The 142,059-nt window shown below is 53.1% G+C and overlaps 1 protein-coding gene across 16 annotated transcripts; it reads left to right on the top strand.

The window, feature by feature from the left end:
• Window positions 1–70,620: 70,620 nt before the first annotated feature.
• On the top strand, window positions 70,621–129,706 carry RET (ret proto-oncogene; the record flags this gene model as incomplete). Of its 16 annotated transcripts, none has more annotated exons than XM_082636280.1 (20): window positions 70,621–70,687; window positions 100,176–100,439; window positions 102,494–102,781; window positions 104,971–105,212; window positions 106,309–106,504; window positions 107,851–108,050; window positions 110,140–110,398; window positions 111,152–111,277; window positions 112,998–113,108; window positions 113,684–113,806; window positions 115,589–115,710; window positions 118,294–118,441; window positions 119,891–119,998; window positions 121,091–121,305; window positions 121,389–121,511; window positions 123,748–123,818; window positions 125,109–125,246; window positions 126,305–126,404; window positions 128,073–128,220; window positions 129,549–129,706. In XM_082636280.1, the coding sequence occupies 20 exons, from the start codon at window positions 70,621–70,623 to the stop codon at window positions 129,704–129,706; spliced, it is 3,207 nt and encodes a 1,068-aa protein (XP_082492406.1). The 16 variants fall into 16 exon arrangements, with proteins under 16 accessions (XP_082492406.1, XP_082492405.1, XP_082492397.1 ...); XM_082636279.1 differs by having other exon boundaries at window positions 115,454–115,710; window positions 128,073–128,160; XM_082636271.1 differs by having other exon boundaries at window positions 112,998–113,127; window positions 113,694–113,806; window positions 115,454–115,710.
• Between the last annotated feature and the right edge of the window lie 12,353 nt (window positions 129,707–142,059).

Here is a 142,059-nt window from a genome sequence, read left to right as displayed (position 1 = left end):
CCAGCTCTCCCTCCGGCTGGCAGATAAGACTGATAGAGTGAGGCTGTGCCCCTGAGAAGCAGAGCTTGTGGGGGTAGCTCTGAAGGGGACAGAGGCTGGGCCCCCGGCAGGGGCTGCCTCACTGTCTGGAGGGAGGGCCAGGGGCAGGCTGGGGCCGGCGTGTGAGCGTGGAGGCTGGGAGGCAGGGTGCCCCATTCAGATCCGCACTCCATCTTCCTGCACTGGGCTCCTGGACAGGTCATTTTTCCTCTCTGAGCCTCAGTTCTCTCATCCATGAAGTGAGGGTGGTGATGCTGATAGTATCTCATGGGGATGGGTGCTAGCACGCCCTGCTAGCCGCAGGGTGATGTTTTGTGGAAGCACTTGTTATTAGGAGGCCTGAGGAAAGACCAGGGCATTTGGCTCTGTTCCTGAGAAGACCCCACGAGGGCAGGCAGTGGAGCTTGGGGGTAGCTCCTCCCTGATTCAGATCCTTTGGTGGGAACTTCTGCTTCCTGCAGACCCCTGGAATCAGAGCACCTAGATGGACATTAGACAGGGCTGAAGGCCACAGCAGGACATCATCCTGTCCTCTGAGCCCTCTATCTTGTGGGGAAGCACACTCTCCACTGGGGCTCTTCTTCACATTTGGGGAGGTGGGAGTGCAAGCTCCAGGTTCCACTTCCCTCTGTTTTTAATTTTAAAACTTTAGAACAAGTTGAGTGAATAAAGAGCTGGGCAAGTGCTCACTTGCATTAAACTTCTTACATGCTACTTCATGTTGATTCTCATACGTTACATAGAGTTTTATGGTTGACCAAGAGCTTGGTCATCCTCAGCTCCCCTTTGCTTGCTTACGCTGGGAAGAAGACAGGGCAGAGACAGGCAAAATTACTTGCCACTGTTTTACAGAACACAGGCTGTCCAAACCACAAGGCCGTAGAGAGTACCTAGGTGCCCTGAGAACTAGAGGAGATAACTCCATCAGGGCCAGAGATCAGACCTGGAGGGACAGGGGTGGTGGGGGGCACCCAGGTGCCTGGGTTCTTGAAACAGGGTTTCTTCCTTCCTCATCAATTTCATTAGTATTTTAAAAAACAGAAATAGCATTCAGCCTTATTTGTGCTGGTTTCTTCTTAATTTTTTAAATTAATCTCTGCCTTTTAGCACTGCTTTACTTGCCTTTTCTGTTTTTTTAATTTAAAAACTTTAAAATCTTTCTTGCTGTTCAATTAATGTATTCAAGGCTATACATTTTCCTCTAAATACCAATTCAGCTGCATTCCACAAGTTTTAATATATAGTAGTTTATATATTATATCCTGCCCTACTATGCTAAATCGTTTGAAATTTCATCTTGAATTCAGTCATTTAGGAGTACATTTCTAAATTTCCAAGAACACTTTTATGTAAGTACTTCTTAGTTTTTGATTTCCAACTTACTGCACTGTGGTCAGAGTGTGGCTGTATGATATCATTCTTTGAACGCTCATGAGACTTTCTTTCCTTTTACTTACTAATATTTTGTCTCCTTGAGCTATCCATTTCTGATTTTGAAATATTTTAAAGCTTCCACTGAGGGGTGAATTTGTTAGTTTTATGCAAATCTTGCAAATTTGCGAGATTGTATTACTAAGTGCACACAAGTTCATGGTCAGTGAGTCATATTGGTGGACATAATTGTAGTGTCTTTCTTTATCCTCATTAATGCTTTCTGCCTTGCATTCTGTTGTGTCTGAAATTACTATTGCCATGTGAACTTTTTTTGACATTTTGCTCTAGGACTTTCAGGGTATATATTTTATCCCTTTACCTTTTTCTATGATCTGATTTTAGGTGCATTCATGGGAACCAAGTTCTGCTCTGATGTAGGGACCTTAACTGGTCCTGAACCCTCAGGAATAAAGAGCCTAGAAGTGTCTGTGCTTCAGTTTGTGCTACACGCACACTCCTGCACACACACACCTCGCACACATCTACACTCTTATACAACACACACACACACACACACACACTCGAAGCAGTTTTAATTAACAGAAAATTTCCATTTAAAAATAGCTACTCCTTCCTACCTGGGCATTATAGACCCTGGAGGAGATGAAGGAGATAACTGTAGTTAGCACAATTCATTATACACAGAAGGAGCTTTGGTGTGACCCTTCTCTCTGGGGCCTTTGTTTTCCCTTCACTAAATGAGGCCCATCGGAGGGCATTTCCTGCTGAGCTGCTTCTAGCCACCCTGCTGGGGCCTGCTGGGAGGGGAAGTGCTCCCTGGGGGCTTTGGTTAGAAGGATGTTAACTGCGGGAGGAGGGGTGGGAGGGACTTTGGAGCAAGTGGCCAGTGACGTCTGTGGCCCCCTTATCAGTCAGCCACTGGCCAGTGATGTCTGTGGCCCCCTTATCAGTCAGTCACACACACACTGTGCACGCATGGACACAGGGTTCTGCCTCCAGGTGTCAGACCAGGCAATTTAATTAAACAGAAATTGAGCAGCCAGCAATGTGACATCATGGTTCCTGGACACTGAAATTGTAGCCATAACTCTAGCAACTTTTTATGTCCTTTAAGTGTTCTAAAAAAAATTTTTTTTTAATGTGTATCTTTTCGGTGCTCTGGGCTTTGTTTGGTTCCCTTCACAGGGGCTGGCCTTCATGGGTGAGGCCCACCTGCTTGTTAGCAGCCTCTCTCTGGCCTCACTGTGGTCCCACCAGTAATTAAGCCTTTTAAGAGATGTGGGAGCTTCAATATCAGTAATTCAATCTTCCCTGTTTACTGATCTCTGCCATTAGTAGAGTTGAAAGCAAAATGTTTTAATTAAAAAGATTGGCAATAAGTTGGTGTAATGCCATAATTTGCACAGGGCCCTCTAGAAGATGACTTCGTCCTGTCTGGGTTGCTATGACAACTAATGGACGTGATCGTTCCAGTGTGAGAAGCAGCAGGGTGTGGTGGGGACAGGCAGTGGGAAGAGGGCCTTCTGAGGGGGACAGAGCCGCAAGGTGAGAAGGCCCGGCCTCTCCGTGAGCTCCAAGGGAGTCTTTTTACTCAGAAATGCCTTCTGCTATCTTTGCTGCCATCCCATTTGGCTTGGAGAGTCCATGCCCCTGGCTGGGCGACTCACCAGAGTCTCTAGGTACCTTGGCTAATGCTGTCACTGACCAGTGCCATCCGGGCTGGACAGTCTAGCCCAGAGTGGAGGGTGAGACCTGAAGCAGCTCACCTTGGAACAAGCTGGGGAAGCCTCCCTGCCTCCAAGCTGGGCAAATACACAGAGGGGCAATGGCAGTTTCGGGTGAAGGCACTGTGTGCTGACCCCTCCCACACCCCTCTCCCACACAGGGGAAAGTCACGGCCACGTAAAGGGACACTGGTACTGGTACCTGGCCTCAGGTGCTGAACGGCAGCTGGGACAGCCGGGGCACAGACACGGGAAGCCAACATACTGCAGGTCTCCCTCAGATGCTTGGAGGACTGGACAGGAGATGCTCAGCGTCTAACTATGGGGGCAAAGCCCCTTGTGGGAGCAAAGGAGGAGAGAGGCCTCATGGAAAGGGACCAGGAGGGTCTGGGTCTTAATTCCTCATCTGTGAAATGGGAATAAACGTATCTCTCAGCATCACTCTAAGGATTGACCAAGACCCCACGTTGAGTTCTACAGCTCTGCTGGTACATGCATGGGGGTGGGGGGAGGGACCAGGGGCCCTGCCAGTCACACTCTAAGGTCCCTGTCCTCCACTCAGCTCCAGTCTGCATCGAGGGCCACAGGGAAAAGTGGGGGGCTCTGAGACAGCAGATGCAAACCGTTGGAAGTCTTGGCTTGAGCACCAGGAGAGGGGCTCACGACCTGTCCATGAGGAGCAAAGAGGGTGGGGGAAGTGAAGGGTACACAGGTGAGATAGAAAACGGAAAGGGCTGGCCCTCGATGCCTTGAGCCACAGCTGAGAGGGGAGCAGGCACTGCTCTGTTCCAGGCACCCTGAGTTCGTGCTGTGCCACACCTCCCCCTACCCTGCCAGGGCGGGGTGGGGGTGGGACTGTATTCTGACGGGTCCAGGCCAGGCAACACTGGCCGAGGGGCGGCCGTGAGCATGGTGAGGTCGCGATCTTGCGCACTGGGGGGGTGACCCGTGGGCAGAGGCTGGGCCTTTTCTGCATGGTGAGCTTAGATGTGGGCCCCAACGGTGGTGGGCGCCACGTGAGAGCACGTGGCTCTCACTCAGGTGGCCTACGGTTGTCAGGCACCCCAGCGTCCTCCATCCTGACCAGGGCCACTTCATTCGCAGCCCCAAATCAGGTGCCAGGGACTGCTGTGTCCCCACCCTGTGTTGCCCACCATAGGTGCTCCTGGACATTCACCTCCACTCCCTTCTGAGTCACCCCAGACGAGGGCAGGCTGGCAGAGGGCTGGGCTTTCTGGAGCTGGGGAGGTGGGGAGGCGAGGAGGCCGGGGTCCTCAGCTCCGGCGCCTGAAGCCTCGTCTGACCGAGCAGGGAGCCTTCCTTATCAGCAGCCAGGAGGGCGATCGATCACGCTCCGCCGCGCTGGTGTGGAAGGACAATAAAACAGATATTGACCACGATCCTAATCTGGCAGGCGTGCGCCCCACAGAATAGAGCGCGCTGAATGACGGGCCCAGATGCAAGCGGAGGCAAGCCCACTTCTGAGCAGGAACGAGATAAGAAAATGCCCTGGTTTATTCAATTTAATGGAATAGCATTCAGAGGGTCTACTCTTTGCTAAGTGCTATGGGGGTACAGAGACAAATGAGATAAAGTCCAGCTTTTTCTGTCCTGACAGGCAGGCACAGGGCCCCATCCTGGTGGGAGTCAGAGGAGGCAGGGTGACATATGCTCTGGGGCCCCCCTGGGGTCCAGACTCAAGGCAGGGGTAGGAAACGCAGTGTGTGTGCAGGGCGGGGGAGAGCTGTGTGCAGCTGTGTGAACTGGCAGGTCCCAGGTGGAGTCAGGAGGGTGAGCCAGAGCTGGCTGCAGACTTCGCCTTTCTCTCCATCGCTCACATCACATGAGTCAGGCACTTCGATTCCATCCCTGTCCCCTTGCCCTGCTATGGTCTCATTCAGCACCTCCACTCCATTGCCACCTTGTGCTGGCTACTCGGACTCGTGCCCTGGGTCCTCCTCTCCCTGGGCCCCGCCTCTCTTCAGCTGGAGACTCGCCTGCCAGCTGCACGCTTTGCATCCCCTACAGCATCTGGTACCCAGGGCCCAGAACCAGACTAAGGTCCACCCCAGATCTCCCTGCCTGAATTGACCCATCCCTGCTACTCAGGTCAAAACCCCTTTGAGTCCCCTCACCACTGTTCCCTCACCCCTACATCCAATCCAAGGAAGCTCTGTTGCCAACCTCCAGAATGCCTGATCACAGCCACCCTCACCTGGACGCACCTCACTTGAACCCCTCTCTCACGTGGACTCGTCTACCCTGTCACCTCGGCGGCTACCCTAGTCCAGCCAGACTCTGCATACCCTCCTCCCACCCCCAACACCTGCAACACCAGGATCTTCCCAAGTGCATGTTGGTCCCGTTGCTTCTGAGCTTAACCCCATCAGTAGCTGCCGATGCAGCCAAGACAAACCCACCCACCTCGCTCCTACACAGCCCTCTACCAGCTCTCGCTCACCTTCCAATTCCATCTCCTCTCCCACCTCTGCACCTGCATCAGATGCTCCAGCCACTGCTGCCCTTGTCAACCTCACCACGTCCGTCCAGCCTCTGGGATTTGCTTGGCTGTACCTTCTGTTTGGAACGCTTTATCTCGTATCTCTGCAGGCCAGCTCCTTCCCCCCACTCAGGTGTCCCCTTGGGGGCTTTCTCTCCAGCCCAGCCAGAACCCCTCCCTGGGGCCCCCTCTACACACTCTTACCACCCCCTGAGCCGAGCTGGCTCGTGTATTTGTTTACACACCGAAGGCGAGTTTCCCCTTTCACCCTGACGTGTCAGCTGTTTGACTCTTCATCTCATTCGCCGTGATGCCCAGAGCAGGGCCTTGAAGGTGCTCAGTGCCCCAGATATGCTGACTGAATGGCCTCCTGTGCCTCTGTTTCCTCATCTGTAAAACGGGGGCAACTATAGTCGTGGGGATTAAATGAAGGATGCATCTAGGGCTTTAGGCCAGTGTTTGGTCTGATTACTATTAATGCCATTAACGTTGAGCCGCTTAATCTGTTTGGGGCAGTGCAGTCAGGGAGCACAGGGAGAGCGGACAACACAGGGCCATGAGGCCACCGTAGACTTGGCTTCACTCAGAGCAGAATACACCTTAAACAGAGTCCCTCTTTTTCATGTTTCTTGTGTCTGCCTGCCATTTCCTCCCTCGCTCAGCAGTGTCCTTGGTCAGCCTGCCCCACCCCACCTCTACCCGCTGGGGCTCCTATCTCTTGGGTTTGGGGCTGAGGGAATAACACGGGTGGCACAGTTGAGGGTCCCGACGGTCCCCACGTACATATGTGCCACGCAGACCCCAGTGCCAGACTCATCTCCAAAGAGCCAGGTCCCTGATTTGATTTGGCTCTGGCCTCCCAGCACCTCTCGCCCGTAGCCCAGGGCCTGTCTTTTTAGAGGATAATTGTAGGAAGTAATTCTATTTGAGGAACAATCACTCCAGCAATATGACGGTGTACTCAAAGCTAATGGATCCAGCGTCCTTGCATACTAAGGACATGTTTCCACTGAGCACAGGGTGTTCTTCGAGAGAAAGGTCTCATTATCCATCAAGGCTCTGCCCTCTGAGCTATCAGCAGGCAGGCTGAGAACAGGAGCGTCAATGGGAGGCGGGGGCTCAGAGGGGCTGTGTGCACTCAGCCCCTTCCAGGGTCCCGGGCAGCCAGGGGCAGCAGCTCAGCCTGCAGGGGCCTGGGCTGTGGGCAGGTGCTCTGCACAGCTACCTCATCTAACTTCAGTCTGCCCTTGAGAGATTCCCACTGTTAGCCCATTTTACAGGTGAGGACATTGAGGATGGGAAAATAAAGGAACATACCCAAGTCCACGCAGCTGGTGAACGGGGAAGCTGCAAACCCTCTAGAAAATTGCTCACATGCCACCACCACCCCCGCCCCACTCCCACTCTCCTTTGGCCGACTCAGTTTCCCCCTTCTTGCCTGGCTCATGGTACTGCCCCCTCACTGTTCTCCCTGCATTTTCGCTCCCCTCCAATCTGTCCTGCCCACCACCAGCTTAAACCTCTAAATGCAAAATGTTCTCACTCCCTTCTTTTTTGGTGTCTTTAAAAAATTTATTTATTTTTATTGACGTATAGTTGATTTACAGTGTTAAGTACTGCTGTACAGCAAAGTGATTCAGTTAACCATACATACACATTCTTTTTTCTTAATATATATTCTTTTCCATTATGGTTTATCATAGGATATTGAATATAGCTCTCTGTGCTATACACTAGGACCTTGTTGTTTATCCATTCTACAATATTTATGAAAGCTTACATCCGCTAATCCTAACCTCCCCCTCCATCCCTCCCCCAACCCCCTCCCCCTTGGCAACCACTAGTCTGTTTTCTACGTCCGTGATTCTGTTTCTGTTTCAGAGATAGGTTCATTTGTGTCATAGTTTAGATTCCACATATAAGTGATATCATATGGTATTTGTCTTTGTCTGTCTGACTTACTTCACTTCGTATGATCATCTCTAGTTTCATCCATGATGCTGCAAATGGCATTATTTCATTCTTTTTTGTGGCTGAGTAGTATTCCATTGTACATATGTACCACATCTTCTTTATCCATTCCTCCGTCGATGGCCATTTAGGTTGCTTCCATGTCTAGTCTATTGTGAATAGCGCTGCTATGAACATACGTAGGCATGTATCTTTTTGAATTATAGTTTTGTCGGGATATATGCCCACTCACTCTCCCTGTTAAAATTCTTCCCTGCAATTCAAGAGGTGTTGGAGCTCCACAATGCTGTGCTTGCACCCCTGCGACTAGTCCCTTCCTGTCTTGAGCTCACATTTGCCAGCCCTCTCTGGCCACACTGCACCCCAGGCAGCGTCCTATTCAGGCCTGGACACTTTCATTCAACCGTCATTGATTGAGGGCCCACTGTGTGTCAGGCCCGGCTCTGGGCACTCAGACACTGCAGTGACAAAACAAACAAGAAACCTGCCCAAAGGGCTGCAGTGTTCACCAAGGACAGCCCGCATTGAGGCACCAAGCAGGAGAAGCACCGGAGCTAGAGCCCTGGCCCGGAGTGGCCTGGAGGATTAGAGATGAGCACAGGGCCAGCGGAGCACAGGACCTGGAGGATGAGCAGGGCAAGGTCAAAGAAGTTGCTGTGGGGATGAGGGCGGCCACTGCTGGGTTCTGACTTAAGCCTCAGAAGGGCTACTGTGGCTTCTGGGAGAGGACAGACTGTAGGGCAGGGAGGCACAGAAGAACAGGCATTGGCTAGTGTAGGAACTGAGTAAGAGACGTTAAGGCTTCGGTGGGGTGGGCAGGGAGGTGAGCAGAAGTCAGATTCTGGTGTATTTGGAAGATACAGGCCACAGGATCTGCTGGAAGATGCACCGTGGGGGATGGGAGGAAAAGGCGCTGGGAGACACCAGGACTTGTTACTTAAGAAACTGGAAGGTCGGAGCTGCCATAAGCTGGGATGGGGGGAGGGGGAGGCTTGCTGGGGAGGGAGACCAGGCAGGTGCCTTTTGAAAACCTACTGGACACCCCAGTGGAAGTATGTGTGACTGGACATTGGATCTGTGAGCCCGCCGTGACATCCCCGCTCTGGGGCCTTGTCCCTGGCCTCCCACAGGGTCAGCACAGCACCAATGCAGCAAATCCCCTAGGGACCCTGGCAGATGTGATGGGACCTGGGTACCACACATGGGCCTGACATGCAGGGGTGCCTAGTGCCTGTATTGTCCCTGAGGGCTGTCCCTGCCTTAGTGGACATTCTCTGAGAGCCAGTGCCCTGATGGTGGTGAGGTGAGGGACAGGTCTTGGACTGGAGCAGGGGGAGGGTAGCCTGGAAGCCATGGCCCTCAGACACCTGCTGGCCCCTGTGCATCCAAGCCCTCCACTCCCAGGATTGCTGCTGCATGCCTTCCCTGGGACCAGGCCCCTGGAGGTTGAACTCCTTGCCTGTCACTATTGAGGGATGACTTTTCTTCTCTTCACAAGCGGGCAAATTAATTCATACCATCTATTTTCCTGACTCAGATCAAAGGTTGTCAAATTCCTTTACCCACTTAATGATCTGTAATATACCTTTCTATTTCCTGACCAGGCTATTAGATGAATTAGAATTCATAATAGCCTCCTGACAGCATCTGTGCACCTGTGTACATGTGCAGGGTCAGGCAGGACCCTAGGAGGCCCCTCAGCCAGGATACAGCCTTTTTCAAGAGATGCTTCAAACCAGGTCTCAAGCCATGTGGTATTCTTGGTACCAAACAGATTCTGTGGTTCATTGAAACTAAAAATATATGACATATATTTTTATGTTCCACCACTGCCTATTCCATGCCCATGGCAGACATTATTAATCAATTATAGGCACTCTTCACCCCAGAGTTCAGACATGGCTCCCCTACACAGCCATCAACAGATGATATTAGTGAGCGTGGACAAGGAAACCTCTTGACCATCTAGACAAGAGAAGTTAATTAATGGCTCGTACCACCCTTCCTTCCTCCCTCCCTCCCCCCTTCCTTCCTTCCTTCCTCCCTCCCTTCCTTCCTTCCTTCATTATGACTTCTGAGCATAGATAACATTAGGTGACTGGGTTCCTCCAGCTGAACTTCCTCCAGGCTGTTAAAGTGGGCCCAGCCCAGGACGGTATTCCAGAGTCAGGAAAGAGCAGCCCCAAGCCTGCCTACCTCCCATCCTACAGGGCTATTGTATAGACCACCCCAGATCCTTGCTAGACAAGGTGGGGATTATTGGCAGTCACCAGCAAACAAGCCGTGCTCCGTTGGTTTTATGATATTGAAGAGTGAACATCAAGGCCGACAGTCAAAGCTGAGGAAAGCCTATGGCCACCTGTCCTGCCTTCTTCCCTGCAAGGAGGGGTTGCTCTCAGCCTGAGTGTGACAGCGGGTTGGGGCACAGATTCCCCACCAGCTCCCTGGTTGTTTGAGAACCGTGTCAGCACTGGCCCCTCTGCTGGCCTTGGCCCACTTGGGCCTGCCCGCTCCCTCCCTTCTGTCCTGGCTCACAGGGCACGGCCTCCTCTCCCAGCTCTTCTCAGCTGGGCCCGAGGGACGGGCTGTTGGGAAGAGCAGAGGAGGCCAGGACGGGGGCCTGCGAGTGGGGTGAAGAGTTGCCTCCAAAGGAAGCCAGGACCTCACTGTCAGCCCGGCTCCGAGAGAAGGGCTTCAAGAAGAAGTGGGGAGGACGGAGTTAGAGGGAATTTGGGGAATGGAGGCGACCCTGAACTGGCTGCCAGCTTGCTACATGTCCCTTTATCACCAGCCCCTTCTGGACCCTGGTGGTTTCCATCGACCACAGCGTGGTCTTCCTGGACCTGCAGCCATGCTCTCTGGAGCCGTGAGGCCCGCTTCCCTCACCCCTGCCTTGACCTGAGCCTTTTAAGCAAATCAGCAATGTAATTATTGATCCGTAAGAGAAAAGGAATTAATACGGCCGCCCACATCCTTTGTACAGAAGAGTATTTAACAATGAACTCCGCTTAAACTTCATAAGAGCCTCTTCAGCAAATCAGCGCACAAGTATTGATCTGGAAGCCGGCCTGTGAATCCCAGCTATCTGCCTCTCCCACTGAAGGGCCATTAGTTTGTCCTGCTGGACTCCTTTTTATGTTTATGGCCTGGCGCTTACCTCCCGGGACGTTTCTGCTGCCTCTCAGCGAGGGCTGCGCTGCCCTGTTTTGCTGACCCTCCTTTTTCCTGGAGTCCGGGCTATCGACTCAGGAGTGCCGGGCAGGTGCTCTCAGGCCGGGAGTCCTGCAGGCTCGTGCTGGCTCCGCACCCAGGGGCTCACCCCCGCCCCTCCTGCCCCACAGCTGGGGCACCTGAGCCCCTCTTCTCCCTCAGCGTCCCATCAAACCCAGGCATTCCGGTCTCCACCTTGCAGAGCAGAAAACCAAGGCTCAAGGTGTCCCCACCCTCCCAGGATTAAACAGATGGTGAGGACCGGGAGCAGGAATCCAAGCCAGTAGCCTGAGCAACTTCCTTCTCGGAAACGGGAGTCCAGGGTTAGCACTGCCCACAGTAGAGCAAATTGGGCCAACTGTCCATGATACCACGGGCTGTAGGGCAGACGTGTCCCTCCCCAAGGAGGCCGAGGAGTTCAGCAGGGCTCAGCCTGGGCACCTGCTGAACCTGCCTCCAACAAGATGACTTTTTTTTCTTTTTGGTTCAGGGAACAATTTTTAATTGATGCTAAATCTAGAAGAAATTTTGATAAGGATCAGGATGTTTTTATCATCTTAAATTGTTCTCTCACAGATTGCTTAATTTTTTTTCAATATTTTCTTTTTTTTATTGAAGTATAGTTGTTTTACAATGTTATATTAATAACTGCTGTACAGCAAAGTGATTCAGTTATACATATATATACCTTCTTGTTTTTTTAACTGTATTCTTTTCCATCATGGTTTATCATAGGATATTGAATATAGTTCTCTGTGCTATACGGTAGGACCTTGTTGTTTATCCATTCTATATGTAAAAGCTTACATCTGCTAACACCAACCCCCCACTCCATCCCTCCTCCAACCCCCTCCCCCTTGGCAACCACCAATCTGTTTTGTATGTCCATGAGTCTGTTTCTGTTTCACAGATAGGTTCATTTGTATCATATGTTAGATTCCACATATAAGTGACATCATATGGTATTTGTCTTTCTCTTTCTGATGTACTTCACTAAATATGATCATCTCTAGTTGCATCCATGTTGCTGCAGATGGCATTATTTTGTTCTTTTTTATGGCTGAGTAGTATTCCACTGTATATATGTACCACATGTTCTTTATCCATTCCTCTGTCGATGGCCATTTAGGTTGCTTCCATGTCTTGTGTATTGTGAAGAGCGCTGCTGTGAACATAGGGGTGCATGTATCTTTTTGAATTATAGTTTTGTCCAGGTGTATGCCCAGGGGTGGGATTCCAGCAGGATGACTTTGACCCTTGACACTTTCCTGTCCACGCTGGACACTTTGCTTTCCACCCTGGACCCAGCCTATCAGCCCACCCATGTGCCTATCACTGCATATTCATGGCCAGGGGGCCCTGTCCTGTCTAACTGGGGAGTGGCAGGGGCCACCTGTGGGGAGGGTCAGTCCTACCCTCCATGGCAGTGCTCTGAGCCCCTCCTCTGCCCAGCCCTGGGAGCCAGGCCACCTGTGCCTCTTGGCCTTTTCATGTCCACCCTCTTAGCTTAGGCTTTGATTTGGGGGAGCGGGTGCCAGCGGGAGCCTGGGTGAAGAGTCAGGGTCTCTGGGTCTGGCCCAGCTCAGGGCTGACTTCCGGGGGGTCCAAAACCCATGCTTCTCGGGCCACAGTGGCTGCCTCAGTGAAAGGGGCTCAGGCTGTGGTCTCTAAGACCCCTCCAGCCTTGGCACTCTGCACGGCAGCAGAGCAGGGCCCCAGAGAGCCCCACACTAAGACCCCAAGTCACTGGCCCAGTCCCTCAGAAATGCTCAGCACCTAAGTGTGCTGCCCTGGGAACTGGCCGCAGGATCGTCCACCCCCTCCTCTCCATGAGACACCAGCTCCCTCCTGCCCTTGTCCTGGCTTCAGCCTCAGTGCCTCTCTTCCTTCTCTGGTCTCCTTCACACCGTCCTTTCTGTCTCTCTTTCTTCTGTCTTTGCCTCCCTGTCTGTCATTCTTTTTCCTTTCTCTTAGTCTCTTTCTTATTTTTCTCTGCTTCTCCTTCTGACATCCTGTCTGTCTGTCCAACCCATCCCCACGATGGCCCATGTCCAGTTTTCCCTGGACCAGGATTGGTGATGTTCATGGCCAGGTCGCGGGAAGGCCCTCGGTGCTGGGATGCCTGAGTCTGGAACGGGTGATGGGCTGCCCTGCACGGGGGCCTCTGCCCCAGTGGCTCGGAGAAGCCTCCTCCTGCCGGGAGGCTCCTGCCCTGCCGCGGCCTCAGAGGGAACCGCGCTGGGTGTGCTCTCCTGAGGTGAGCTCACATGGTGCCCTCCCTGCCCCTGCAGGCCTCACTGTTCCCACCCACGTTTGCTGCACCTTACAGGCCTGAACAGCCTGGAGGCATGGGTCTGGATTCTGGAGAATCTCCCCAGCATTCAGTGGATACCATGTTTCACAGCATCCCTTCCTCACCCACCTCCACTCCTGGCTGCTGCCGGCAGGGAGAGGCAAGGTCAGATTTGAGGGGTGACCAGGACTCTGCCCCTGTCTAGACCATCAGGGGCTGAGGGTCACTGCCAACCGCGGGCCAGGCTGGGTGAGGGGCTGTCCTCAGGCTCAGACAGCTTCTGTAGAACGCCGGTTCTCAAAGGCATAAGCTCTGGTGAGAGAACATTTAGAGGCCCTTGACATGTGGGTACTGCACCCCACTGGGAAGGGGGCCCTACGGGGCCATGGGCTGGGTGCTCAGGCCTTAGTGGCCTGCACCCCTGTGGGAAAACGGGTGAGCCAGGCAGTGGCGGCCTGGGTGCCAGGCTTCATACATGTCCGCAGTTGCGGGAAAAGGGGCGCCATGCTTCAGAGCACCCTGCCAGCTCAGAGGCTGGGACCCCAAGCTTTGTCAGGCCGCCTTTAGGGTCTTCCTTAAATTCAGGCTGCATTAGGAGGGTGTTCAGACCTCGGCACAGAGGATCGGGGTAGCATCAGGTCCTCAGATTTCTCAAGAAAGAAGCTGAGGTGTGGGCAGCTGAGGGGTCCCTGCTGGCGGGGACAGGTGGCCCAGAGGGGCCATGCAGGAAGCATTTTGAAGAGCCGCAGTGCAGCTTGTTCACTTCAGCCTGTCTCCTGGAGGTTGTAACTGCTGCAAGGGCAGGGAGAGTTCCAAGAGGGGCTCTGGAAAAGGGTCGGCCCCACCCTCTCGGAGCTGCCAGCCCTCGTGGTTGGTCAAGGCATACTGGGGCCCGCTGAGCTTGCTCTGGAGCACCCTCCCCGGACCTCCCTAGGCTGGGCCCTTCTTCTGTGGACAGTTCCATCCAGGTCAGGGGCCTGCCCCCCCAGAGCTCTGGCCTCCCGTCCCCTCACCTGCCACCCCCAGGTCCAGGAAACTCAGAGAGCAGGTCAACAGTGGTGTGTGTCAGGAAGGACAGCCCCCCTTCTTGACTACTCTGCATCCTGCCGCCTGAGATCAAAGGGTGTCTCCTGGATGGCAGTTCCTGTCATCGGCCTTAATGGAAGCTCTCCCTATTAGCACACGGGCCGGGACGAGAGGCAGCCAGGAGGGAAGTGCGAGCCTCAGAGCTGGGCCCTGGCCTGGGAAGGAGCGAAGGGGAAGGCTCAACCCCCTCCGCCCGCCCAGGTCCAGCACAGGATTTAAGAGTGCTCACGCCCTGGGCCTTTCCAGAACACAGTCTGCAGGCGGGACTGCCCTGGGCCCCTGGTGTCTCAGAGCTGCCTACGTGGAGGGGACGTGGGGTGACGGGGTAGGGGACAGGTATATCCTGCCTCTGCTTTTCAAAATCTCAAAAGGGTGGCCATTCCCCACAACGACCCTCATGAGTGTGCAAAGAGCATGGGTGGGGCAACAGCCTGGGCCCGGGCCTGAGTCCTCTCTGCGGCCCGAGGCCTGAGGTCCCACCTTCCTTAACCCATCTCCCCATGGGTGTAGCAAGGATGGGTCTCATGGCTGTCTTTGCCCTTGTCCTTCTGTGAGCCCTGTGCTCAGGCAGGGACAGCGTGTCACAGACAGCGGTCAAGGCCCTGCCCGGAAAAGCTTTTTGGGGGCCCACACCCGCATCCCTGGCAGAGTACGATCTGGGCCGTGTCCTAGGCAGGGCACTCAGGGACAGCTCGCAGGAGGGCTGTGAAGACCTGGCAGGTGGCCACGGGGAGAAGTGAGGACCCCTGACATTTCTGCTGCGCTCCAAAGGCCTCAGGGCCAGTGGTGCGTAAGATAAAGGACAGGAGGGACGAAGGCTGGTAAGGAGGGTCTCTGGCCAGGCCCGGAAGGGCCCTGCATGCCCACTCTGAGACGAAGTGTCCTCAGTGGTCTTGGAGGTGAGGGACGGCCGCGCAGCACTGCCCCTCAGCCCTTGCTTGACTCTCCTAACTGGGCCTCCAGCAGGATGCTGTCATTATTCCCACAGAAGCACCCGCAACAGCATCCAGAGGAGAACTTGTTGCCTTGTGGCCAGTGCAGGGCTTGTGCGATGAGCCCGCCCCCATGGCACCACCACAACCAGCACACCGCTGGCTCCAGGCTGTGAAGCTAGAGGGCTGCCAGGCTGGCTCAGGGCACTAGAAGGCCCGTGAGACACACAAGCACCTGGACGTTGAGCCTGACCAGGGAGTGGAGCCCAGGCCGGGCAGCGGACGGACAGCCGGCTCACGACTCAGGGTTCTGCAGCCTGGCCAGGCCCAGCTGGCTGTGCGGCCTTGGGCAGGCCCCTCCCTAGCAGTCAGGGCCTGAAGGTCACGGCACAACCCCATCCTTCGGACACACTGTGGGCTCACTGGGGCCAGGGGCCGGCATCCCGTTTTCACAGACGGGATGTGGTAACTCCAAAGACAAGGTGTTGATAGAAGCCCATGTGGTTTTTGCGTGTGACCTCCTTTCATTCCCTGGGAGTGGGGGTGGCACAGGGGCAGTGGCTGGCCTCTGGGACTCCTGATTACAGAAAGTCTGGGTCCCTGCACTGGCCAGGCTGGAGGCTCAGGCCAAGGGGCCATGGGTAGGCTGCACCCTGGCACCCAGGGCCAGACCAGGCCAAGGAGCCAGAGGGCTTGTGCAAGGTCGTGAGGCAGCCGCTGTCAGGGCTTCGCTGTAGGGGGGAGGGGGCGCCCGGGGGGGCCGATGAGCCCCTTGGAGGAGGAGCCCACATCTCAGCCACACGAGCGGGTACCTTAGCTGTGGACCCCCTTCCCGTATCCCCAGCTCGCACCACTACCTGCTCTGGGCCGCAGGACGAACCCCGCGTGATTCAGAGGCCAACGTCACTTCCTCTGAAACACCAGCTCAGAGACACCAGCTTGAGAGCTTAACCCCCAAACTTTCAGCTCAGGAGGACGTGAACACTCTGGGGTGGAACCGAGAATGTCGTGAGGACCCCTTGTCACCTCTAGGCAGGGACAGGCCCAGAGGGGCTCACCGTGGGGGGCAGATGCAGATCCACAGGGAGGAAGGAACTCCTGCTCGATAGCAGGCCCATCACACCCAGTGGTCAGCCAGCCCAGACCAGCTCATGGTGAGGTGTTCCCCTCGGGGCCCGCCCTGCAGCCCTGCAGATTGCTCTCCAGCCTGCGTGGGACATGCACCCAGGGCCACCCGTGTCCACCACCTATGCTGGGGGCTGCTCCACAGAGATGACTGGAGGGCAGGCCTGAGGGACGGGCAGCAGGTGTCCAGGGACCCCCAGAACTGCCCGTGTCACCACCAGGAAGCAAGCCCCACCTTGTCTCTTCATCCAAACAGGTCCAGGTAAAGGCAGTTTCCGTCATGGGAAATGTGGCTGGTCAGGAGGCAGGAGAGAGCCTGCATGGTCCTGCAGGCCACAGAGACCAACGGTGGACAGCTCTGGACGGGACGAAGCCTGCAGGCCAGCACTCCCATGAGAGCTCCCCTTACACAGGTGGGATCTGCCTGGCGTGTCAACCACCCATGAGGACAGTCTGTGACACGTGTCACCTGAGCTCGCTCAGGGTGAAGGTGAGCTTCAGTGGCTAAAAGATCAGCCGATTGCAACAGCCAAGCCTGAGGCTGGGGGGTGGCACAGATGCGGGGTGCAGTCCCAGGCAGGGCAGGGTGAGGTGAGGCAGGTCAGAGAAGGTCATGGCGGCCTGTGGCCACCAGTCGGGGGTGCGGGGACTCAGAGCCAGCCCCCCACATTCACCGGGCTCTGGCCTGCCAGCCGGGCACAGCTGTGGCTGAGGGTGGGAGGAGAACCTGCTCCTCCCAAAGCAAAGTGGTCAGGGAGGAACTCAGGCCCGGCCCGGCCTTTCCAAGGTGCGATCGACCCGACGACCAAGCTACTGGGACCCTCTGGGCGTTGAGCTCAGGGGCGGGTTGCCTGTAAGCAAGAATCCCGCGTGCTTCATCAGCAGGCTGCCTCATGCAATATGTAGCAGCTCATTAACGCGCACTCCCAGGACGGAGCCCGAAGAGGCACAAGAGCAGGCCTAGGTGGTTCCCCGGTGCGCCAGGCTGGGGACGAGAGGTCTGCGCCCCACGGCGGAGCCTGCGGGCCTCTCCTTCCTGCTGCCCTCCCATCGCTGCCAGGCCTGCAGTCGAGGTGGGCAGCAAAGCTGGCACCAGCACCAACACTGGGGGTCACTTACACCCCCCTCCCTTCTGAGCCCAGACGAGTCCTCAGGATCTTTCTCAACTGGGCGCCCTGGGGGCCTTAGGGGGGCTCACAGCCCCTCCTCCTCAAAGCCACTCTGTGAACCTTGACTGAGGACTTGAATATTCAATGGAAGATCCTTCACCGTCCGTTGAAGAGGCAGCAGAAGGCAGAGCCAGGATCAAATCTCAACTCCACCCCCGTCTCCATGCGACTGTTGTAGGGCAGGTCTCCTGCTGCGGGCCTCAGCTTCCCTGTCCCCAAAACGGGCACAGCAAGCTCCGTTCCAGCAATCCCAGAGACCTTGGACATCCTCTCCCCTTACCCCACCCCCTCCACACAGGGCTGAGAAAAACTGGGCAACATATAACAAACAGCATTTAAATTCACGACTGAGCTTTCAAGGCAGCGAGGGACATTTCCAAGGACAGAGATGAAAAGCGAGAAAGCACAGCATGTGAACCCAGGCACTGATCTGATGCTGTGCCAATGAGAGCAGGGCGGGGGGACGGCTGCCTAGCCCAGGACTGGGGCTTGAAGATACACACAAAAGACCGACTGCACCCCACGATCTCAGCATCCAGCTAGCTGGACCTGCTTTAGAGGGCTGCCAGCAGGCTAAACAACTGCCAGCTAAACCTTCACAGAAAGCTTTAGAAACCGTTAACAACTCTGTCACACAATAGCTGCACACTTCATTTTCATCAAGGAAACAAATGTTTCTTAAATTGGTAAGTTTGCCATATTGGTCAGCTGGCAAAGCCTGTCTTCAGCAAATTGGTTTTTTGAAAAATCGACTTTCAGCAAATTGACTTTCCATGAATTAGCCCTTTGGTGAATGCAGCGTCTTGGCCTGCTTCCAGTTTTAAAGGTCCTCACAGGAGAGGAGTCAAGAGCTTGGGCCTGTGAGAGAAGGTGGGAATGGATATGCTGAGCAGCCAAGTCCAGCACACTCGCGCGGAGCAGGGCAGAGATGCTGACTCTGTCTAAGAAGAGTCTGCATGTTCTAGTAGACAGGGAAGGAATTTCAGGGCAACTTATTAAGGTAGTAGAAGTAGAAAATATGACCTCTGTGTTAGTTTCCTGTGACTGCTATAACAAGTTACCACAAACTTGGTAGTTGACAGCAACAGAAACTTCTACAGTTCTGGTGGCCAGAAGACAGAAACCAAGTGTCAAGAAGGCAGCGTAGTGCTCCCTCCTGAGGATTTATGGGAGAATCTTGCCTTGCCTCTTCCAGCTTCTGGTGGCTGCCCTAGCTTTCCTGGGCTTGTGGCCACATCACTGCAGTTTCTGCCAGTCCTTACAAAGCCTTCTCATCTGTGTAGGTCTGTGTAAAATCTCCCGCTGCTTCTCTCTTATAAGGATATATGTGATTGCATTTAGGGCCCACCCAGAGAACCCAGGATAAACTCCTGCTCTCGAGATCATTAATTTAAGGACATCTTTTGCATATAAGGTAATAGTCTCAGGTTCTGGGAATTAGTGCACGGTTGTGTCTTTGGGAACTATTATCAGCCATCCACAACTTCCAAACCATTAGGAAGAGGAAAAGGGAAGACAGAAAATTTAGTCACTCTGATAGGAGTTAGGAAGGAGAGGGAAGATAGAAGTCTAGAAAAATCCAGGACAAAAATTAAGAGCTGGAATGAAGTTCTCATAGGTCAATAAAAACAATAACCACAAATGTACTCCACAGAGACTGTCAGATTGGACACAAAAGCAAAATCTAGCCTTCTGTTGCTGACAAGTGTCACACTGAAGCATAAAAAGGTAGAAGGCAAGAGGTTAGGGGAATCCTGTCACATGAACACTAAATGTGAGTGTGTTCATCCCCAAACAATATGGACTTTCCGATACCAAGTGTCATGGGGATAAATATGGCCACTCGGAGAAGACAAGGGAGAAAGTGAAGCTCGCTTTCCTCTACTGAACCCTCACACCTACGAGGTCAAGTCAGTCATGGCATGTGGCCTGGCTTTGCAAAGAAAAAGGCATTTCCTTGAAGGTTGTGGTGTCATGGTCAAGATCAGCTCAGGACAGCCTGGCTCCCAGAGAACAGCCCGACCAGCCCCGTCCTTCTGGGGACGGGGCCGCCCCATGAGAGGCTGCAGAGCAAAGCTTGACTCCTTAAGTCAGGAACTGCCTGAACCATCTTCATCTCTATGAGTCATCTTCATAGAGACAGTGTGTGGAGGGAAAAGAAACCCAAGTACGTTGAAAGACTGTTTGAAGGCTGACATTGCTTAGGATGAGACTAGGTTAAAAAGCGAGTTGATTTACAGGAAGTGATAACAAAGCTAAAGTGATATGTGGACAAGGCACAAAGGGAGAAGGAGGGGCTGACCCCTGGGGTCCAGTGTGGGTCAGTGACCAAGCACCTGGCTGGTCTTGGCATGCGGGGCCTGGCAGGAACCTGCTCCTTTCCCTCAGGGCCTCATCTGGAAGACAGAGGAGGGGTGTGCAGGTCTCTGAGGCCTGGAGGGCGTGAACTGTGTGGACCTGGGTCTCGCTGTGAGCAGCCGTAGGCCAGAGCTTTCCCTGCCAGGGATGCTCGTTGTTTTTCTCAACAGCCTCCATCTCTGGGTCCTGAGCCCTCAAGGACCCTGTCAAAAGTGTGCCAGCCTTGGGCTTCCCTGGTGGCGCAGTGGTTGGGAGTCCGCCTGCCGATGTGGGGGACGCGGGTTCGTGCCCCGGTCCGGGAGGATCCCGCGTGCCGCGGAGCGGTTGATCCCGTGAGCCATGGCCGCTGAGCCTGTGCGTCCGGAGCCTGTGCTCCGCAATGGGAGAGGCCACAGCGGTGAGAGGCCCGCGTACCGCAAAAAAAAAAAAAAAAAAAAGTGTGCCAGCCTTAAGCAGAACCCTGGATCCACCCTCCAGGACCTCGAAGGCCATCCTCTGTGGTTGGAAGCCTGCTTAGGGCCACACTCACCCCCGTCACACACACACACACACACACACGCACCAGGACTTTGGACCCAGTTATACAAATCTCAGCATGTACCAGAATTACTTCAGTATGTAATGGCCGGTACTGATTTTTAGAAGGAGCCGTTCTTAAACTGCATGTGAAGATCATTCTGTCTGGAATCTTATGGCAAGTCTAGGGGTTGCCATGTGGAGGTCATCTCACCACGGCATTGGGAGACTTGCCCCCTTCGAGGACATCCTGCCTCCCTCTGACTGCCTCTTCTGGACAATCCCCTGCGAGGCCAGCCCCTGGTGGGTTCAAGGGAGAGACATGGTCCTCTCTCGGCAGGAGAGAGTTGGCCTCTTCACCCTCAGGGCCCCCACTCTGCATCAGCTTCCTCTTCACATCCCAAACTGTTCCAGGGACCCCAGGCTGGCAGGCCGCCCAACTTCAGAAACAGCCGTGAGCCCAGTGAGAGTGGGGAAAGCACACCATCCCCTAGTGGGAGGCAGGCAGGGCTGGGAGCTGGGAGCCAGATCATGTGGGTTCAGATCCGAGCAGCACCTCTGACTGACTGTGGGCCCTCTCCGAATCCCAGTGCCCTGGTCTACACTGCATGGGTCACTGGTCATGGACAGTACACCCACATATGGAGGAGAAAGGAGGCTCAGAGTGTGAAGGGCATGCCCAGGGGCCATGCTGTTAAGTGATCTCATCCACATCCAGGCCATAAAGCCAAAGCCTGTCCCAGAGCAAGGTGTATGGGTGGGAGCTGGTGTGCACTCGGGGCTCCTGGGCCTGGAGTCTCAGAACCTGTGATAGTGAATTCTATGTGTCAGCATGACTAGGTCAGTGGGGTGCCGGGACATTTGCTCAAGCAGTATTCTGAGTGTTTCTGTGAGGGTGTTTCTGGATGACATTAGCATTTTTTAAATTGAAGTATACTTGAGTTACAGTGTTGTGTTAGCGACATTAGCATTGAATCAGAAGACGATATAAAGCAGATTTCCCTCCCTGATGCGGGTGGGCCTCATCCAGTCAGTTGAAAACCTGAATAGTACAAAAGGCTGAGCCTCCCCAGAACAAAAGGGAGCTCCTCCTGCCTGACTGTTGAACTGGAACATCGATCTTTTCTGACCTTCAGACTTGAACTGAAATACTGGGTCTCAAGCCTGTCAGACTAGAACTTATCCCATCAGCATTCCTGGGTCTCCAGCTGCCAACTGCAAATCTTGGGACTTCTCAGCCTCCACAATCAGGTGAGCCAATTCTTTATAATAAATCTCCCTAGATAGATGTATAGATAGATAGATGATAGATAGATAAATAGATAGGTAGATAGATAGATAGATAGATAATAGATAGATAGATAGATGATAGATAAATAGATAGGTAGATAGATAGATAGATAGACGATAGATAGATAGAAAGGGTATCTTACTGGTTCTGTTTCTCTGGAGAACCCTAATACAGAGCCCAAGAGTGGGGGATGACCCTGGGCCCACTGTACCCAGAAAGGATCCACTCTTCTGTGCTTCCAGGAAGGGTCCCTCAGGTAGGGCAGGACCACACTGCCTCAGCCAGCACTTCTGGGGTCTGTGAGGTCAGCAGCCATGGGCTGAGGGAACCACCCCCAAGGTCAGTGCTGCTGTGAAGAGAGGCAGCCTGGGCTGTGGAGTTCAGCGGGTCGAGTTGTGAACCTGACTCAGACCCTCAACCAGCTGTGGCCTGGGGCAAGCTACCTGCCCGCAGTTACCTCTCTGTGAAACAGGGATGTGAGAGCTCTTGCCTCACAGGGTTATAAATACCCGGTGTAGTGCTTGTCACACAGCTGACACTGGATAAGTATTAGCTGGTGGCAGAAAACCTGGAACGCAAACAGCTGACCCCCATAAAAGGGCCAGACTTGTCCCATATCTAGCCATGGACAGAGGGTTGAGCCCCATTGCTGAAGAGCCCAGGACTGCATGCCAAGAGGCACCTGGCCCAGGACACCTGCAACTGTCCATCAGATGTGTCTACTGGGAGTGGGAGCCCCAGGGGAGACAGAAGGTGCAGCCTCTGGGACACCGACCTTGAAACCCTTGTTCCTCTGCGGTTTGTGTGCCCAGCACCTCTGGAGTGCCCAGTAGGGTAAGCCCATACTCCCCACTGGGAGGCATCCAGGGCCTGCATCTGTGCCATGGGTCATACCCTGGAGGTTGGACCTCATGGAAACCTCAGGTCCCCAGCCAAGAGTAACACCCTCAGTATGCCTGTCCCATGACATCTGGCCCAAGAGCTAACTTCCAGGGATGTGTTGGTCACCTTGCACTTTCAACCCTCAATGCCAATCTTGTCATCAGCTTGTCATCAGTGGTCTCAGACACCTTTGAGGACTGCTCAGCACCATGATCCAGCTCCACAATGGGCCCAGTTTGTCCCTGGCTTCAGAGGGGTTCTCCAGGGGAGGAGTCCTGCAAGCCCCAGTCCATATATGCCCCACTTCCAGGCACCTGTGCTATCTGTGCCTCTTGCTGATCATACCCCTGCTGCCCCAGACCCACAGCCCAGAGCATCTTTCTATGTACAACATTCCTACTGGGGCCATTGTATCAGTCAGCTAAGGCTGCTATACAAAACACCACAGACTGGGGAGCTGAACAACAGAAATTTATTTCTCACAGTTCTGAAGGCAGGGTTGGTTTCTGGTGAGGCCTCTCTTCCCAGATTGTAGGCAGCCACCTTCTCCTGTGCCCTTACATGGCCTGTCCTCCATGCATGTGGAAAGAGCGAGAGAGACAGGTGGAGAGCTCTCTGAGGTCTTTTCCTCTTCTTATAAGGACACCAGTCCTGGGACTTCCCTGGCGGTCCAGTGGTTAAGACTTCACCTTCCAATGCAGGGGGTACGGGTTTGATCCCACGTCGGGGAGGTAAGATCCCACATGCCTTGTGGCCAAAAAACCAAAACATAAAACTGAAGCAGGGCTTCCCTGGTGGCGCAGTGGTTGAGAGTCCGCCTGCCGATGCAGGGGACATGGGTTCGTGCCCCGGTCCGGGAAGATCCCACATGCCACGGAGCGGCTGGGCCCGTGAGCCATGGCCGCTGGGCCTGCACGTCCGGAGCCTGTGCTCCGCAGTGGGAGAGGCCACAACAGTGAGAGGCCCGCATATCGCAAAAACACCCAAAAAAACAGAAAAACAAAAAACAAAAAAAACTGAAGCAATATTGTAACAAAACTCAATAAAGACTTTAAAAATGGTCCACATCAAAAAAAATCTTAAAAAAAAAAAATAAGGACACCAGTCCTATCAGATTAGGGCCCCACCCTCATGACCCCATTTAACCTTAATTACCTCCCTTTAGGCCCGATCTCCCAGTACAGTCACAATAGGAGCTAGGGCTTCAACTTATGCATTTGAGGAGGACACAGTTTAATTCATAACTGCTCTCACAGCATGTCCCCTGCCCAACTGTGTGCTGGTGACCCCCAGGAGATCCAAGGCCCTCAGACAGAGCCAGGACAGGTGCAGGGCACCCCCAGGGGTCCTGCCTGCCCTCCCTGGAATCCAGAAGCCCTGAGCCAGCCTCCCTTTAGAGGGATGGAGGTCATCAGGCACCGAGGGCTGTTAGTCCCCAGTTCTCCTCTCCCTACTGATCCCACCACTGCTGTGCTGACCCCATGCCTGTGAGCCCACCTGGTGACCCTGACAGGAGCTGGTGTTTCCATGATACATGTGGGACTTGCCATGTCCTGGAGAAGGCAAGGCCCTGAAAGAAAGAGGGCCTGGGAATCTGCATCCCAACTCCAATGCTCCAGAGCAGGTCCAGGAGCCCCATGCAGTCCATCCCCAGACCTCTGGCCTTAGGCCCTCTGCTGAGAGCTCCTTTCTATGCTCTGCAGCTTTGGGGCCTCACCCAGGAGCTCCTCAGGGCTCCCCCAAGCGGCGGTGCTCAGCGCTCACCCCTCCCTAGACTGGACTCCAGGCTTCCTGGCCCAGTACGGACGTTCCTCGGGGGCTCCTGCTTGCAGCTGCAGGCTGAGGTCGGGGTGTGGGGTTGAGGGTGGCAGGGCCTGAGACCCAGAGCAACCCATACCTCCCAGGCCCCTGAGCCCTCATCCTGCTGGTGCTCTGCACCCCAGGGTCCCTTTGGGGGAGGACACCCATACTGTGCTCTCCTCAGCTGGGCATCCCTGATTGATCCACTTATGGGGGTGCAGATGAGAGAGCCCCTTGGAAGGCCAGGTTGCAGAGCCATGGCCCTCTGTGTCCCCCAAGGCTCCCGCATGGGCAGAGACCATTACTTCCTTTTAGAAAGAGCTCTTTGAAGAGGGAGGGCTTTAGAAGGAGCGTTTCCCAGCAGAGATCTCAAATCAGGCCCTGGTGTGGGATTCGTATCATTGATTTTATTGATACACAGAAAACACAGCTTGACAAAAAAACAAGAAAGGGCTATTATAAATACATGAAGATGGAGCAGAGACTGTTTTCTGGAGGGAGTGGGGCTGTCAGACATGCCCTGAGATGCACCTGACTGCTGCCTGCCTGCCTGGATCTGGCTCCTGCCTGGGGAGAGGTGGTGAAAGGCACTGGGGCCCCTGACATTTGGTGGTGACCTCCTCGGGTGGCCTCACCTGCCTCCCTGTGAGGCCCCCCAGGTCTGCTGCTCTGAGCTCTGCCCTCAGGGATCTCCTTCCCCGTGCGGGCAGCACCTGGCAGGGGTGATGGGTCTAGAGATGATGTCAGGCCTGGAATGCAGTGAGGAGGGCTGCGTTTAGGGAGTGGTGCCAGGGCCCTGGCAGGAGAGGGCACGCAGCAGAGGGGATGCTGAGGTCGGTCCCAGGAGGGCAGGGTGAAGGGTGGATGCTCGGGGGAGCTCCCCACCACCACAGGAGCCAAGCCTTGGTGGAGACATGGCTACTCACCCCTAGGAGGGGGCTGAGATCCCCACCCATCCCCAGGTAAATGGACCTGACCAGGTTGGCCGGAGGAGGCTTCGCTGGACTCTAGGGACTGAGTTAGACTGTGCAGGAGGGAACGTCCTGGGTACGCCAAGGTCTGCCTCAGCCTCCCAGCAGGGCTCCCAGGTCCGCAGAGCCAGTGGAGAGCAGTGCGGATCATGCCCACTTCCGTGCGGGCTGGAGGAGAAATGATGAAGTCCAGCTGCCAGGAGGTGAGAGCGCCACGGGGTTGTGGCATTTTCCATGCTGTGAGATTGCTGGGAGGGGAAGGCCTTTCAGAGGGACATTCAGCCCAGCAGGGAAGGGACACCGCCTCAGACAGTCTCCCTGTATGGCAGGGGCAAGTCTCAGGCCAGCATCTCCTGGCCTGGTTGTCACCCTGAGTAAAACGAGGTGACACCAAGGCTGGTGGGCAACTGGGAGCAGAATCCCACACAGCACCCTCCTGGCTCCAGGGAAAGACTGAGCCCTGAGTAGCAGACTTCTAGAGGCAGCCTCTTGAGTTCTTTCCTGAAGCTTCACACCTCATGTTCAGGCTACTTTGGCCTGAGTGACAGTATTTAGCTCTCTTTTTGTGAGGAAAACCCCATGGAATTGACTTCCTTTTTATATTTCCACTGGGGCTGCAGCCTACACCTTAAATGTGGGTATGTCAGGATAACAGGGGGTCAGGGGACTTGCTGGGTGACCCCTTCTCTGAGTTGTCCATCAGGGCAGTGGGAGCATGCCCGAGCTCTGCTGGCCTACTTGGGGATGGAACAGGGTGCTGGCTGACTTCATGATGGTGACTCAGGCTCTGTTGAGAGGCTCCTGTGGGCCCCCGTGAGATCAGAGCTGCCACGGAATTCCCAAGCCACAAGGCAGAAGCTGCCACCTACCCAGACAAGCTGATGCTCGGAGAAGCTCACCTGTATGGCCATATTTCCTTCGAGGTAATGGGATTGTGGGTTTCCAAGGGAATCTGGGGTTTTAGGGAGATGGGGATTCTGACTTTGATCTTTCAGCTCAGATATTTTATCTGCCCATTTTCTGATTGGTTTTTGTCTGACAGGAGCCTCAGGGCCAGCACTCAGTCCCAGGATCTTAGGGTAGGAAATGTCATGCCCCAATTTTCCTACAGGATATTTGATCATGGGGAAGTAACCATAAAACTTTCAGTTAAACTTGGCTGATTGAGCATCTCATTTATTTTCGCTCTCTCCCCAAATCCTACCAAAGTGACCATAAATAAAAAGAGAAGTTTGAAACCTACAAAGACAAATAAACAACAAGTCAATCAAAACACAGGGGAAGAGACAACCGAACAACTGCTACCAACACACTGTGGGAACATGGAAGGCAGGTGATTTGGTGGAAACAGCCCTAAGTCCCATGGAGGGAAATGGATGAGAAGCAGTGACAGAGCCCCAGTGTCAGGCTTCAAGACCCCCACCACATGCCTGCAGGAGGTAGGAGGTGTGTTCCCAGGTGAGCCAGAGAGGTCCTGTATTGGGAACATCAAGAACCTATTGAGAAGGGGAGGCATCATGTTGGAAATGAGGGACAGATGAGTGAACATCTGCCTCCTGAGCAATGACATAGGCTCCCCACCCCCTTCTGCCACGAAGCAGCAGCCCAAGCACCAGCAGCCAGTCCTGTAGCCCCCAGGCCAGAAATTAGAGGACTTTTCTCCAGGGAAATGAAATCATCCCAGAGAAAAGGCATTTAGGGAAAGATCCTTTACTTAAAATGCTGGCACATCGATCACATCTCTCTATACAAAACTTCCAATCCATCTTTTAAAATAAAAATTTTATTTTAGAAGAGCTTTAGATTTACAGAATGATTGTGAAGATAGGACAGAGAGTTCTCCTATACCCCACACCCAGTTTCCCCTATTATTAGCATCTTACGTCAATATGGTACACTTGTCACAACTAAGGTACCGATATTAATACATTATCATTAATTAAACAGTACGTCTTATTTGGATTTTCATGGTTTTACCTGATGTCCTTTTTCTGTTCCAGGACCCCATCCAGGATACCACATTACATGTAATCATCATGTCTCCTTCAGCTCCACTTGGCCGTGACTGTTTCTTAGAATTTCCTTGTTTTTGATGACCTTGATAGTTTCAAGGAGTACTGGTCAGGTATTTTGTAGGGTATCCATCAGTTGGGATATGCCTGATGGTACATCATGATTAGACTGGGGTAATATGTTTTGGAGAGGAAGACCACAGAGAAAAAATGCCCTTCTCATCATATGACATTAAGTGTCTTTGTTGTTAATATGGCTTAGGATTGTCAATATTGACCTTGGTCACTTGGCTGAGATAGTATTTGTGAGGTTTCTCTACTATATAAAGTTACTCTTTTTTTTCTTTCTTTTCTTTTTATTTTTATTATTATTATTTTTTTTTTACAAAGTAGAATGTATTCTATAAAAGAAAATAACAGAACAGCCCACATTTAAGGAGTGGGAGTTATACTCTACCTCTAAGTGCGGAGTATCTACAACAATTGTTTGGAATTCTTCTGCACAGGGTATTTGTCTATTCTGCCCATTTGTTTATTTATTTAGTAATTTTATTTACATCAATATTTATTTTATACTTTGGGTTATAATCCAATACTAGTTTATTTTGTCACTCAAATTGTTCCAACTTTGGCCATTGAGAGCTCTTTCAGTTGACTCCTGTGTCCCTCTTAGCCCCATCATTATGTTGTGTTTTTTTTTTTTTTACCACTTTCTTACTTTCTGGTACTACAAGATGCTCCAGGCTCATCTTGTATGTTTCCAACCCCAGCCTAGATTCAGCCGTTCTCCAAGGTGCTCTGGTTCCTTTTACTGGAGAATGATTTTAGAAATCAAGATCTGGGAGCTGAGTGTGCTCATTGCTACTGTGGTGTTGTTGCTTCTAGGGTCTCTTAGCTGACAAAGCAAAGAAATTAGTGCCCATACTACATGTGATGGTTAATTTTCTGTGTCAACTTGGCTTGGCTATGGATCATTCTAGCTTTCCCCCCTTGTTCATCTGTAATCCCACTCCGACAGTGAGAAACCAGGCTCCCACCATCAACCATCCTTATATTTAATTTTTCAGTTTCAGTATACATGTAGAATGGCTTCAGAACTGTTAACCCATACTTCTGTGAGGAACAACTATATCAACTAGAATACAGTGCTTATGTACAGTTCCTTTTGTCTTTAGTCTTATAAACTCCACTCATTTCTGAAGTTACTTAGGTCAGCACCTTTTTTCCCCATCCTCTTCAGTGAAATAATGTCTGACATTTTTAGTGCCGTTAGATTCTTTTGTCACATTCTGCATTCCATTCTAGGATCCTCCGTAAATGATTCTTTAAAAAATCAGGGCTCAGTGCATATGAATAGCTCTACGCCTAAGGTGTTTGTTGACAGAAATGAGCAGCAGGTGTTCTACACTGTAGCTGTTTGAAGTAGCAATAGTAGTTGGGGCCAACAAGAGGCAGAACAAAAAAACTGCAAAAGAAAACCTAGGGAATGTGATGTCTATAGGGGGCTTTAAAAAGCTCTGACATATTCCTGGGAATCTAAAAGGTCATATGCAAGTGCAGGGCTATGCACATGCTTAGGAAAAACCTGTTAAGGACCTAATCTCTCACTTCTGGTGTAACTTGAGGCTCTCTGCAAGCAGAAAGTGAAAGTTAAGGCAGACTTGTAAACTGCATGCCTGAGCATTGAAGGTGAGCTCTGACACACACACACACACACACACACACACACAGTCCCTCAGCAAAGGCTAGAGGATTTATTTGTTAAAAGCATTTAAGGAAATCTCTTCCCAATCATTAGCTGATCATTAATATGTTCATTGTTATCTGCAGGAACCCATTAAGAAAATAACTTTAAAAATACAGTAAAAGAAACAACAAGGACACTAAAACAGTATGCTAGAAAATATAACACAAAAGAAGGAAGTAATGGAGAAATAGAGGAACAAACCTTAGGTAGACTGACTAGAGAAAGAGAAGACTCAAATTACTAAAATCAGAAATGGAATAAATAGGTAACATTACTACCAACCTTACAGAAACAAAAAGGATTATAAAGGAATACTATGAATAATTGTGTGCCAACAAATTAGGTACCTAGATAGAGTATCTATGTCACAGACTACTGAAATGGACTCAAGAATAAATAGAACTTCTGAATAGACTTATAATAAGTACAGAAGTTGAATTAATAATCAAATTATTACTCACAAAGAAAAACCAAGGCCCTGATAGCTTCACTGGTGAATTATACTAAACAATTAAAGATGAGTTGCTACCAATTCTTCACACACTCTTCTAAAAAATAGAAGGGATCACTTCCCAACTCATTCCATGAGGCCAATAATACCTTGAATCCAAAACTCGACAAAGATACCATAATAAAAGAATACTACAGACCAATATCCATTATAAATATAGACACAAAAATACTAGCAAATCAAATCCAGCAACATGTTTTTTAAAAAGGATTACATACTGTAATCAAGTGAGATTTATCCAGGAATGCAAAGTTGGTATAACATACAGAAAAGAATCAATGTAAAATACCATATTAAAGAGAATGAAGGGAAAAGATTCATATGATTATATCAGTAGATGTAGAATAAGCGTTAGACAAAATACAACATATTTTTGTGTGAAAAACAATCCACAAACTAGGAATAGAAGGGAACATCCTTAATCTTCAGAAGGGCATCCATGAAAAGCCCACAAAATCATACTTAATGGTAAAAGACTGAGTACTTTCCCACGAAGATAAGAAAGAAGACAAAGATGCCTGCTTTCACCACTTCTATTCAACACTGTACTGGAGGTTCGAACCAGGGCAATTAGACAAGAAAAAAAGGAAGGAAGGAAGGAAGGGAGGGAGGGAGGAAGAGTGGGAGGAAGAAAGAAAAGCCATATAGCTTGGAAAGGCAGAAGTAAAACCATCACTATTTGTAATCTTATGCATAAAAAATTCTAAGGAATCCTTAAGAAAACTATTAAAACTAATACATGAGTTCAGCAATCAACAGACAAAAATCCATGTACTTCTATATACTTGCAAACAACAATTTGCAAATGAGATGAAGAAAAATTCCATTTAATAGAATCAAAAATAATTAAATACTAAGAAAGCATTTTGATCAAAGATGTGCAAGATTTGTTCACTGAAAACTACAAAACATTCCTGAATGACCTGAAAGAGGATCTAAATAAATGGAAAGGCATCCCTACTGCCCCTTGGTCAGTTAAACTCACATGAAGATCTGAGATGAAACATTGAAAATCCCTGACACAGAGTCGGTGCTCTGGAAACAGCAGTTGCTCTGATAATAGATATGAGAACCCATGTGAGGATTAAATAAATGAGGTAATGCATTTAGAGAGCCCGGTCCAGCATGGCTGTGCAGGAAGCCTGAGTTCTCTACTTCTACGTCCTTAACCAGCCTGCCCAGGCCCACCTTGCTGACCTCACAGAGTGGCTGTTGGTATCACACAAGGTCCTGGGGCGGTGTGTGTGTGTGTGTGAGTGAGAGACCTCTGAGGAGGGCCTAGAGCAAGAGCACAAGGGAAAAACCATGTGCCATTTTCCCCCAGAGCTCATGGAGCCGCTTCCATCACCACTGACCTCGGCTTTAATCATCCACACTTTCTAGTGGAAGGCAGTACTCCCCAGACACCAGACAGGCCATCATCTTGCAACTCGGGGTGCAGAACAGGACTGATGAATGAAAGGAGAGATGCTGGACCTTCCTGGCAGGCAGAGCCCACTCGGGGCCAAGATTGCCTCCAGGCTGGGGGTGGGGCGAGGTGTTGAAATCAAATTGCTTCCCATAACCACAGCTCCCAGGGACCCCGGTGGGGAAGGGGTGTCCTGTGCCCCCAGATAGCTCTGGGCGCCAGGCTGGCAAGGGTCAAGCCCAGTCCTGAATGAGGCCCAGGGGTTGCCTTCTCCACCGGTCTCTACACACCTCTTAGCCTCAGACCATGTTCAGGTGAAATGTTACATGGAGGCCCAAGGCGTAAAAGCTTCTCTAGTTGACACCAGGCGGGGGGCTGCTCCCTTTCTGCCCTGCACCCCGACCCCCAGGCTGTCCCTAAGAGGGCACTAAATGGCACACTTGAGGGGTCCCCTTCTACCTTGCTATGCCTCCCTGCACTGACCACACCCGGTGGGCAGCCACCATCCCCCGAGGCCACACTGGGCCCCTTCTCACAGCCTCCTCTCTGAACACCCCCTTCTCGCCCACATCCTCCCACCTGCCCTTTGCTGGCACTGTGGCTCCGATACGACGCTCACCCAGGCTTAGTGCAGAGTGAGGTGTGGGCCCCGCATTCAAAAGGCAAGGAACACGTGTGGTCCAAGGTACTGAAATGTGAAGCTTCTTCCCTTCTTTCTCCATCTTCCTTTCTTTTGCAGTGTTTTAATTTGCTATTTAATGTCATTCTAAGTAAAGAAAAAATTTTAATTTTAATTAGTAGCATGAATTTTACCATTCACCTTTCTATTGTTCAATGCCAGTTTTAAATGCAAATATAAGAGCATTTAACTGATGCGTGGAATCACCAAAATTTCTATAGCTCGTACGTTCATGTGTATTTTTTTCTCATCAGAACAGTGCAAACGCTTCACACAACTAACTCAACTGTTTTAATTTCACTTCTTGACACCAGGGCACATTCTACCAACACCCTCAACCTCAGCTTACTGGAGAGGAAGGAAGTCCCTCTCCTGTCATCATTTTCATCCACGTGGTTGGCTGATATAGGAAGTGACTCCAGAGAGAAAGGACATGATGGGCCCCGTGTTTGGGTTTTAAGAAACCCTGCCAGTGCCGAGAGCATCTGGATTCTACCAGAACGCACGGCTCCTTTGGTCTCACTGCCACCCTTACTCAGTCATCGACGTGTCAAGCTTTCCTTGTCCTCGCTGAGTCACACACCATCCACCAGCACCCTGTGCTCATGAGGCTTCGTGAAGATAATGAGGATGGAGCTGCACACGTATCCACACGTCTCCCCAGATCACGCGTGCTCCATTGTTCCAGAACCTCACTCAGAGAACACAAAGGTAAAATTTTAAGAATTTCAAGATGGCCATAGCCGAGATTGGCCATGCCTTCTGTCCCCTGCTCTCTGCCTTGGCTGATTCCGTGTGCACGTAATTGGGACTTCACAGGGCAGGGGTCCTCCCGTGCCCCGGGGCCTCTCCTCTCAGGGATCCCTCCTGCTGCCCAGGCTGCTCCGTTTATGGGTCTGGCTCGCCCACTAGAACATGAGCTTCCAGGAGCAGGGCTGTGTCTGTCCTATCGGCCACTGGCCCCAGTCCCACGCCTGGCACCTGTGCTAAATAACTATTTGCTGAATAAATGCATCAACCACTCACTGAGTATTTGTCGAGCACCTAGGATGGGATGGGCACCTCCAGGGCCCAGAGATAGAGACAACGCAACAGCTTCTGCCCCCAGGACCTCCCACCCTTATTCCCACCTGGATGGCTTCTAACTTGCGGCTCTGTGAGGTGAGTGGGGTCCGCAGGGTTGAGCCATCTTGCTGATGTAAAATGCAAGCCTGGTTGCCAGGAGCAGAGCCAGGCCATGTGACGGCTGCCCTTTCGGCCCCTGGACCTCAGGATGCAGACCCACAGGAGTCTGAGAATGAGGAGGGCTGGACGGGCCCCTGGCCCAGCACCCACCTCACCCAGGCCTCCCCCGCTGCCCTGGGCTACTGGGTTGGTGTCCGGAAGGAGACCTCCCTGACTTAACGCCAACCTGCTCCACCTTCCACTTTCCACTGCAGAGCTTCCAAGCCCGTGCAAGACCAAACATGGGTCTTTACCTGGATTTTGCAAAACGATTTGCGTTTCCTGATAGAACACCTGCTGGTGTTCAGCCGCCCTGTTTTTCCTGTTTGTATAATTTTTCTTTTTAGCTCAACCTTGTTTTCCCAAAGATGACGATGACTATTTCTAATGAACTTGAGCATACTAACGTGAATTTGTCAGATTTACTTCTCACAACTTTCCTCTGAGACACTGGGCATGTAAATGAGATGCCATCTGAGATAGGAGAGTTGGCTTCTTGCAGGGGTAGTCAGACAAGCGGATGTCTGGGGGGATGTGGCCTCTGAGCAGGGCCTCTGGCTCAGAAGACAGCCATCCTGGGAAGGGGGACTTGCACGAGCACAGTGTGAAGGTGGGAATGAGCACAGGTGGTCCAAGAAATGTTTGTAGGGGGCACGGCAGGAGCTAGTGCTGGACAGAGGGAGGGTGCCAGCCCCAGAAGGGCCTTGGCCACCACCAGGGCTCCCCGTCCAAACGTGTGCTGGGGTCACGAGGCACAAACATGATACTGCGACGAAAGCTCTCTGCACAGGGTCTCAGGGTGGTGATTGCATTACTATCCTTTCAGACTCTCCCAGCTCTGAGCCTCCCTCCCTGGGGGCCACTGTGAGCAGACACCATGGCCAGCTTCTCAGGGGGGAGATAGGGGGTGCAGTGCCCAGAAAGGCAAGCCCAGCTCCATCACCACTGCACTCTGCTGTGCAAACATGGATGGGCTCCAGCAGGAAAAAACAGACGTGACCACAGAATTCTTTGAATCTAAAGAGTGTCGTGGGCTGTGGAGAGCACGGCATGATGCCGGGTCCCTGGAACGTATTTCCATTCATGCCAAGTGCTGGTTAGAAGTCAAGAGACCAGCTCCTGCCCACTCTAGGGGTGGCGCACCCCTGGCCCCTGCCCCTGAGACCTGAGTAGGCCATCCAGGGACAAGGGTCAGGTGAAGCCTCTGGGTGCCGACGCCATGGGGCTGTGAGGAGGGACCAGAGCTGGAGGGCAAGGGGCCCAACAGGTGACACCCCAGGACACAGTGCAGTGCCTACCTCACTCAGCAGTGCTGGCCTGGACCCTACCTCTCCTGACCGTAGGGCAACTCTTTCTCTCCCCCAACCCTTCCTCCCAAGGCAGGAGGGAGCTCCCAAGCCTGGAAGGGCAGCCAGCACTGGGGGACCACTCACTCTTATCACCACTCAGATATGAGCTCACCCTGACTTCCGTGTGTCAGGAACAAAAACAAAAAATGTCAAAATAATAGTTCTCCCAGCCTTTTTCCCTCTCCCTGTCTATTCTGGGTCCTTTCCTTGTTCCTGGGTCTTGATTGGGCTGAAAGGAACATGGATTTCCCTTGTGAGGGGTCCTGGTCTCCTGGTGGTTGTGAGGGGTAGACCAGTGATAACAGTGGATTCTAAGCACAAGATAAATGTGGGCTGTTATCTTTATAGCTCTGTTGTAAACCCGGCTTCTCCTCCGGCCCAGACCAGGAGGGGCGTGTGGAGGGCTGCCTGGAGCTCTGAGCTGGTCTGAGCTCTGGAGTCTGGGGGTGGCTGGGAGTGGACAGGGCTGACCTCAGGCTGGGGCCACAGCCACCAGATCCCCAAGCAGCTTCCTGGAGGAGGGTGAGCTAGAAACCACAGGAGCTGCCCAGAGGCCAGAGCTGGACCCAAACTGAGGGCCTGCGTGGCCTGAGTGAGCAGTGACTAGTTCTATAATCCAGGGCACCCATGGGCGCTGTCCTCTTAGGTCGGCCAGGAGCCTCTGCAAACGCAGACCCAGTCATGGGCTGGGCGAGTTCATGAGTGTGAAGCCCTGAGATCCAGCCTGGCCAGGGGCCTGCACTGTTCTGGAGTAGCAACAGCTGCCACTTTCTCCAAATCCACCCACTTTTTTTAATAGTTGGGGGGGATTTTTTCTAGTTAATTCCCTTGGTTTTCCTTTCTGGTTATTTATTTATCTGTTTATTTATTTATTTATGGCTGCATTGGGTCTTCGCTGCTGCGCGTGGGCTTTCTCTAGTTGTTGTAAACGGGGGCTACTCTTCGTTGCGGTGCGTGGGCTTCTTATTGCGGTCGCTTCTTTTTGTTGTGGAGCACGGGCTCTAGGTGTGCGGGCTCAGTAGTTGTGGCACATGGGCTCAGTAGTTGTGGCTCACAGGCTCTAGAGTGCAGGCTCAGTATCTGTGGCGCACGGGCTTAGTTGCTCCGCGGCATGTGGGATCTTCCCGGACCAGGGCTGAAACCTGTGTCCCCTGCATTGGCAGGCAAATTCTTAACAACTGTGCCACCAGGGAAGTCCCTGGGTTTTGTTTTGTTTTGTTTTTCTGTTTAGAAAGTTTTAAAACTATAGAAAAGTACAGACTATAGCAGACACCAGTGTTGGAATTTATAAATGTTGAGACCTCGTCATGTTTACTGCAGAAGTTTTAAATTCATGTAAAAGCAACAAAATATTGCAGAATACCTTCCCTCCTGACTCAAGGTGCTTTCCATAATTTTGAGACATATAGACACACACATGCACACAGGGCTGATAAGCACATGTGGATGGTGAAGCCATAAGTGCTTCAAAAAGAGTGTCAAGCTATGAATTTTCTTCTAAACATGTTTAACGGCATCCTATAAAGCTTGACACATTATATTTTCCATGCCATTTAATTAAAAATGGTTCTAATTTCAAAAAAAAAAAAAACTACAATCTAAATTCGAGTTCATCCACGTTGATATATACAGATCTAATTCACTCATTTTAACTTCTCCATGAGGATTCTGTCTCATAAATATCTCACAATTTGTTTGTCTACTTCCTTAATGATTTAAGTTATTTCCATTTTTTTTCTATAACAAACTATACCATAATGAACATTCTTATTCAGCCTCCCAGTGGTACCCAAGGACGTGTACCCAGAGTGGAATTTCCACATCTTGAGACATGCACTTTTTCGAATTCACACATTTCTGTCCAATCCTCCACGTGGTTGGATTAATTTGCACCCCTGTCTGTGGGTGTGAAATTTCTTACTGTTCATCATTTCATCCCCTCCTGGGATTATCAGACACCATTTCTACCCAAACTGTTGCATACGAAATGGTATTCCATTTTTGTTAATTTGTATTTTCTCAATAGTTAGTGATGTTGAACATCTGATTTCATATTTTTTATTGGCCATTCATGTTTCCTCTTTGGCAAATTGCTCTTCTTTTATCCTTTGCCCTCTTTTCCTATAGGTTATTTGTATTTTTTCTTATTGATTTTTAAGTTGCTAATCTTCAGTTTGCTGTATGTACAGCAAACATCTTCTCCCTGTTGGTTGCTTTTCTCATTGAATTGTTTTTGAAGTGTAGCACCACACAGAGACTGCATAACTCCAAATATGTAGCTCCACAAATTCTCCAAACTGCATATGTCTGTGTCACCCACCCAGGTCAGAGCACTGTCAGGTCCTGAAGCCCCTCCGCACCCTTCCAATCGCTGTCTGCCGTCTGACCCATTAATGAGTGGACTCTGTTAATAGCCTTCCTTACAGTGTACAGCCTTACTCAACAGAGGGATGGCCTCCTGGTTGTGGCATATTATTCCATTTGCTAATAATTTATTTAAGGTTTTTGCATCTGTCTTCATAGAGGAGAGTGGTCAGTGGTCTGGTGATCTCCATTTTTTGCTGTTTATCGAGTTATGGTGTTCATGATGGGCTGACTCTGTAATAACTATTTTTCAAATATGACTTTGTAATTAATCCTGGAAGCTGTGTTAGGGATAGCAAAAAGTAGCAAAGAAATGCCTGTCTAACACTGGGCACAGAGTGAAGGATTCATCCCATCAGCAGAAGCCTGCAGCCCGGGGCCGGTCAGGCTGGGAGCTCAGAGACCTGGGACTGTCTGAGAGAAGAGAGTGACACATGCCTCCTGCCCATGGGCTCGTGAACTGACCCATCCCCAGGCAGGGACCAGGAGCTTGGCCTGTTGGATGGAGTCTGTGATTCTGACTTCATCACCGGGTCTGTGACCCACTGGCCCAGCCCAGCAGGGCTTTGGAGAAGATGGAGGCCTGGCCACTGGGCACTCATTCATTTAACCTGCCAGCATGGGCCTGGAGGTGGGGCAGGTGACCTGCTGCCCTTCCCTGGAGCAGAACAGCCTGGAGACACAGAGAGGCAGGGAGCTGGCCCTCTCCCCAGCCCTGCAGTCACAGGAGGCCTCACAGAAGAGGCACATGTGGGGATACAGAAGGGACAGTGCAGACAATGCCTAAAGTCAGGACACACACAAGGCTGAGAGAATGGGGTGCCCCAGGATTGCAGTGGGAGGGACCAGGGCCATGGCTGGCCACCGGGTGGAGGCTGTGTGTGGCATGATGGGGTGCTGATCCCCACCTCAGAGGGAGCTGGGGTGACCTCTCCAGTGTCTGCACCCTGCCTGTGTGATGACAGGCCCTCTGTGCAGAACCTCTGGGCCTCAGAGCTACGGTGGGAAGCACGAGGCCTCTGCCCAGTGCCCTGCGGTGCTGGGGGAGGAAGGGCTCAGAGGCTGGTGCCTGGTCTATGGTCCAGGCGTGCCTTCAAGGAGTCCCACCAAGCAGAGGGCATAGCCAGGTAGCCTCAGTTTGGTAGCTGGGCTGTCTTATGCTCTGGGGGATGTGCCCAGGCCATGGGAAACATGGGGTTCAGGGGTTTAGTGTTCTCCAGCTCCCATACCCTGAGATGGCATGTATACCTGGAGAGCTAGAACAATCCATGCCATGCCTCAGGGAAAGCCAGCTTGGAAAGACCCCAGGGAACACAGGAAAAACACAGCCCAATTCAGAAAGGAAGAAAGCTCTGAGGCAACCCCATGCCAGTGCCCCAAATCACAGGAGGAGAAACCGAGCTAGAGAGGGTGAGGCTCATCCGCAGACCCACACACAGAGGCTTGGGGACTGTCCTCCAGGCACAGACTGTGGCACCCTAAGCTGCGTTTCTGGTCGGCTGCACACAAAGGAATAAACTGTCCATCATTTCATTACACAGGAGGCATTCAGCTCAGCCCAGAGCCAGTGGAGTCAGTGGAACAAGGACATGGAGGGCAAAATCATAACCTGTGCTGGCTTGTTTTCATCGTTTTTATTACCTCCATCCTTTCACACAACACTGTCACTTGGACCTCCAGTGGCCCTGGGAGCAGGCAGGGCAGGCCATACTCCCATGAAACAGCTGAGGTCTGGGAGGTGCAGGGACCTCCCTCCACCCTGGGTGGCTAGAGAGCCTTTCCCGCTACTGCTTCTTCTTCTTTTTTTTTTTTTTTTTTTATTGGAGTACAGTTGATTTACAATGTTTTGTTAGTTTCAGGTGTACAGCAAAGTGAATCAGTTATACATACACATATATCCACTCTTTTTTTGGATTCTTTTCCCGTATAGGCCATTACAGAGCCTTGAGTAGAATTCCCTGTGCTATACGGCAGGTCCCTATTGTCTATTTTATATATAGCAGATTGGGATTGACGGCTCTTGTTTTCCATCCTTCCCACATGCCAAGTCCGGCTGCTGAAGCAGGAGAAGAGCACCTTGGAGAGCGACATGGACCCTGAGCCTCCAGCGGACGTGCCCTGCAGACCTGCATACAGCCTCCCGAGGCCTGCCCTGCGGAGACCAAGGGGTCGGTGTGTGATCTCCGCTACCCCCCTGCCCCTGCCTCGGCAGCCCCAGCAAACCCCTTGGCCTGGATGGAGGGGCTGGTGCACACTCCCGCTGCAGTGGAGGGCAGGTTCTGAAGCTTCCTGCTCCTCTCCAGCTCCCAGGGATCCCCTCAGCATCCCTGAGGGCTGGTGCTCTCCATCTTCCCAGGCTGGAAAATCTCAGGAGGTTCCAGGGAAAAAGGCAGTTCCCCCAGATATGCCCACACCCAGCAGCTGAGGCCTGAACAGAGCTCAGATTTCAGCCACGAGAGTGACTGTCTCTCTAACTCCTGGCACCGGGCTGGGCTTCTTGGGCCCGCCTCCTCACGGACCTTCACAGCTGCTTCCTGAGTAGTTGGGGAGGAGGTCACCTCTGAGGTCACCGCTTCCCTGAGGTCCATCCACTAAGTGGGCTGAGCCCCGAGGTCTCCCTCCTGCCCCACCCAAGTCCGCTCAGTGACATTTCCCAGCACCTTCTCCGGGCGGGTGTGGCCGGGGAAAATGCAGTTGTCATGCATTTTCATCCTCACAGCGAGCCTGAGAACGAGGTAGAGTTGTTACCCTGTTTTATGGAGGAATATTCTGAGAACCTTGAGAGGCTGAGCCACTTGTCAGGGTCGGGCACCAGGGAGCGGGGCCTCTGAGTTTCCAAAATGCTTAGACAGCCTGTGACACATTCTCTTTAACAAGAGTCCAAACTGTGCTGCCTCTCCACCCCAGACCCCTCGGTCCCCGAGGAGCAGCTCCACACACGCACGTGCACACGCACGTGCACACGCACACCTGCAGGGGAGCCCACCCTCCACCCACCCGCAGGCGGCCATTCCCCAGGCTCCGGGGAGCAAATTACATCACAGGAAATCGCAGTGTGAGGGACGTCCCCAGTGGAGGGTTTGAGACAGAACACATGTGGCAGAGTGGCGGGCCAGGCCCAGCTGCTGCAGAGGTCTGCCACAGCTGGAGGGCCACCAGGCGCCGGGCCCTGGGCGTCTCATCAGGGGCAGGGCCTCGGCCGAGGGTCCACAGAGCCATAGCTGCACAGGCCTTCCAGCCAGCATGGGCCCTGTTGCTTTTCCACTCGGGAGTGCCCCTCCAGGGCACGGGGCCTTCAAGGCAGTGTTTCCTCATCTGTATGATGGGGAGAAGATCAGCACCATGACCTTCAGTGAACGGAGCCCACGCAGGTAAGGGCCTCACGGTGCCCGGCTTGGAGGCGCAAAAAACGATGTCTGTGACAACGGGAAACGGCCTCTGCCCTCAGTGAGCTGACAGCCTGCGGAGGGGAGCGAAACTGACGTGCCTGAAGCGGCGACCACTCAGTGCCTGGGCCAGACAGGTGAGCCCCCACCTCTCTTAGCAGAGAGAAGGCGAACAAGTCAATAAGGAAGATACCGGTCGACGCCGAGGGGCAGGCGCAGAGAAGGGGGCAGACAGGCTAAGGGGACAGAGATTGCTGGGAGGCGTGATTCACACAGAATGGCCGGGAGTGCTCGGGGAGGGCCTCTCTGGAGAAGCGACAGCTGAGCTCAAGCTGAAGAGAGCGATAAAGCCAGACAGGTGAGGAGAAAGGGGACCCGACAGAAAGGAAAGTACAGGGGCCAGAGGCCAGAGGCCAGAAGGACGGGCAGCAGTGTAGTCCCAGGGAAGGAAGTGGCTGAAGGAGAGGGGCCAGGAGGCCGCGAAGGGCCCTGGGGGCCATTGGAAGGAATGCGGAATTTATTCTACCTGTGACAGGAAGCTACTAAGAGACGTGCATGAAGGTGCGTCAGGGTCGGACTATAGTCTTGGAAGGAAAGCTCGCTCTGGCTAATGTGTGTGAGTGGGGGAGGTGCTGGGGGTGCCCAGAGGGGAGCAGGGAGGCCAGGGAGAGGCTTCTGCTCTGCTCTCGGACAGAGGTGGTGGTGCTGTCCCCTCCCTTTCTTCGCCCGCCCCCCTCCTGTGAGGATGCCAGAGTTGCCAAGGCCTGACCCCTCAGGCAGGCTCTCAGCACCTGGGACTCTGCCCCCCACCCCCATATGCTGACAAGACTAAAACTTTGTCCACAGGGGAGCTTCCTGGCAGTTGGGCTCATCCCCACCTCGGGCAGGTGGGCTCTGGGCTGCAGCAGGGAGGCATCCCCACCCCATCCCACCTACTCAGCCTGCATGGCCCCCTGGGCCGCCCCAGGCCCAGCTCAGTCTCCTAATCGCAAATGTGTAGCCCTTTCCTGGTGACTGAGACAGAGGAACCCTAATTGTCAGCAGCTGATCTCAATTAAAATAGAAACGCCTCCCATGATTTGCAGGTGGGAGCTGGAGTGGAGAGCGTGGGGATGTTTACACAGACGTGGAAGGACACTGACCGAAATGGGTCCACAGGAGTGAAAGCAATTTATCTTGATGAGTTGGGTCTGTGGGTGATTTAATTAAGGCCAAACAGCCCTGGGCTTTGGCCCTCCCTGCCGGGCGTTGCGGGATGACGGTGCTGAGCCGGCCCTTTTTCCTCCTCTCCAGGACACGAAGGTAGGAACACAGCCTCGGGAAGTGCCCATGTTCCCACTGCTTACCAGCTCGGGTTCCAGGACCTCGTACCTAGGCTGCATTCCAGGCAAAGCGGGGAAGGCGGGGACCTCTAGGATGCTGCCCTGGGGAGGGTCAAGCATGTATGTACGGTAAGCACCCTAGGGCTTTCCACACGGCAACTGCGCAAGAGGGCACAGCCAGTCAGGGGCAGGGCTGGGACCCACACCCTGGTCAGTGTGACTGACACCGTGGCCTAGTGCTGGGGAGGATGCAGGACCCGAGTGCAGTCACGTCCGAAGTGGCTGGGTGAAGGCTGAGGGAGAAGACTATTGCTCAGGCCACAGGTGCGCCAGGCTGGGGAGGCCTCGGGAAGGAGATAGTCCTTGAGGTGGATCCTGGAGAATAATTAGGACTGTTAGCTCAAAATGGAGTTCACCAGCAGCCAACCCACCCCTTTGGCTACCAGGGCCCCTGGCAGATGCTGACAACAGACACAAAGGAGAGGAAAGGGTACAGCACACCGAAGCCCAGGACAGGCTATGGCAGGGCACAGCCGATGGAGCTGGATGACAGTCACTGAACCACTGCTCCACGGAGGAGGATGCCGTGGTCTTACGTGGCCTGTCTGTCCTGCCCCTCAGAGCACAGCACAGGGCCAGGCAGAGACCTGGAGGGTCCCTGTGCCTGGGGCCCCGGGGGGCTGCCTACCACCCCTCCTTCTCAGGAAAGAAGGGCGGGGGAGAGGCCGGCACCCCTGCTGCCTTGCCTGCCCACTCAAGGTGTGCAGGCCCAGCCACTCCGGGGCGCTGGGGACCAGAGGCGGAGGGTGTAAGCTCTGTGCAAACATCCTGCCTTCTCCCCAGGATATTTTCTGTAATAAAAGACCGTGGAAATGTCAGCTAGTCTAAACAAATAGCCAGGTTTTACAGAGGATGAGCAGCCTGTGTACAAGCACCTCCAGGGCCCGCTTTTTGAGGTGGCTTTGAAAAATTGTGTGCCAGGAAGGAAGCTCGGAATCCTTCCTGGTGGGGCAAGCATTTAGGGCCCAGAGAGGTAAGGCTTACAGGGTTCCTGGGGAGGAAGGGGTGGGTGGACCCTGGGCCTGGTGTGGGGTGACTGTCTCAGGTGGCCCTGAGGAACTGGGCTCCCATCAGATGGCGCTCCCTCCTGAGGACCCTCAGGCAGGGCTGGCCTGTGCCCTGCGGGCAAAGGGATGGGGAGGGGCTGACAGCAGACCACTCAGGCTCAGGGTCTCTCCCTTCCTCCCCTCCGCCTACAGGGGTCCACTTCCTGGAGCCCCATCTTCCCTCCGTCCATCTCTGGGTTAGGGAAGGCACCCGGGGGTCTGATCCTCAGGGACCTCCCAAGGTGAGCTGGGCCTCACTGCATCCACTGGACAGGGGGACAGGAAGGCCCAGAATGGGGGAGGACACTTAACACCAGAGCCTGAACATAGTGGGGCCTTCTCCTTGTTGGGGTGCTGGGGGAGCAGCTAGTGCCTCAGCGCACACAGCATCCAGGGAGCTGGATCCATTAGGGGCTGGGGGATCCCCGAGACCCTGCTGCACACAGCAGGCCCTAGGTGCCCACACTTCTTGAGGGGCAGGTCCAGCTGCAGCCACTCACAGGGCGGGGACGGACTGGGCCCAGGCTGTCACCACAGTCAAGGAAGGTTGTCGGGGTGCTGGGCCCATGTGGGTTCCCATGACCCCTGTGCATTGTGTCCAGGCAAGAGCCACGTGCATGGAGAGCCAGCAAGTCGGCAATGGCTCCGGAGTGTGAGGCCGGCCTCTGGTGCGCAGGCTGGAGCTGCTCAGAGGGCCAGGAGGTCATTTTCGGGGTAGTGAAGGTGGGCCACCTGGCCCTGTGGCCTCATTGCAGAGACTCACACCTCCTGGCACTGCTCAGGGAGGTTGAGCCCACCACAGGGAAGGCTGCCAAGACTGAGCAGGTGGGCAGGGAGCCAGGACCAAAGCCAATGGTCAGCCCCCCGGCCAAGGCAAGGCCTCTGGGCCGGAGGTGCGGGGAGAGGGGTGCAGACTCTAGAGCCCTGTGGGCCGGGCTAGAATCCCAGCTCTGCTCCTGCGTGCCGGCAGGGGGACCTTGGACCAGTGAGTCACGGAGGCTCCCAGATCCCCATTCCTCACCTGTGGAGTGGGGAAGTAATTTCCACCACACGTGCTATGAAGAGGAGACAGTAGAATAATTTGCTTGGTGCCAGGCACAGGGCAGGGCACTCAGTCAGTGGAGGTTCGTTCCCCTCTCATGAGGCCTCTGAAGTGGGTGCCAAGGCAGGCGCTTCTCATGACGGAGGACACCATCCCTGGGCCTCTGGAAGAGGCGGTCCTGTGCAGCAGGTGAAATTTTCCAAAAAATGTCCACAAAAGTATTTCTAGTTCCACACACTCTCTCAGAACGTTGCCACTTTCCACCGAGAGGGAGCCTGTTTCCTCTCCCCCTGAGCTCGAGGTGGGTGCTGAGCATGGAAGGCTGAGTGCCCACATCACCTGCTCCACCTCTGGTCAGATGAACCTGGGAGAGCCCTTGCCTGGTGCAGCCTGACTCAGGAGACAGGGCCCCAGTGACCGTTCTGTCCCTCTTAGCCCACGGCCCCAGGACCAGGCTAGACTTGGAGCCCAGAATTCCTTGATCCTCAGGAATACAACCCCACCTGTCATGAGCCAGAGGCTGGGCCACTCACCATTCAAACTCTGTCCCATTTAATCCACAAGAGAATCCCATGCGGTCAGCCCTGTTATTTTTCATGTGAGAAATTGGAGGCTCCAAGATCAGCTGAGTCCCTTGTCTAATGTGTCCCGAGTTGACCTTGGAAGAGGCGCACTAAAAATGATGTAAAAGCCCCCACTCTAGATCACTTCCCAGTGCCCCTGTGCCAGCCGCTGCCCCATATTGCTGGGGTGAAGCAGCAGCTCTCAGCCACAGGCGCTCCCATCAATCAATATTTTTAATTACTTACATGATTGACTAATAAAATTCTCCACCGACCAATTGATTTTGTGATCAAGCGAGAGCCTCTGTTTTTATTAAAAGGTTACTTAGATGAATTTTTTTCCGCATTGAAGTGGGAGGTTGTATTTCTTTTGGTCATTTTAGAAGAAGAAAAATGGGAGGGGCCAGGAACAGGAGGAGACCCAGAGGCCAAGAAGATTACAAGCCCAAACCAAGAGACCCTGTGATCAGTTAATCCGCAGCCACTCACCTATTTGTCCTGCCAAATACCCAGAGGCACCAGCAGCGGGTCAGGCGCTGGCCAGAAGGACCCTCGGGCACACACTTTACCCAACCCAGGCTTAGCCAGAGCTGCTTCTATTGTTTTTAAAAGTAAACTGTAAACTTTCTTTTACATTTTAATGAAAGTATTGGCTTTTCAGTTCTAAAAGTAACTCACTCTGTGTGCACAGTTTGGAAAAGACAGGCAAAACCAACAAAACGACAAAGCAATGAGAGGGTTCTCAGCCTCAAGACTTGGCCTGAAAGGGCAGTTGATGGAGATGCTGTGAGAAGAACTGCAGGGCTGACTCCCAATTTTCCAGGGGTCCAAAGCCCCAAAGAAGCATCACCATAGAAATCACCCAGGTCCCAGTGTCCAGAGAAAGCTACTCAAGGTTACTACGTCAGCGGGCTTTTGGTTTTGGTTTTCTGCTTTACCACATTGTTTTTTGATGGGTTTGGTGATGTCCTATGACTTTCACTGACCTTTAAAACTGTGTTTGTAAATGACTCGGTGTGGCCTGTCCTGTGGAGGAGCTATTGCCTGTGATCTGTCCCTGTGGTACACACCAAGGTCACCTTTCCTGGGGGGTGCCAGGCGTTGATGGGGCCAGGGGCATGGAATAGGCAGTTAGGGTGAGGGAGAATGGAGAGTTTGGTGAAGGAGGGGCAGGGAACAGAGAGTGGGCCTAGGCCCTGGGAGAAGGGCACCACCCATGGGCCTGGGCAGCCCTTCCCTCTCCAGTCCTCAGACGCCTCACCCGGTGTGACGATGCTTCTGCAAGGGGGCTCTCAGGCCTGGCCACTCCCAGTTATCAACAGATCGGACTGCCGCACCAGCTCAGCTCTGGGCCCCAGGCCTGCCTCTGCCTGTCATGTCTACTGTCATGGCCATCCCACTGTCCCTGATCTCACTCTGCCCGCATCTCCTGTTAACTCCTACACACCCAGCAACCAGAACAGTGGATGGCACACAGTGGGCGCTCAGTGACTGTGTGACAGGTGAATGCTGAATAAATCCACATTAACCTGAACACTCGTGATGGCTGCCAAACGGTCCTTCTGAGCCGGCTTTGGAGCTGGGAGATGATGACCTCCACGCCTGCCCTCTTAGGAAGGTCACGGCAGGTGAACAGAATGACAGGCGACAACACGCCTCTGCCTCGTGCCAGCCCGGTGTGCAGAGGCCACTCTTCCGCCCTCGTGGACAGAGGCAGGAAGAGCCAGAGAGGGGCCAAGGGACTCCCCAAGGCCCCACAGTCGGTCTGAAACGGGGGCCTGGTTCTCTGCAGGGGACGCTTCTCAGGATCACCCAGAAGTCCAGCCCTACTGAACCAAAGCCCAGGTGACCTGCTCTCACCTGGGTGTGAAGTCCCCAGACCCATGCGGGAGCCGTGAGGCTCTCACCAGCCCATCACCATGCCTATGGGATCCAGAACATCTCTGGAACCTAACTTACATTTAAATAAAGTAAAATTCATTTTTTTCCTTACAAAAAAATAACAACTATTCAAGTGGAGAATTGAGAAATTAAAAAAACATAAAGAAAACAGGTCAGTTGTCCTCCTGCCCTGAGTGCTAATGACATTTCAGAGATGCAACGGCCCATGAGGGAGCTGGCCACCCACCTCTGGATCTCAGGACGTCTGAGGGACGTGCTCACATCCAGGCCCGTTGCGACCTCCACGTTGCTGGCGGCCCTTGATGCAGTGAGTCACTCTCTCCTGGAAGCGCTTTCCTCCCTGGCCGGGACCCACGGAGCAGCAGCGGGTGGCCAAAGCAGAATCCCAGCCCACACAGATGACCCTGTTGTCTCACCTCACCTGCCACCCACCCCCGCTGGTCCCCTGGCCGGCTCCGCCCTCTCATCCTGACGTGTGGACTTCGGAATGTCCCGGGAGCCTCCGTTCTTGGTCGTCTTCTCTCTCCCTACTCCCTCCTCGGTGAGCTCATCCAGGCCGTGGCTTCCGTGCATCTGTGCACTGATGCCACCCATGAAGATCGCTCTGATCCTCTGAAAGGCACCTCCAGGGTGACTTGTAGCAACTCCTGCTCCATCCCTGGCACTCACACCGCTGGGCCCAGGCCTCTCCTCCAGGGCAGCGGGTGGCAACCTCGCCCTTCCCAGTGCTCCATTCAAAAGCCTGGGGGCGAAGCCACCGTGACTCTGCTGTTGTCCCCCACCCTCCATCAGCAAACCCTCCCACCCCACCCAGGGGTCCCACCCATACTGGCCCTCAACTAGACCACAGCAATCGCTCCTGACTGGTCTCCCAAGATGCATGGCCTCCCTGGGGGCCCTGGAGCCCACCAAGCATGTTGCCTCAGTCCCCCAAAGCCCAGCCTGAGACAGGGACATGGGTGAGTAGTTGGTTTGGAAGGCGAGGGCAGGAGGCAGGAGTGAGAGAGAGGAGAGGGGTGGCCATCAGTGGGGGCTGCTGGGCTCCCCCTGAGAAGCTTTCAGGATCATCCATGGGGAGGATGTGCAGCTGGAACAGTGACCACCCCCCACTCCCACACCCACACCCCACTGCATAAGGGCTGCCATGACTTTATCTCCCCAGACTCCGGTCTGCCTTGGGAAGGCCCCAAGTTACTACTTTTCCTTTTGTAATAAACAAGAACAGTGATTCCACTCTTGCTGCTCAAACGTTCACCCACAAATTTAGCATCTGCTGATGACCCTTATCTGAATCAATTATTATTACAATTGTTGCCACATGATAATTTTTCTAAATTCCATCTACACTTATTAGCTGACATTCTACTACAAAGACTAGCTTTTGCTTTTCTATTTACTTATTTAATCCTGTTATAGATGCATGGAGTTTTAATTCTAGTGGTTATAATTCATTACTGTAATTATTGATACTTATTTTAATGCTCAATATGTCCTGATTGGGTCAATGGGAGCCCCTTCAAGTTGTCTCCTGTGTCCCTTTGACACGTCCCCAACATAGTTTGATTACTTCCTTACTTTCTGTCACAGCAAGCTATCCTAAGCCCATTTTTAAGTTCCCTGTCCTAGCCCTGGAATCAGTCATTTCTCCGAGGAGGCTTGGTCCCTGGCTCCTTTTAGTGGAGACTGTATTTAGAAACCAAGGTTTGGGTCCTGGATGTTGTGACTGGGGTGTTTGCAACATTTTTTTTTCTTTTTTTTTTTGGTACGCGGGCCTCTCACTGTTGTGGCCTCTCCCGTTGCGGAGCACAGGCTCCGGACGCGCAGGCTCAGTGTCCATGGCTCACGGGCCCAGCCACTCCGCGGCATGTGGGATCTTCCTGGACCAGGGCACGAACCCGTATCCCCTGCATCGGCAGGCAGACTCTCAACCACTGCGCCACCAGGGAAGCCCTGCAACATTTTTAAAGACTGAAAGTATCCAGGATTAGTGAGGCATGGCTGAGGAACACACTTGTCCTCAGTCAGTGAGAGAGTGACTAGAGAAGCAGTGAGGAAAGGCATTTGGCCCTACCTGTCATACCTGTCAGGTGGTGATAGGCGTGCACATGGACACAGCCGTGCCACTTGTAGGAGTCTCTTCAACCCAAACTAGAACACAAGTACACCAAGGCAACACATCAGAAACAACCAGTGTCCATGGACACAAAGTTAACTAAGGAAATTGCAGTACTCCTTCCTAAAGAACACCCAGCATACATTGAAATCAATGAACAAAATTTAAGATGATGAATTATTTTCAGAGAAGAAGCAACTTACAGAATGCCATGTATAGACTGATTTTTTAAAAAAAGTTAAGATCAGATGTGTGCATCTTACATAGATGAGTCTGTTTGTGTAGGGAAAACTGAAAGGACACCCTTTAATCTCCTAGGTGATGTTATCCCTCTGAGTTGTGGGGGAAGGTTGTGGAAGTTGAAAACATGGGAGCAGAAAATTATACTTTTCATTTCACACACTTGTGAACTATCTGAAGGTTTTATAGCAGCCACGTATTACTTTCACAATAAAAAGAAAAAAGCTTTAAGTGATAATAGGTGAAGAAGAGACAGCCAGCTCCCCAGCTATAAGACTCTACAGCATTACTGAATACTCAAGTAGCTTTAAAAATAAAGAAGGGGCTTCCCTGGTGGCGCAGTGGTTAAGAAACCGCCTGTCAGTGCAGGGGACACGGGTTCGAGCCCTGGTCCGGGAAGATCCCATATGCTGCGGAGCAACTAAGCTCGTGCGCCACAACTACTGAGCCTGCGCTCTAGAGCCCACGAGCCACAATTACGGAGCCCATGTGCCACAACTACTGAAGCCCCAGCGCCTAGAGCCCGTGCTCCACAACAAAAGAAGCCACCGCAATGAGAAGCCTGCACACCGCAACGAAGAGTAGCCCCCGCTCGCGGCAGCTAGAGAAAGCCCACGCACAGCAACGAAGACCCAACACAGCCAAAAATAGATAAATAAATTTATTTAAAAAATTTTTTTAAATAAAGAAAATGATGTTCATCAGAAGTGAGGTCAATCACCTTTGGAAACGGAAGAAGAAGGAAGAGAAATCTTGGCAGTGTTCGCTCATACATGCCCTGCAGCAGAGGAGGGGCCTTAGCCCAAGGTCTCGGTTCTCTGTGAAGTAGCCCCACAGGCTCCCACAGGCTGAGGCTCTCAAACATTTTATTTAAAAAATTTTTAAAAACCTTTTTTTTAATAAATAAATTTATTTATTTATTTATTTTGGGGCTGCGTTGGGTCTCGGTTGCTGTGCGCGGGCTTTCTCAAGTTGCAGTGAGAGGGGACCACTCTTCGTTGTGGTGCGCGGGCTTCTCATTGCAGTGGCTTCTCTTGTTGCAGAGCACAGGCTCTAGGCACGCGGGCTTCAATAGTTGTGGCACACAGGCTCAGTAGTTGTGGCTCATGGGCTCTAGAACGCAGCAGGCTCAGTAGGTGTGGCGCACGGGCTTAGTTGCTCCGCAGCATGTGGGATCTTCCCGGACCAGGGCTCAAACCCGTGTCCCCTGCATTGGCAGGTGGATTCTTAACCACTGCGCCACCAGGTAAGTCTCTCTCAAACATTTTAGATGGCACCTCCCCAGCTCTGATCCTGGCTCTCCACCCTCCTTTGGCAGGTAGCTGGCTTCCCCAGAGCAGTGTGTGGAAGGAGGGAATGAGGTGGCCGTGAAGCTCAGGACAAGAAGCCTCATCAGGGCTGTGCTGTTCTTCCCTGCCTCCTGATCATAGAGATACATGGTGAGTACCATCTGTGACTGTGAGGATGGATCCTAGGGCCAGACTTCCTGCATTCACATCTTGGCTCACTGCTTACCAACTTGGGCAAGTTCCCTCAACCTCTCTGTGCCTTAGTTTTGACACCTGTAAAATGTTCCCCCTGGGATTATTGGAAGATCAGATGAGCCAATATGCCAAGTGCTTTGGATAGTTGCTGGCATGTAATGAACACTCAAAAATGTTATTTGTATTATCATTCCTAGTGGTTACAGTGGACACACCCTTGTCTCAAAATGCCATGGGAATGCAGCTAGGGTTTCACTGTCACATGTGATGCTGGCTGATAGTTACAGTGGTGTGCATTAGCCAGCAATGCTTGCAGCTGCAGAAATTCCAAACACAACAGCTTAAACTAATAAGGTTTCATTTTACCTCGGTGTACAAGAGTCCTGCAAGTTGACAGCTGCTGGCCTGGGTTCAGCAGCTCAGCCATATCAGGGCCTGTCTCTGCAAGTGCTTTGCCTCTTTTTCATGCATTCTGCCTCAGTGTTACATTATGGCTGCCTCAACTCCTGACATCACATCACCTGCAAAGCAGGAAATAAGGAAATGGAGAGAAAACTGGAAATACTGGAAATACTAGTATGGCTCTTTTATCAAGAAAACAAGCCTTCCCAGAATCCCCCAGCTGACTGCCAATCATATCTCATTTACCAGAACTGTGATATTTGACCACACTTAGTTCAATTCACACTTAGCTGGGAATATAGTTAGCTTTTCAGCCTCAACAGCACAGATCACAAGGGAGAGGAGGTTGGGAATGACCTTGCAGAGCCTGCCACTATTTTCTTTATCCCATGAAAGAAAAATCTGTGTGACCATGTTTAGTGAATCGGAAGTGGGTAGTGAGGTTCACCAAACATTTTCTCCTGCTCTTGGGGTCCACCTAAATAGAGGCCCACCCGCTGTGAAACAAGAGGCAAATGTCCAGCTATGGGGACCAGCTGAGAGCTCACATTTTCTTGGGGACTTAGAATCTTCTTGGGGGCTGAGAGCCTTGCAGAGCAGGAGCCAGAGCTTCCAAAGCCCCCAGTTCCAACTTCCAAACCCAGGCACCTCTCTGCCAGAAATGGCCATTGCTGCTAGCTCCAGGACAGTGAGGGAGCCAGAAGCAGTCAGGCTTTCTAGACCCAGCCCTTGGCAGCAAGGGCATCTCTACTCCTTTTCTCCTGGACTGTTAACCTGCTTTTCATCTTCTGGGCTATTGGGAGCGCTGGGCAGGCCAGCCAGGGAGGAGGCGGCTCCCATGTGTGACCGCCACAGCTTCCCTTCATGTCCGCTGGGCAGGCCAGGCTGATGGTATCTAGTTCCTGAGACCCTTCAGTGAACTCAGACCCCAGATACTGTTTCTTGATAACAGCTTCACCTTTTCCATCTCTTTTAACAAATATCAACTCCTGGCTGAAACCCAAACTCCTGGCTGAAGACCAACTCCTGGCTGAGACCTCCTTGCTGCTTCCCAGAAAAAGCCTGGTCTGCGATGGCAGGGGGAGGAGAAGCAGGCTGGGCGCCCAGGACTTCCTGCGTGCCCCAGGCAACTCAATGCCTTCTCTGGGCCCCAGTTCTGCAAAGCAAAGGGGGTGCATCAGATGCTTCCTGGGGTTGCCCTCCTCTGCACACCTTCTGCAGGTTCCCCTGGCTCACACATCATGGCACCTGGGCTCTGCCCCAGTGCCAGGTGCTGGCTCTGTGGCCAGGCACGGGCCACCTTCAGCAGGAGGACCGTGGCCACAGTCCCAGGCCTCAGCGGAAAGGCAGTTCGATATTTCTGAGTTTGTGGGAAGTGCACTTTGAACACATTTGCATCAATGGAGGAAATGATATCTCTCCCAAGAGACCAGAAAAGAAGGAAAATTCCATTTGTCAAGACATCCAGCCCTCGGGTCCTGATCTTACTACCTGCTTTCTTGGCCATGGAGAGGCACCAAATCCTCCTAGGCCCAGATGAAGAGGGAGGGCAACAGATGCTGTATCAAACAAGGGGTTTTTCCTCAATTCAGTGGCAAGTTTATACTTTCAGAGTGATTTTGGCCCCCAGGCAGAGCAATACTTTGACTCTCCAGGGCACTCCCCCCACCTCCTGGTGCCACCTTGGTTACTCTCCCAGAACTACACAGAGTCACTGCCCCCCAAGGGCTCCTGCTCACACAGCCTGTGAGGTGGTGTTCTCAGTCACTCCATTTGCCAGATGAAGAAACCGAGGCTTAAGAAGGCCAGCCCCACCGCGGGCACCTGGACCTGGGCCTGGTCTTGCAGCCCAGCATGCTCGGACCCCTGACTGCACCCTCAGCTCAGGGCCCCAGAGTGTCTGTCCTGTCCCCAGCACCTTAGAGCTCAGTCAAATGTGTCTTGGGTTGGCTGCAAAGCTTAGGAGCCCTTTTTTCCCCCCAGTTTCTCACACGCCACATGAGACAAGGCTGTAGATACAATATGAGATTAAAGGCTGAACCTCATCCAGGTCAGGAAATTCCGAGGGCAGTCGCCCAGCTCGGCTCCAGCTCGCTCCGTCACCCCCAGGGTCACTTGTCCGCCGCGGGAAGTCAGGGGCCGGGCGCGTGCTACAGGGGCACCTGTGTCCTCCGGAACTTCCTGAGGACCAGACGCTCTGATTTCCCGACTGGCTCCCAGGGACGTTTCTCTCTCCCCCTCTCGGGCCTGGTTCCAGCCGCCTCCCTCCCTGCTGCGTCCTGGGTGTTTTCCTCTCCAGCTCGATCATTCCCATCAGGTCCGAATGTACTGTTATTTGCCCATCTTTCAGACATCCCTCTGTTGGACTCAGACCGTCAGGTTGCTAAGTCAGCACTCAGCCTCACCTTGTGGTCACTCAGCACTCCGGTCCCGCTGCCCCACCCTGTCCTCAGCTGTGTTGCAGGCTCCCAGCCCTGGCCTCCCCACCCCTCGGTCCTCTCCTCACCTCTCCCCACACTCACGCCTGCCCCATGGCTACAAACACTCTACACGCTGCCTGGCCTAACCGCCTCCTCAACACTCCACCTCAAGGTCGGACAGGCGTCTGGGGCCTGTGAACCCCGACCTCCAGGTCTCCCCAAACCTGCCCGCCACCACCTGCCTTTAGACGCAGGAACGCCTCCCTCACACCCCACGTCTAATCCTGCGGTCACCTTTCAAGTAAACCCAGGATCTGACACCTCTGGCCATCTCCCTGCTGCTGCCCCCCCACCTTCCCTAACACTTATCACCTGCCTGGACCCTGTTAAAGTGTGCATCTGCTCAAAGTCTTAAAGGCTCCCTTTCCCCAGGTTCAGAGTTGAAGGTCAAATGCTAGCGTGACATCCCTCCACCCTCCCTGCCCTGCCCCTGCCTCTTGCCCCTCTCGCTCTATTCCAGCCACCTTTGTCTCCTGAGCTCCCACCAACTCCTGTTCCGAATCTAACTCTGTCCCTGGGATCCTGGGGCTCAGTCTCTCCCTTCTTCAAGTCTTCTCAAATAACTCCTCCCCTCCCACTCTATTTTAAACTGCACTCCCTACCCTGGCACTCTCTACTCCTCTTTGTATGAGTTAGCTACTGCTGAGTGACAAATTAGCCCAAAATGCAGAGGCTTAAGACAACATTTGTACATTTATCTTGCAGGTTCTATGGGTCAGGAATCTGGGTGTGGCTTAGCTGTTCCTCTGGGTCTCTCATAACTTTGGTCAAAGTGTTGGCTAGGCTGTGGTCCTCTCAGGGCTGGATCTGCATCAGGCTGTCTCATGAGGCTGTGGGCAGAAATAAGCTCCTCTTGGGCTGCCCTCAGTCCCTTGCACATGGGCCCACCTGGTGCTGCTCGAAACATCAAAGTGAGCAAGGAGTAATGGGATGGCATGCCAATAAGACAGACTCACGGTCATTTGTAACCTAGACTTGGAAGTGTCAGCCCATCACTCTGCCTTTCCTATTCATTAAAAGCAAGTTCCATGTCCAGCCCACACTCAGAGGGAGGGGATTGCACAAGAGTGTGAGCACCTGGAGGTGTGAATGCCTGAAGCCACTTCTGAAACTGGCGACCACACTGTTCCTGCTGGTTTTCTCATAGTATTTCTTCCCATCCAACTTACCATTCTGTTCATTGTCTGTTTCCTCAAGTGAAAATGCAAGCTCGTTGAGGGCAGGGCTTTTCTATGTTGTTGCAGGCTGTATCCTCACCACCTACAGCATCACAACATATAGCCGGCACTGAATAGATGCTTGTTGGGTTGGTGCCGGTGAACTTCAAGAAGTTCTTTATGATGCAGGAAAACAGCCACCCTCAGTGACTGTCTTTTATTTTCCTGTGTTACAAAGTGGTCCAGTGACAGGCACTGCAGGTTGATTTCTGTAAGAGTGAAAGAGGCTGGGATGTGAGACCCCAGTGCTGGAGCCATCCTGGTTACCATGCCCACAGTCAAGAAATCATAGACCTCACGCCTTCTCTGAGACTCAGCCTCACCCTTGTGAAATGACACTCGGTCCCTGAGCCTGATCTCAGAGTCTCAAGGGCTCTATAGGGTAGTGGTGCTAATTTCATTCTTTTAAATATGTGTTTTCACATATTTTTAAAATCATAATTTGTTAAAAATACTCTTGGGGGAAAGGTTAGCACTATCTCCCAAAGCTTTAAACACACATGCTCCTTGACCCAGCAAGTCCAGAGCCTGGAATTATGGATTTTTCACTATATTCACACATGAATGTAAATATAGGTATACAAAGATGTACAATGCAACTTTGTTTATTAGAGCAAAAGAATAAAAACACTCAATGTCCTCAAGTAGGGGGCCAGTTAATTAAACTTGGGCGCACCCACATAATGGAATAGCACACAGCTATTGGGAAGACCCAGGGAGGCCACATGTCCTGATGTGGGTGCATCATCATCTCATTTATTTAATCAACAGCTATTTCTTTAGCCTCTACTATGTTCCAAGCATTGTTCTAGGCACCAGGGACACAGAAGAGCAAACTCCCTGTTCTTGGAAGCTTACATTATAGTGTAAAACCACACACACACACACACGTGCAAATGAGCATGCAAAGAAATACAACAACGCAAATATAACAGGGTTCTAAGGAAAGCAAAGTGGAGCGGGGAGAGCATGGGAGTACTGCTTCATAGCGCGTAGCCACTGAGGAACATCTGAGCAGACATCTGGGCAAAGTAGGGAGACGTCAAGGGCATGTGGGACTAGCACCTCCCAGGTAGAGCAGACAACCAGTGCAGAGGCCCGAGTACCAACAGGCATGCTGTATTTAAGGACAAGCACAGCAGGCTGGAGGAGGCCAAGTGGAGTGAGGAGGAGGGAGAGCGGGAGGGGGAGGACGCTGAGGCCAGGGAGATGGGGTGAGCTGAGTGGGGGAAGCACCCACCCATCTGATCAGGCTCTGGACCACTCATCTTGTAGGCTGCAGACTCAGGAGCAGGCAAACTGGTGCAGCTGCTGAGATATCGGCCCAGCTGGGTTGGGGCCTCAGCTGCCTCCTCCGTGTGATGGGCCTTGTTTTTTTTCCCAGCATCACTCTGGGGCTGTGAGGAGGACAGAAGAGCTTGAGGACAAAGGTGGGAGCCCCACAGGAGGCCACTGCAACGGCCTGGGGAGGACAGCAGCTTGGACCAAGGTGGCCATGACCAACACAGGTGGGTGAGATTCTGAATATGCTATGGAGAACCAGCAGAACATGTTACTGGGTCAGATTCAAGGTATATAAGCCAGAAGGGAATCGCTCGTTAACTCTTTGGTCTCTGTCCTGAGAAACTGAGTGAATATGGCACCTTTTACTAAGGTGGGAAAAACTGAAAGAGAAGCAACATTTGGGGGTGGGAAAAGCGGAAATTAAGAGTTTGTTTTGGGGAGTTCCCTGGTGGTCCAGTGGTTAGGACTCCACGTTTTCACTGACGAGGACCCAGGTTCAGTCCCTGGTCGGGGAACTAAGATTCCGCCAGCTGCACAGTGTGGCCAAAAAAAAAAAAAAGTTTGTTTTTGATGCATTAAACCTGAGTTGCCCACTGGAGGCCATGGAGGGCAGGCAGCTCAGTAAGTGGACTTCAAGGGGGAGGAGAAGCTGAGGGAGCAGAGGTGGGTTGGAGGGGAGCATTGGGGGCGGGGTGGGCTGGGTTCAAAGCCAGGCCTGGATGAGGTCGCTCATCCAGGCGTGAGTGTGGGGTAAGCTGACGGCCCAGGGTGGGCATCCTTTGCGAACACATCCACGTTTAGAAATGGAGCCGAGGAAGGCACACAGATGAGGAAGAGGAGGGGCTGTGTCTGGGAAGCCGAGCGAGGAGAGGTCCGGGGTGGGTGTGGGGCAGCCAGCAGGCAGATGGGCACATCCAGGGCTGCCGGGCGCTGAGTGCATGTGGACAGCGGAGGAGTCACCGCAGGCCCAGTGGGGTGGAGGCCTTCAGCCTTCAGGCTTAGACAAGACTGGAGTCAGTGGTTCCGGCTGAGCCCTTTGACATATATTATTGCGAGGTGGGTGTCACCTGTGCGCCAGGTGAGGAAGGAGGCCTCAGGTGAGCCGGTGAACACCGGCCCACACCAGGCAGTGGAAGAGCAGGGAGTGGGCCTGGGTCCTTGTGTGCAAACAGCTGTCCCTGCACCCGGCCAGCTGCCCCCTCGTGTTGTGGTCCACGGGAGCCTGGCTCAGGGCGTTCTGTCACTCACAAAAGTGTCACAGGTACAGAGTGCAAGCTTGGTGAGGCTGCAGCGCTACCCCTCCTGGCTGGGAGGAGCCGACCACCCAGGGTCCCCTGAGGCAGATGGGAAGAGGCAGCCCGGGCGTGGGTCACACGTCCCTGCCGTGTGCCCTTGATCAGAGCGTCTGCCCTGGCAGCATCACCTCGTGCTGGCTGTGTCGTTACTGATGGAATCACAGCTTGCCAGACGAAGCAACAAGATTCATAAAACGCCCCAGGCATGACACATCCTCCCTTTGAGTTGGTCATTTGCTGAAGGAGATTCCACCGATGACTCATTCCATAGATTGGAGAGTCCTGGCATGACAGATGGCCAAAGCTGAGGAGCCTTGAGAGAGGATTACGGCTGGTCTTTGTGCTGATGGGCCCACGGGGCCAAAGGGGAACACAGGTGTGGCCTGTGGAGTATGGACCCAGGCTCACCTCAGCGGCAGTAGGGAGGCATTTTTTTGCAGTGTCCCTAACGGCTGACGGTGAATCATATTGGGCACCTGCCGCCTTGACCCAGACTCCCTGGTGTGACCTCTGGGCCATGATGTGGCAGCCTACATTTTCCCCAAATGACCACAGCAATATTTCTGCCCTATATGCTGTTCCGGAATCTTGCCATCTGCCCCACCGCCCCCATTCAGATTCTATTTCCCCTCTCCTTGAAACTGCACAGGCCTTCACGGCTGCCGCGATGAAGAGAACATGGCAGAGGGATGCAGGGTGACTTCTGAGGCTAGGATGCAGAAGGTGATATGGCTTTGACCACCATGTTGTAAGGAAGCCCAGCTCCTACAGGGCTGCATGTCTGTGTCCTGGTGGACAGTTCCAGTGAAGGCAGAGGGTCTGGGCTGGCAGCCAGCACCAACCACAGTCGCATGAGGGAGAACCTTGGGTGACTCCAGCCCTGCCTGCAAGCCACCCTAAGCTAAGCGGAGTGGAGCAGAGACAAGCTACCCCAGCTGAGCGCTACCCACGTTACAGACTCATAAGCAAAAGAAATAACGGTGTTGTTTTAAGACAGTTTGGGGATGGTTTGTTATTCAGCAATAGACTGAGCAATAGATGTGAGAACAGTGCCCTAGGTGATCCCTCGCCTTCCCTGAATTTCTCTGTCCCAGGGATGCGGCACTCGCTCTGTGGATGACCTACTGAGGACATGTGTGGACCCAGGGCTCCTCATCCTGGGAAGCTCTAATTGGTTTGGGTCTGTGAGAGCCACTCAAGGGGGTCTGCCATGCATGGGAGGGGAAGTGAATCATGCCTGGAAGCTTTGCCTGGGGGTTTCTATTCAATGGGAAATGTTTTCATGGTAGCAAAATGTTAAGCATTAGCCTTCAGAATGAGATATGTGGTCATTTTCTCAAAGGTTGTGAGGTCCCTGAATCCCTCCTGTGATCTTACAGCAAGCTGAGCTCTGGCCTGCAGAGAAATTGCTTTTTTTTAAGCCTCCACTGAAAACCACCAGTGGCAGGCCTGCTGTGAGAGCAAAAGCACACTGAGCAGGGTGGGCCAGCGGGGCATCAAACAACATGCTGGAATTCTCTGGAATAAGTTTCACCAAGTGGGGGTCTGTGATTTTGTTTAAAATACATATTGTGTGATTACGCCTACACCAGTAATGCCCGTGAAGTCCTTTTCATTAGAGCAACACTGACCTGTTACTACGCGAAAGGACAAGCAATCACTCAGTAGCCCATTCCTTCCATCTCTTTGGCTGGATGGAGGTGCCCTAGATGGGTCACCATGGGGTTTTGGATCCAAGGTCTCTGCCATCAGTGGGTACGGAAAACATCACCAAGACAGCAGGAGATGTGGGCTATGGCTCTCTTGTCCACTCCATGCCTCCAAACGCCCACACATCCAGCAATTCTCTGACCTCTATCCCAGCAACATCAGAGCCAACATCCCAAAAGGGCCTCGGCCCCTAGAATGCACCAGGCAGGCTTTTCCTTCAGCATCTCCTCCTGAACCTCTGATTGGTAATAAATACATTCTAATTTGTGGATCCATAAAAACAAAACAAACTAACAGATTAAAAGCACACACAAAATCGGAAATACCAACCCCCCCCCCCCGCCGAAAAACTAAAAAACAAATAAACCTACTAGTGCTGCGAGTTCATGACCAGAACCTTCCTTACGGTCTGTCAGTTTCCCATGACTGCGCGGCTTGAACAATAGAAGTTTATTATCTCACAGTTCTGGAGGCCAGAAGTCTGAAATGAGGGTTGGTTCCTCTGAGGACCGTGATAGAAGGATCTGTCCGAGGCCTCTCTCCTCAGCTTGTGCCTCTTCACCTCAACTTCCCTCTGTGCATGTTTCTGTCCAAATTTCCCGTTTATAAGGACACCAGTTATATTTGATTGAGGCCCACCGCAGTGACCTCATGGTAACTTGATTACATCTGTAAAGACCCCATGTCCGAATCAGGTGACATTCTGAGGTACAGGGAGTTAAGGACTCCAACATATGGATTTGGGCGGATGCAATTCAACTCCTAATACAATGAAAAGAATAATATTAGGGTTTATGTTTGTCTCAGTAGGATTCAGGATGACTGCACGGTAGCCCAGACCAGCATCATGGGCGGTTCGGTGGGCAGAGGGCACTGCTCTGGGGCCAGGAGGCCTGCTTTACTCTGTGGCCTTGGCCCATCTCTCTGGGGCCTCAGTTTCTCCATCTATATGATGAGGCTTAGATTGAGTGGTCCCTTTGGGCCTTTCTATCCCCGAGGTTGCTCAAGGTCACTAGTCCCTGGCTTTACACCACATAAGGCATGGAGGCCTGCCCCGGGGCCACCCACTGTGAGGGTGAACAGAAGTGTGGGGATCACCCAGGGCACCCTGCCAGGCCTCTCAGGGTGGGGCATGCAAAGGAGACACCAGTAGGCCTCCCTGGGAAGGGCCAGGCTCTTGTGTCATCAAGAACAAGGGACCAAAATTTCCCTTCCCCGCAGTTTCCTCACTACTAGCTCTACAGTTTTCCTTGGGGACTGTATGGTCAGAGTCCAGCAGCAGACGACGACACAGTTGAAGAGCAAGGACTAGGGTTTAACGTAAGAGCAGAGGGCAGGGCAGGACGTGATGAGAGGCTGGCACAGTGGGGGAGCTGGTGCCCCCCGCCCGGACAGCTGCTGGAACTCCAGAGTAGAAAGTGTGGCTGAGGGACAGTCGGGGCTTGGCAGGGAGGGGCTGTGGGATCAACACTTTGTCCTCCTTGCATCAGCCTCCTCTGGGGTCTCCACGTCGAGGGTCATGACAGGGTATTCCTCTGCCTCGCCCCCCAGGAGCAGGTCCAAGGAGGACCCAGCTGGGGGCAGCCTGGCTGGCCCTGACACTGGTTTGCCCACCCCCAACCCGGGTGTGGCTGGTGCACAGTGGTGCAAATCTGAGCAAGCACGGCCCTCACCATGGAGGAGCGAGGATAACTCACTGCTCACCTGGCACAGCAGGAAGGCCAGCCCTGCAGCTGCGGTGAAGCCCATCTGCTTTTGGGCATGAGCCCCAGCTTGAAGCTCCCTGCAGAGAAGCAGCCCGGGGACTGACCGGCAAGGGCTTAGACTTAAAGCTCCTCGACTGAAACAGCAGATCCTAAGTTTGGGATGGTGACCATAAACAGTCGCTTAGGCAAGTTCCACTCTCAACCAAGTTTGGAGCGGTAATTCTTGCAAAGATGGGTGAGTGATTGATTAACCGTCAGGAGGTTCACCTAAGCCCAGCTCCCAGTGGGGGTCCCACTGCTCTGGTCTCCGGAAGCATCTGGCCCAGTCTTCCCTGCCCTCTTCTCCCCTGGCCGCCTCCTGTACCCCCAGAGGAGTCGGGCACTGGGGTGAGGCCCCATGAGATGGTGCCATGACCCAGACTTCCAGAAACCCATCAGCTGCAGGCCTGGGGCTCACCAGGGAGGTAGAGGAAGGGGGAGAAAGAGCGGATGGCTCAGATGTGCCCCTGCTCCCAGCAGCCTCCAGGGCAGCCCTAGCCCCCCACCCCCACCCCGGCTCCCTTCCCCAGCCCCATGGGTAGGCACGGCTGGGTGGCCCCATTTCTCATCCCTATCGATTATGCCGGCAGAGGCCTGTAGCACAGAATGCAAATCATCGTCCCTGGGGTATTTAACCCAGGGAGGGTTAGTTGGAAGTGGCATCCCTTATAAGTCCCGCATCTGATGTTTTTATATTAATTCCTATAGTGGCCAGATTAATTTTTATTCCACTGACTGTTATCTCTTCTTCATTGACTAGGAGACATTTCTGAGCAGTGCATATCTCGTGGAGTATCAGTCATTTAGTGGGGTGCTTCCTCTGGCTGCAAGGTTTTCATTAATGAAAAAGGAATGAAAATTCCTTGGCTCCAAAGACTCAGTCTTTGGAAATAACAATGCACAGGCCAGCCAGAGTCACTGCCACGGCCACCATCGCCACCACCGCCACCTATGTGTGCTGTCTGGAGGGGTCTATGAGACCCTGACTAAGGGTGCAGGGTCCCCTGGCCTCCCCTCTTCCCTCAGCTTCCCCAGTCCCCCCCCTTGGCCATACACAGGTCCTGAGTCAGGCTCTACCAAGTGACCATGCCTTGGCAGAGACCAAGTCCCCTACAGCTGTGCATATGATCATCAGGAAGATGGCAATAGCCGTCTTGCTCTGAGGGACCCAGTTGAAGAAATAGGTCCCCTGCAGGGGAGCAAAGCAGGCGTGTTCTGGGTGATGGCGATGGCGATAGCCCTCTTGCTCTGCAGACGGGGGAAATGTGTTTGCTGTAGCCTCCCTGAAGCTCAGTACCGTGCAAGGGTTGGGTCACAGGTCACAGTAGGATCCAGCCCAGTCACAGAAATGACCCCCCCTTTACCTGCACAGTGAGGGTGCTGGGTCCCCCAGTGGACTTCAACAGGCCTGAGTCTCACATGAGGGACCCAGCTAAAGAAATGGGTGTTAGGAGGAGACAGCTGTGTGCAAACACAGGTGAGTCCCTGCAGGGGAGTGAAGAAGAGGTGTTCTGGGTGGGCTCCTAGCAACGCCAGGACCATGGGTGTAAGCCAGGGGCAGAAGGAGGCGGGGAGTAGGGAGGAGACACAGAGGAGGAGAGGCTCCCTGGGGACAGGGCTGCTGACAGGAGGATGAAGCGGGTACCGTCCACCTTGAGACCCTTACCCGTGTCTCTCCCATCCCATCATGCTCTGGGGCAGTGGATCCCACAGTGTGGACCCAGGACCAGCAGCATCAGGAACCCCTGGGAACTGGTCCTGAGGGCAGCCTTAGAACCTGTGGGGCGGGCTCACATTGTGTTTGACCAGCCCTGCCCTAGCGTTTGAGAACCGGGAGCAGTGTGGAGTGAGGGAAAGGAGCCCAGACAAGGAACCCCTGGGCTTGCACCTCACCTGTAAAATGAGATGCTGCTACCCCCCGGGCAGGTGCTGTGACCCTGAATGAGTTAGAAGCTCCAGACCAGGGCTGCCCCCAGGTGGGATGTCCATAGCCATGAGCTGTTCTCACTTGCGCCCACCCAGGACCTCCCTCCCTTTCTAGGAGAGATGATTCAGACCCCACAGTTTTGCCATCCAGGGCGACTTCACTGAGCCTTTCTTCTAGGGGTCAGACATGAATCATTAAGCCCCAAACCTTTAGGATTTTGAGAATGCTGATAAATTACAGATGCAGATGGGTAACCAATCAACCTCCCCACCGCCTGCCCCAGCCAGGGTAACCACCCGGGAAATAAAACGGAGGTCATTCCCTCCTGCCCCCACACACAGGCAAGGTCATGAGAGACCCCAACAATGATATGTAGTTTATGCGCTGCTTTCAGTTTGTGGGCAGCTGCTTCCAAGACAACCGTGAAAAAAACAAAAAAAGGTTGTTGTGATTGGGGTTAAGAAATCGGCCGTATCCAAGCGTCTGGATCCTGTAAGGAGATAATTATGAGGCAGGAGCGAAGCTTTAGAAGATCATAGGTGCTTCATCCAAACTCTTCTCATCCATCCCTTAGGCGGACTCCTGATGGGGGTCTTGGCAAGTCCCAGGGGCTGAGGAGGTGACTTAGTGGCTTGGGGTGGGGGGCTGGGCGGGGGATAGGGAGGGCCGGCACCCAGGTCCCTGCTCAATCCCAGCCTCTCTGCATCCATCTCCTTGTTCGTTCATTCCTGACACAGCCTGGGATAAAATGACCATGACCAGGAGAGGGGTCTGGGGTGAGGAGAGGGTCTGAGACAGGCCCCTGAGGGCCAGGGCTAAGGGGCGGGAGATGGAGGAGAAGGGTGGGAGGGTGGAATTATCCACAGAAATGGAAAAACTGAGGTCAGGTTTCTCAGTTACAGCAGCTGGAGCTGTTGAAAATGTGGTTCCAGGTGTCCTCAGAAGGTCTCCCTTAGGTGTCACCTAAGGGGAACGAGGGGACCTCCTTGCAATCAATGTGGAGTCTCGGTGTACTGGTTGATGAGAACATTTCTCCTGCCCCCGGAAGATGTCCTGTCTGGAGAACAGCACAGACACGACTGTCCCTTCTCTCCCATCCCCCACTACCCCAGTGCTCATCTCACAGCTGTGCTAGGAAGTGGCCTGCCTGTGCCCTTGAAGCCCGCGCCACCACTAAGTTCACTTGGGCTTCCTCTCAGTTCCATCTGTGTGTTCTCTGCAAGCCAGGTTCTGGGTCTCAGTGGGCCCCTCCTCTTCCCGCCTGGGTGCCGTGTGCCCCCGACCCACCCACACCCACTGTGCTGGGAGGACAAGCCCAAGGTCAGTCCAGCTTGGCCACGGGTCCTCCCCACGTGGCCCAGAGCCACAGCACAGACGACCTGGGGTGAGTTCTTCCACGCTGGCCTCATTCAAGGATGGGAGAGACGGCATCCACCCCTTCACAACGCAGCCCCTGTCTTGGGGGGCAGGGAGAGGGCTGAGCAGCACACATGGGGTACTAGAAGCAGCCCCACATGTGGCCACTTGGTGCTCAGGCAAGAGCTGGGCAAGGGGCGGCTGCAGGACCCGGGGCTCCCTGGAGGTCCTGGGACAGAGCCCAGGATGGGCAGGTGGGGGCCTGTCTCTAAGACAGAAGGGAGAAGCTTCCAGACATGATTGCATCTGACCTTCTCCTTGTGTCTCCTCTCTGGCATAGGGCCTGTGGTGAGCTCAGCTCCTTCATACTCCTGGGCTTCAGCGTGAGGGATCTTTGTAAAGTTTCCAATCCACAGAAAATTGCCAACCTCCGGAGGCCTCAGGGGGACCCCCGTCCTCCATACAGAGCCCTTCTCATCCCTGAGGACCAGCCATCAGCCTCCTCTGGGTGGGGGGATTGGGGAGGAGATGAGGAGTTGCTCTGAGGGAGGAGGATGCTTCTAAGCTTCTAAATCAGCTTCCCGAGAGGCCCCCCATCCTCCACCCCCCATGGCCTGGAGCACTGAGGTCTTCAGAACCTCCCAGAACATTCCTCAGTTGAGCTATCCCAGCCCAGAGCCAACCCCCAGGGAACTGGGAGAAAGAGAAGCTTCCCTTGCTGAGGATCTCTGTATCCTTATGTTTAAAGGGCCGGAGGGAAAAGAAGGATTCTGAGCTTTTAAGAGAAAGTCTCTCAACAAAACGCTTCCTGATGCTCGTCTGACACTAAAAACCTATTAAAGTCATAAACTTCTCCTGCAGAACACGTCTCAAAAATGTATTTATCTAAAGGGCATCTCTGTTTGGTCTCAAACTCAAACGCTCCAAATGTCAGGCCCCAAATGATTTATTTGGGGTGCCGTGTTCCCTCCTTGTGAGTCGTCTTCCGGCTCCAGCCCCTGCTCCTGTCGCCCCTTCTGCTGGTGTTTATAGACTAGACGGGCTCCCACTCACACTGAGAGGGCAGCCCAGAGGAAGAAGGGGCACAAAGGGGTGTGAGTGTGCACACGGGTGGCAAGCACTGGTGCTGTCACCGCAGACGGCCACGCCCTTCCCTCCTGCCTCCTGAGCATACCTTGTGCCTTTGCCCAGGTTGTCCTCTTGGCCACGAGGGTCATTTCTCACGGCAGGTCACCCGACCGGCACTCTGAGTCCTCAGCAGGTCCCCACGCAGAGGGCTAAGGATAAATACAGCCCAGTTAAACCAGGAAGCGGGACTTCCCTGGCGGTCCAGTGGTTAAGACTCTGCGCTTCCAATGCAGGGGGCATGGGTTCCATCCCTGGTTGAGGAACTAAGATCCCACATGCCTTGCGGCCAAAAAAACCAAAACCAAAACCAGGACGCACACTGGGCCCCCTTCAGATTGTCTAGACGGAGCATTTGAGCACGGACTGGGGAGAGGGGTACTTTGGAGCCGAGACTTCTGAGTGTTGAATAGGAGTTGAACAACAGAAGGGGCCAGGAGGAGGCAGGAAGAGCTTCCCAGGCACAAGGAACAGTCAGTGGAGGTCAGTGGCCAGAGAACACGTGGGGAGTCTGGGACCACGGAGGGGCGCTTGGGAGCAGAGCAGAGGGACAAGGGCCCTGGAGAGGGGCCGGATGCTGAGCTCCCAGCACTAGTGAGCAGGCCCTTGGGTCTCAGGCTGCTGCACAGAGTCCCCTGACAGCCCTTCATCACCGCATCTTAATATGCACGAGCTCATCAGCCCCTTTCCAAAGAGGCCCCTGAGAGCAGGGCCCTGCAGTGCTCACTCTGCCTACAGGAAGCAGGGATTTCAGGAGGCATGGTCAGGCTTGGGGGCGAGCCTGGAGGGGAACAGAAGATTCCCCAGGGCAAGTGAGAGAGCGTGCCCAGCGTGAACCCCAGCAATGCCACTGTCGTTCTGGGCAGGGGGGTGACTACGGCATCTTCAAACCACCAGGAAACAGAGCGGCAGCTGCTGGATCAGAGAGCCCACTGGGGCTGGCGAATCGGCAGGCTCTGATTTCTCCGCTCTCCCTCCTGTGGGGGAGGTTTGGGCTAGGAGCCTGCCCAGCCCCCAGAAGCCTCCGACAGAGGCTGGGAAGGTGTTTCTTAGAGCATCAACGCCCAGCAAGTACACTAGCCACATAGGACTATTTAATTTTACATTATTATAAATTCAGTTCCTCAGTCACACCAGCCACATTTCAAGTGCTCCACAGCCACACTTGGCCAGTGGCCATCGCGTTGGAGAGCACAGAGCAGGAAGTTACCACCACTGCAGAACGTTCCACTGGACAGCGCTAGGGGATGAAGGCCTGGCTGGCCAGCTTCTCAGCAAGCAGGGAGGGGCCCAATTCGGGCTGGGTAGGGGGTCTTCAGCAGGGCTGGGAGCCTCCAGTGCGCCTAAGCTCAGGTAGCAACCCTAGGGAGGTGCTGGAGAGGAAGCAAGGAGGGCACCCTAGATCTACCTGAGAACAGCGCCCCCTCCCACCTGGGGCTGATGCAACAGCGGAGCGAGGTCTCCAGGGCACTTCCCGGGTGGGGGTGGGGAGAAGGGGGCAAGTAAGTGCCCTGCTTCTCCTGGGCCTGTCTGCAAGCACAGGGGGCTGGGGGAGCCACCCAGGCTGTGCCCAAGGGCAGGTGGCTGGCCCCCCTCTCCCCCTCCCCTCCAGCTCACAGTGCACCGCCTCATCACCCGCAGGCCTGAGATGGATGTGGAAGTTGCACACTGTGCCTGGAGCTGCAGCCCACACCATCCTGGGCAAGGAGGCTTTGGAAGACATCGTAGGGCGTTAAGTCATCGGACTTCCTATTTGTCAGCACACCAAGAGCACAGCAGGATTTTTCGGCTCCAAAAGACTGCCCAGGCCAGAGTCTTCACTCTGCAGATCCTGCAGGCTGTAACCTCTCAGAGACCAGAGCTGCATCTTCCAGAGGGGTGAGGTGAGGCTGCTGAGAAGACGCTATCGTGGGGAGACAAAGGACGGGGCTGCTGAGAAGATGCTATCGTGGGGAGACAAAGGACGGCCTCTTGTCCCTGCTGGGGCAACTCAGGGAACTCCAGGGCACGTCCTGTCAACTCCCTGCTCCCTGCGGGCAGCGCTGTCCCCACAGCTCTGTCTTTGCCCAAAGTCAGCTCTCCAGGACATCCAGCCCTGATAAACACCCCGCCCCGTGTCTCACCCCATCTGGGGTCACTTCCGACTGTGCTGCATGTATGCGTTACGTGTTGGTGATTGTCCTTAAGAAGCACCCAGAAGGGAGGGTCTTTGTTTAGTTCACTGTACTTTGGAAAGGGTGCCTGGAATACAGTGAGTGCCCAGCAAATGTCTGTTAAATAAATGAACTTTTCAAGAAGAAGGGCAAATGGGAAATGTGCAGACTGGGTGCAATACAGACCCAAATATGGATTTTTAAGCAAAAACAAGTCCCAGCTTTATGCTAGTTGATCATTTCAGGTTCCGTGACTGGGGAGGGGCATCCAGAGCTCCTCCCTGTGGACCCTGGTTGAACGCCCCTCCCACAAATCAGGCTCCCCTGCAGGGCTTCTGGCTCAGACCTCCCCAGCTTTGTGATTCTGCCCTCCCACAGCAAATGCTATCTGTCACCAGTTTTGTTTTGTGTTTTTTCACTGTGGCCCATAGACCAAATCGAGAAGCATCATCCATCTTACCTGAAGGTTTTGCCATTTCAGCCTTGAAACCGGAGAAGTCGTAAATAGGTTTTGCGATGGTAAAGGGAAGCTTAATTTTTCATTCACCTCTAGCTAGTAACTGATGGGGAGGTCCTCCTTTGCTCCCAGAAGCAAAAGGGAAAAGAAAGGGCTTCCCAGGGACGGGATAATTTGTCAGAAAGTTATGAGAGAGCACAAGCAGGGCTGTATAGGAAGTGTGTATTGAATGATATGACACACTGGCTTCTAATTGCTGCTGCCTTTCTGATCAATAATACATGTTTTCAAAAAGCCTTCTGTTTGCATTTACACAATGGACTGTAACTACTGCAAAGGATCCATTAAGACCTATTTTAAAAAGTGCATTCGTAAAAACTTGTCTAAATCTGCATTACAAGGCAGATTATGAAACTGCCTTGGGAGATGTTTTTTCTAAAAAGCATTCAGGCCATATCTGCCAGACTCGCCCATTCAAGCTCCCTGTTATTACCACGCTCACTTGTGAGCCAGGATGGGCCTTCTCCTTGGTGTCCTTGAGGCAAGAGGCGGGCACTGCCAGGCCTGAGGCCCCATCAGGTTCCAGTGGTACCCTCGGGCTGGGGACTCTGTGTGAGCAAGCCCCCAAAGCCTCAGTGAGGCGTCAGCATGAATCAACCCACTGCTCCCGAATGTGTAAGTATACACCCAGATAAGTGCTGCTGTGGCAGAGAGGACTCTGGGGCTCCAGGGTTCTCCCTCCTTTCACTGAGAAAGCTGCAGGTCCTATGGGGAGGGCCAGAGACAGGTGTTGGCTCCTGCAGGCCGGCCTCACTGGCTGCCATCCCCATACAGGTGTGATTTGTTACCTATACAAGTGGGGAGCCAGAGCCGAGGGCAGCAGACAGCTTGATTTAGGGACCACCTGCTTTCCGTGTTACCTTAGCAATGTCCACTGACCGCTTTGGCCTCGGCCTCAGCGTCACAGCTGATGGGAATCAATGGTGACAGTGACAGCTCATGCTGATTGCTGGGGACTCACCAGTCTTCAGGCACCTGGGGGGATGGAGCTCTGCCTTCCTGAGGCCCAGAGACGTTGCAAACATGCCGAGGTCACACAGACCAGAGACCCAGCTAGGATACAACTCAGAGCACACCTTCAACCTTCACACAATGCCACTGCCCCAAGCCTACCACCCAGACAGCTCCTTGGACTTCAGAGGACCCTGGAAGAAGAGAAAAAAAAAAAAAAAAAAAAGCTCTTTTTCTGGGGAGCCAGAAACTGTGCTGATTCTGTCAATGCTTCATTTGGGTTCAGCCTCACAACACTGCAAGGCAGTTACTATATCGTTATTTCCATGTTACAGATGAAGACGCTGAGGCCCCAGTGAGGCAGCTAGCCTGGTTCTTGTGCTGGGGCAAAGGAATGGAGAAGAGATTCTTGCAGAGAATGGGAGGGAAGGAGGGGAATGAGGAGAAGGGGAGAGCAGAAGAAGGAAGGGAGGAAAGGAAGGTGGGGCAGGAAATTCGGAGGAGAAAAACAACCCCATTGGGGGGCCCATGGAAGGGTGAGTAGGGCAAAGAGTTGAGGTCGGCCTTGTCTGAGTCTCACAGGGGGGTCTCTTATGGATATGCAGGACCCGAGGTCAGCAAGCCAAGCGCTTCACCTCTGCGCTCTCCTGGATCCTCCTCTGGTCAGATATCTGGGCATGCACGCGGGTGAGGGTATGCACCCATATCCCTGTACATGAACACAGGTGTGTGCACATGTGGGTACAGGGGTACACATATGAGGCTCCCCAGACCTTTTTCTAAGAAGAGGGCAATGTCCCCACCATAGTGTCAGATGTCCTCTCAAGACCCCCCAAGGGTGGTGGAGGAGAGTGGAAGGGCCTGAGGACTGAGGAAGGAACACAGCCTCAAATGGGCCCTTGAGGTGGTCACACGGAGCACAACCAGACATCCAGCCTGACCAGTGTCAGCCAAGGTTTGGCCAGGGTGGTCCCTGGGGGCGCACAGGGGTGGGGCTGGTTGGAAGAATGGGCCAGGCCACCCCTCATTCTTCTGCCACAGGAGCCTGTTGGTAACAAAAAAGTTCTCCTCAGGCCCTCCCTTCCCACTCAGGTCCCTTCCCTGTGCACAGGCCTGAATGTGCAGCCTTGGTAGTTGTTACTAGCACCAGAGGTAGGGCCTGTCTACACCCAGGGGAGTCCGCCATAGCCAACTCCGGCCCCATAAATCCAAGGGCTTCAGGCTCGGGGAGCATGAGGCAGGCAACACAAGGTCTGGTGGCCGCAGGGTGGCTCTCCCGAGCTGGCAGCACTGTGCCCTGGCCTCCAGCCAGCAGGCCGGCTTGGACATCTCGGCTGGCAGAGTCCCCAGCCAGCCTGTCTTGGCAGCTCCTCCTCATGCCTGCAAGGGTGACTTCACTTTGACTTCATATCTGCAGAGTGATGTGCAGAGCTCTTATCCAGCCCTGAGCTCAGCCAGGCAAGAGGGCGGGGCTCTGTGTACAGCCAGAAGAAGAGACACTGAAATAGGGGCACCCCAGGCCTAGGTACCCTGGACCCTCCCACCCCAAGGCCCCTTGGGCTTGCATTCCTCTGTGCCTAGGTGAGGGCCAGACCACAAAAGGCAGCTAGCAGGTGGGAGTAGAACAGTGGACTTTTCCCACAGAGGCCTAGAGCTCACCTCCAACCTCCAGGACCCCCCATGTTGGGGACCCAGAGTCTTCCCTTTTGAGACTGGATGAGCATCATGTCTTGGGGCAAAAATTAAATTCTTTGGGGCTCCAGTTCCTCTTCGCTACTTGCTCTGCTACCCAGTCAGCCCCCCATCCTAAGAATTCTTCTGTTTGGTTGGGGAGAAGGAGTACCTACCCTCCAAGCACCCCATTAAAGCCAGCTCCAGAGTCAGTATCCTGGTTTCATTGGTTGGACCAGTCCTAAAGAGGCGGGTTCACAAACTAACCCTAGGACACCCCTAGTGCGACCGCGGACATTGGAAGCCACAGGCCAGGCTCACCCCTGGCGCACGCAGAAAGCGCCCAGGTTCCCCTTCCCCCACCCGGGCTCTTCCCCTCCTCCCTCCTCCGGCCCCAAGAGAGGCCGCGCTCCCACCGCGCCTCCCCCCTGCGAGAAATGGCTGAGGATGCGCACCGCGCCCGGAGCCTGGAGGCGGGGCGCCTGCCTCGTCTCCACGTCCACTCGGGCGCACCCCCGCATCCCCGTGGTTTCCCTGCCCTCTCTGGGCGGCGGGGAAGGTCGAAGCGCACAGACCGAGAACGGGCGCATAGAGTGAGGAAGAGTGGCTGTGCGTGCGGAGGTGCGAGGATTGGGGCTGCGGCTGGCGGGCCGGTACCCCAGGTCCCGCACCTCGCCCCTACTCGCGCCCCGCCCGGCCCGCACCCCGCGTCCTGCACTGGTCTCCTAAACCGCGCCCCGCGGGAACCGCACCAGGCATCGCCTGGGCGGGTACCCAGTGCCCCGCCCTTACTCCCGCACCCCGCCCGCACCGGGGCCCCGCCCGCACCCGGGCCCCGCCCCCTCACCGCCCCGCCCCGCGCCGCCTCGCCTCAGTCCCGCGACCGAAGCCCGGCGCGCAGCTGCGGCGAGTACCCTGGAGCCCGCGCCCCGACGCTTTGCGCTCGCAGTGTTCGTCGCGTCCGTCGCGTCCCGACCGGGCATGGGGCAGCCCGGCTGAGCGCCGCACCCCGCCGCCGAGACCCCCAGCCCAAGCCACCGTCCCTCTCGCCGCGGCCCCAGCGTGCACCGGCGATGGCGAAGGCGACGGCCGGCACCGTGGGGCTGCGGTTGCTGCTGCTGCTGCCGCTGCTCGGCGAAGGTGAGTCCTGCCGGGGGCTGGTGCCCGCAGCGGCCGAGGCGAAGTTGGCACCGCGCGCCGAGCGGCTGAGTGGACGCGTTCGGAAACGCCTTTCTGTTTGCGGCGGGCAGCGGGCTGCGCAGTTGCCGGCCGCCCCGGCTTGGCTGCGAGCTGGGTGGTGTGCTGGGCAGGGCGCCTCGGGCCCCGCGCGCTGGGCGGGTCTCGGGCTGGAGCCGGACTCGGGTCGGAGCGGCACGCGGGCCGGGCGGCCGGGGTCGGTGCCCAGGGCCCTTGTCGCAGCCGCGCTCCCCAGCCTGGTGGCGCCTCGCGCCACAGCAGCGTCTTGCAGCGAACCGAACGGAGATTGTAGCCGTTTCGGTGCTGGTGGGGGAGGGCGGGTGAGGTAGCCCTAGAAAGTCAGCGACTTGGGCGGGGAGGAGTTGTGTTTCTGTAAAAGATTGCTCCGTCCTCGTTTCCTTGTCTCTCTACACGTCGGTGCATTCTTCCTCCAGCTCTGATACCCTGGCTAGCCGCGGGATGCGGAGGGGATCTGCTGTTTTGAAAAATGGTTGCTTTTCCCTTGTGCGTTTTTGCCGCTCTAGTCCTTAAAAAACCCAAAAGGCTGTGGTTTCTAGGGAGGCTGCCCTCGAGGGCCCGCTCGAACTGGCCCAGCGCAACCGGCTGAGGGCCCGCCGTGGCTCCAGTCCCACGCGCGGCTTCCGAGTCCCGCGCTGATGCCAGGCGGGGGACACCTGAAGGTGCGGCCTTTGGGACCATTTGACGGCCCTGGGCTGACCTGTACCAAGCGCTTTTGACCATCCTGGAGTGGAGTAGGGGTGTGTGCCGCCAATATCGGTGCTGGGAGGATTAGATGTGGCCTTGCAAAGGCTGGTCACTGCCTCCACCCCCAAAACCCTGACGGGATGAGTGAGCCCCAAGGCTGTCGAATCTTTGCCCGCCCCCTGCCCACACACCACGAATTTTAGTTTCCCTCGAACTGTCCTTGACTTCCTCTTCCTCAGTACTCAGTATGCACCAAGTTTCCCTCTGAGAGAGGAGCTCCGGCCACCCTCCCCCACTGCTTACAAAGGGCTTTCTCTCCCTGTGGCCTTTGGGAACAGAAGAGATGGTGGTCCTCTGCGTCTGGCCCTGGGTCCTGCACAGACTCTGGGTTCACAGGCCTGCCCAAGGCTTCATTTGTGTGACTGGATCTTGAGCCCAAGAGGCAGATACTGAAGAACGGGCCCCCAGCCCATCATAGGGAAGGCAGGGGAGAAACCCTTTCTTTGACCTGGGGAAGAATGGGGGAAAGCATCGGGAGTCTGGGGGTCCCGGTGCTGTGAGGAGAAAACAGGCAGGAGGAGGCTGCAGGCAGGGCAGAAGTAAACACAAACAAGGTGTTCAGAAGACCTCTTGTAACTCGGGGTTGCAACTTTGTAGCTGTGGGCGGGTGATCAGGTGTGAGCCGGAAGCCAGGGCGCGCTGGGCAGCCGCAGAAGCTTGTGGAGGATTTCCCGTGCCTGTCCCACGCTTAGCCAGGGGGCCCAGCTGAGGCCGTGGGGGGCTGGAGTTGGGGGGTAGGGGTGCGACGGCGGCCTGTGACACTTGGCGGGAATGCAGGTGGCTTCTCCACAGCCTGGACGCACGGAGCTGGGTGGTCAGAGAAAGGCTCTCCAATCCAGGGAAAGCAAGTCCCCTGCCTCACCCACCCTCCCATGGGATGAGCAAGAAAGCACGATTGGTGGCACTGGGAGTTGAGAGGTGGCCCCGCGACACCCAAGAGGAGGCAGCGGGGCCCGTGGAGAGGCCTGCGGGCACCCTGTACCCGGAGGAGCAGTGCTGGTTTGAGCCTGGCTCGCAGTGAGCTGGGCCGCCGCTCCCACCCAGACTCGACCAGGCTGGGAGCAGCTCGGCTCCGGGGCGCCCTCTCGTGGACGCAGCCCTCCTGTGGCCAGGCCTGTTGCCTGGGGGATGGGTCGGGTCTCCAAAGGAGGAAAGCCTTCCCGTGCTGGCCCAGACACCTCCCCAGACGGGAAGCTCTCTTCTGTGCCGGGGGGGACTGACAATAGGGGTGTAGGGAGGCAACCAGATGAAGAGGCAGTGGCCGGGGAAGGAACAGCACTGCCCCAGGGCTGGCAGGGGTGGGCCCGAGGGCCTAGGGATGCTCAGAGCAAGGTCCTGGGGCATAAACAGACCCTCACGGTGTGCCCCCCTCCACGTGTACACACTCTCATTGTGTGTGAATGCACACACCTTCAGAAAAAGGTGCCAACCCAGACACAGACTCCCAGAGCAAGGCAGGACTCCTCACCCACATGCTGGTATCCGTGTGAGTGCACGCACAGGCACACACACACACACACACACACCCTTGAATCCACGCTCACACACTCACACTCACTCTTGGTCATCACTAAGACACGCTCCTGCCCTTTCTCAAGGATATGTGATCATGAGGCCTGTGGACACACACACACTCACGCAGCGTGGCTTGGCCCTTCACATTCCACCCTCCCCCAGGGAACCCAGCCCCTCTCTCTGCCACTCACACACGCTGGGACCCCCACATATGTCCCCCCACAGGGACACCTGCTCCTCCCCCCTCATACTCAGGAGCACAGACCATCCACCTTGGGTATCCTGGAACCAGAGCTAAAGAACTTCCATCTAAAAGTTGTTCTTAGAAGAGTTTCTGGTCTTTTGCTGCTCCCGCGCAGGTACAGGCATCCCTGTGGCATGGATGAAGAAACTGAGCCCCGGCTTCTGGGGATCCCCCTGCATGTCTCAGGCTGGCCCCTCGCCCATCACCATCTCCCTGACCTCCTGCTGCTCACCAGGCCTCACATCTCTCATCTTTCTGGCCTGGCTTCTTGGGTCCCTTTTTGCTCAGCACCTCTAGCCACAAGGAAAGACCTGCCCTCTCTGCGTGCACGCCCTCTGGGCCTCTCACTCCCAGGTACTGAAGAAAGGAAAGCTGGCCATGACTTAGCAGCCCCCTCTCCAGGCTGCTGGGCCCACCCCTGTGCTGTTGGACCTGCGTTTGCCACTTTCGCCTGGACCAGCAAGTGCCAGAGCAGCCCCTCAGCCAGGAAGGCTGCTCTGCTGACTTCTTTCTCTCTCTTTCAGCCCCTTCCCTCTTTGGCCAGAGATGAGTGGTGTCCTGCTTCACCAGGCTTGCCTGGGCCCAACCTTCTTCCTCCTCCGCCCCAGACCACTAAGCCCCTCTGGCCTCTGGGAGCTGCCTGTGTCCCACACTGGCTGTCCTGGGCTCTAGCAGAGTCCAACCTACTCAGGGACCAAGGGGCTGGGTCAGCTGGTGGGCTCCTCAGGGTGGGGTCTGTGAGCAGAAAGCAAATGGGGAAGTTTATTAAGACCATTGCAAAATTGCCTTTATTCTGCAGAATTGCTTTAGGGACAGCTAAGTAAATCACTGTTTCCTTGGTGGTGTGAAGAAAATGGGATGCATTCACCTAATGGGGAGCTAATGGCCTTTCAGCCAGGGGAGGAGAAAACTAATTTAAAATTATGGTATCTCTTAAACTGGAGCATGGGGCGCCAAGGGGAAGGGAGGGCCAGGAAGCTGCTGCTTCCCCTGAGGCCTTCCCACCTCTGTGACCTGAGAGAGGACTCCTCCATCCCCTGGTCTTCACTGGATAAGGCGATGCGGGGGTGGCTCATGGCCTGCCGGTCCTGTGCTGAGCACTGCCTGTCTGCTAGCTCACTGTATCCTCCCGGAACCCTGAGGGATGTAGCCTTGTTTTCCGATTTCACAGGTAAGGAAACTGAGGCTCCCACAGCCTGTGAACTTGAATCCATAGAGAGGACTTTGTGTCTCCCCACTCCAGTCCTCTGACTTTCAGCAAGCCCCTTCTCTGAGCCAGTGGTGGTAGGGACCAGGAGTGGGGCTGAGGAGGGGTCCTGGGAGAGGAAGGTGGCCCTGAGCCCACTCACCCACTGGTGACTGTCCTGCTCGGGGCTCCAGGGGCCCTAGGGACAGCCTGGCCCGGGTCTGGGAGGGAAGTGTGCCACTGTGCTTCAGCACCTGAATCAGGAGCCCCTCGGGACCGCTGCTTTAGCTGATGTCGGGGAGTCCTGCAGGTCCGGGAACTGCCACCAGCTGGGGTCTGGTCATAGCCAGCCCCAGGGGAGGGGCGTGTGTCCTCTGGCGTGGCAGGAAGAGAGGCCTCTGTGCTGGTGGTGTGGTCCCTGCACCCACCCTCTCTACCTGGGGACCCAGAACCTGACAGACGCTACTGTGCTGAGGAGGGGCTGGACTTCAGGGCACATGGGTACAACTGTGTCTCGTTGTCCAAGAAATGGCCCTCCTGCCCGGGGCTTCAGGACAGACTGGGAGAAGAAAGTGCCCAACTGGGAAAAAGGCAGAGCTGGAGAAGTGCCCCCCCAAACAGTGGTGATGCCTTCTGTCCTACAGAAGTGGCTACATTTCGGCTGTGGAACCCCTCCCCCTTCCCATGGGTGTGGGAGAGGACGCTTCCTTGTGTGGGCGTAGTGTTCAGGCTCCAGCCCCGGCGTCCTCTCCTCCTCCTCGTTTCTTCTTCTTCCTTCTTGTTTCTTCTTCTTCCTTCTTGTTTCTGCAGTTGTTTTTCTGAGTGACTCAACAGTAACAATAACAGTAATAGTGATGGGCCCACAAACACGCCCCGAGGGACCACCTGCTGCCTGGGGAGCTTCTCGGGGCTAGGGATGCACTCTGGGAGACAACGGAAGGTCCCTTTGACCTCAGAGCTGTCTCCCTGTAGGGAGAGATGGGTAGTAAAGGAAGCCCTAAGCAGCCACTTATCTCAAATGTATGGGTGTGATTTCAGACTGAGGTACACGGCAGGAGGCCGGCTGAGGGGTAGGGTGGGAGGGGATGGTGGGCAGCCAGGCAGGGAAGTGGCCCTCCTGGCTCTGGGCCACAGGGGTGTGATGGCAGCAGGGGTCATCTTTCGCCCTCCCCCCCCATTTGCCTCCCCTGGGTTTTCAAGGGCCCATCTTCCATGCTTTCTGGGTGGGGGTCCTTAGCCCCTGGAAGGCTGGGGCATTGGTATGGCTCAGAGAGACTAGGCCCAGGATGTCCCTCTGAGGGCCGTGACCTGGGTGGCCTGGGGAAGGTGCTCCTGGGGGGCTTGAAGGGGTGGGAAGGCTCAGGCCTCCAGAACCCACACGGCTCTCCTCTCCCTGCCTCAGATCAACAGAGAGTGGCGGCGTGTTTAGGGGTTCAGGGGAGGCTGTAACTCCTGAGACAGGGCTCCATTGCACCTCAGAGGACCTTAGAGGATGGGACCCTCTTCGGGCTGCAGCTCCAGGACACCTGGGGGCCCCTATGGACGGGACCCTCATCCTGCCCTTCTCCCCCGGCCTGGTCCTCCCACAGTCTACCTTCCCTGAGCTCTGGGGCCAGGTGACGCCTGGGCTTCCATCAAGCTCTGGCCTCACAGCTATGTAATTGTGGGAGCCCCTGGGACCCGCTTCTGTCCCTGAGGCTGGAGGATGTAAAGCCAGTGGCCCTCTGAGCCGTCCACTGGGCAAGGTGGGGGGCGGTGAGAGCAGCAGCGAGGTGCCACTGTTCCCTTAGCTCCTCCTCCACTGGAGCTGGCACCCCCAAGAAAGCATGGTTGTGGGCGCATTGACGCCAATGGGACCTTGAGGGAGGCAGTTCAGGCGCCACCTGGGCCCTCAAGGAGAGCAGGTGGTCAGCCCCGAGCAAACACCTCTGTTTGCTTTCGCCTTGTGAGTGGCTCCACAGAGTGTAGCAGCCAGGGCACCTCTGCAGAAAGGTCACCTGTGCACCTGCACAGGTGTGTGCCCACCTGGTGGTCCAGCTGGTGCAGGCTCTCCATGACATCAGCGATGCCTGGTGGGCTCTGGCAGGCAGGGACCAATTCTGGGACCTGCTCAGGGGAGATGCCCGTGGGGGCCCCAGCCCCCCTCCCAGATTCGGGTACCAGCGGTCGCACCTTATCGCAGTCTTAAGCCTTCGCTCTTCTGACATGAGCTGCTGCTGTCTGGGTTCCGCAGGGCCCTGGGCTCCAGAGAAGTGCCTGAGGGGCAGGGTGGCCGGGAGAGGGAGGCAAAGCTCCCAGCTCTGCCCTGAGCACTGGCCCTGACCTGCGCTCTGATTGGAGAAAGGGTTCTGCTGCTAAAACAATCAGAAAGCCCCTGGCAAGACAGTGGACGTGAAAACTGGTTGCAGTCCCCCCCTTTCCATGTGGCTATGAGATTGCCAGAAAATTCCGAGGGTTCTCACTCTTAACAAAGGGGGAAATGAACAATGTAAGTTCCTAAACTTTAACTAACAGCCTGGAAAATGCTTGGGAAGACGTGCACTCTGTGTGCCAGGACCTGAGAGCGGGGTGAATGGGGGGTGACCTGGGGCACACAGAGTGATGGTGGGAGTCCGAGTGGAGGGAAGGAGTTTACTCAGTTTCTTACTCAAACTTTCCTGCCTCTGAAACAGCCAAAGACACAGACAAAGTGAAGTGGTGGAAGACCCAGAAGCTGGGAGCAGCTCCTGGGTGGGCTTTCTCCTTGCCTGCCCCCCCATCCTGCCCTTCCAGCATTGCCTGTGGGCCATCCACTGCTGTCTGTTCTCTTCTTTCTGGGAAGGAGAAAGGATGGAGTTGAGAAGCAGGGCTCCGTTCCAGCCGCCACTTAGCCATGAAGTGGGTGCAGCACCCGCTGTCTCCTCGGCTGTGGAAGCAGGGTTAACACGCACTTAGCTCTGTGGGCACTAGCTTTGCCACTGGGAGGGGTTGAGCCTTGTCAGACGGGCACCTGCGGGTGGTCTCTGTAGGAGACTCATCCAGCAGGACCACACATGTGACTCCACAGGGCCTTGTAAAGTCTCCACTGTGGACCCTCTCGAATCTTTGCTTCTGCAGCCTCCCACCCACCTGTAGCTGTGAGCAGGAGAGACTGTGTACTTGGGGGTGACAGAAACCCCCAGTCTCAGCGTCTCAACATAGTCCGTTTGTCTCCTGTTTGTGGTGTCCCACCCCCCTGCCCCTGTCAGCCACTCCACACCTGGCCGTGTGCACGGGGAGGGACACAGAGCCCTGAGGAGCCAGGCCTGGAGGGGCCTGGGGCACTTTGCCCATGTCCACGGGCTGGTCTGTCACAGGGTCCTTCTCTCTGCAAGGGAGGCTGACGCCCAGAACATAACATAAAATTAACTGTCCTCAAGTGAATAATTCGGTGACATTTAGTACATTCACAGTGTTGCATAGGCATCACCCCTGTGTAGTTCCAGAACATTTTCATCACCCCCAAAAGGAAACCCCATACCCATTAGGCAGTGTTGCCTAGTCTCCCCACCCCAGCCCCTGGCAACTGCCACTCTGCGTCTGTCTCTATGGACTTGTCCATTTTGGATATTTACTATAAATTGACCTTTGTGTTAGACTCCTTTTACTTAGTTTGACGTTTTCAAGGTGCATCCACATTGTAGTATGTATCAGCACTTCATTCCTTTTAAGGCTGAGCAATATCCCATTGCGTGCATGTATCACATTTATTTATTCATTCATCTCTTGGTGGGCGTTTGGGTTGTTTACACCTTTGGGCTCTTGTGAATAGTGCTGCTGTGAGCATTTATGTGCAAATATCTGTTTGAGTCCCTGTTTTCAGTTCTCTTAGGTGTATACTTTGGAGTAGAATTGCTGATTCATATGGTAATGCCAAGTCTCATTTTTTGAGGAACTAGCAAACTGTTTTCCACAACAACTGAAACATTTTACAATCCCACCAGCAGTATGTGAGGGTTCCAATTTCACTACATCCTCACCAATCCTTGTTATTTTCTATTTATATTTTTAAATTGTATCCATCCTACTGGGTACAAAGTGGTGTCTCATGTGGTTTTGATTTGCATTTCCTTAATTACTGGTGATGTTGAGCATCTTTTGTGTGCTTCTTGGCCGTTTGTATCTTCTTTGGAGAAGTATCTATTCAGGTCCTTTGCCCATGTTTTAATTGGGTGGGTGTATCTTTTTGATGTTGAGTTTTCTCTATCAAATTTCCACCAAGTGTTGCAGAGCAGTTTTTGTCCAGAGACATTTCAGTGTCTGAGCCGGAGGTCCCTTTTGAAGAGGACATGGGTTCCTCCTCCAGTGTCCTTCTGTGGGGCCTGAGTCACCATGACCCCACTGGGACCCTGAGGACATTCTCAGAAGACCCAGACCCTAAAGCCACATTGAGCTCAAATGTCCCAGAAGCAATGGTGTCACATCTTGTATGTGAGGTGCCAATGCCCAAAGACCATCCTGTGAAGGACCCAGGGGGTGGGGAGGAAGGGAGGGGTTCTGGGAACCAGTGACCCATCCTGCCCACCTGACAAGGTGGGACTCAGCAGCAGGGGAACCCAGGGCTGCCCTGTCTTGCTAAACTCTCAGTCCAGACTAAAAATAACCAGGCGGATCTGGTGTAAGTTGATTACCGTAATCGCAACTGTGTGATGTCATGCTGCCAGTCCCTTGAGGCCGTTTTCCCAGGACAGCAGAACGTACCAAGGCAGTGCCGTCCGCCCGCCACCCAGAAGCTTGCACCCAGAAGCTGCATGAGTGCTGGGGCCCAGCACAGGGTGGGAAGGCCTCGACCAGGGTTAGCAGGAAGCCTTTGTGGGCCCAGGCAGGTCTGATTCAACAGTCAGGGAGGGAGAAAGGAGAACTGGCTCTGGCTTCTACCCGCAGGTGCTCAGTCCCAGCAGTGCTTCCAGGGAGGGGTTCCTGTCCCAGTTCACAGCTGGGAACAGACCCAGAGAGGCTGAATGACGAGCTGGCCATACAGCAAGGCAGTGAAGGAGCCTGGCTCTGGCCTGCCTCTGCCCTTGTCTCTCTGCTTCCGCAAGTTCTACTGAGATCTCTCCTTTGTATCTAGACTCACTTCTCAAGGTGGTACTAGGACCTGACAGGGGCAGAGTGAAGGACCCTCAAGGCTCTCTTCTGTGTCCAGCGGGCAAGGGCACGTCAGGCCCCCAGCGTCCATGGGTGCCCGCGCACACAGCAGCCATGTCTGTGTCTGTCCCTGTCAGGCGGGCGCTGGCTGAACGCCACCTGGTCATGCCTTCCGGGGCCTTCGTCCTCTTTCACTGAGACGTGAAAGAGCAAATTTACATGAGGGGCTTTTAGGGACTCCTGCCTTTTCGAGGAGGCTGTGGATGGTTATTTATGGTTGCATTTTCCGCCTGGTTAGCAAGCAGGTGGGTGGGTGGCCCGGAGTCCCAGGTCAAGGTGCCCTGGCTTTTCTGCACACGTGTGCACGGCCGTCACTGAGCAGAGGAGCCTGGTGGCCACGTACACTGTGGGCTGGGTGGGACCCTCGGCTTAAGTCCTGGCGCACTCTCTGTGTAGCCTCTGGCAAGGTAGCCTTTCTCTGCCTTGGTTTCCCCTTCTGTAAGACAGGAAACAAAGTTGTCATTGTTACCTCTGGCTGTCGTCGTTACCTCTGGCAGATGTGTTGATTAAGTGGGACAACGTTCGTGAAGCACTTAGAACAGGGCCTCTCGGGAAGAATGTAGAAGTCTCCTCGGTTAATGTTGAATAAGGGCGAGAAGGGTGCTGGGGGAGGGGCAGAGATGGGCAGGACCACCTCTGTTTGAGGAGCTCTAGATAGGTGGGGTGACAGATTTAAGTCTGAATTGCAGCGCCCTGCTGGGTGTGAGGGGGGATGGTTGCCCAAGCAGTGGCACCAGGGCCCAAGCTGGGGATGTCCTGACCCGTCAGCCCCAAGCCGGGGCTGGCACACCCGCCCTTGGCTGGGGCTGCAGGGCACAAGAGCCCTGGAGCCGAGAGAGCCTGGTGACCCGCACACAGTCATCAGCAGGCCACTTGGGTGGCCAGTCTTTTTCCAGCCAGGCCTTGCCCTGGGTAAGAAATTAATTGTAACCTAATTGGCAGTTTCCTTTGCACAGAAGCCGGAAAGAACTGCCAGTGAGGCTGGTGATTAACTCGGCATCAGCTGGGAAATCACATTTGGGCGGAGTGTCCATCATCTGAGCGAGGCCTCTGCATCTGGCCTGGGCGGGTGGGGAAGCATGGGTGGTGGCCCCGGGTACGTGCTGGGTGCAGCCTGGGCTCCAGGCCTCTGGGAGCAGAAGGCTGGGGCTTGTGTGCTGGGGATGAGTCTGGGCTGCTGGCTGCCGGGCTGCAGACCTCGGCTACACGCCTCACTCCCCCAAACTCCAGCCTCGCCCTGACGCCTTCCCCACTCTCAGCAGAGGGCTGCGTGCATGGCGTGGTGGGGTGTCAGGGGACCGGGGCCTGGTTGCGGTTCCACTCTGAGGGCAAGAGGTGAATTGTGTTTCCCAGCGTTGGATGGGGAACGTGAGGTCTACAGCGAGAGCTCAGGCAAGGTGTGCAAGGCAGAGCTTTTCGCACGTGTGGAGGAGGGTGCCTGTGCGTGCAGGGCTGGTGGTGCCTCTGAGGCACGGGCTGGCCCTCAGGTCTCTCCTCCTCCGTCCAGCTGCTCTTACAGGCCACCAGCCACCCTGTCCAGCCAGGGCCCAGGAAGACGGGTGTCCGGGGAGACACTGCACCCCCTCATGGGGTCCCCTGCCCTCCCCACCACGGACCACACAGAGAGGGCTCAGGCTGGAGGGATGATGGTGGGAAGGGCCCGGAGAGCTGTGCTGTGTGCGAAGCCGCAAACCAGACAGGCAGGCAGGAGCGCGGGCTCTGTACCAGGCAGAGCTCTCAGGAACGTGGAGAGCCCTGGGCACCCAGTATGTGCCAGGATGGCTGCTTGTTCCTCCTTGTGTATGGGCCCAAGCAGCTGGCCCTTGCTGAGTGCCCAGGCCAGACCAGGAAGGCCACTCAGACTTGTGGCCACCCTGGCACATGCTGCCCACTGAGGGCTGCTGGCAGCATTTGGGGGAGAAGAAATTTACGACTGGAATCAAGGCTGCACTAGTGGTGACTGGTGTCGTCATTGGGCATCAGGGCAGAAGATAGCCCTGGCGTTTACTGAGCGCCCAGTGTATGCACTAAGCTGGCCATCTGTTGGGTATGCCTGCAGAGGCCAGAGTTTTCTCGATGATTTTGTAGACAAAGGCTTCAATTCGTAGCATCAGGACTGGGACAAGCTGTCAGATTCCCCCCTCAGGAGGCATTGGCTTGTGACTGAGTACAGCTGAGCTGAGCCAGGCACCCATGGACAGAGGCAGCTGGCTCTCAAAGTGAGCTGCCTGGGCTTCCCTGGTGGCACAGTGGTTGAGCATCCGCCTGCCAATGCAGAGGACACGGGTTCGAGCCCTGGTCCAGGAAGATCCCACATGCCGCGGAGCAACTAAGCCCACAGGCCACAGCTACTGAGCCTGTGCTCTAGAGTCCGCAAGCCACAACTACTGAAGCCCACATGCCTGGAGCCCGTGCTCCGCAACAAGAGAGGCCACCGCAATGAGAAGACCGCGCACCACAACAAAGAGTAGCCCCTGCTCGCCGCAACTAGAGAAAGCCTGTGAGCAGCAACAAAAGACCCAGTGCAGCCAAAAATAAATAAATAAATAAAAATAAAGAAAAAAAAAAAGGTGAGCTTCCTGTGGACTGTCAACTTACTAGAGCCCACCCAGGCCTTCCCTTCACACCTCCTCTGTGCCAGGCATCAGGCAAGGTTGTGGGGATGCAGCGGTGAGCAAGACAGGCCCAGTGCTGGCCCTGTGAGTCTTTACAGTCTCTGCTTCTTTTAGCATCAGGTCGGTGCTCTGGGAGTGAAGGGGAGAAAAGCCAGCATGGCTGGGGGAATGCGGGGAGAGGGCTGAGCTGGGCAAGGGCTTGCCCAGGAGAGAAGACGGGGTGGGGGACCACGTACCCGGGGGTTGTGGGCAAGGCTGGGAAGAGTGAGCACGAGGCCCGGAGCCAGGGTACCACAGCGGGACCTGCAGGCCAAGGCTGTGGGCATCGGGCCGGGCCCAGGAAGCCCAGCAAAGGGCTTGGAAAGACACCTGGGAACAGGCGTGTGTGGTGGCTGCCCGGGGCAGGTGGGAGGCCTGGAGCCCTCTGAACCCCAGGTGCAGAGAAGGCAGGAGGAAACTGAGTTGTTGGGCAGGGTGCACTGAGTGGTCACACAGGACTTCTGGGGTTGGCACCTTGGCACGTGTGGGGAGGAGGTGTGGCCACACAGGCAGAGGGAAGGGCTCTGAGCCAAACTCAGCTGGCCTGGGACTGGGCTCCACCTTCTCTGTGGGGAGAGCCAGGGCCAGGGCCACGTCATGACTACTGACTGTGGGTTTAGGCCCTGTGACCTCTGTGGGCCCCTTTCCCCATGAAAAAGTAGGATTATATTTCATGACTATTAATATAAAGACAAATATAATCCAGGCTGCTTTATTATTACACAGTCCTTATTATTACATTTTTTCTTCCTTCTGACTTTAACATAAACTATAACATTTGTGTGGGCCCCTGGGCACTGTGCCCACTGTGTGCGCTGAGGCAGTTAGAGTCGGGGGCGCATGCCTCAGCATCTGCAGTGTCAGTGCCTATTGGAAATGGAGGACCCCTGGGACTCTGGCACTAAGGGTGGGCCCACATGGCCAGGCTTGTGTGTGCCCTCTCCCAGTAGATGGTGAGCCCCTCAGCCATTCAGGTCTCTCCTGTACCTGGGTACTGTGGTGCTGTGAGCCAAGGCAGGAACCACAGCAGAAACCTGCAGGGCACAGGCATTTACCTGGCTGGTGGCAGGCAGCCAGGGCAGCGTGGGTGGGATGCCAGATGGAGCCAAGAATTTACTGGTTCTCTTCTTACTCGGTTCTAAAGGAAGAGTTGTGGGCACATCTTTAAAACATACATGACACCAAAGCACAGGCAACAAAAGAAAAAAATAGATAAATTGTATTGCATCAAAATTTAAAACATCAAAGGACACAGTCAACAAAGTGAAAAGGCAGCCTGTGAATTGGGAGAAAATATTTGTAAATCAGCTGTCTGATAAAAGGTTACTATCCAGAACATATAAAGAACTACAACTCAACAACAACAACCAAGCCCAATTCAAAAATGGGCAAAACGGGACTTGCCTGGCAGTCCACTGGTTAAGACTTCACCTTCCAATGCGGGGGGTGCAGGTTCCATCCCTGGTTGGGGAGCTAAGATCCCACATGCCTCGCTGCCAAAAAACCAAAACACAAAACAGAAGGAATATTGTAACAAATTCAATAAAGACTTTAAAAAAAATTGGGCAAAACACTTGAACAGACATTTCTCCAGAGAAGAAGTAGCCAATAAGCACATGAAAAGATGCTCAACATTACTGATCATTAGGGAAATGCAAATCAGACCCACAGTGTGCTATAACCACACACCCATTAGGTTAGCTACTGTCCAAAAAAATGGCAATGAAATTGAGTTATTTGTAATGAGGCGGATGGACCTAAAGTCTGTCATACAGAGTGAAGTAATAAGTCAGAAAGAGAAAAACAAATACCGTATGCTAACACATACATATGGAATCTAAAGGGAAAAAAAGGTTATGAAGAACCTAGGGGCAGGACAGGAATAAAGACACAGACGTAGAGAATGGACTTGAGGACATGGGGAGGGGGAAGGATAAACTGGGACGAAGTGAGAGAGTGGCATGGACTTATATATACTACCAGAAGTAAAATAGATAGCTAGTGGGAAGCAGCCACATAGCACAGGGAGATCAGCTCGGTGCTTTGTGACCACCTAGAGGGGTGGGATAGGGAGGGTGGGAGGGAGACACAAGAAGGAAGAGATATGGGGATATATGTATATGTATAGCTAATTCACTTTGTTATAAAGAAGAAACTAACACACCATTGTAAAGCAATTATACTCCAAAAAAGATGTTAAAAAAATGGCAAATCACAAGTGTTGGCAAGGATGTGGAGAAATTAGAACCCTTATTCACTGTTGGTGGGAATGTATAATGGTGCAGCCACTGTGAAAAACAGCGTGAAAGTTCCTCAAAAAATTAAAAATAAGATTACCATATGATCCAGCAATTCCACTTCTGAGTATACACTGAAAATCAAGGTCTCAAAGTAATATTTGTATGCCCCTGTACATAGCAGAATTATTCGCAATAGCTAAAAGGTGGAAGCAACCCAACTGTCAATCAGTGGATGAGTGGATAAACCAAATGTGGTATATCCATACAACAGAATACTATTCAACCTTAAGAAAGGAAGGAAATTCTGATACATGCTACAGCATAGAAAAACCTTGAGGACATGGTAAATGAAACTAAGCCAGTGACAAAAAGCCAAATGCTGTATGATTCCACTCATATGAGGTACCTGGAATAGTCAGATTCAGAGACAAAATGTCACATGTTGGTTGCCAGGGGCTGGAGGAAGGTGGGGAATGGGAGTTAGTGTTTAATGGGTGTAGAGTTTCAGTTTTGCAAGATGAAAGAGTTCTGGAGATGGATGGTGGTGATGGTTGAAAAACAATGTGAATTTATTTTAATGACACTGAAATGTACACTTAATGGTTAAGATGGTAAGTTATGTTATGTGTATTTTACCACAATTAATTTTAAAAACTAGGATCCTCTTTACCCCCAAATTCATTATTTTCAGTAGAGCCTTCCCCGAGCTGTGCTTTATTCCTAAGAGCAAAAGTACATTACAATCCCTTGCAAAGCCAGCCTCCAGCTGGGACAAAGCATCAAGATTACAGGGTGTGTGAACATACTGCAGGGTGACCCTGCCTGAGAGTGCACACGTGTGTGTGTGTGTGTGCACGTGCACATGTGTGAATGAGCACACATGTTCTGCCTAACATCTCCCAGTGACAGTGTTCCTCAGTTACCAGTATGTCATTTCCTGAGCCAGGGTCAGTGATTTTGTGCTCAGCTCTTCTCATGGCTGTTTGCTCAACATCAACTGCTGGCCTCACTAAGGCGGCTAGTGCGCTAAAGGGTGCTGTGTGCCCCACGAGAGCCTTGTGAGCACAGGAGGGGCATCCATGAGGCTCCATCCAGCTCATCCTGCTGCTGACCATCCACCTGTGGCTCCCAGACCAAGCCAGAGTGTCATAGCCAAGTCTGATCTGATCTGAACCACCTCCCTGGCCCCACCCCCTTTCCTATCCCCAATTCTGGCCATTTCCCAAATGTGCCCAACTGTTACCCACATGTGTTCATGAAACCATTTATGTATCAGTTTGTTCCTTCCTTGATTCATTCATTGGTTCACTTACTAGTTTGTTCTATCAGACAGTTCTTTCAGGCAGAGGGTGATGTGATTTGACTAACCCTGACTGCTCTGGGGCGAGTGGCCTATGGGGTCAAGAGTGGGCTCAGGGAGACTGGTTGACACCATGGTGTTGTCCAGGTGAATGAGGTGAAGGTTCACAGCAGCTTGGGTGGGGGGTGGCAGAGGGCAGTCTGTGGGCTGGTGTAAGGGATGGAAGAGGCAAGGTCTCAGAGCGAGCCTGAGGTGCATGGTGCCTAGACTGGGGTGGGGAGGCTGTGTGGGTCTCTAAGCTGGACTGAGACAAGGGAGAGGATGGAGCAAGTTGGTAGAGGTGCGTCTAGCACTCGGGAGGAGGTCAGGGCTGGTGAACATGGCAGTCCTCAGCCCAGAGGCAGTCATTCGAGCCATGGGACTGCCTGCCGTTTGCTAGAGGAAAATCTGGAGAGAGAGCACCCAGATGATAAGCCGAGAAGGAGGAAAGCCGCATGGGGGTGAGCAGGCTGGCTAATCAGAGTGAAACTGGAGAGCACCAAACACAAGAGGTCCTAGAAGCAACCAGAGAGAAGAGAGAACACCAAGGAGGGACAATTAGAACAAGCACAGAGCTTTCAGAAGCAGGGCAGCGGAAACATGCCTTTGAAGGACAGAATAACAGTCCTGCAGAATTCTCTACCCAGCAAAAGTGCCTTCCAAGAATGAGGTAAAAGGAGATAGGCAACATTCCAGAAAAAGAATTCAGAATAATGATAGTGAAGATGATTCAGGACCTTGGAAAAAGAATGGAGGCAAAGATCAAGAAGATGCAAGAAATGTTTAACAAACACCTAGAAGAATTAAAGAACAAACAAACAGAGATGAACAATACAATAACTGAAATGAAAAATACACTAGAAGGAATCAATAGCAGAATAACTGAGGCAGAAGAACGGATAAGTGACCTGGAAGACAGACTGGTGGGATTCACTACCACGGAACAGAATAAAGAAAAAAGAATGAAAAGAAATGAAGACAGCCTAAGAGACCTCTGGGACAACATTAAATGCAATAACATTCACATTATAGGGGTCCCAGAAGAAGAGAGAGAGAAAGGACCCGAGAAAATATTTGAAAAGATTATAGTCGAAAACGTCCCTAACATGGGAAAGGAAAGCCACCCAAGTTGAGGAAGCACAGAGAGTCCCAGGCAGGATAAACCCAAGAAGAAACACACCAAGACACATAGTAATCAAATTGACAAAAATTAAAGACTAAGAAAAATTATTGAAAGCAACAAGGGAAAAATGACAAATAATATACAAGGGAACTCACATAAGGTTAACAGCTGATTTCTCAGCAGAAACTCTACAAGCCAGAAGGGAGTGGCAAGATATATTTTAAGTGATGAAAGGGAAGAACCTACAACCAAGATTACTCTACCCGGCAAGGATCTCATTCAGATTCAACGGAGAAATCAAAAGCTTTACAGACAAGCAAAAGCTAAGAGAATTCAACACCACTAAACCAGCTCTACAACAAATGCTAAAGGAACTTCTCTAAGTGGGAAACACAAGAGAAGAAAAGGACCTACATAAACAAACCCATAACAATTAAGAAAATGGTAGTAGTAACATACATATCGAAAATTACCTTAAACGTGAATGGATTAAATGCTCCAACCAAAAGACACAGGCTCACTGAGTGAATACAAAAACAAGACCCATATATAGGCTGTCTACAAGAGACCCACTTGAGACCTAGGGACACATACAAACTGAAAGTGAGGGGGTGGAAAAAGATATTCCATGCAAATGGAAATCAAAAGAAAGCTGGAGTAGCAATACTCATATCAGATAAAATAGACTTCAAAATAAAGACTGTTACAAGAGACAAGGAAGGACACTACATAATGATCAAGGGATCAATCCAAGAAGAAGATATAACAATTATAAATATATACGCACCCAACATAGGAGCACCTCAATATGTAAGGCAACTGCTAACAGCTCTAAAAGAGGAAATCAACAGTAACACAATAATAGTGGGGGACTTTAACACCTTACTTACACCAATGGACTGATCATCCAAACAGAAAATTAATAGGGAAACACAAGCTTTCAATGACACAATAGACCAGATAGATTTAATTGATATTTATAGGACATTCTATCCAAAAACAGCAGATTGCACTTTCTTCTCAAGTGCGCACAGAACATTCTCCAGGATAGATCACATCTTGGGTTACAAGTCAAGCCTCAGTAAATTTAAGAAAATTGAAATCATATCAGGCATCTTTTCTGACCACAACGCTATGAGATTGGAAATCAGTTACAGGGAAAAAAATGTAAAAAACACAAACACATGGAGGCTAAACAATACATTACTAAATAACCAAGAGATAACTGAAGAAATCAAAGAGGAAATAAAAAAATACCTAGAGACAACGAAAACACGAGGGTCCAAAGCCTATGGGATGCAGCAAAAGCAGTTCTAAGAGGGAAGTTTATAGCTATACAAGCCTACCTCAAGAAACAAGAAAAATCTCAGTCTAACCTTATACCTAAAGGAACTAGAGAAAGAAAAACAAAGAAAACCCAAAGTTAGTTGAAGGAAAGAAATCGTAAAGATCAGAGCAGAAACAAATGAAACAGAAACAAAGAAAACAATAGCAAAGATCAATAAAACTAAAAGCTGGTTCTTTGAGAAGACAAAGAACATTGATAAACCATTAGCCAGACTCATCAAGAAAAAGAGGGAGAGGACTCAAATCAATAAAATTAGAAATAAAAAAGGGTAAGTTAAAACAAACACCACAGAAATACAAAGCATCCTAAGAGACTACTGCAAGCAACTCTATGCCAGTAAAATGGACAACCTGGAAGAAATGGACAAATTCTTAGAAAGGCCATCCAAGGCTGAACCAGGAAGAAATAGAAAATATGAACAGACCAATCAAAAGCAATGAAATTGAAACTGTGATTAAAAACCTTCCAACAAACAAAAATCCAGGACCAGATGGCTTCACAGGTGAATTCTATCAAACATTTAGAGAAGAGCTAACACCCATCCTTCTCAAACTCTTCCAAAAAATTGCAGAGGAAGGAACACTCCCAAACTCATTCTGTGAGGCCACCATCACCCTGATACCAAAACCAGAAAAAGATACTACAAAAAAAGAAAATTACAGACCAATATCACTGATGAATATAGATGCAAAAATCCTCAACAAAATACTAGCAGACAGAATCCACCAACACATTAAAAGGATCATACACCATGATCAAGTGGGATTTATCCCAGGGATGCAAGGATTCTTCAATATACGCAAATCAATCAATGTGATACACCATATTAACAAATTGAAGAATAAAAACCATATGATCATCTCAATAGATGCAGAGAAAGCTTTTGACAAAATTCAACACCCATTTATGACAAAAACTCTCCAGAAGGTGGGCATAGAGGAAACCTACCTCAACATAATAAAGGCCATATACGACAAACCCACAGCAAACATCATTCTCAATGATGAAGAACTGAAACCATTTCCTCTAAGATCAGGAACAAGACAAGGATACCCACTCTTGCCACTGTTATTCAACATAGTTTTGGAAGTCCTAGCCACGGCAGTCAGAGAAGAAAAAGAAATGAAAGGAATCCAAATCGGAAAAGAAGAAGTAAAACTGTCACTGTTTGCAGATGACGTGATACTATACATAGAGAATCCTAGAGATGCCACCAGAAAACTACTAGAGCTGATCAATGAATTTGGTAAAGTTGCAGGATACAAAATTAATGCACAGAAATCTCTTGCATTCCTATACACTAATGATGAAAAATCTGAAAGAGAAATTAAGGAAACACTCCCATTTACCATTGCAACAAAAAGAATAAAATACCTAGGAATAAACCTACCTAGGGAGACAAAAGACCTGTATTCAGAAAAGTATAAGACACTGATGAGAGAAATTAAAGATGACACAAACGATGGAGAGAGATATACAATGTTCTTGGATTGGAAGAATCAGTATTGTGAAAATGACTGTACTACCCAAAGCAATCTACAGAATCAATGCAATCCCTATCAAACTATGAATGGCATTTTTTTTTACAGAACTAGAACAAAAAATCTTAGAATCTTTATGGAAACACAAAGGACCCTGAATAGCCAAAGCAGTCTTGAGGGAAAGAAACAGAGCTGGAAGAATCAGACTCCCTGACTTCAGACTATACTACAAAGCTAATCAAGACAACATGGTACTGGCAGAAAAACAGAAATATAGATTAACGGAGCAGGATAGAAAGCCCAGAGACAAACCCACGCACCTGTGGTCAACTAATCTATGACAGAGGAGACAAGGATATACAATGGAGAAAAGACAGTCTCTTCAATAAGTGGTGCTGGGAAAACTGGACAGCTACATGTAAAAGAATGAAATCAGAACACTCCCTAACACCATACACAAAAATAAACTCAAAATGGATTAGAGACCTAAATGTAAAACCGGACCCTATAAAACTCTTAGAGGAAAACATAGGAAGAACACTCTTGGACATAAATCACAGCAAGATCTTTTTGATCCACCTCCTAGAGAAATGGAAATAAAAACAAAAATAAATGGGACCTAATGAAACTTAAAAGTTTTTCCAAAGCAAAGGAAACTACAAATAAGACGAAAAGACAACCCTCAGAATGGGAGAAAGTATTTGCAAATGAATCAACGGACAAAGGATTAATCTCCAAAATATATAAACAGCTTATGCAGCTCAATATTAAAAAAACAAACAGGCAATCCAAATCCAGAAATGGGCAGAAGACCTAAATAGACATTCCTCCAAAGAAGACATACAGATGGCCAAGAAGCATATGAAAAGCTGCTCAACATCACTAATTATTAGAGAATGCAAATCAAAACTACAGTGAGGGGCTTCCCTGGTGGCGCAGTGGTTGAGAGTCCGCCTGCCGATGTGGGGGACACGGGTTCGTGCCCCGGTCTGGGAAGATCCCACATGCCGCGGAGCGGCTGGGCCCGTGAGCCATGGCTGCTGAGCCTGCGCGTCCGGAGCCTGTGCGTCCGGAGCCTGTGCTCCACAACGGGAGAGGCCACAACAGTGAGAGGCCCGCGTACCGCAAAAAAAAAAAAACAAAAAAAAAAAACAACAAAAAAAAACTACAGTGAGGTGTCACCTCACACCAGTTAGAATGGGCATCATCAGAAAATCTGCAAACAACAAATGCTGGAGAGGGTGTGGAGAAAAGGGAACTCTCTTGCACTGTTGGTGGGAATGTAAACTGATACAGCCACTATGGAGAACAGTATGCAGGTTCCTTAAAAAACTAAAAATAGAATTACCATATGACCCAGCAATCTCACTACTGGGCATATACCCAGAGAAAACCGCAAGAGGGAAGAGATATGGGAAAATATGTATATGTGTAACTGATTCACTTTGTTATAAAACAGAAACTAACACACCATTGTAAAGCAATTATACTCCAATAAAGATGTTAGAAAAAAAGAGAGCAAGGCAAAAAAAAAAAAAAAAGACACATGTACCCCAGTGTTCATTGCAGCACTATTTACAATAGCCAGGTCATGGAAGCAACCTAAATGCCCATCGACAGATGAATGGATAAAGAAGTTGTGGCACATATATGCAATGGAATATTACTCAGCCATTAAAAGGTACGAAATTGGGTCATTTGTAGAGATGTGGATGCATCTAGAGACTGTCATACAGAGTGAAGTAAGTCAGAAAGAGAAAAACAAATATCGTATATTAACGCATATATGTGGAACCTAGAAAAATGGTACAGATAAACCAGTTTGCAGGGCAGAAATAGAGACACAGATGTAGAGAACAAACACGTGGACACCAAGGCGGGAAAGTGGCGGGGCTGGGGTGTGATGAATTGGGTGATTGGGATTGACGTATATAGACTAATACATGTAATACATGTAAAATGGATAACTAATAAGAACCTGCTATATAAAAAAAATAAAATAAAATTCAAAAATTCAACAACAAAAAAAGAATGAGGTAAAAATGTTTTTAAATGGAGGTGGCAGGCTTCCCTGGTGGCGCAGTGGTTGAGAGTCCACCTGCCGATGCAGGGGATACGGGTTCGTGCCCTGGTCCAGGAAGATCCCACATGCCGCGGAGCGGCTGGGCCTGTGAGCCATGGCCGCTGAGCCTGCGTGTCCGGAGCCTGTGCTCCGCAATGGGAGAGGCCACAACAGTGAGAGGCCCGCGTACTGCAAAAAAAAAAAAAAAAAAAAAAAAAATGGAGGGGGATAAGAAAAACACAGACACAGATTCACGTTTGCTGTGAGTGGATGAGGTGGAAGGTGAGGGCGTGGGAGGGGCAGCAGTGTTGCCAAGTGTCCAGTTACGTCAGCCATGGGTTCATGGATGTTTGTCACAGAATATACTTTCGGCATAAATGTTTTGCAAAATATACTCTGTACATAATCAAATATTGAACTGGAATAAAGAGAAAACGTGAATGGGATATGGGAGGAGGGGCATGAGGTGGGCGAGGAGAGGGTGATGGTGTCAAGCACCCTTGTCTGGGCCTTGGGGCTGGAGGGACCCCCAACGGGGACAGCTGGCCCGCAGGGGGAGGGGCCACCCCTGGGGAGGAGTCCACAAGATCTGGTTCCCATTCCCAGTGAAGATGATGGCATTAGGAAACCGTCTGTTAAGGAGGTTCTGCTGGCCATAATATAGCTGTCATCTGCATGATATGGCACTCATCAAGGGCAGGAGCACGGCTGCCCGGTGAGTGGATTCTGAAGGAAGGGCCTGCCTTGCACACAGATTCAGGAGCTTCTGTAACCCCACACAGTTCTCAGATCATACCATCTCACAATGTTTTTTCTTTCTTGAGAGCCCCAAATTCTGGCTTTCAAGGTGTAGTCCTAGGACATTTCTAGTTGTCTGGGGCCCTGGGTGTGTCCATGACCACGGTGAGTGTGACTCACTCTGATTAGCCAAGAGCACCCGGTTAAGAAGTGACTGCCTGGCTCTGGCCTGGCATGGTCAGATGGCAGCACATCCTCCACTGAGGGTGGTGAGGAGGTCGAGGGAACCTCAGGGGAGCTGTGTGTGGCCCCTGATGGCCAGAGCTGATCAGGAGAGCTGATGAGGTGAGCCTATGGTCAGGGCTGGGCAGGCTCAGTGTGACTCACTAAATGAACGAGAGAATGGGGAAGGGGGGTTGAGTGTGCAACCGTGAGAGTGTGTAACCACGTGCGTGTGAGATAAGTGTATATGTAAGAGGGAGATGTGTGTGTATCAGTCTACGTCCGGTCAGGAGACAGTACCCACACAGCAAAGGAACCAGGAGAGGTTAACATAAGAGTTGGTCAGCAGTGGTGAGTGTAGGAGAGAGAGCTCTGTGGGCCACCCTCAGGCTAAGGGCAGATACCCAGGGAAGGGGCCCCCTCCCCAGGCTGGGGTCACAGCCCACTGCACGTGGAGAAGTTGGCTAGGTTGTGCAGGCTAGCAGGAGGCGACCCTCCAGGCACAGGGGAATTGAGGCTCTCAGCAGGCGTACAGAGGCGTCTGGTCTGGGAAGCTGTGGGAAGGTGATCGCGGGGTAAGGGCGTGGGCTGCTCTGGCACCGAGGGGCAGTGTACATCTGGCATGTGACTGAGCCCAGAGGATGTCCCCACACCCTGTGCCACAGAAGCAAGGGATGACAACCAGAAACTCTTGTCCACCTGTGGTGTCCTCCACCGCAAAGGAGGGTGCTCAGAGCATCCCATGCGTGTCTGAGAACGTATGCCCCTGTGACCAGTGTGGGTAAGAGTGCCTGTGTGAGTGTGCACGCACGTCTGAGCTTGTGGAGAGTTAAATGAACGAGAGTGAGGTGGGGACTTGGGCCTCGTTCTGTCTACATCCAAATACAATTAAATGACACGAAATTGGGTCATTTGTAGAGATGTGGATGCATCTAGAGACTGTCATACAGAGTGAAGTAAGTCAGAAAGAGAAAAACAAATACCGTATTTGTACCTGGTTGGGATGTGTCAAATACAAGTAAATGACACATCCCAACCAGGTATGGAACATTGAAAGCTGCGTTTCCGGGGTAGAAGAAGGCTGGTGACTGCACGCACCGAATGAGACCGTCAGTGCCCGGGTCGCTCTACTTGTAAAGATGTTGAAGGAGGCCCTGCTCAGAGCAGAGCAGCACCTCACCCCCACTGAACCTTAGTTCCACATCTTCTCCCTGCAGGGGTGGGGCAGGGCGGGAGCAGATGGGGTCTTGGACCCGTGCACCTCTGCCACCTCCTGCATGCCCGGGCATACACACACACACGCACACACACACACACACACACACACACACGCTGTGAAGGTTCTTGGGGTCTCTCAGCAGTGCGGGACCCGCCCCTCCTGTGTGAGCAAAACCCAGCTCCTCACCCCTTGCTGTGGTGCCGGGGCAGCCTGAGGAACCAGAGCCTCGAGGTGATGCTGACCATGCCTGTCCAGGCAGAAACGTGAAACTGTGTGGGGGGAGAATTCTGACACCCGGTGACATTCAGGGATGGAAGGCATGGGTGGGACAGGCCTTGCAAGCCCTGCTGTGTTGACCTGCCCGAAGTTCCACGGGAGGCTCTCACCAGAGGCAGGTCTGAGCTCACAGGCTGGGAAGCCCTTCCTGGCAAAACAATGCCGGCAGGGAGGGGTGGTCAGCTGGCAGGGCCCTGGGCTTCCCAGCGGGACCAGCGTCTGCCCTGATCCTGACTTCCACCACCACTTTGTTAGCCGTTGTACCAAACCCTGAGATGCAGAATCTCCAGCTGTTTGACCTCGGGAAAGCTGCTCACCTCCCAGCCTCAGTGTTCTTACCTGTGAAATGGGGCAGTGAAGGGATTTGCGCATGGTGATTGTGAATTCGAAGTGAGAGCTTTGTGCGATATGTACCTGGGCAAAGGTGAGGCCTGTCTGCACCTGCTCCGGCTGCTCCTCCTCTCCCCAGCCTGCCCTTCTCTTGTTCACAGTTGAAGAAAGCGAGGTCCAGAGGAGGCCACCACTCCCCAGAGGCTGCACAGCCCCACGAAACTGGACACCTGCGACGGCCCGTCCCAGGCTCTCCTCATTCACCCGCCGGGATTGGCCGCATCATTTGTGGGGCCCAGCGTGGAATGAAGATGTGGGCCCCTTGTTCTAGAATTTTGAAGGATTTCAGGACAGTGACAACAGAGCCTTAAACCAAAAACGGGGCCCTGTGGTCTCCCCAGGCTACACCCCCTTGAGGCCAGCCCTGCACCCACGTCCTCATTCCCCACCTCGGAGCATGTGTTTTTCCATCTAAAAGTGTTTGTGACAGGAGGAACATTAAGGCAGCCATGCCCTGAGCAGGGACCACCTGGGAGGCATTTTAAGTGCATTTAAGTCTGTTTCTGCTCACAAGCATTGCCCAGCCCACAAATCCCTTTAGGCAGCAACATACTGAGCCCCACACAGATCCCGTAGGGCCTGGCTCTGTGAGATGAAAGCGGGCAAGGCCCATTCTCTCCTGCACATGTGGTCTGTATGGTGGGGACTGGACCAGCTTAGAGGTAGGGGCTCCTGGGAGCTCGGGCCCCTCCTACCTCCCAGACCCCGGACCACTGAAAGTGCATGCACTCCAGGGGGCCCTGGAGGAGGAGCCCCGTTCTGGATCTGTTCCTCCCTACCTGGCAGGTGGGGCAGGCCTCTCCCCCCGCCACAGAAGACCCATGTGTAAGGACCCCCCGCTGGTGGCTCCAAGGGCAGCTGGTTCTTGCACAGCTGACCGGGGACGGGTTGGGGGGCGTGGTGTGTGTGTGTGTGTGTGTGTGTGTGTGTGTGTGTGTGTCCCCAAAGGATGAGCCGGCAGAAGCTGTGTTCCTCTCCTGTAGGCTCAGTCATCGCACAGCATACTCTCGCTGGTACTCTGGGGGCCAGAACGCAGACCTCACCTCTCCACGGAGGGGTCTGGCAGACCACGGAGAGCTGGTGGCCTAGCAGGCTGGCAGACACAGGCTGCCCTTGGCGGTATGCTGTCCTGTGGACCAACATCCACCCTGGGCTCCCCACCGGCAGAGTTGCCTGCAGCTCTGTGAGACGGGACCCGCTGGCAGCATCCCAGATCACTAGCAGTCGGTGCGCGCCTTTCTGCCAGGGTGAGGAGGACGCCGGCGGCCCTGGCCCTGGCTGAGCCCCCTTCCCACCCAGCGTGGTGTCATGAGCCTGGGCTGCCACCAGGCCACCACCCTGTCAACCACTGGGAATTACAGTCTCTCATCCTCTTTGTGGCCAGGAATGCAAGCTTCCCAAGTGAAGGTGTGTCCTCGGGGACCGCCTTCCACTGCAGGCTGGTGTTGCTGACTTGCGGTCACCACGCAGGGCTCAGTGGGGCAGCGGGCATGGTGGCGGCAGGGCCCGGCCCGCTGTGAAGTGGGGTTGAGCAGGCCAGAGAGGGGTGTGCTGCTGGAGAGACTGCCGTCTGAATCCCAGTTCTCTGGCTGGCTGTGTGTGTGCCCTTGAGCGGGCAGACAGCTTTCTTTTGTTCCCACCTCAGTGTCTGTTTGCAAAGCAGTGGTCCCGTTTGCACCCCTGTCTGGGATTGCGAAGAAAATAGAGGGTCGGTGTGTCGGGGGTGGGGCTTGGCCTTGGGCTTTGTCGGTCCAGCCGGCTGCGTTCACTGCACACCACACCGCCACGAGGCGGCGGGCCAGGTCCTCTGGAGAAGGCGGCGGTAGAGGGACGGGAGACCTTTCCTTCTCGTGTCCACGGGGCAGTGAGCAGCAACGTCCTTCCCCCTGCCCGGCCACCCCCCACCCCAGAGCTCCCACTAGACCCTCTGACTCGCAGCCTTCGTGGACTGTTGGTTGGAGGGAAAGGAAGCCTGGTTGCTGCTTGTGATTCAGGCCCTTGTCTTGGGGCAGCAGAGCTGTGCCTGGCTCTGATCCCCCTTCTGAGCCTTCCTTCCCAGACTCGGCCTTCCCGGGCAGGGTGCTGCCATAGGCTGGGAGCCCATCTGATTTCTGTGAGGAGCACAGACCCGGGGTTACTCTGCCAGGCGGCGCGGTGGGGCTCCGGCACGCTCCTAGCGGGGGACGAGCCCCAGCAGGGACCGCTCTGCGGCTGTCCCTCCCCTCCCGTTGGGTGACTGTCCTCTCCTGTTGGGTGAGGAGACACCACAGGAAGTACTCCTGCCTTTGTCTCAAGAGCAGTGATGAAGATGTTAAAAAAAAATCAATATGTAAGTCATAAATTGGAAGAAGATATTTTGAAATGAAGAAAAAAGGAAAAAAAGAGCAGTGGTGAGCAGTGTTGTAGGATCCTCTTTGGGGCCCCAAACTATGAGCTGCTCCCGGGAAGCTCGAGCCTGTGGAGTGAATCCTAGCTGTGTGGGAGGACTTGTCAGCCGTGGCCCATCACTCGGCCCAGCTGGCAAAAGGCCTGCTCCAAGCCGGTGCCATTGGCTGCCCTTTAACAGGAGCAGGGAAGAGTCCAGTCTTGTGGCTGTTTGGGGCTGACACAGCCCTCTGAGCTGCCTGCCTGTCTGTCAGCATCAGCTACTAAATCCCAAAGAAATCAGCCCTGAGTGCATCTGCGGGGCAGCCTGTGTCTTCTTGGGCCAATAGGGAGGGTGTGGGGACAGGAGGGTGGCATTCAGCCACGTGTGGGCAGCTCCTGCCGGTGGTCTCTGCCAACAAGACCCCAGAGTGGGGGAAGCAGTGTCTCAGCTCTCCCTCCCCAGAGTTCCCCAGCGTGACTTCTTTCTGCGGCTCCTTGAGCGACCTCCCCCTTGGATGGCAGGCAGTGTGATGCTCTGGGGTGGGTCCTCCCCCAAGAGACTGCAGGGCAGGAAGGCCACCGCACAGAGCCTCTCTCAAGGCACAGGGCTGGGTCCTGGAGATCCTAGCCTGCCCTTCCCTGTACCGCACCTGCAGAGGCCCGGTAACTCTGGGTCCCACTGCAGGGACAGCGCTCCTACGGAGCAGATTTCTGAAGGTCTAGTAGGTCCGCGCTAGGCGTGCAGCCCCCTTCCCTCCATCTCTGTCTTTAGTGTGGGGTGTGCAGGGCCAGGCCTTTGGCTCTAGCCAGAGCATTGCTCTCTTTCCCCCCCTTCCTCTCCCCCTTTCACCTGATCCCCTTTCTCTTTCCGCTCCTTCCCTCTCTCTCCCTCTGTTTCTCTCCTGCTCTCTCCCTCTCACCCTTGCTCTGTGGTCCAGGCCTGTCTGGCAGGGCAGCACCCACACTGGGCACTGGGCTGGCAGGACCGAATGCACACTTCCCTCCAAGTTGGCATTCCCAGCCTGGCTGCCTTTGAGGTCATCCTTGGGAAACCTTCCACAGTGCAAGCAGCCTTCTAGTTTTCTTACTGTTTTACCACTTTGGGATCCAAAAGGTCTTGCCTGTTCTCTTCACCTGACTTCACCTGGCACTTGATTGTTTCCCACACCCAAGGGAGTCCTCAAGGGCCCAGGCAGACCCAGGGTTCCTCTGCTTGTGCGGACTGGACCGGCCACTCACCCCCACGGCTGCAAGGGAAGCGGGATGTAGGTGGAAACAAACTGATTGAAAGGAGAAAACGGTTACACAAAAGTACAGTGTTTCTCATGTTTGCTTTGTGCATTGGTACTTTTTTGTGCTTCATAGAGTAGGTTTTTAAGCATTTGCAGGTTTTTAAAGCATTGCTTGCCCATTTATCCACCTTTTTAAAAATTCTTAATATTTTTTAAAACTTCTTGTGATGAAAAATGCTGAACATATACAAAGTCAGCAGAGTTAGTAGGATGAGGGCTCCTGTGGGCTCACCCAGCTCAGCCATGGTCAGCATCTGCCTTCCTTGTGGCATTTACAGCTCTACCCACAGTCCCTTGGCGATCAATTTCGGCAGAATCTACATAGGTTGAAGTGCATAAATCTTGGCTGTACACTGTTAACCAGTGGATGTGCCTGTGTGAGCCACGCCCGTATCGGGATACAAAGCCTTTATGTTCCCCAGAACATGCCTCCTGCCCTTCCTGGTCTGTTGCCTCCCCTGCCACCAACAGGTAGCCAGTCTGATATCTGTCGCTTAAAATCAGTCTGGAACCGTGCCATGTGATTCTCTCATGCTGCTCCTTCTACTTGGCAGGATGTCTGTGAGATCCGTCCAGACTGTCATGTGTATCAGTGGCCCTGATGGACCACCGTTTGCTTATCTGTTCACCTGCTGGAGCACATCTGGACTCTTTCCAGTTCTTGGCTCTGTGAATAACCCCAGCATTTGTGAATAAGTCATTTGATGGACATACATTTTCATTTCTCTTGGATGAGTGGAGTGGAATTTCTGGGTCATATGGTAGGAGTGTGATTGACTTTAGCTAAAGATTTATTAGTGCTCTGTTCATCTTCGGTGACTCCTGCCTGCCCTGCTTGTCTGGCAGCGTCTTGTACACTTGAAAACTCTGGCTCCAGGTGATTTGCTCAGAAGCCTGGGTGAACTCCCAGCTGAGTGGTTCACCTGCTTATTAAACTTGGGTAATCGAGAACGATTTTGCAACGGTTTTAAAGCTGCCTCACTTCCTCCTTTTTCTGTTTTAAAGTGGTGTACTTTCAGCTAGTGTTTTTTATTTAATGTTTAGTTAGTTAGTTAGTTTGTTTGTTACTTATTTAGTTGCACTGGGTCTTAGTTGCAGCTTCCAGGCTCCTTATTTGTGGCTCGCAGTTCTCCTTAGTTGCGGCTCACCAGCTCCTTAGTTGTAGCAGGTGGGCTCCTTAGTTGTGGGATGCGAACTCTTAGTTGCAGCATGCATGTGGGATCTAGTTCCCTGACCAAGGAGCAAACCCAGGCCCCCTGCTTTGGGAGCACAGAGTCTTAACCACTGCGCCACCAGGGAGGTCCCTCGGCTAGTGTTTAGCTCTATAGATAATTGTGTGTTAATGTACTTAGGACTACAGATGAGAAAGACCTACTAAGATCAGAATTTCAAATTAGTGAAATTTTCTTTTCTGGTCCACAAAGAATCTATTATTAAAATGTAAAATGGGGGATGATGGGATGAGTTGGGAGATTGGGATTGACATATACACACTTTGCATACTATGTATAAAATAGATAACTAATGAGAACCTATGCTATAGCTCAGGGAACTCTACTCAGTGCTCTGTGGTGACCTAAATGGGAAGGAAATTCAAAAAGGAGGGGATATATGTATACATATAGCTCATTCACTTTGCTGTACAGCAGCAACTAATGCAACATTGTAAAGCAACTATACTCCAATTTTTAAAAATGTGAAATAAAGCCACTGGGGAACACTGGTCTGCCTAGGAGGCCTGCTCTGGGTTCCGTCATCACCCCTCCCTCCCTCCCTCCCTCATGTGCTTCCCTGCTTCCTGCAGCCCCACTGGGACTCTACTTCTCAAGGGATGCTTACTGGGAGAGGCTGTACGTGGACCAGCCAGCTGGCATGCCCCTGCTCTACGTCCACGCCCTGCAAGACCTCCCCGAGGAGGTGCCCAGCTTCCGCCTGGGCCAGCACCTCTACGGCGCCTACCGCACACGGCTGCACGAGAACAACTGGGTCCGTATCCAGGAGGACACGGGGCTTCTCTACCTTAACCGGAGCCTGGACCACAGCTCCTGGGAGAAGCTCAGCATCCGCAGTAAGGGAGCAGCCCTGACCCCTACGCACCTCATTGCCCCCACCCCCCACCCTCGCCTTAGCCTCACACAGCACACATCACACCGAGGGTGGCTTCCCCTGTGGCTCCTGCTGTGTGAGAGTGGAGAGAGTGAGATGAGGCTGGCCTGCCTCTGTGCGCAGCCAGTGAGGGAGCCAGGGTGAGCTTGGGGACCACTGATGACCCTTAGGCCTTCGGAGGCTGTTTGGATTTTGGAGAACCCACGTGAAGGATTTGGGTGCTCTGTCCATGCAGGAGCCAGATGCCTTTTCCAGTTGGGTTAACAAGGATTTGGGGTTGTGAGAGAGGAGTTAAGAGGAGAAAAATCCCAAGATCTCGCTTTAGCAAATGGTCTGCAACCTGCTGGAGAAACAGCAGTTCCCACGGAAAGGGTGGCTCGCAGTTCTCCTTAGTTGCGGCTCACCGGCTCCTTAGTTGTAGCAGGCGGGCTCCTTAGTTGTGGGATGCAAACTCTTAGTTGCAGCATGCATGTGGGATCTAGCTCCCTGACCAGGGAGCAAACCCAGGCCCCCTGCTTTGGGAGCACAGAGCCTTAACCACTGCGACTGCACCACCAGGGAAGTCAGCAGCAAGCTGCCCTTGACACCTGGCAGGGACTTGGGCCTGGTGCCAGAGATGGAAGTGGAGCAGGGAGGAAGGCCTGACCAACTCCTCAGAGCAGAGGTCTCAGCTGGAGTGTAGGCCACGTGGGACCCTGAGACTTGTGGAGAGCAGGGGTCGTGGAGCAGAGTTGTGCCTCATGGCACCAAATGGTGATCACACACCCAGTAGTGCCCCCCTCTGAGCCCCTCCACCGTAGACATGGCCTCCCTGGACCCTCACGCCAGCCCTGAGCCCCCGTGTGCGCTGAGAGACAGGCGGCATGCCTGGGAACACGGAGTGGGTGGCACCGCCCAGCAGGGGCAGAGTGGCCGCACCCATCTGCCAAGTGAAGCCAGGGTCCCCAAGTAAAGCTGCCCCCCGTCAGGGCACCCCAGGCGGCTCCTGGAGGAGGTAGCACCTGACATAGGTCTTGGCTCCGCACACACTTAGTTGCCGCCGTCTGCATCTCGAGCCCCCAGTGGGGAACTTGAAGAACCAGGACCACTGGGGTGGAGGCCAAAGTGGAATCTGCTGAGGATCTGAGTTTTGTAGGAGGCCTGTTCTGTTCGTGATTGGAGAGTGACCTCGGGTACCTGTCGGGTCCAGTCAGGAGAGAAATCAGTAATTTGAACAGGGAAAGTTTGTATAGAGAATTATTAACCACAGCAGGAGATTGGAGCAATGGAGGACAGGCTAGTAAGAAGCACAGAGAACGAATGAATGCGGGAGGAGCAGATGTGAGGGGCAGCCACTTCCCCAGGGCTGAGATAGAGGGCCCGGGAAGAGCCCCCGACCCCAGCTGAGGTCCAGACCAGTTGGAGGGGGAGTTGCTGTGGTGCCTCCATGCTGGAACTTGCCAGAAATACCCTGTCTAGGTGCTGGGGAAGTCTGTGTCTCCGAAGACAGTGAAACTGCCTGGGGGGCTGGGGTGGGGACATGGATTCCCTGGCAGTCCAGTGCTTAGGGCTCTGTGCTTTCACTCCCGAGGGCCCAGGTTCAACCCCTGGTCGAGGAACTGAGATCCCGGAGGCGGTGTAGCCAGAGATAGAAAAATAGAATAGAATAGACTAGAATAGAATAAATGAAAGTGTTTTTAAAAATCAAAAAAAGAAAAAAGAACTGCCTTGGGGAAAGGGGCAGGGCAAGAGCGCTCCCTGGGGAAGCTCTCCACTTGGTGTTAGACCCGGGGCTCAGGGCACCTCCCTGAGGAAGGGTATTTGAGCTGAGACCTAAAAAACAAGAGAGGTGGGCCGGTGAGGCAACCCCCAGGAGGTGGCGGCTGGGCCAGAAAGCCCAGAGGAGCCCTGTGTGGACCCTGGTGAGGACTGGGCTTTGCCCCAGCCCCGAGCTCCTGCCCCCTCCCTGTTCCGTTCCCCACTGCTGGGCAGGTGTGGCTGACACCCCGGCGGGCCTGATGACTTCTCTCTCTGCAGACGGTGGCTTCCCGCTGCTCACCATCTACCTCCAGGTCTTCCTATCGCCCACGTCCCTTCGTGAGGGCGAGTGCCAGTGGCCGGGCTGTGCCCGAGTGTACTTCTCCATCATCAACGCCTCCTTCCCGGCTTGCGGTGCCCTCAAACCCCGGGACCTCTGCTTCCCCGAGACGGGCCTGTCCTTCCGCATTAGGGAGAACAAGCCTCCCGGCACCTTCCACCAATTCCGCCTGCTGCCTGTGCAGTTCCTCTGCCCCAACGTCAGCGCGGCCTACAGGCTTCTGGGAGGTGAGTGCCCGCCGCGTGGAGCCTTCCTCGGTGCCCGCTGAGTGCCAAGCACGGCGCTGCGGTCCCTCTACACAGGCCGTCGAGTTTACTCTGCACCACCCCATCATCCGTTCATTCAGAAGTCCACGAGTATCTCATGTACGCCTGCCATGGGCCAGGCACTGTTCTGGGGACGAAGGATGAGAGAGTGAACACATCAGGCCAAAATCCCACCTGCCTGGAGTTTCCATCCCGTGGGAGATGGAGACCACACACGTGCTAAGGAAATTGGGTGGCCTCTGAAGGGACTAGGTGGGACGTAAAGCTGAGATAGTGTGGAGTGGTGGAGACCACTGTCTCAAATCAGATTGCTGGGAAAAGGGGACACTGGAGCAAAGGGGGGGTGCCAGGCAAGCAGAGTGAGCCCCTTTAAGAGCACCAAGGTGGGAGCCCCATGTAGCTGGAGTGCAGTGAACCGCAGGGCAGGATGGAGGCTGCTGAGGGCAGAGCAGTTCCAAGTAGGCGGCAGGCTTCCTGCCGAGGGACTGGGGAGCTATGGAAGGTGTTTGAGAGAGGGGGTCATTGACAGGACATACCTTACCTTTAAGAGCTTAGTCTGGCTGCTGTGTTAGAAATGATTGGGGGTGGGTGGTTTAGGGGGAAGCAGAGAAACAAACTAGGAGGCAGGAGAAATCCTTGAGAGAGGAGGAGGTCTGGGGTGAGGGTGGAAACCTTTGGGCAACAAGAAGGATCCTGCAGGATATCCTGGTGAGTTGGATGCGGGGTGTTGAAAGAAAGAAGGGACCAAGCATGGTTCCAGGATTCCGCCTGAGCAGCTGCAAGGACAGTGGACCCTGCCACAAGATGGTCCTGCCACAAGATTGCCCTGGGGAGGCCAAGAGCACGGATGTGGGGAGGGGAAGGGAATTGGATCCCAGTGGAGATGAGAGAAGGCAGCTGAGGTGCCATTAAACCATTTAAAGGCAAGGAACTGGGACTCAAAAGGGACACTTACAAGCTGGACTTATTAGTAAGTAGAACCTGGATTCACACCAGGTTGATGGCATACACACGGTAATAATGTTGAAGAAAATCTCAGTAGCGTAAGGAAAGCAGTCACTCACACTCTCCCAGCATCTTTTCATTTATCCTGCAGCAGGGATAGAAGTCTTTGTGCAGAATTGCCGGCAAAGTGTATGATTTAGCGTGCTGCCTTTTTTGCCAAAAAAAGGTTTTTTTGTAACCGTAAACAACAGAGGGACATGTTTGCATGATAAGCATTTCCCACATGTGTAATTCACATGTAATGTGTGGCTCTGATGTGATTTCCCACTGAGTGGAGTTGACAGCCCTCCCGTGCTTGGCTGTGGGGTGGTCAGTGTTGACCTTCAAGCCTTCAGCCTTTCCCCTTTTTTGGGTCATTTCTGGAGGATGAATTCCAGGACAGGCTTGGCTTGAAGAGTGTATTGTTGTTACCGGTCCTCCCTCACTGGGTTGTGGAAAGACACGTGAGTCACTGAACATACAGCAGTGTCTGGCAGGGAACAGACACTTTTGCCTTCATCATCTCCTCTTCTGGTGAGGAAACTGAGGCACAGAGAGACAGAACCACCAGCCTTGGGCCACACAGCCAGAAGGTGTATAGGACAGCGATTCAAACCAGGCAGTCAGAAATACTTGTGTGTTAATATAAAATCACACCAAATGTCCACCATGTTTGTTTCCAAGTGGTGGAATAGCTTTATTTCTCACATTCTCTAAAATAAGCACATACCACTTCCATAATTAAAAAAAAAAATTCCTAAATCTTTTTTTTTCAGAAACCAGCAAATGCTGGGAGCTGAATCTCTGGGCTGAGCTGGTGCCAGCCCTCCCCACAGCAGAGGCAAGGTGTGTGAAGGGTTATGCCTAGCCCTCCCAGGTGATCAGGATGAAGACCTGATGTAGGCCTCCTGGTCCCTCTGTTCCCCATCAGCACCAGTGCAGGCTGCAGCCACAGTGAAGCTCAGGGCACAGTCTTCACTGCAAACTGTGCTTGGAGCACCGTGCCCCACTGTGGAGCCGAGGAGGGGCCAGGGCCCGGGGCCAGCATGCACCCCGGCTCCATCCACAGGGCCCCCGCCCGTGCCATGGAAGGCAGCTCACCCTTTCCCCAGCCTGGGGTTCAGCCCGGGGTTCAGCCCGGGGTTCCTGGTCTGCTTGGTGCGCAGGTGAGAGTCTGCCCTTCCGCTGCGCTGTGGACAGCCTGGAGGTGAGCACGCGCTGGGCCCTGGACCGCGAGAAGCGGGAGAAGTATGAGCTGGTGGCTTTGTGCACGGTGCGCGTCGGCGCGCGAGAGGAGGAGGTGATGGTGCCCTTCCCCGTGACCGTTTACGACGAAGACGACTCTGCGCCCAGCTTCCTCGGGGGCGTCGACACCGCCAGCGCCGTGGTGGAGTTCAAGCGGAAGGAGGTGCCTGTCCGTTTGTCTGGTGCTTGTCTGGTGTCTCTCTGTTCCGTGTCTGGATTCCTCCATCTGCCATTTATTCCTCGGTCTGTTCAGCGGTTCGTCTAGCCATGCAGACATGTGGCTGACCATCCATCTAACTATTCGTCTTTCATTTGTCCATCAGTCTGTGTGTCGGGGTTTTCTGTCGGTGTCCAGGACAGCTGAGGAGGAGAGAGGAGGCCAGCCCCACCGGCACCCAGCTGACCACTGCCTTGGGAGGCCGGGGGACCTGAGTGCCCAGTCTGTGTCTGACGCCGTGGGTGGGGCCCCAGGGCTCACATCGGCAGGGATTTCCCTGCGCCCAATCCCAGCCCCACCCTTTTCTGGTCCACGCAGGTGGAGCGTGACTGCCACCTGCTGGGCCTCGGACTGTCCTGCAGCTGGCAGGCCGCAGGAGCAATGGAAGGGTGGGAGCGTAGTATGTTGTCACTGCCTGCTTCTCTGGGCACCCCAAGAGCAGGTTTGGCGGATGAGCCGGTGAGAGGAAAGCACATGACACAGGGGAATGTCTCATGAGCCTGGCAGGACCCCCTGGTGGTGACACTGGGGAGCCTGGTTAGCAGTGAGAGCAGAGATGCCCTGTGACTTTGCTCAGAACCTTCCTCGTGACTCTCTCCAGCCTGGTGTACAGAAGAGACTTGGAGGAGAGCATTCTGGTGGATACCTGGGCTTGGATCCCAGGTCTGCCATCTGTCACTCTATGACACTGAGCTAACTCCTCCGCCTTGTGGGGCCTGGTTTCCTCAGAGAAGAGTAGGAGTGCTTGCTGTGCTCTATGGGGACCTAGATGAGGTCTTCAGCAGAGCACCAGGGCATGTGCTCTCATCCATCCTTATGGGGCATCTGTAGATGCCTGTCACACCTGCTGCACAGGTGAGCTGCAGTGGCCCAGGAAGGGTGACCAGGACAAGCTGACTAGGGGCCCCAGGGAACTTGAACCCAGGTCAGTCTGTCCCTAGAGCCAGCTCTGACTGCACACACCTGGTCCACTCGTGGGGCACGTGCCTTTCCACGGTCTCTGGCTTTAAGGGCCCTAACTGGCACCCCCTGTTCTCTGCAGGGCACTGTTGTGGCCACACTACGTGTCTTCGATGCAGATGTGGTGCCGGCATCCGGGGAGCTCCTGAGACGGTACACAAGCACGCTGCTCTCCGGGGATGCCTGGGCCCTCCAGACCTTCCGACTAGAGCACTCGCCCAACGAGACCTTGGCCCAGGCCAACGGCAGCTCTGTGCGGGCAACCGTGCATGACTACAGTAAGAGAGGCCACATGTGGCCTGGCTGGGCCCCCTGGGGAACTGGCGGCCCACTCTCCTTGGATGGGGCAGCACCCAGCACACACAGACGCCTGTCCTGGCCCTCTGAGCACCAGGCAGCTGCCCCTTCCACTCCTCCTCCCAGCCTTTGTCTCTGCTGGGCTTGCCTGGTCCACCTTGGTGGGTGTTTGCAGGCTGTCCTCTCCATGAACTGTCCTGAGGCTGACCCTGGCAGGACACCCCGTGCTGGCCACGCCAGGACTCACTGCAACACGTATGTCATCACCGAGGCCTCCCTCTGGCCCCTGGCACCTGCTTTGCCACCTCCCAGGTGCCCAAGTGCCCAGGGGTTATTGACCCCTCCCCCCACCAGCAAGTCTCTACTCACAAGGGGCTGATGTATCCATACAATAGCAGCTCAGTGTCTTAGAGTCAGAGGATTCCCCGATGATTGTCCTGTCTGGCTCCTGGAATGCGCCCACCCTCAGGGCTGAGCTCCAGGGGCCCGCAGTGCTCACCTGCAGAACGGGGCATACTCATCCTCAAGCTTCCCTGCCTCCCTCCCCTGCCCTCCTGCCCGTGTTTTCTAGGATCACCTTTCAAATACCCCACCTTTCAAATACCCCACTTGCACTTGGGTCCTTGTTTGGGGGTCTGCTTCTGGGGAACCCAGGATCACTGGTGTCTTTACCCCTTTCTGGCTGGCCTGATCCTATTTGTTTCTCATCCTCCCCTCCCCCACCAGGTCTCTGAAGCCTTCTGTCCTGTGTGAGGGAAAACGTCATCCTTGCCCCTGCATACTCACTCTGGTGCCATGTGCACCAGAGCCCCCCCTCCCCCTTTCTGTCTCCACTAAACTAAAACCTTAGCCTTGGCACACGGCAGGTGCTCAGAAGCGTGGAAGCTCCCGGGTGCTGGAGGCCTGTGGAATCCAAGGGTCCACAGGAGGCTGCTGCTGTTGAGAGTTCTCAGGGACTAGCACAGTCTTCCCAGGGCCTAGGTGGTGGTGGTTCTTTACCTTGTGTGGCCTACCCCGCACTCACATCACACACACACACACACACACACACACACACACACATCCCCAAGGTTACCTCCAAGCTGAGAAGGGTCTTCTGGGCTCCCAGCTCAGCACAGCAACTCACTACTCTTAAATAGTAGTTCTACCTTAATGCGTCCCGCCAGGTCTGTTATCTGTGTCCGTGTGGGAGGAGGTGCCTGTTTCCACATGTGTGCGGGGAGGTGGCGTGCAGCGGCGTGGGACAGTGGTCCCAACCCGCAGGGCCCCCGCCCATCATCACCGTGTGCCGTCCACACAGACACACCCCCTCCCCCACCCCCCGCAGGGCTGGTTCTCAACCGGAGCCTCCCCATCTCCGAGAGCCGGGCCATGCAGCTGGCCGTGCTGGTCAACGACTCGGACTTCCAGGGCCCGGGGGAGGGCGTCGTCCTCCTCCACTTCAACGTGACCGTGCTGCCTGTCAGCCTGCGCCTGCCCAGCACCTACTCCTTTGCTGCGAGCAGGCGGGCCCGCCGCTTCGCCCAGGTGAGCCCCCAGCCTGCTGCCTGCCTGGGGAGGGGTGTGGAGGGGCAGGAGACCCCCAGGGTGGGGTGCTCCGTTGAGCAGATTTCAAGCAGGGCTGGGGGGTGGGTGACACCCCCTCCCTGAGCTAAGTAGTACACGGAGTGGCCCCAGGGAGCTGCAGGCACGGGGCCAGGAAGGCTGGGGCCATGGAAGACTGGGACGGTCATGAGCAGGGCTCGTGGGCTTTGTGGGCCCCTCTTCTTTGCCGTCTCCTTCCTTGGCATCTTTAAAACATTTTGTACTCATGAAAGAGCAGCGCCAGGTAAATCTATGCATGCAGACTTGGGAAGACGTTCCTGGTGAATTAAGTGAAAAAGTGGTTTGCGTAAGTGTTGGCCTCAGGTGGCTCCCTAGGTTCAAAACGAAGTCCTCATTGCTGGGAATTTGCAAGTGTGCAAATGCAGGCAGCAGTGAACGTTGGCGCCCTCTGCAGGGAAAGATAGGGAGCGCTTCTACTTTCCACTAATCTGCGAGTATGTTTACTAGAGCTTATTTTGCATTTGTCATTGGAAAATAACGATTAGAAGTGGAAAAAAATTAAAGTTATAAGTATTCGTCAAAGGAGATAAGGGATAGACAGGAGTGATCTCTTTTTCTCACATTAGCCAGCGTGTAACATTTTGGTGCAGTTCTTCCGAGAATGTTTCTCTTAAACGCTTTTTAAAGTTCACTTGTGGTTACAGCAAGCATATGACTTAACGTACTGCATTCTCCTAGTGGGGCAGCTGTGGCCACATCCTCTTTAGAACGTCCCGTTTAGGGCCATCTTCTATTTTCCTGTGGTTTTGCCAGTTTCTGTGGTTGGTTCCCTTACCTCTTGGCAGCCACCTGGGGCCAGCAAACGAAGAACCCCACCCTTGGACACATCCAGGCTCCCCAACCTGCCACCCAACCTCGGGCCTTTCCTAGAGGCAGGGGTCAAGGGTGGTGGGAGGTGACAAAGCAGAGGGGCCTGAGGGGTGTCTGCGGGGTTGAGCGGGAGTAGGCATTGCTGGAGGTGGGTCACCTGTGCTCCAGCAGACTCAGGAGGGCACAGGGACCCGGGTCCCAGTCCAGCCTCAGACTCACTGTGGTCTCTCACCGGCTCCCCAGTTTTTATGATTGTAAATTGAGGATGATGACCTTGGGCAATGTTGAGGGTCACTAGAGAGAGTGGAAGTGAGCCCGGTTTGTACAGGGAAGTGCTCGGAGCCCAGCAGGTATTTTTGTTGTGGCGTCAAGCATGGGCTTGGAGGAGCCTGGCCCTGCCCTGGGCCTGAGTCGGGCTGAGCAAGGGCATGGTGCGTGGCTGCAGGCAGGGCCCTATCCCCGCTCCCCCCACCAGGCCCCCAGCCCTCAGCCTTGACTAGTCAGAGCTTCTGATCTCAAGCCACCACAACCCTTACGGTAACTCGAGTGGCTGAGGGGGTAAAAAGGAGAGTTCAACTGACCAGCTCCAGGCCCCAGTGACCACAGCTGCCAGCCTAGCATCCCTGGGAGAAGCACCTCTTCTCTCCCAGGAGTTCCATCCCAAGTCTCAGGAAGGCCCCCTGGGTCCCGTGTGGGACAGACAACGATGCTGCATGAATCGTGGCCTGGGTGTCGTGCTCTAACTAACCAGGCGAGTGACCTGGCTTGGGCGTGGACCTCCCCAGGTGGGAACTGGTGATCCCCAGAGCAAAATTGGCCTGGCCAGAAGAGAGGGAGGTGTGTAGGAGGCATACAGGCTGCCTTTGTGCCTGAATGAGTGAGCAAGTGAGGGATGAGCTGGGCAAGCCGGCAGCACCTCCCTGGAGGGCCAGCCCCAAAACCAAACCCCAGTGCCCCGTGTTCTTTCACCTCCGGCTCTGAGGGGCAGGTATGGATGGTGGTTCCATGGTCTGGACAGGGCAGGACCAGGCAGGCGGATGGTCTGCAGGTTCCGGGGGCATGCAGGGTGGGGATGTGGGGAGCTACCGTCCTGGGCTGAGTAGGAAACTGACCTGGGACTCAGGCTGCCAGGGAGCCCCTCTAGCCACCATCACAGGTGGTCCAGCCACCCAGCTAAGGATTCCCTGTGTCCCATGCCTAGATTGGGAAAGTCTGTGTGGAAAACTGCCAGGAGTTCAGTGGCATCCACGTGCAGTACAAGCTGCAGCTCTCCAGCGCCAACTGCAGCGCCCTGGGGATGGTCACCTCGGCCGAGGACACCACGGGGACCCTGTTCGTGAATGACACGGAGGCCCTGCAGCGGCCCGAGTGTGCCCAACTCCAGTACACGGTAGTGGCCGTCGAACGGCCAACCCGCCAGCAAGCCCAGGCCCCACTGCTCGTCACACTGGAGGGGACATGTGAGTGCCAGGGCTGCGGCGAGGGTCGGGATGGACGGGCGTAGTAGAGCCTCAGGCTTCTCCCACAGAAGGGCCCCGGTCCTGCTCCCCCTCACTACCTGGTGGCTTCCCTGAGCCTGAGCCTTCTTCCCTGTAAGATGAGAAAACGGTGCACGCTGCACAGCCAAGCTGGAAGGATGACGGGGGAAAGTGTGAAACAGTTTAGCCCAGAGTGACAGCATTGTGGACGGTCACTGCTGCCCGTCACCTCTGTCAACGCGTCCTACCTGTGCACTTGCTTTAGGGCTGCCAGATACAATAGAGGACCCAGGTTAAATGTGAATTTCAGGTAAACAACAAGCAATTTTTTTGGTGTAAGTACGTCTACTGCAACTTTTGCAGTGTCTCTTAGAAGACAAACTTCCAAGCGTGTCACCGTGATATTAGGGACATATTTACACAAAGCAGGTGTTCACCGTTATCTGAAGGTCAGGTTTAACTGGGTATCCTGTGTGTCACTGGCCGAGTCTGGCCACCTCACACCCTCCCTCCATACTTATCTCAGCCCAGTAGCTGTCCCCGCTGTGTGACTGCGGTACCACCCCTTCCTCAGCAGCCCCCCCACTGCCCTGCATCCCGGTGCTTAGTTACTACCTCCCCTCTGGGCTCAACCCGTGGCGACAGCTCAGCCAATGCTGCCCTCACCCGTGGGTGCTGGCGGCTGGACACAGGGCCCAGGCTGGCCCCCTGTGACTTGCTTTCTGCCACCCCCAGATGTGGCAGAGGAGCCAGGCTGCCCCCTGTCCTGCGCGGTCAGCAAGAGGCGGCCCGAGTGTGAGGAATGCGGCGGTCTGGGCTCTCTGACGGGCAGGTGCGAGTGGAGACAGGGAGACGGCAAAGGTAGGCCCCGTGCAGAGCCGGGTGTTCGGGAGGGTGATGATGGCTGAGTGGAAAGGGCGTCTGTGTGGGCCCTGCCAGCCTCTGCGATGCCCTCCACCCCTGCCCACTCTGAGTCTCTCCCCCAGCGCCTTGTCCCCTGCTGTGACTCCTGATGCCAGGAGAGAGTGGACATGAGTGCAGGGTGGCATGAGGACATTGGGGCTGTTTATCACCGTGGGATCACAGGTGCCTGAGGCTGGACTCGCTCTGGGCTTGAGAGGGTCTGGGCCAAAGTTGGGATGTGCTGCTTTTTATTTTATTCTAAATTTCTGTACATATATTTGTCCCTAAACTAGATGTGAATTGGCATCTGTGTCTCCATTTCTCCACCCATATACACATAAATTACATGTACATTTGTGAATATATTCACCCAATGCTTTTATTTTTTTTAACTTTTTATTTTATATTAGAGCATAGTCGATTAACAATGTTGTGTTAGTTTCAGGTGCACAGCATAGTGAGTCAGTTATACACATACACGTATCTATTCTTTTCCAAATTCTTTTCCCGATTAGGTTGTATGTAATATTGAGCAGAGTTCCCTGTGCTCTACAGTAGGTCCTTGTTGGTTATCCATTTAAAATACAGCAGATTGTACACGTCAATCCCAAACTCCCTAACTATCCCTCCCCCTAGCCTTCCCCCATTCACCGACTGCTTTTATTTTTTTTTTATTTCTTATAAATTTATTTTATTTTATTTATTTATTTTTGGCTGCATTGGGTCTTCGTTGCTGCTCACGGGCTTTTCTCTAGTTGTGGCGAGCAGGGGCTACTCTTCGTTGTGGTATGCAGGCTTCTCAATGCAGTGGCTTCTCTTGTTGCAGAGCACGGGCTCTAGGTGCACAGGCATCAGTAGTTGTGGCACGTGGGCTCAGTAGTTGTGGCTCGTGGGCTCTAGAGCGCAGGCTCAGTAGTTATGGCACACGGGCTTAGTTGTTCTGCGGTATGTGGGATCTTCCCGGACCAGGGCTCGAACCCATGTCCCCTGCACTGGCAGGCGGATTCTTAACCACTGCGCCACCAGGGAAGCCCTCACCCACTGCTTTTAGACACATAGTTCACAGACCCTTTTCAAAGATTCAAAAGGTGGATGAGTATAAGGTAGGTATTACTATGCAACCAAAAGGTGGATGAGTATAAGGTAGGTTACACTGTGCACATCATTCATAGTTGGCTTTAGTTCATAAAAACACAAACCTTAAAAAAAATTCAAAATATCCAAAACGATCTTCAGAGAAGCTCTACCTGGGAGATCCCAGCCCAGGGAGCGTGGCCCCAAGCAGGAGGGGCCTGCACAGCCTTGGGCTTAGCCTACTGCTGGCTCCAAGCCTCGCCCACCGGTGTGAGGGTCCCGCTCATGGTACAGCCTAGAGAGGGTCCCAGCCTTGTCTGGTCTCTTCTGGCCTCCTTGATGTGAGCCCGGGCACAGCCCTGGGACTGCCCAGCTCCTCCAGCCCTCACTGCCTGGGCTGCCCTGTACACCCCGGACCCCCAAGCTCTCCCCAGGGATGGGCTCCACGTGTGGTTTTTCTTGGCTCAGGCCTCGCTTTGCTTCTCCTTGTTGGGGGCGGTGCAGGCTTGGCCTGGGAGGCCCTGGGGTGTGGCCCTCCCGGCTCTGGGAGTCTGACCAGGACGGGTGCTCCCTCATGGTAGTAACTGCCTGCTGTGTGCCATAGGGATCACCAGGAACTTCTCCACCTGCTCCCCCAGCATCAAGACCTGCCCCGACGGCCACTGTGACGCCGTGGAAAGCAGAGACGCCAACATCTGCCCCCAGGACTGCCTCCGTAAGCACCGAGCCTGCGCGTGTACCTGAGCAAGGGCAGGGCCTGGCAAGGGGGTGTAGGTAGCAAGCTGAAGGGGCTTGGACTCCCACCTGCACTCAGCCAGGCCAGCCAACTTCCTGGGTTGTGTGTGCTGAGCCTTTTTCTAACATTTCATTTGAACAAAGGGCTCTCCTCCCCCCAAGACTAGCGCCTGCTGGCCTGACCCACCCTCTCCAGTGTTGCCCTGGCCGGCTCACGGGCGTGCAGCGCCCTGTCCCCCGTTCCGCTGGCTCCAGGCTGCCCCTGCTGCCCGGGCTCTGCTTCTGAAAAGTAACCGTGTGTGGACCTCAGCAAGGGCCCTGGGCAGCCTGTGGGTTCCTCCTCTCGCCCGCTGTGGCCAGGGGACTGGTTTGGGAGCCTGTCGTGCTGGGACTCCTGCCTGGGTGACACAGACTTCTGAGCTCACTGCACTCCCTGGGCCTGAGAGTGGTGACATCAGGTGGGGAGGGGCCTCTCACGCTCCTGTCTGGGTGGTCTGGCTGGTCAGGTCCCCCCGAGGCTGAGTGGGCTGCTGAGTGAGTTGTGTCCATCATCAGGGGGCGGCAGCATCATTGGTGGGCACGAGCCTGGGGAGCGCCGGGGGATTAAAGCCGGCTTCGGTATCTGCAACTGCTTCCCGGAGGAGAAGAAGTGCTTCTGCGAGCCGGAAGACAGCCAAGGTGAGCTGGCTGGGGCCACGCGGGCAGGAATCCCCACACCTCCCTGAGCCCCAAGGAGCCAGGGAGGAAATTGCGGGAAGGCGCGGAAACCCAGGAGACGTTTTTCCTTCCCTCCGGGTCTTGGTTCCCCCATCTGTGCAGACAGGGAGCTGGGTCAGGGCCTCTAAGACTGCCTTCTGGCCTGAAGTTTGGTGTTGTTTTGGGGGTTTTTTTGGTGTGCCATGCAGCTTGCAGGATCTTAGTTCCCCAGCCAGGGATTTTTTTTTTTTTTTCACATCTTTATTGGAGTATAATTGCTTTACAATGGTGTGTTAATTTCTGCTTTATAACAAAGTGAATCAGCTATACATATACACATATCCCCATATCCTCTCCCTCTTGCGTCTCCCTTCTACCCTCCCTATCCCACCCCTCTAGGTGGTCACAAAGCACCGAGCTGATCTCCCTGTGCTATGCGGCTGCTTCCCACTAGCTATCTGTTTTACATTTGGTAGTGTATATATGTCCATGCCACTCTCTCACTTCTTCCCAGCTTACCCTTCCCCCTCCCCACGTCCTCAAATCCATTCTCTACGTCTATGTCTTTATTCCTCTCCTGCTCCTAGGTTCTTCAGAACCTTTTTTATTTTGTTTTTTTAGATTCCATGTATATGTGTTAGCATACGGTATTTGTTTATCTCTTTCTGACTTACTTCACTCTGCATGACAGACTCCAGGTCCGTCCACCTCACTACAAGTAACTCAATTTCGTTTCTTTTTATGTCTGAGTAATATTCCATTGTATATATGTGCCACATCGTCTTTATCTATTCATCTGTCGATGGACACTTAGGTTGCTTCCATTTCCAGCCAGGGATTATTGAACCCGTGCCCTTGGCAGTGAAAGCACAGATCCCTAACCACTGAATCACCAGGGAACTCCCTGGCCCGAAGTTCTGTGGTAAGGATTGGGCTGGAAAATTATTTCTTTCACCAGGTAACTCAGTGTCTGCTCAGACTGTCCCTGTGCAGGGCCTTTGCTGGGCCCATGGCATTGGCCAAATGGGTCCCCATCCTCCTAGCCAGAGCCTCTAGGTGCTTCTTCTGGGACAGCAGGTGCCCCACTGAGCACATGTGGATGTGCTGAGCCCAGGGATGCTTTTCTGGTATTTGGGTTGTTATTGCACAGCCCTAGGTCCTGGGCCACTTTTCTTTCCTCCCTCCTTTATACTGACTATAAAGAAAATACAAAAGACATCAAGAACACAGGGGAAGAGCTGCACTTCCCCACCAGCGCCCCTGGGCCTCTGGCTTCAGTGCAGCATTCTAGGGTGGGTGGATGCAGGTGTGCGTGACGTCCGTTGTGTGACCTTAGGCAGGCTGCTTATAAACTCTCATTCCTTCTGGAAAAGGGTGGTAACAGTCTCCAATAGCAAAAATGTACAGAACAGTTCCTGCTGTGGGCCGCTTCTCTTGGAGGGTTGGCAACTACTCTCGGACCTTCACACCAGCAGTGCTCTCCAGGGTGCTCGAAGCTGGTCACAGCAGACACTTCCCGGCTGTCCTGGGCATGGCGGGCTGGAGAGCTGCTCTGTACCAGCTCCTGAGGGTATTCGGGGTCCCCCTCCCGGGGTGTCATCTCTCACGGCCCACCCCCGCTGCCTGCAGACCCGCTGTGTGATGAGCTTTGCCGCACAGTGATCGCGGCAGCCGTGCTCTTCTCCTTCATCGTGTCCGTGCTGCTGTCCACCTTCTGCATCCACCGCTACCACAAGAACGCCCACAAGCCGCCCATCGCCTCAGCTGAGATGACCTTCCGCCGGCCTGCCCAGGCCTTTCCGGTCAGCTACTCCTCATCTGGTGCCCGCCGGCCCTCGCTGGACTCCGTGGAGAACCAGGTCTCTGTGGACGCCTTCAAGATCCCGGTGAGGTTCCCCTCGTGGCCTCGGGGCTGGAGAGGCAGCCCCCCCCGGGGGGAGGGGGCCTGCAGGTGGCGCCAGCCTCTGGTCTCGGGCAGCTGGGAGGGGAGGAGGGGACGAGTCACCTGGGGCTAATGCGTTCTCACCCACCGGGAGGACACCCTGAGCATTCCAGCAGCCCCCTGCCTTCACTGAGCGGCCTTCCAGGGAGGGGCGGAGAGCATGGAGCAGGGTGGGGAATGATGGGTGCTGATTTACATGGACTGAGATCTGGGCCATTAGGATACGGGGAGGGTGGGCCGTGCTGATGCTGACCGGGAGGTATCCTGCAGATGCCCCAAGCGCTGGGAGGAGGAAGGCTTGGGGGAGGCGCTGAGGAGGACCGTGGATTTTATTCTCAGAGGGTGGGCCCCCTGGGGGTGGGGCCCGTGTTCTGCCTTCATTTCCGCAGGCCGCTCTCTTAGGAGTCTGTGGGGTGGGAGCCCCGTGATGAGGCACTGTCCCCATCCCGGCGAGAGAGGCTGGCAGGCGGGGGCTTGGTCAGGGCGGCAGCAGCAGAGAGGGGAGTCTGTCTCTGGCCCCGAGGGAGGGGGCACTGAGGGGCCTCTAGGGCACCTGCAGAGGAGCCAGGCCCGGGCCTGTGGCTGGCCAGCCGATGAAGAGTGCCATCCAGAGCCAGCAGGCTTCCCGAGCCCCTCCTGCATGGCAGGGCCTGGGCCTGCGGTCAGCGTGTGTGCATCAGACACCACCCCGACCTGGCCAGGCCACTCCTCTGTCTGCCGTGCCCTTCAGCGTGCTTGCTGGGAGTGCCCAAGTTGCTGGCAGCCTGGTGCTGGGAGGGGCTGAGGGAGGTGGCCAGAGCCGAGGCTGAGTAAGGAGCGTTGCACCGTGTGCAGGAAGCTCGGCACCCGGGGGCCACAGTCCGCAGCCCAAGGTAGGAGGTAGCCAGGGTTCATAGGAGGTGCCACCCAAGGGGTGCTGGCCCCTCAGTGAGGGTCTGGGCCATGAGGGCTATTCCCCGACGTGGTGGCCACAGAGGCCTCCCTCCTGACTTCCCTAGTTCCCATCGCTCCACAGCCGGGGTTTTCCAGCCCCAGCAGCATCTCAGCCTCCACAGCAGGCGCGTGGGACGAGCCGTTTGATTCCTTTAAATGCCCTGGCGGTTTGGGGCTGAGGTGCACGGTGAGAGTGGTGCTCGTAGGTGCGTGCGCAGGGGGTACTCTTCTGCAAAAACCACCCTCGGCCCACGTTGCCTCCAGCCCAGAGCCCAGAGCAACTCAGAGCCGGGCCCAAGGTCTGGGGGCCCCGCTGACCAGCTCCGAGGTCTTCGATGCACTATGCAATCTTTTGGCCTTTGTTTTGTCTTATGTAAAGTGGGGGGAATGGTTTTTAACATTTTTAAGGGGATCAAATCAGTGATACCCACCTTAGCGCAGTCTCTGTGAGCAGTAAACTGTTATCCAGTGCAGTGTGGACACCAGGGCGGTGGTGACCGTGTTGTCAACATTGACCCTGACTATGGGTTCTTGGGGAACCTGAGATACCAAGACGCCCGGGAACTGGCTGGAAGGCGCCCCTGGCCATGGTGCTGAGAGGAGGCTGCCTTGCTCCCAGATGTCAGAACACAAGCTCTGTTCACTGGGGGGCATTGCGTCCCCAGTAGTGTCATCTCCGTGTGTTAGGCGAGCCTGGCAGGGCACAGTGTAAACAGCACCTGAAGCCACACCCACTCGCCACCCAATTGCAGCGAGGCTTGGGGTAAAGGATGCCCAGTGCTGGCGCAGGAAGGCAGGTTCCAGACTGGATTCAGCATCCTCAGAATTCAAGTACATGAGCCAGGCTGGGGGTCTGGGAAGCTGCCCCGGTGTGGTCTTGAGTGGGCATGGTATGTGGATGGGACTTCGGTGGGAAGGCAGGGGGTGCAGGTTCAGGGTAATGACTGGGCCTAGAGCAGGAGCAGGCTCTTCCACGTGTTGGGGTGGAGGCTCCCAAGGAGCATAGTGGCACCTTTCCAGGGGCTGCCACACAAGGAGAGTGTCCTTGACACTCCCACCAGTAGCCAGGGGTCCTGGGCTGGTGGGCAACTTGGGCCACTGTTGCCAGTTCGGTTCTCTTAGGAGTTCTGGGGGGGTCTCTGGAAAGGGTGCCTGAAGATCTGGGCTGCTGGCCAGTCAGTGCCTTGTGGCCTGGTGTCCAAAGCGGAGACGGTGCTGAGCAGCTTGGGCCTGACTCCCAGGGAAGAGGCCATGCTCCCCTGTGAGCACCTATGGGTGCTGAGTAAGCCCTGAATCCCTCATTGGACAGACAAGGACACGGGCCTGGGGTGGCACAGGGCATCTTCAGTAGACAGGGGCCAGCGAGGGTACGGACATACGAAGTCCAGGCTGGTTTGTGGCAAGACCTGCCTTCCCGTGGGGGAGACACATCATGTCACGGCACCTCAGGGCCTGACTGTGGGGTCCTGCCCTTGTACATGGTGACGGTCAGTTGTCTGCACACTGGAGCTTGTCCACCAGGTCTTGCCTTCTTCCTTTTCTCACCATCTTTCTTCCCTCTCTTCTTGTCTCCCTTCCTTCATACCCAACCTAGGAGGATCCAAAGTGGGAATTCCCTCGGAAGAACTTGGTCCTTGGAAAAACTCTGGGAGAAGGAGAATTTGGAAAAGTGGTCAAGGCAACGGCCTTCCGGCTGAAAGGCAAAGCGGGGTACACGACTGTGGCTGTAAAGATGCTGAAAGGTATCTGTCCAGGCAGTACACAATGATGGTTCTGCCACGCACACCTGCGGGAGCCCCAAGGGGTGGATGAAGCCACGCGGCAGCCAGGGTTCTGGCAGCTGGCCTGCTGCCTCCTGAAGAGGCCCTCCCGTTGCTCTTCCTGAGTGGCTGCCGTCTGGGGATCCCCACCATGGATGATGTGGGCTGGTGTGGTCCCTGGAGAAGCAGGGTGAGGACGTTCCTCCCTTGGAAGGCTCTGGAGTGGTGCTACTTCTGTACCAGTGTTGGGTAAAGATCCGAGTTTAAATTAAAAGCCCTTTTGGTTTTGGACTGACAGCTCTCCCCAACCCAGTCTGCTCCATTCATTTCTCTCAGCCAAGCATCCACCAGAGTCCTGGTGAAGAGACCACCTGTAAGGACCAGTCCCTGCCCCCTAGGGCCCTGCCTTGCCCAATCCCCACTGGTCCTCAGTGGGTCTGCCCCGCCCCAGTCTTGCTGCAAGCTAGGCATCCTCACTGGTGTTTCTCAGCAGAGACTGGGTAGATGGCCCTCTGCCACAGCCAGGCTCTGGCCCAAGTGGACCAACTGAGGGCCCAGTGGCCGTGCAGTGGACACAGTCGGCCGATGCACACGTGGGTTCAGCAGTCGGGGCCATGCAGTGCAGAGTGCTTCTGGATACTTGCCCAGGCCCTCAGACTGGGGTCGCCCCTTGCCCATTAGACCCCAGGCCCTAAGGGGCACAGTGAGACTGGCCCTGGGTCACCCACATGTGGTCCAGTGAGTCCCAGTGCCCATCTCCAGATAAGTCTGCACCCAGAGGAGGTGACACATCTGGGCCCTGGGCTGTGGGACCACTGACCCAGGAGGACTGTGTAGCCACAGCTTTTGTCTCAGAATACCTCCACACCCAAGCTTCTGGTGGGAGCCCGAGCACGCTGTCCACCCTTGGGACATGCGTGCTCAGCATGGCTGGAGGACTTCTGTGATGTCTGGCAGTCTTCGCCTTTCTGCAGGGCCTCACCCGCCACTGTTGAGTGCTTGGTCAGCAGGTGTTTGGGGACAACAGGGAGTCCCTTTACCTTCCCAGAAGGGTTACTGAGGGGGGTCTCTGTGCACCACTGTCTTTGAGAGATGGTGATTGCAAGGAAATAATGCCATTTGTGTGCACAGTCCAACCCTGGGAGGCTTTCCATGGAAAGATCCGCTCACGTGGAAGTGTGCTTCTCGGGTTCTTACTCCCCGGAGGCACACGAGGCTGCTGTTGACCCTCCCACAGGCTGAGAGTAGCCCCAAGCAGTGGGATCCTTGCAGGCCTCGTCTGAACCTGGGTAGGATGTCTCTGAAGGCGATAATGGGTCTGTGCAGACCACCCTCCCCCACCCTGGTGTGGGTGCCGTGACCCAGCAGGGCTGCAGAAGGGGCTAACAGAAGGAACCGCTTTGCAACCTGCTGTGTTTACGTGCATTTCAGAGAATGCCTCGGCGAGCGAGCTGCGGGACCTGCTGTCAGAGTTCAACCTCCTGACGCAGGTCAGCCACCCGCAAGTCATCAAGCTATACGGGGCCTGCAGCCAGGACGGTAAGGCCAGCCAGGGACGAGCAGCTGCCAGGCGCAGACCAGGGGGCTCTGGGCCACTCCATTCTTCCTCCTTCCCCTTCCCCATCCTTTCCTCCTTGGGTGCCTGTTCTCTCTCCTCCTGGAAGCAGGATCTCTGGCTCTGGCTCCTGCCTGGAGCTTGCATGTCAGTGAGAGGGCCGGAAGGGGTGCAGCAGGAGTGCTTGTGTGAGGCCTTCCCCGCAGTGTGTTCCCTGGGCCTGCCAGGGCTGCCATGAGGTCTCTGGGTACATCCTGGTTGTCAGCACCCTGCTCCAGGCAGAGCCCCCAAGGCAGGGAGCTCCAGAAACGAGCACTGCCTCCTGGGCATGGGGAACCAGACATGCCATAATCTCCGGGTGACCCCAACCCCAGCCCTGCATGGCAAAGGCATTGTCACCATCTCTCACATAAAAGCATCCTGCTCTGCTGGTATTCCAAACCTGCTGTGCCACCCAAGGGACCTCCCACTGTGTGTGTGCGCGCGCGTGTGTGTGTATGTGTGTTTGGTGTGCGAGGGAGACGGGGCTGGCAGGGAGAGGGCAGCAGGGACACTGGTCAGCGCCAGCAGAACTCAGGACTGGGCCTCAGGCAAGACTGCAGCCCAGAGCTGCTGAGAGCAGACCAGAGCAGGGAGCAGGTGGCCCCAGGCAGATCCAGACCCTGCCTCTGTCAGCCGTCCCCAGGCCGTGCTGTGGCAGGACCGAGGATGCAGAAGGGCCTGACATCCTAGCAGCAGGGGGTGCCTCCCAGGACGGTCCTGAATGCAGTGACCGCCTGCCTGGGGCACCCAGGCAAGAGGTCATGCTCAACCACCCACGCAGCTGACTTTGGCGTGGCCCCCGCAAGGCGGAGAGCCAGTGATGTGAGAGTGAGCTGGGGCTTAAGTCCTCAGGCTGCCAGAACACAGGCATTTGCCCCCCAGAGCAGGGCTGGGTCTGTCTGCCCAGGTGCAGAGCCTGCCCAGGGGCCCTGCGGCCTGGCCCGTGCTCTGGGAAGCAGTTGCCCAGAGCTGGCCTGACTTCCGCCTGCCCGGGGCCCCGCAGGCAGCCAGCCCACAGCCCCCTCTGCCCCCAGGGCCGCTGCTCCTCATCGTGGAGTATGCCAAGTACGGCTCCCTGCGGGGCTTCCTCCGAGAGAGCCGCAAGGCGGGGCCCGGCTACGTGGGCAGCAGAGACAGCCGCAACTCCAGCTACCTGGACAACCCGGAGGAGCGGGCCCTGACCATGGGCGACCTCATCTCCTTCGCCTGGCAGATCTCGCGGGGGATGCAGTACCTGGCCGAGATGAAGGTGTGTGCCGTCCCAGCCCTGCCCTCCCCTCCACCTGCCATGGGCCCGGGTTTCAGGGGTCCCTGCCGTTGTCTTCCTTGCAGCTCGTCCATCGGGACTTGGCAGCCAGAAACGTCCTAGTAGCCGAGGGGCGCAGGATGAAGATCTCGGATTTTGGTCTGTCCCGAGATGTTTATGAAGAGGATTCCTACGTGAAGAGGAGCAAGGTACCAGGCCTGGGGCGTGCCAGCCTGGGGCTCCCGGGCTGGGTGTGGGCAACCATCAGGGTACCCACAGGGTAGGGGCAAGATTTTTATCTGGAGAAGATAAAGCAGATTTTTAGAGTATAAATTTCCAGCCCTCATCCCCAAACCCTTCCCCAGTCCTGGGCCCCCAGAGACCCAGCTCAGGACTCAGCCCCAAGTCTGTTCCTTCTCTTCCGCAGAGCCACACGTGGTCTTGCCGAGCTGCCTGCTGGGTAGTGGGGACCCTGCAGCTTCTCTCGCTTTTGATCACTATCTTTTTTGAAGGTCACCTAACACTGCAGAAAGAGCAACCTTCTTCTCTGCAGTTGTTCCTCTTGATTCTACAGAGCGAAGGTCACTGTTTCCTTTAGTCCTCTGCTTAGAGGAGAGAAACGAAATAAACCCGAGCTTGCTATTCATTCCTTGTAGAAGGGAATGAATCGCTTTACAGGTGGGGATTCTCCTGGGACGAGGGCCTGGGAACCCCTGCCTAAGAGAGTTTGGAAGATGCACCAGGAGGCCCTGGAGACAGGGTCTGGAGTCGCAATGTAGGGATTTCAGAAGCTTTTTCCGAGTCACTGAAACAGGTGGTCAGGGGCCCTTCTCGGGAAATCTGGTTCCCTGGCGTGGTCCAGTTCTCTGTGGCATTGGTCTTGACCCTCTTAGTTCTGTTGCCCTCTCAGCCCCTCTCCTGCTGCAGCCTCTCTGTGACAGACTGGACAGGGCCAACTCATGGGTACCTTCAAGACACACAGCTAACCTGGCATTCAGAACATATGCTGCTCAAAAAGAAAAACACAAAAAGTGACGGCATATATACTTCAGCTTTGCTCTGAGGGTCAGGAGAAGACCTGGTGTTGCCAGGGGCTGTGAGGGTGATGTTTCATTTCTTCTGGGGTGTCCGTTGTGACAGCACGTCTCAGAAGTGCTGAAGGGGAAGTGGAGAGGGGCTGCTCCCTGCCCTGTGGAGGGCGGTGGACAGAGCTTTCCTGTTGACACATAGGTCCTCAGGAAAGCCCCGTGTCATGAAGCAAGAAGCACAGTGTGGCCAAGCACGTCCCCCAAGAGCACAGGCTGTAGGCAGCGTTGTTAGGAACACCCCCCCCCCGAAACAGTCACACTTCATTAAGGGTATAAATCCTAAAGAAAAAAATTTTTTTTAATTTATTTATTTTTGGCTGTGCCGGGTTTTCATTGCTGTGTGCGGGCTTTCTCTATTTGCGGTGAGTGAGGACTACTCTTTGTCGCGGCCCGTGGGCTTCTCATTGCGGTGGCTTCTAGAGCATGGGCTCTAGGTGCGTGGGCTCAGTAGTTGTGGCTCGCGGGCTCTAGAGCGGAGGCTCAGTAGTTGTGGCGCACGGGCTTCATCGCACTGCGGCCTGTGGGATCTTCCCGGACCAGGCTCAATGTCCCCTGCATTGGCAGGCGGATTCCTAAGCACTGCGCCACCAGGGGAGCCCAAGAATACTTTTTTAAAAAGGAATTATAGTAAACGTTGCATTGAAGTCTAATGCATGCCTTTTTTAAAAAAAATTGATTTTTGCCTTAAGGCTGACCTATTTGTACTGAAAAGCTATTTCTCGAGTTGCATTAGAAAGGATTTGTTAGGTCTGACCCCAGCACCTCTGTGGTAGGGGGCACTCTTTCAGAGGATGCAGAAAGGGCCCTGGGATAAGATAAGAGGTAAAAACCAGCCCGAAGGCACACACACTGATTTCTTCCCTCAGAGCTTCTCAGAAGAGCCTTTAGTTTGCTTGTTTGCATCCGAAGTCCCCAAGATGGAAAATGCTGGATGTCAGTTTCCCAAACTCGTTCACCCTCAGAAATCAAGGGAGACCTCGCTGCATGGTGTTCCTGGGCCACCCACTGGGCAGCAGCAGCCAGGGAAGCGGCCATAGGAGGACCTGGCTTGTGCTCGATATCAATTTCTTGGGTTTCTTCTCAACAGGGCTGTGGTGCGTGACAGGCACACGTTGCGTAGATGTGAGCAGGCCAGCTGACTCCCTCTGGTGTCTCAGCCAAGCCTGGGAGGGCCAGGCTGGGGCTCCGGCCCCTGCGAGGCACCAGTCCTGTACCCAGGAACACTCTGGTGTCATTACTCAGCATCCTCTCAGAGCTGGAAGAGCCTGGAACGTGGCACCCCCCTTCCCACCCCCACCCCCGCCAGTTCCCAGGATGTCAGAGCTACGTTAATGTCTTTCTTTCACACCCTCTTTAGGGTCGGATCCCAGTCAAGTGGATGGCCATTGAGTCCCTCTTCGATCACATCTACACCACCCAGAGTGACGTGTGAGTGGGTGTTGCCTTCCCGGGGAGGGGAGGAGGTTACATGTATATAGGGCCATGCCACCTGTCTCAGCAGCTCCACTGGGGAACAGTGCTGACCCTGAGTGCCTGTCAGCTCATGCCAACCATCCACAGTGAACCCTCCAAGCTGTCGGGGCTTTGTGTATTCACTCAGCAATTGGCGAGGGCCCAGGCAGTAATTCTGAAAGCTACTACTTTCAGAGTGTAAGGGTGTGAGCCATGGCTGCAGACCCCCTCACCTCCCTCCCTCTCCCTCCCCTCTCCTCTCTGGGTGTCTCTGACACACAGGCTCAGCCAAACAGTTCCCCTCCTGTGGGCCTGAGCACAGGCTGGGCTCAAGCAGGTCCCTGGGGACTGGTCCCCGCCCATAGGCAGGGGTGGTCTTGAGTGAGTTTCTAGGCAGGTGCCCCAAACTACTCCAAGTTGGGGACCAAAACTCAGTCTTCCAGGTCCAATTACATTTTTGATAGTTTTCAAAAATACAACAGACTTGTTTCCAAGTGTTCTGCTCTGAACAGGCTTGCATATTTTGAACAATGTGGGCTGTGAAAAGGCAGTTCTTAGACAGTTTTAACAACTGTGTTCTGATTACAAAGTTGACCGTAAGAAAATTGGAAATGAAGGGGAAAGCAAAATGAAGAGACTAAAAGCCACTAGGATCCCACCACCCCTAAGTAACTACTGCTGGCCCTTGCAGGCATGACCTAGAGTTTTCTGTGGCGTGCAGGTATATGCTTTTTGTTACTGTAAGTGGACTCATGTGTTAATACTGTTTTGTGGTATGATTTTGTCCCCACTTCACAGTAAATTTTCTCTCACAATTAAGTATGTTTTCTATAGCAGTGCTTTTTTTTCTTCTAAGATCTTACGAAAATTTGCAAGCACACAGAAAAGGTGAAGGAACTGTGCAGGGAGCCCTCTGCCCTGTGGCCTAGGTCCCGCCTACGTTTTTATGTGCTTGCTTGGCTGCCCTGTGCCATCTCTGATGCTTCAGAGCATCACCTCAGGGGCCAGCCGTGTGCCCTTTTGGGTGAGGGGGCTGAGCTTGGGCAGCGACTTGGCAGGGGTGGGGGCAGGGCAGGCAGATGGTTCATCCCCACCTCTATTCCCCACCCCATCTGTTAGGTCAGCACAGGCTGAAGCTGTGAGCACGTGGGCCACTCTCTGTACTGGGGACTCGGGGTCAGACGCTGCTGGGGGGATGAGTGTCTGGTGCACAGAGGGCACTGCAGACCCAGTGCAACCACTCACTGGTCCTCTTGTTCCCTGCAGGTGGTCCTTCGGTGTCCTGCTGTGGGAGATTGTGACCCTGGGGGGCAACCCCTACCCTGGGATTCCTCCAGAGCGGCTCTTCAACCTTCTGAAGACAGGCTACCGGATGGAGAGGCCAGACAACTGCAGCGAGGAGATGTGAGCAGGCTTTGCTCTGGCCCAGGCTTCCTCAGACACAGACACACTGGACTTTGACGGGGATGAGACACGTGCACTCATTCTTTCCCACTCCTGGGCAGCCCTGGGTGCCAGCCCAGGGCGAGCTTGGTGGCGGGTAGTGACAGGCAGGGCATGACGGGGCAGAAGTCAGAGAACCACCCTTGGGAGTGACGGCAGATGCTGGGGACCCTTGACTCCACTGGGGGCTGGGTTGGCCTCCTGGAGGCCTTCAGGGGTGAGGGGGGTGGAGCAGGATGTGGGGAAAGGTGGTGGAAGGATGAGAGGGTGCTTCAGACCGAGGGAGCAGCTTGAGCCAAAGGCCAGAGACCTGTCCCAGGATGCTTGGGGAGGGGCGGGTAATTCAGAATGGCCCCAAGGGCGCATATAGGGGAGTACACAAGTGGAGGCACAAAAGCAGGCAAGGAGTGGGCAGGGGGAGCCTGGACTTTAGCCCTAGGGCACCAGAATCTTCTCATCTGATGGTGGTTCCATCAGACGATTCTCAGAGGACAGGTTGAGAACACATGAGAAGGGGTCATCCGCAGGCAGAGAGACACCGGTCCATTCATTCTATGAAGTCTGTCGTGCGCCTGCCACGTGCTTGGCTTGAGGCTAGATGGGGGAGTGCAAGGCTGAGTAGGTGCCACCTCCCTGGACGGCCTGGGATGGCAGGCAGGGGCCCAGCGCACACCCACATGGTAGGTCCGGAAGCCCTGCAACCATGCCAGGGCCCCAGGGGAGGGAGGAAGGTACAAGTCAGAGTGTGATTGGCAGGTGTTTGTGTTCATACCCAGTTCGTCCTTCATAAGAGTTTTAATGACCAGCATTTCTGCCTTAGCCATCATAGCGCCAGACGCTGTGAGCCCCTGCTGACCCCTCAAACTCTGACCCACCTCAGAGAAGGATGTCAGTGACACAAAAACAGCTTTGAGGTTCGGGAACAGAGCCCCTGGGGCCCAGGGCACTATACTGAGTTTGGTGGCTATGACCGGGCAGTCCTTGCTGGATTGTCACCGCCCACCTGTGTGTCCCATCAGGTACAGTCTGATGCTGCAGTGCTGGAAGGAGGAGCCAGACAAGAGGCCAGTGTTTGCCGACATCAGCAAAGACCTGGATAAGATGATGGTTAAGAGCAGAGTGAGTACCCGGAGCCGATTCCTGGTGCCGGCTTCCCGAGGGCCTCCCGCCCGTCCGCGGAGTTCCCAGCGTGGCACGCAGAGTGAGGCTGCCTGGAGGGAGTTGGTCATGCTGCCCCCAGGGGGAGCCAGCGACTGAACCCTTGTCCTTAATCCAGGCCTTTTGGGCTTCTTTTATTTATTTATTTTTTTGAAAGATATAAAAGTATTTTACTTAATGAAGTCACAAACGTATCGTTTTTTTTACAACTTTATTGGAGTATAATTGCTTCACAATGGTGTGTTAGTTTCTGCTTTATAACAAAGTGAATCAGTTATACATATACATCTGTTCCCATATCCCTTCCCTCTTGCGTTTTAAATCAGAAAGAAACCAAGATTTTTACCTTGACCCTTAGGAAGAGCCCTCCACAGATAGGGGTGGGGGGAAAATATTCCAAAGCCAAACAGAATCATTTTCAATAACAGAACATGAGGAAGTAGAGTTGAAATGACTGTGTCCTAAATTCATATGCTGTCAGGGGCCCGGCTGGGGGTGGGAAGTGACTAGAGACCAGCGGAGACTGCGACAGACAGGAGCCCACCAGCTGCCCCTGAAAGGCCCCTCACTGTGGACACTTGTCACCTGTAGGAACATGAGTGCCGGCATGCCGGGTCTTCTGAATTTTAAGGGATATTTATGTTGTTTCCCAGTTTTTAATAGCAAGTCATTTAAATTTCCAAAACCTCTGTGTGGGCCAAACAGTCGTATCCGTGTGCCTCCAAATTTCCAACTCCAGGTGACTGAGGAAGTCAACAAAGTTTCCACTGATATTGATTAAGCAATCGCTGACTCCCATGTTCTGTGTTAGATGCTGGGCATGCAAGTAAACAAAACAGGCACAGACCTTGCCGTCGTGGTTTTGTCCTTCCATTGACACATTTACTAAAAGTTACTTCTTCAGAGCAAGATGCATGGACTCGGCCACTTGTAATAAAACTCAGCATCAGAGCATCAGTGTCCCGTTTGGGTGAACCCTGTGAGTGCAGGGTTGTCCTAAACAAAGGCGATAGCTGATGCCAAGAGATGGCCTTCCTAGAACAGTGCCAAGAACCAGCCAGCAAAACGCTGGAACCATTCTTTACACATTGAACCAGGGAAGTGGAAATGGCAGGTATTCAAGAATCGTCATGCTTGGGAGCTGAAGCCTATCTATAGCAGTGTCCTCTGCAAAACCCACATCAGTGCCTCCGATTTCTGAGTCCTGACATGATGTTCGAGATGCTTGGAGGGAAGCAGAGAGTGCTTCTTGGCATTCCTGCAACGAGTCACGGGGCTGCAGAGAGCTCTCCCAGAGCCCTGGGTTTTGTAAACAGGCCAATTCTCCAGTGCTGGGCCTGGTGCCCCCAGTGCTGCAGAGAGAGAACTAGGACAGTGAGGGAGCACATTTGTGCCCCCAAGGAGGTGATTTTCCAAGGAGGAGCGATGAGGACCACGGAGCAGGGCCAGGCGAGGCAGGGGCTGGAGGAGCTCAGTGCTGGCACCCTGGCGAGGGAGGGGCTCAGGTCTCACAAGAGGCCAGTAGGCATGGGGTGCGACTCTGCCGGGGCTTCTGCTCTTGGGCAGGGAGTGGCAGGCGTGTCCAGTAGTGGCCTGCACCAGGGGTGACCAGCCCTCTCTCCCTTCCAGGACTACTTGGACCTGGCCGCGTCCACCCCATCTGATTCCCTGCTGTACGACGACGGCCTGTCGGAGGAGGAGATGCCCCTGGTGGACTGTAATAACGCTCCCCTCCCTCGAACCCTCCCCTCCACGTGGATTGAAAACAAACTCTATGGTAGAATTTCACATGCATTTACTAGATTCTAGCCACGTTGTTCCTCTCTGCACTGTCCTTTTTCTCTGTAATGCTTTTTAAGAGTGTTTCTGGTCTGAGTGAAGCCAAAGTCTGCTCTGAACCTTTTTGTTTGTAAATGTCTGACTTTGCATCCGTTTACATTCAGGCATTTTTTACTATTATGTTTTTTTTAAAGGATGTGAAAATATGTGTAATTACCACACTGCCCAGCAACTTAGGACGATAAAGAAGAAAGAGAGCAGGGCAGAACTCTCAGGGGATATTGAGAAAATGATGACTAAGTCATTTCTTGCGTGGGTATCAAGTCATAGTACTTCTAATTTAACTACTGGGATAAATTTACCTGATCTGGGGAGGCATTTAATTTAGAAAGGAGGAGCCAGCACCGCTCTGCCTGTATTAGAGCACAGCCAGTGGCCACTCCCCCAGACCCTGCCTGGGTGGAAGGCAGCTCTTGGGGGCCACCTGGTGCTGGGGACCACCGTGGCGGGGGAAGGGGAATGGGGGGACACACGCAGACTGCTGTTTTCACATCCTTTGCGTTACAAACTGTCATGACACTTGTCACTTACGAAGTCAGTACAAAAAGCTGGAGCAAAATGCTTTTTGAAAGAACGTAGTCTGTGGTGCTGTGGTCTTGCAATGGACAGTAAATATGGTTCTTGCCAAAACTCCTTCTTTTGTCTTCGATTCAGTACTTGAAATTTTTTCCTGTTTCCTAACTTCATCATGGATTGTTTTGAAATCTTGGAGTTTCAAGCATTTTTCTGCCGAGATTGTTCCTTTTGCATGCCTCCTGGGTCACTGATTCCTTACTGGCTAGTGCTACCTGCCATTTGTCCCGTCGACGCTGTGGGGCTCGCCTGCGTGCACCCTTGGTTTGGAAGATCCTCTCCTCCGTGGTAGGCTGGGATGGAAGACAAATAGCCTCCTTTACGTTAGAGAACTTTTTATAGAAAGTCTCCTGCTGCAGTAAGCCATGTAGTACAGCAAGGTGCTGATGCTTTATGCTGCCTTCGAAAAAGAGTTAAACAGGTCAACAAGTATTTATCAAATTTGAGAGTCTGAAGCTTATACAAGTCCAAATTGGTAGTTTCTGGTAAGCTGCAGTTACCAGAGAGCACGTGATGTTTCCCCCCAAATGGTACCCATGTTTTGGAAACCTGGAGCACGAAACTCTGCAGGCAGTTGGCCCAGAAACCAGAAGTTTGGTTTGAACCTCAAAGGGAGTTTTGCCAAGGCCTTACTGTCTGCACATGAAGTTTGGGTTCTTCAGTGCAGAACAAATGATCTGTTTTCATTTTTAGGCATGTCAGACCCGAACTGGCCTGAAGAGAGTCCTGTACCACTCACGAGAGCCGATGGCACCAACACTGGGTGTCCGAGATATGCAAATGATAGTGTATATGCTAACTGGATGGTTTCACCCTCCGCGGCACAATTAATGGACACGTTTGATAGTTAACAGTTCTTTGTGAAAGGTAATGGACTCACAGGGGAAGAAACATACCGAGAACAGAAAGTCTGCTGGCCCCTCCTTGCACATTTCACACTGGCTGGTGATTTTCCCTCCCAGCAGACGTAGCGCTCTGGACGAGTGTTCTGAGTCCAGCATGTAGGTGTCCCTTCCTCTTCAGTCCACGGCAGCACCCAGCGCTGGTCTGGGTTCAGCAGTGAGCACCACATACTCCGTGCTCACACGTGTGGGTCCCTCACGCACTATCCGAACTGTTTGATTTTTCCGGCTGCCGCCAAACGAGGCCACACGATTTAAACATGAAGCACACACACCAAAAAGGCAGCAGGAAAAAAAAAAACTGGCCCAGACAACCTGTCCTTGTTCAGAACGAGAGCCCGGCCAGGCCTCATAGGGTTGTCAAAGTCCAGCCAGGGCTGGAGAGGGAGAGGGGACCTCGGGACAGGCCTCAGCTCAGCCTTCGAGATCCTGAGAATGTTTTGTTTTGTTTTGTTTTGTTTTTTTTAAATCATGTAACTTTTTCTTAGGGAGACATTTGATTTTTATCATGATTAAAATGATTCTTAGATTTAGCACAGTGGAGAGACATGATGCCGCATTTGCTGTGTAGGTAGGTGGTGTGAGGGGAGAGGGCTCCCAGGACACGGTTGTTCCCATCACTGAGTAATCACTAACCCCCTGACGAGAAGTGTGTGGAGGAGTGGGGCCGTTGAGTGGAGTGCCCTCGTGTCCAAGGACTGCTGACCGCAGAGACTTGGCTGCTGTGAATCCCTGCACCCCACAGCCTTCAGCGTCCCCCCGTCCAGCGCTGAAAGGTTGCGGAGGCTCATCTCGCACATTAGTGGGGTGGGACTTGTGCTCAGTTTCAAAGGGACAGTTCAGCTAGTTAGGTTAGAAGTTGCATCGACAGTGACACCTCTGATTACGATTCTGATGGAAAAGACAGTGTTTTGGCTCTTATAGAGCTTGTGTGAAAAGGTACACTCTTCCTGTGTTGTAACGTAATGCTGCTATGGCAAGACATTTTTGTTTTTTAGGTTCTGACCATGACTCATAAGCTTCTTGTCATTCTTCACTGCTTGTTTGTGGTCACAGACACTCAGCACTCCTCCCATCCTGCCGGGGTGGCTTTCGGGAAGTCCTGGCGGCTCTTCTTTCTGTCCCAGCGCTGTCACTTTGCAGGAGAGGGTCAGTTACCAAAACACTGCCTGGGCTTCATACTTAAACCACTGTGAAAGGACTTAATGTCTTCTCATTAAAATACTGGATTTTATAACCATTTCACAAAAGCAGTAAAATTATGGCATTTTTGTGGCCAAGAAGGCTTGGATGAGTATGTGGAGGAGCCGTGTGTGTGTGTGTGGTGTGTGTGCACGTGCGTGCATGCCCATGTGTGTGCACACACACCCAGGAAGAGCGCTGGAGAAACACTTACTGCAGATGCATTGCGGCTTTAGTTTGGGCCATTGTTCAGACACGCTGTGTGATACGTTCTTTTACAAATATCTAGTTGTGGTAAACTTTTGGGTTTCAGATGTGCTTAATGATAACCTTGTTAAATGCAGAAGTGGGGATAAACTTCCTCAAGTTATTGAGAATGCCTACTCAGTATGAGTGGATGCAGCAGGTTTGTCCTTGGCAGGGTGAGAACTCCAGGTCTAACTGGTTGACCCAGTGATGGGGAATTAACCCTTGACTCATCATCTAATTGTCTATTCCTAAATTATAAAGGTACTCATACTTATTAGCCCTATCAGACAGAGTTTTCATATGCATATATGCAGAAATGACTAACTATTAAGCATTACTGAGTATTAAGTAGCAATCTGTCCGTTATTAAAATTTGTTAAATCTATTTATGAAAGGTTATTAAACCATACCATGTTAATTAGCTTTTGTAATCAAGGTGACTAAGAAAATAATCTCAGTTATGTAAATAAAATCGTGTATCTTAAAATGTGTAAACTTCTTTTCGCTTTTTAACTTCCTGGTTGGAAACATCAGGTTTCTGATTTTGAAGTTTCAATGTAAGGAGTAACATGGCACAAGGGAATCTGTTGTGGTGACCACCGGGGAAGTGAAACTAACTGAAGGACTAGGAGGCTCTTGGTGATACTATTGACTTGTCTTGCATAATATGTACACGAACAGCCACATTTATAGTCATTGTTAAAACTCAGCTCATCCTGCCATTCAAGGAATTCCTTCCTTTAGGTTTCCTTCCCTAAAATAGAGCAGCAGCCAGTGTTGAGTTCAGGTATTCTCCAGCAATTTGCTGACTGCTTATTTCTTGAAGCTGGAGTTGGACAGTTGTGGGAGAGAATGTAAAATGCATAGACATGACTGAAGGTCCATTAGAGGAAAAATTTTGACCCGAACCACTATGAAACTTAAAATACTAAATGCTTCTGTTTATGTCTTCCTGTCGGGCTGTGTAGGAATGGTATGAGCTCCTCCTCAAAAACCTGGCAAGGAGCAGGTGGGTCAATAGGGAAATGGGAGTTGTTACCAACATAAATCTGATTTGTGGTTGCCTTGTGCATTGGATGCTGAGGGCCTGTGTCCTGTCCTGGGTGCACGTGTGCACACACAGTCACGTGCCCACATCACCCAGGGGCTGCCCCAGGCCCACGGTGCCACAGCTCCTGCCCTCAACACCTGCATCTGTTCTCAGCTTCCTCATTCAATCTGGACCACAGGGACAGGAAATAAACGTAATTTCTGGGGTCATTTATTTGCTACAGCCTTTGCCTCTGAATGTTTAGAAACCCATGCTGAGAAAAGCTTATACTAAAATACTAAAAACCCCTTTTTCAAGAGCAGAGAACTTCCATTAGCGGGGGGAGAGAGAGAGAGAGAGAGAGAGAGAGAGAGTGAGTGTGTGTGTGTGGTTTATTTTTCTGAAAAAGCACATTCTCCACCAACCTCCACAAAGGATGGCATGAGGCCGGCTTATTTGGGTGGAAATGTAGTTTGAATATAATGTCTGAGAACAGGTCTTGGACAAATACTTAACATATAAGAGAAAATTCAAAAGGAAAGCATAATTTCCCCCACTATAAATAGAGCATTTTCCCAGGCAGAGGAGCAAATGGTTTCCTCTCCTCCTTCGAGCATGTTAACATGTAGGATATTTGGATGGTGGTATTTAGGGTGGTTCTAGAAAGTGCCTAAGAAATCCTTATCTCCGTGGCCCTGGAAAAGATGTAGTAAGAGTGGGCCCGAAGGGCACATGCAGCGGTTAGGGCACACCTTCCCTTTAGCGTGAACTTGCACGTGGTGCTTACCCTCTGGGTGGGCCTGTACATCCAGAAAACGCCGTCCACTGATGCTGCCTGCCCCACCCCGCCCCTTCTCCATGGCAGCAACCTTGGTAGCCTCATTCCGAATATTGTACGGACTTCCCTGGCTGTCCAGTGGTTAGAACGTGGCGCTTCCACTGCAAGGGGCACGAATTTGATCCCTGGTTGGGGAATTAAGATCCAACACGCCGCGCCGTGCCGCGCAGCCAAAAAAAGAAAAAAGAACTTTGTAGAGTCTCCCACCTCTTTAGGGAATTGGGATTCACATGAACGATTCTTGGCTGAGATCATGAGAAACCAGAACCTGTATGTAGAAAGTTTTTCAATGTGGGGCACATTGCTGTTCCTGCAGCTGAGGCTGGATGGGTGGCTGGGTGACAGCTGGGAGCATAAGCGTCACACCCAGAGTTAGAGGCACGTGTGTGAACACTTGAAAGAAATCCTGATTAATCTGTGCAACTCAGGCTTTTATTGCTGTGTCAAATGGCAAGATATTTTTGCAGATGTTTCTGGTATGTGCTAAATCACAGGGCCTGGCCAACGGAGATCTCTCAGGGGAGCTGTGACAGGGAGGCCGTCTTGCTGTGGCAGCTTCAGGGACATCAGTGTCACAGGGAACTGGGCTAGGCAGTGTGGAGGGAGCCATGACCAGAGACCACACCAATCACTGTGACTTCAGGACTTGGGTTCCACATCGGGAGAGACCATAATCCTGCATCCTCTCAGATGACACTGAGCAACTCAAGTTCAAAATTGGTATAGGCAGGCAAGGTAAGGAAAGTACGTTCTAAAACTAAGGGGAAAAAAATCATTTTTCGAGAAAGAAACCATTTTGATATTTCATACACAGACTGTATTTACCACGCAGACTGTCAGTTTCTTGAATAAAAGTTCGAAGTTCATTTTTTGTGTCCCTATTTATTGATGTCAGTTTTGTCAATGGTACTCTTTTTGGCTGCACTTGTTTCTCACCTGTAGTCCAGTCCTTTTCTGCACTTGTCATTTCTCCACAGAGGAAAGTCATTCCTGTGGGTTGGGAAGAAAGAAGAACGTAAGGCTGCCTTTTGCTACCTGAGGCAGGGAACTTTGTTCGGAGGACTGCAGGTAGCCCACACATGCCTGTGTCACAGCCTCTGTCCTCGGAGTTTCCTCTCAACAAGAGCATGTGCCTTGCTCCATATTTTCTACCTTTTTTCTGGGAGTTTTAAAGAGCTTGAAAATCTTCCTTGAGGCTCTGTGCCCACAGGGCTTGAGAGGCCATAGCTCTTGGATTGCTCAAAACTCCAGGGTGAAGGGGTTGAGGGACTTCATGAATATATAGAAAGAAAAGGTAAGATAATAGGAAACAATGTGTAAGGACCAGAAGGACACAGAAGCAGGAAGGATTCCGGTGCCTCACAGGACAGTCATTGGAAGAAGTTAAAAGAAGTGTTGTGGCAGAAAATTCTTTTGTTTTGTTTGGCTGCACCGCTGCAGCTTGTGGGATGTTGGTTCCCCAACCAGGGATCGAACCTGTGCCCCCTGCGGTGGAAGCTTGGAGTCCTAAGCACTGGCCTGCCGGGGAAGTCCCCAAAAGTTGTATTTTTTAAGAGAGGTAAATTACCTAATAATCTTTAGCTTTGCAGAAATAAGTAAGACCACCTAAAGGAGAAGGAGCAGGGGCTATTTATTTTGAACTTAACTATAGCAAGGGAAGAGGCCACCATCACTTGCTTTTGGCAGAGACTCAAAGGCAGGCAGGGGAGTGGGAAAGCTTTACAGGAAAAAAAATAGTGGGGAGGCTTCCAGTGTACTGTGATTGGAGGCTGTTTACATAGGGAGACTGGAGGCAGTAACTAGGAACAGAGCGTCTTGTGATCACTTGGAGAATATATCTGGTTTTCTCTAGTTGGTTTCAAGTTGGAAATTGGGGCCAAAAAAATGGGGAATCTGGCAGTCATTGACTAAACTCTGACCGTTCTGGGCTAGTTACTGCAGAGGGTGTGGGTCAGAGTTCTTGGGTCAGAGATCTTCGGTTATATGTGGTCTGGCCATTGTCTGTTCGCATATTCAGTCCTCAGTTCCCCCCTTTCACTAATTTTCTTGCTTGAAGGTTGATGAATTCAGGTAAGTTTAGAAGTCCAGATCTTCACCACTTAGAGACTGATTGTTCAGTCATCTCTGTGGTTAACTGTACTGTGAGGTATTCTTGACCTTTCTGTTGTTGTATCATCATGGTGATCATCTGACGAGAAAGTGGCTGTGCAGAAGCATTTGAGACCAAATAAGCCGGCCTCATGCCTGGATAGAATGCAGTGGATCAGCATTATGACCACTAGGACAAAAACAAGAACAGTTAATAACCCCTGTAAGATGCTTTGAACCAAGAACCCCAATCCAAGCCAAGAACAAATCCCATATAGACCATGAGGATCAAATTTAGAGAGCCCAAGTAGCTTTGCCTTAAGGCATTGGATAGTCTGTCTCAGCTTCCCTGTTTCATTGATCCAAGTGTGGTATTAGGAATGGCACAGATCATAACTAACCAACAAGAAATCTAGAGCAATGCACCTGTCCATCCCTACTTGTGCCAACAAGATGGGACTGATCTGTGTTACATCTAGGGAAGAAGTGGTACTGCTAATGACTTCTGCCAGAGTTAGTGATAATTTTCTTACAATCCTATATGCATGGTTCCTACCGATGGGAACACTGCTCTAATTGTTCACATAAATAGTAAGTAATTCCCCCAGGTAGAGTGCTAAATAATCAAGGGTGACTGTTTTGGAGCTTGGAATTTTCAGCCTTGGTAATTTACAGACTTATACAGACAAGACTTGTACAGACAAGTCTTGGAATATTATTCTTAACGTGCATGAGATGTTAGTCTGAAGCAAACAGGACCAGGCATCCTGACCACAAAAGATGTAATATCTGGTAGGGATACGTGGAGATCTAGGAAAGAAGTTGTTCGTGACAGAAGGCTGGAACCAGGGCTTACATGAGTTGTGTTACATGTTTAGATCTCTGTTGGTCTCTTACAGGTGGCAAATATTTGACTCATCACCCTATGAAAGTTATTGAATTCCAATTTAGAATTACCTAAGGTCTGGTCGATAGGTTGTAATAATTGGTTCTTTTTCTGGGAAAGCAGAAAAGTCACAGGTTAACTTGTTTAAGGTTGTTTTCCATGTTGCTGCAAATGGAGCTGCCAACAGCTGTAATTCCTTATTGCCTCCCTTGATGAGATGATAACTTCTTTGTGGTTTTCATCATGGGGTTCTGGGGATGGAGAGTAGATTCAGCAGTCAGTTTAAGATCTAGGGCAGTGGTTACTGCTTGGGATAATCTAACAATGGCATTTAGAATTAGTATGCTCTGACCTAACCATTGTAATAAAGAGAAAAAACAAGAGAGGAAAAGGTCCATTATTGGTGAATGACAACCAGGGATCTATAGAAAATGACAAGAAGAATAAGCAAGCAAATAAAAAAAAAAAACAAGAATTAGGGTCTTGATCCGACATCTTGGGCAGAAGTTGTCCACTGTCCTAGGTCATCTGTTGTTCTAAAGGTCTTGAGTCAGCTCTCTGGTTCTGAAGATCAGCTGCTTTTAGAGGGTCTCAGAATCCTCAGTTTGAGGTCCCCTATTGGAATAGCCCTCCAATTGTGTGGAATTCCAGATTGCTTCCTAGTTGTGAAAGGTGAACCCAAGGATTGACGCCCTAAAGTTTCACTGCTGTAACATATTCCCTCCCCAGGTGAAGGCAAAAAGGTATTGACTGTCATTATTCAGCCTTAAAAAGGAATGAAATTCTGACATGTGCTGGACATGGATGAAGCTTGAAAACATCATGCTAAGTGACATAAGACAGACACAAAGAGATAAGCACTAGATTATTCCACTTATATGAAGTACTTAGAAAAGTCAAATTCATAGAGAAAGAAAGTCAAATGGTCGTTGCCAGGTGCTGGGGGAAGGGAAAGTGGGAATTTAATGTTTAATTGGTACAGAGTTTCAGTTTGGGGTGATGAGAAAGTTCTAGAGATAGTGGTGATGGTTGCGTAACGATGGGAATGTACTTAATGCCACTGAACTGTATACTTAAAAATGAATAAAATTGTAAATCTTATATTATGTGTATTTTACCATACACACACAAAGAAAACTATTGATTGTCTTGTTCTAGAAGCACACTGAAAAAGCTGAGCAAAGATTCACTACAGCAAGTGGCTTGCAGGATGGTATTTGAGTTAGGAAATGAGGAATAACAATTTCGTTGATGGGCCTGCAGTCTTAAACCTGTCCACTGGTTTCTTTACTGCCAGGATGGGCGTTACAAGGGTGGGGTTTGAGAAAACCTTTGGAGCTAAGGCTTTCAACTATCTGTTTGATCCCTTACTATGCTTATGGCTTCAAGGGATATTGGGGAAGCTTAGGTAGTGGTTTGGTAAGATCTATATGAACTTTAGTAGGTTCTGCTCCAATTATTTTTCCATATCAGTGGAACTTTGAGCCCATAGAGTGTCAGGTTCTGTTTCAATACTTGTCTGGGGTATGCACTAAATATAAGGGAGAAGGCAAAGGTATATCCAAAACAGAATCAACTTGCTTATGAGCAGAGGAGTCCTCTGGAGTCTCACAAATAGTCCCAAATACTCTGGTGTATATTTAATATTGCAAAGTAAGTCTCTCCCTATTAAATTTGCAGAGGTGGTATCACAGAGCAGCAAGGAATGTTTGCAATCAAGGGCTCAAGGCTTACAGTTAAGGGCCGGGAGATAGAGAACAGCTGTGGATTATCTGAAATGCTTACCACCTATGATGTATGTTTGTTTACTGCCAGGCACAGTTTGAGCAAAGGTGGCAAGGTTTAATGTAGAAAGATTAGCACCAGTAGCTACCCGAAACTGATGAGGTTACCATCTATAGTGGCACTGTGTTCCCCACAAGATACATCTTCACCTCCAGAACCTGTACATTTGACCTTATTTGAAAATAGGGCCTTTGTAGATGCAAATTGAGATGCGGGCATACTGGATTAGAGTGGGCCCTAATTCAATGATTGGAGGGTAATTGGGACACAGAGAAGACACGGGGAGAATACCATGTGAAGATGGAGGCAGATATTGGAGTGATGCAGCTACAAGCCAAGGGTTGCTGGCAACCACGAGAAGCTAGAAGAGGCAAGGAAGGATCCTCCCCTGGAGACTCTGGAGGGAGCATGGCCCTGCTGACACCTTGATTTTGGACTTCTAGCTTCCAGAATTGTGAGAGAATACATTTCTGTAGTTTTATTCTACCCAGTTTGTGGTAATTTGTTACAACAGCCCTGGGAAGCCAACACACTTTCTATATTTATAGTTAATTCACCTGAGTGTTTAAGGGTACGGTAGGTATTGTGTGCTTTTCCTTCCTTGGAGCATGGTCGTTAACCTGAACTGAGAGATTGTTCTTGGTCTTGGTGTTTCTCTCATAAGATGAGACAATCTTCTTCCCAGTGTCTTTTCTGTTTATGATATCTGCAAGAGTCCTTGTCAATAGGTGGTTGGTTGAGGAGTAAGCTACCTGACTGATCTGCAGGGCCACAAGTTTATCTGGGGTCCTGTCTTGTTTTTGTTCTAAAGTCCTTTAGAAATATTTGCTGGGTATTGTTGTTCAGGTCAAGAGGCTATTTCCCATTTTAATTTCTGTTTTTGAACTGGGTCTCCAATTTCAGGTTTAACTACATTAACAGAATGAATGATGAAAGGGCAACTTTTTAAACTCCCAAATGTTGCTACAATGTGTTTTCTAGCCTATCCCAAAGATCTCTTATAGATTCATCTTTTCTGTTTGCATGATGGAATTATGGCTCAATCTGTTTTTATTGGAAATGTTTTAGGTAGGGATTTTAGGAGACTTCACCCTACCTTTTGAGTCTTTCTGTGGATTCTCAGGTTTATTATGGAAAGAAGGAGCCTGTAGACTCCTTTCCAGGTGAGTCCACTCAGCTTTTCCATTCAGGATTTAGCACCTGATGTTCTGAGCAACACGTGTACAAGTTGATAGAGGTCAGGTAACCTTGGATCACATACTCCCCCAAATATTCTAAATTATTCTATGAGTAGTTGCTGGTCTTGTCTGGGTTTGAGAAAGTCCTTAATTATAGCTCTTAATTCAGCTTGGATCCAAAGTTTAAATTCTACAGTTGCTGGCTTCATACCTAGTTCATGAGAGGAATGGACCTTCAGAGGCAAATGGAATTGGGGGGTCTTAGGAGAGTTGTTGGGGAGAGGGAAGGGGATCTGGACAAGGGAAAGAAGAAGGAGTGGATGGAGGCTGGTAGTTAGAGAGATCAGAAGGATGGGGGGAAGGAGGGAGGGTGTATGCAGGAAGGCAACTGGGGGACAAGCAGAGGAAGGTTTTTCTAGGAAAATGAGTCTAGTTCGTTGTTGCTTAAATTTGTCAAATTTCTCATTAGCTTTGGCCAAAGAATCGTTTAGGGAAACAATTTTTGAGTCAGGATTCTATTTGGTGACCTCTGAGTACCAATCAAAAAATGCTACTACTGGGCCTGAGAAATCTTGTTCCCTTTCTTTTCTAATGCATCTCTCAAATGAACAAACTTGTTCACATGGAATGTTCAGAGTGGCCACTGAAGGCCCAAAGCATCCTTGGTGAAGTTTTGCCATTTAGAGAGATAGACCCAAGAACTGGGATTGCAAAGAGACCACATAAAAGAAGCAGAGTTTTCCTGGAGGAGGAGAGGATTTAAACTTAGGCAACACCATGAGAGCTGGCAACAGTGGGTAGGAATGTAATGCTTGTGCACCTCATGTCTCTCTGGACACAAAATCGAGATCGAAGAACCCCATCCAGTTTTACTGGCAACTGCAATAACGTTGGTCCTAGTGGATGCCAGTCTGGTGAGAACCCCAAACTCACAGGTCAGTGAGGCTGGCTGGAGCAACAGGTTGTAGGGCCTACTATGCCTGTGTTCTACACCATGATTCTCCTTCTTATGACAACACTTTTAGACAGTACAACACAAAACAGTAACACAAAAGACAGCAAAAAGGATGCAAAAGAATGAACTGATTCTATCAAAGATGCCAAACAAATGTGAACCAATAACAAAAGCTGAGTACCAAACTGAGAATAAATAGCCAAGGAACTCAACACAAAGAGAGCAGAGGTAAGACCCAAAACCAAGAACTGCAAGGCACAAGTAGGCCACTGTGGCTGCCACACCTGATTGAAGGCTGTAGTCTGAGGTAACAAGCAGACTATGATGCAGACCATATCTTGGCGGGGCTACCAGGAAAACTGGAAGCAAATGAAGATTGCCCACATGAAACAGGCAAAGGCTGTTTATTCAGAGCTTGTGGTAGCCAGGGCATGAGACCCGTCACTTACTTTTGGCAGAGACTCAAAGGCAGGCTAGGGGAATGGGAAAGCCTCATAGTTTAAAAAAAAAAAAAAAGCCTCAGATTAGAGATTGGTGGGAAATTTTTTTAAAAAACTACATTCTTCTGATACTAATCATACCACAGTTGTGCTTTAGTATTTTTCCCAAGTGAACTACTTATTTTATAAGCCCCAGTATATTATCCATTATCTGCCATAGAATTTGAATTAAGCATTATCTTCTCTCCAAATTCAAATTACATACATTTAGTATTTGACTTGGCAGTTAATAATAAGCTTACAATTTAAATCCATTGATGGCAGAACCTCAGTTACTTTAAAAACAATTCTAATGGAGGATTCAAAGAACAGTTTTAAAGAAATGACCTTATGCTATGAGTTCATGCCAGGTCCTGTCCTGGGAGAGCTTATGCAGTTCCCTCTCTGAGTTTCCATTTTCTCCATTGTAAACTAAGGACCATAACCTACTCCACAGGGATGTCAGGAAACTCACGCTAGAACATAACCAGCCAACCAGACCAAAACCTTAATTACGGCAGGCAGAAAATGTAATCAGGCATGCCGTCTGCTCGAGGAGCTGGTCAAGTGGTAGAGATTCTGAACAAGAGAGGGATTGTTGCATGTTCTTATTTTAACCAATTCAATTCATATTTGTTGAACACTTACTATGTGCAAAGTACTGGGAGATGAAAAAGACATGGTCCTTACTTTCAGGAGCTTACAGACCCATGGAGTCTATGACTAGATGAATTCTTTACTCTTGGGCCAGGTTGAGGAGGAAGGGGTGTTAGAATCATAAATGTTTTCATTTGCTCAGAAGTGACATGAGTGAGGAGTGAGATCCTGAAATTGGGTAGAGACTGGACATTCAGCAAGCCTGGTTTAGAAGTAGGCTGTCCAGACTCTCCTACCCATGGAATTCCCCACAGGACATATCCAAGGAGACCATCCAAGTTAAAGATATCCCTACAACCATCATCCAATGAAGACAGCTGTGATTAGGAACAGATTCCCCCTGCAATGCTGCCACTCCTACAGGATGTACCACCACAGTCGCCCCAGACTTCTGCTCTAACTAATGCACTTAATGATAACAATGAGCTCTGACTGCCTGCCACCTACCTACCAAGCACAGTGCCAACTACTTCAAATGCAAAATTGCGTTTAATCCTCACAACAATCTTAGGAAGCACGTACTATTATTGTCCCCATAACACAGCTGAGGAAACTGAGGCTTAGAGAGGCTAAGCCCACATAGCCTGCCAAGGTAACCCGCTAAGGAGAGCAGAGCCCAGATGGAAGGCAGATCCCCTCTTAGCACAGCCATGTCCTGCCCAGACACAGGCAGGGTCTGGTGCTGCCCGGTATCCCCTCACCTGCTCAGCTCAGGGCCGGACAGAGTGCCTTGGGGATGTCCCTGGAATAAGCATCTGAGTGTAGGGGATGTCAGGGCCACCCACTAAAGTCATACAGTGTGAGACCTCGAAGCCATTTTCCAGAAAGTCTACCTCAACCCCCTCCTTTCACATATACGGAAATTCAGATCCAAAGAAATGGAGTGACTGGCAGCCCAAGGTTTCCTCGCTGGGGCCTCACGCGCAGCCCAGCCCTCCTGAGGATGCTCGGGCACTTCTGGCGACCTGTCAGTCC

This window comes from Mesoplodon mirus (assembly GCF_964341445.2).
Source record: "Mesoplodon mirus genome assembly, chromosome: 2".
Classification (NCBI taxonomy): Eukaryota; Metazoa; Chordata; class Mammalia; order Artiodactyla; family Ziphiidae; genus Mesoplodon; species Mesoplodon mirus.
Note: the sequence above shows the minus strand (reverse complement) of the source record. Positions and strands in the feature narration are given on the sequence as shown.